At 38.6% G+C, this 144179-nt stretch overlaps 1 protein-coding gene and 1 non-coding gene across 2 annotated transcripts; both read right to left on the bottom strand.

Moving 5' to 3' along the window:
- Positions 1 to 12189: 12189 nt before the first annotated feature.
- LOC115032467 (small nucleolar RNA SNORA17) lies at positions 12190 to 12318 on the bottom strand. The gene has a single exon (XR_003838141.1). It is a non-coding gene; the product is annotated as a small nucleolar RNA SNORA17 (small nucleolar RNA).
- Positions 12319 to 33168: 20850 nt separating this feature from the next.
- On the bottom strand, positions 33169 to 140310 carry Cps1 (carbamoyl-phosphate synthase 1). The gene is made up of 38 exons (XM_085838147.1): positions 140030 to 140310; positions 124285 to 124394; positions 121194 to 121338; positions 120259 to 120348; positions 118343 to 118399; positions 115256 to 115348; positions 111699 to 111788; positions 107906 to 108034; positions 107225 to 107331; positions 106268 to 106406; positions 105199 to 105276; positions 103223 to 103321; positions 101377 to 101472; positions 98430 to 98619; positions 97465 to 97622; positions 95850 to 95978; positions 93247 to 93391; positions 91486 to 91696; positions 89845 to 90043; positions 87388 to 87564; positions 84293 to 84411; positions 69370 to 69511; positions 68058 to 68123; positions 67602 to 67665; positions 66175 to 66356; positions 59395 to 59589; positions 58898 to 58965; positions 57268 to 57343; positions 54394 to 54471; positions 51591 to 51698; positions 49998 to 50087; positions 48494 to 48664; positions 46131 to 46205; positions 43472 to 43570; positions 36862 to 36921; positions 35677 to 35789; positions 34512 to 34641; positions 33169 to 33706 (listed from the first exon to the last, which is right to left on the bottom strand). Exons 1-38 carry the CDS (start codon positions 140153 to 140155, stop codon positions 33608 to 33610), a joined length of 4503 nt encoding a protein of 1500 aa, XP_085694273.1. The 5' UTR covers positions 140156 to 140310; the 3' UTR covers positions 33169 to 33607.
- Positions 140311 to 144179: the final 3869 nt, after the last annotated feature.

Here is a 144179-nt window from a genome sequence, read left to right as displayed (position 1 = left end):
AGGTTTAATAGAAAAGTCAAAAATAGACGCAATCTACTGTCTATTAGAATGATAGATAAATAAAGGGTAGTATATTCATCATCCAGAAATAATAAACAGTTCCGCATGACAATATGATGAGATTTACAAGCATGTTTTCGGAAATGACAGATTCCAGTGAATATATGAAGCAGAATACTTATTAAATAAAGTTAAAAAACATCACAGCTAATCTCTGCCAGAGGTAGGATGACCAGTCCCCTATGAGGAGGTAGAGCTTGTTATTTTGCTTCTTGATCTGGGGAGGAATTTTATAGCGTGCTCATATTTGTGAAGATTCATTGAGCTATATACTTAAGTTCTGTGTGCTTTCCAGTAAAAAGCTTTTTTTTTTTTTTTTTTTTTTTTGGTTTTTCGAGACAGGGTTTCTCTGTATAGCCCTGGCTGTCCTGGAACTCACTTTGTAGACCAGGCTGGCCTCGAACTCAGAAATCCACCTGCCTCTGCCTCCCCAGTGCTGGGATTAAAGGCGTGCGCCACCACGCCCGGCCCAGTAAAAAGCTTAAAAACAAAGCTTTTTCAAAAGCAAACTTTTGGAACAAGACCACCAGATAACATTTTTAAAAATTAACTGGAAAATGCCAGGCATGCTGATGCATTCATAAATGCAGAAGCTGGGAGACCTGTGGATTCTGAGCCATTTGGGGCTCCATAGTGAGCCTGTCTCAAAAGAAAAAAGAATTAACTTGGAGATTATAAAAGTTGAAGGAGGAAGAAGCAACCTTTGATTAAATCCTGTTTGATTTGCTCTGTAATGAATGTAACAGCTCAAACTGTTCATTGTTTAACATGCGGATTCTTTATCTGCTTTTCCTCTACCTTGCTTTTTGACTCTGAAGAGGCTCAGAAAAGGCTCAGAAATGAGTCATCAGACAAGCTTGTAACTGGGTTGCACTAACAATATGGGCACCAGGAAGAGACTAGGAAAAAAAAAATCGTGAGGAAGATGGCGGGTATGGTGCCCTTTACCCAGACTCCTCTGTGTGGGGGCTGTGATGTGGGAAGTGGTTGAGCTCTTCTATGACAAGTCTTTAGTTCAACTCTCCAGTAGCTGCTGATGTCCTGGTTTGCGCAGCAGTGGTCCCTCTCTTCTGGAGTTAGGGCTGTGGCTTAAAGCCTCCTCACTACTGTTACTGCTTGTGTGCTTCACTGCTCCTTACTGAGTCCCTGAACTCTGTCCTGGTGTGTGCTGACACCACTTTCAGTTCTCCTCAAAACACTTGGAGATTATATATTTATATAATAAGAATATTATAAAGTAGTATATATTTTTCAATGTACCATCTGTCTCCCATCAGAGACTTGACTGACAACTATGCTCAACTGAATGGAAATACTGGTCTTAAGAATACAAAAACAGAACATCAGAGCAGGTGAGGAAATCTGGAAGGGTACAGGATAAATGTGGGAAACACATCACACATCATGGGGAAATTCTAGAATTCTAGAACCAAATCTACTTCCCCATCTCTAAGATATAATTCCAAGAAACATCTCCAAGGAACCTCCATCCCTGCTCCAAATATTATCAATCTAGAAAACACTGTAGCTGAGTGATTTGCCTCATCTTGCCAGATAGAGACTAGGACCTGAATCCAAACCAGGGGCGTGGTGCATTATAGAATCATCATTTCTTAGAAACATTGCTGGATGCTTGCCAAACAAGTGCAAGAGCCCAACCTGGAGCATCTTAGATTACCTCCTGGGGCATATGTAGTTAATACTTTTCACCTTGCTGATAAGATGGTTAAGTACCTCAAGTCCTTTATTTGTTAAAAACCTTAGAGTGGATCAGTTTCAAATTCTTAATCTCAAAGACTCTTTTCATCAAGAAGACCCAAGGAAACCATGCGATTTCTACTGGATTCCTTGACAGGTGAGAAAAGCCATTCTCCTTCGCTCCCTACACTAAGCCCACAGACACAACAAGTTGTCTGGGTATACCGATGTTGAGCTTTATTGTCTGGTTATTATATTCTGTTCCTGTGTCTTGTAACCCGAGAGCATGGCTGGTATACTGATCATGTGTTTTATTGCCATCAACTAAGAGTGCCCTTAGTTGATAACTGACCCTGTCACCTAATTACTGTCAGAAAGTATGGCTTCATAACACCCACTATAAAGTCTTAATAACAATTCTGGTGAAAGACTCCAAAACTCCCAAAGGGAGGCACTTACTCAAGCCTCGGGTCAGCCGCGCACCCAAGAAGACACTGAGACCGAACTTAAGATATATAGAGAGTAAGATTTAATACTACAGCAATGACAAGAAAGAACATAAAAAGCACATATACCAGATATCTGGGGTCGAAACTCGCAGAGGAGATTCGGCAATTAGCCCAAACTTTTCACAAGCTTTTATAGGAAATAGCCAGGTAAAAAGTACAAGTTTTACGTCACCAAGGTGTTCTGCCAAGGGGCTTTACATAACCAAGGGGTCGTGTCCTATATTTTGGCAATGTACTCGATCTATTGGAACATTCTGGGACAGTACCAGGAGGCCCCTATCTCAAAAATGTTCTTGGCATAGTCTTCAGTTGGGAGGGGTAGGACTAGGTTTTTTCTAGGAGACCCCTTATCTAAAAAATGTTCCTGGAGCAGTTTCTAATTGGGAGGGGGTACCTTGGGGTAAAAAGTTCAGGAGTGCTCCGGGAACTATCTCTGGATGGGAGGGGTAAGAGAACTCTGAGCTGAAGAGTTCATGGAGAGTTCAGGTGTCCAGTAATTAACTCTTTCATTCCCCCCTTCTTTTAGGGACAAGCTCTAATCTTAGAGCTGGGTACCGGCTTCCTGAAGGACCCGATATTGTTGCTTTAATACCATAACTTGTACTGTATTTATTCTTTTTCTGACAAAAGCCACTAACTTATTAAGAATGCAGGGGCCGAGAGTGAGCAAAAGCATAAGTATAATTAAGGGTCCTGCTATGGAGGAGAGGAGAGTGGTAAGCCAAGGGGACTTATTAAACCAGCTTTCGAACCATCCTTGTTGGCTTTCTCTCTCTCTTTTACGCATATCTAGGCGTTCTCTAAGTCTGGCCATAGAGTCTTTGATTACTCCTGAATGATCAACATAAAAACAACATTCTTCTTTTAAGGCAGCACAAAGTCCTCCTTCTTTAAGGAATAATAAGTCTAATCCCCTCCTATTTTGCAGCACTACTTCAGACAGGGAAGTTAAAGATTCTTCTAATTTAGTTATAGACTGTTCTATAGTTCTAATATCAATGTCCATAGCTGTACGTAATTCTTCATAGTATTGGGGGGTCTGAATTAAGGCAGCGGTCCCTGTACCTACTCCCGCTGCTACTCCCAATCCCAAAAGTACTGCCAGGGTTAAGGTAATGGGCTCTCTTCTCCAACGGACCCAATGATCAAACTTATCTAAAAAGGAGCTATCATCATGATACAGGAGTCTAGGAATAAGCTGAACTAAAATGCAGAAGTCTTTGGAACTATTAAAAACAGATAGAGATACACAAGGAGTGAGACCGGTATTGCAAGCCCATACTGTGTCTATGGGAGGCACCAGATACTGACCACTTTTGCTAGGCTGGATGTTCTGGGTCTGATTACAAAGGTGCCGTTTATCCTGAGGTGCCTGGCCTAAACAGAGCCCACTTCCTGAAACTGCTTCCAGAGTCAGCTTTCTGTTTTCCCCCCAAAGGCATTGAGAATGATCTGAAGTAGTGTTATAAGTCCTGATCTGAGCAATTCCTTCATAATAAGGGGGCCTAGAGTCATAGCATAACCAACATGATTGAGTCATATTAGGATTAGTCCTATTCAACGCCAAAAAAGCTCCTTGAACTAGACTGACCAGACGGCTTTTTGTATCTAGGGGCGGTGGGGAAACTAAGGTCGATAGGGAAGGTCTCACTGTTAGCCTGATTGTAAAAATGAACCCAGGGTCTCTCGGTGGACTGGATACACGCCAACCCCACTTATTTCCTTTAAGCCAACTTAAACGATTTTGTTTTCCTTTTTCAGTGAATTTTATAAGTAGGGGGTTGCAGTATTTACCTTTGCATGGTCCTGGGGGGCTGTTTTCAGTAGCACACCCATAAGCTCCTATGGCGGCCTCATCTGGATGGAGGTCGCCATAGTTTGGATATTTATGGGGATCTCTTTCTCCTTGATATGGCTTATCATAACCACTACCTCGTTTTACCGTGATTAGATCCCAGTCAGAGGAAGGCTTCCAGTAGGCATCCCCTGTCGTTTCACATGTCCATTTGCCACAGAAGTAATCTGATGCCCCCCCACATTCTTGTTGAAGCTCTTTGTTTTGACCCTGACCAGGGCAAACATAAAACTGTGCAGCTCTAAGATTAGCCCGGTAGAACTGCCCTGAACACCCATACATGTTCCCTATTCCACCTGAAACACACCGCTGTTCAGGGGGTGGGTTACTAAGATCAGTATGGTCAGGGAGGTCCCAATTGGGAGATCCTGCTACTAACTTACAAATGTCAGGTGTGAGATCAGGCCACCAAGTCCAAGGGGGATGTGCTGCAGTGATTGCCCATACAATGTTTCCCTCCCCATTAAGCACTTCCCATGACTGTTGAATCGGGGCAAGAGGGTTGTCGTTCCCTAGGCTTAGGGTGGCCCCCACGACACAAGCGAAGTTTAAGAGGATTGTCAGTAGTTGCCACCGTCCAGTTGTCTTCATGGTTGCCTCTACCCTGGCTAGGAGCCTTCTTGACGTGGGAGGCGTGGAGTTGTTAACAGTATCAGATATGGTCCTTTCCACCGAGGCTCAAGAGTGCCGGTGCGATGTCATCTGACAAGGACCGAACTGCTGTAGTCTCAGGTGCATGAGCTTCTTTGATCTGGTCCCAGATCTGTGTTCTGACAACCTCCAAGGCCTTTAAATGGGTAAACAGAGCAGAGGGTGAGAAAGAGTCAACACAGGGATCCAATATCCTGCTAGACTCAGTCAAAGAAGTAAAACGTCCAGGTGTGTTTCGGACTCTGAGAAGCACAAAGGGAAGGAGGGTCACCCAGTCTTTACCGCCAGTCTCAATAACTAATTTAGTTAGGGTCTGGGCATGACGCAGGTGCACGTAGATCAGATCTCTGGCTGGAACTGGTGAGATGTCCTTGGGATATCCAGCTCGTTCACTGTAACCAGTTGTGACCAGACTTTTTTCTGTACCACCTGCAAGCCCTTTTAACTTAGCATACAGAGCATTATTAACAACATAGGTTAGACTATGATGGGCATAGGAGTTTCATAAAGGATCTTAAACAGAGTAAAACTGAATCAAGAAATAGGGCATAGGGAAGGAACACCAAGTCCATGCCAGTCTCCACGATTAATTTTGTCAAGGTCTGTCTTAGAGTTTTAAACTAATTTTTATCTATCCTGAGCTCTGAGGTCTATACACACAATGTAATTTTTATTTGACCTCTAAATGCTTGGCCACACCCTGACTTACCTGGGCAACCATTGCTTTTTGGCACTCTGAACCTTGGAAAAAATTTTCTTTAATAGTCTTCTTGATGACTATGTGAGCAGTATCATTTATCCATATTGAGAGCGTCTTTTTCTGCAGATGTCAACAGCTTTCTTTGTCTGCATATTGTTCCATACAGTGGCAAAAGCATACCCGCTGTCAGTGTCATTTATAAAGCTTGTATCAAAACCACAAGTTCAGCTTTTTGGGCTGAAGTCTCTTTAGGGAGGCTGCTGGCCTATATCACCTGCTTTTTGTCCACTGCTGCACTGCTGTCCCCGCCTTCCGCTTACCTTTAACCATGAGGCTACTGCCATCCGTGTAGGGTAAAAGGCTTAGTCAGATCTGGCAAAGCCAGAGCGGGGGCTGCAAGCAAGGCTGCCTTTATGCTGTCAAAGGCTTTTTGGTGTTCCTCAGTCCAGGTGAATGGGACTTTTTCTTTAGTCCAGAGTCTGTAAAAGCCCACCGTTCCCAGAAACTCACGTACTTGGCGCGGGGTGGTGGGGGTTGGGATCAGCATCACAGTCTTTTCCTTGGCTTCGGTGAGCCACCGCTTTCCATCGTCGGCACCTCGGTACGACATAGCTGAGCTTTCTTAGCCGATACCCGATATCCCAACTCACCCAGTTCATTCAGGAGCTTCTAGGTCTTTGTCTTTGATGTCTCTGCCTTCAGCCAACCGCAGGGCTTGGGTTAGCGCCAGGAGTTCAGCCTTCTGAGCCAAAGTTCCTTCGATGAGTAGGTGAAGACTCAGCAGGTTAGCAGGGGAAGCAAAAGTCACTTGTTCTGTCAAAAAAAGCTCTAATAATGTGTCCATCAGCCAGGGAAACAATTGAATCATGTGTCTCTGACCAGAAGCCACTATGTGCAGACAAGCAGGCCATCCCTCAGTCACCAGGTCTAATTTTTCAAGTATGCCACCGGTCTTTTTCAGGGTCCCAATTTCTGAGTAAGAACCTCTTTAGCAATACTTTTGTTCTCAGTCACATTTAGGAGTCCCAAAGTTGGGGACAACATTAGGGCAGTCTCAATAGCATCTAAGGCCATCCAAGGTTGTTCTTTATTTCTTATACGAAGGGCTGTTTATCTTTTTAATGCAGCAAAACCTGGGATCCACAGTTTGCAAGGACCTGTAGTGTCCAGGAACCTTTTAAACTTGCTTTGCATTGGTTAGTGGAGGAATATGAAAACACAGTCTCTTTTAAGGACTCAGCTTCTGTGTTAGCACCCCTTCTGCTATTTTTTTACTTTTAGCCACGAGCAGGTGAAGGGTTTGGTCATGAGGGGGGGCTCTTCTTCTTTTTGTTAGGACAGTAAACACTTTGATCTTTAGCCAAAGGCTTGCTTTTGTTGCCAGGTACTAAGTTTTCTAGTCTCCCTGACTTTTGTGACCAGCATTTCATTTCTCTTATCTTTTTTTGAAAATTTTCTGGCTCCCTATTTCTTACAGATCATCTCTAAGTGCTAGTATTATTAGCAAGTGTCACTTTGCTAGGTTCTAGTCTTTGTCATTTATCTCTCTTTGCTCCTGTTTCTTAACTGCAATGGATCTAATTATTACATCTATATTCTGTCACTTAACTTTTTCATAGTTTACCTCTTTTTACTGTTAACCTATTTCTTTTGAGTCTGCTGAAGCTTTGCTCTCAATTCTTCTTTGCAGACCTCTATCTTTCTCTTAACTTTTGTAACTTTTCATAACCTAGGTCAGATTGATGGGACATTTTTCTAGTCCCACAGACATGAGACCCTCAACAGAGCCTGGCAGTCAGGTGCTCCTTACCTTGTATGTCTCCCTCACCGGAGCTTAAAACAGATTCACTGCCAGCAACTCAGGGCAGTGCCTGAGAAGAGAAAACACATGGGGCAGAGAAGGGAGTGCAGTTTTCACATCAGACCACTGATATTTCAAAATGAACACAATTTTTTCTCTATTAACAAGAGACAGGATACAGGGGGCAGGAGAATGAGCCCTTCTCCCACCCAAGAGGCAGGCAAAGGCTGAAAACAAATCCTTTGATGTGAAGAGCTCAGCGCCCGAGTCTCCCCGCTGCGCACCGGAATGCGGCGTAAACTTCTGGGAGTGGCAAACAAATGCTGGCAGGGAGGGGGAAGGCGGCAGAGTCAGCTATTTAACCATTTAACTACTAAGACCCCCGATGCTCTCTGCACTGTCTTCCCGCATGGCTTGAGCCCTTGGAGGCGGCGGCGGCGGGGGAGTGAGCACAAAGGAGTGTGGGCACGCACCCGTGCGCAGACTCTGGGGGGAGCCAAATGAGGGACTGACGGCTGTAGTCGGCCCCTCCCCAGCTGTGGCAGGCTTTAGGGCAACTCGCTCACGGGGCACAGACAGCCGCTGCTGCTGCTGTGCCTGCAGAACTCAGAACCTCAGCGCCGCTGTTGCTATTAAAGCCCTAACTGCGCCGCCAAGGCCAGAAATCTTTAGCCCAGCTCTGCATTTCAGAGCTCTTTTGAGCAGCCTGGGACTCACCAGCACTGAGTTTTTTTTTCCTTTTTTAAAACTATTGCTGACAAATTTTGTCCTGACGTCAGTCCAAGTCTACAGTCGACAAAGGGTTAACACACACACACACACACACACACAGTCTTGTCACGTGACACAAACACAACCAGCCAAACGCCACTTTTTGACGGGGTCGGATTTCACATTGACTCTTTTTTCTGATAGGGGTGGGATTCCACATTCACTCCCGCTCTGGCAGAACACTCTCTCTCTCACTCTGCCAGGCAACAGCCAGGTCTTTTTAACTGTTCTGTACCCTGGGCACTCCTTCCAGGGTCTCCCTTGGAACATCTTTTTTTTTTGGGGTGCAGATTGTGAGGCCATAGACAGCCGTCCTCTCACAGCCACTGCCAGAATAAACCCACAATCTCAGAATACACAAATGCAGCAGTTCCACACCTACACACCCAGCAGATTGTCCCATTTTCTAGAATAATAGCAGACACGACAAAAGCAGACACGAGACTGAGACAAAAAGAAAAAACCAAAGCACGAGGTGGGACTCGAACCCACGATCTCGCAACCAGAAGCACGAGGTGGGACTCGAACCCACGATCTCGCAACCAGAAGCACGAGGTGGGACTCGAACCCACGATCTCGCACCCTGAAGCACGAGGTGGGACTCGAACCCACGATCTCGCACCCTGAAGCACGAGGTGGGACTCGAACCCACGATCTCGCACCCTAAAGCACGAGGTGGGACTCGAACCCACGATCTCGCACAGAGGGGTCCACTAAGCGTCCTTAGTCCTCCCCTTGTCCTCCTGGGACGTCTCCCAGGGCGCACAGACGGTGGACACCTGGACACGTCTGTCTGTCCACACCCTACGCTCCTACCCGGAGCGCGGTCTCACTGTGCACATTGCACACTGAGCGTCTGCCAAACCGAAACAGCGATCGCACCAGATACAGAATGGCCTTCAGAAACTAACAGAACACAGACACCAGACCAAAGCAGAACAGTAAATCTTACTTCTGAGTGGGTCCAGGACTTCTGGGTAGTCGCGCTGATTTCCGGCCAATGCACCAAATGAAAGACTCCAAAACTCCCAAAGGGAGGCACTTACTCAAGCCTCGGGTCAGCCGCGCACCCAAGAAGACACTGAGACCGAACTTAAGATATATAGAGAGTAAGATTTAATACTACAGCAATGACAAGAAAGAACATAAAAAGCACATATACCAGATATCTGGGGTCGAAACTCGCAGAGGAGATTCGGCAATTAGCCCAAACTTTTCACAAGCTTTTATAGGAAATAGCCAGGTAAAAAGTACAAGTTTTATGTCACCAAGGTGTTCTGCCAAGGGGCTTTACATAACCAAGGGGTCGTGTCCTATATTTTGGCAATGTACTCGATCTATTGGAACATTCTGGGACAGTACCAGGAGGCCCCTATCTCAAAAATGTTCTTGGCATAGTCTTCAGTTGGGAGGGGTAGGACTAGGTTTTTTCTAGGAGACCCCTTATCTAAAAAATGTTCCTGGAGCAGTTTCTAATTGGGAGGGGGTACCTTGGGGTAAAAAGTTCAGGAGTGCTCCGGGAACTATCTCTGGATGGGAGGGGTAAGAGAACTCTGAGCTGAAGAGTTCATGGAGAGTTCAGGTGTCCAGTAATTAACTCTTTCACTGGCAGTCCTCCAAAGCTTAATTGGTTTATAGTTAACAACTGTACATCATAGGCCAATTCATTTACTTACCAAGGGTAAAGATTCATAACTGGCTTACTTTGGAGATGTACCAATTGCCTTGCAATTTTCTTTTTTAACTTACTGGTTATTTGTAAATTTCACATCATGTACCCCGATACCACTCATCCCTCCATACCTGCCCTCCACCCTTGCAACATCCCCCCACAAGTGAGAAAGAAAACTATCACTATGGAAGCTGTAGTGTGTCATAGTGTGTCCCACAGTATACCCTTTTGTCAACACTTTTTTACTTGCAAATGTTCATTGTAATGACCCATTGGTCTGCTATGAGGACTCTTTTGCTATTCTATCAATACTGGAACATCACTGGGACTCCTCTCAAATAATCTGATGTTGCCCTGTGTCATGAAGATCCTGTAGTTTGGGGTTTGTAAGACCAGCTTCTTCATGCACTCCAACAGTTCATCAATGGGATAAATGTTGGGGTGGGTCAATTCAAAGCCCTGTATCTGGGCCTGAAAGGTATCTAATCTGGTCAGCCCACCAGCTATCCCTGTGCTCATGCCCTCAGGGCTGGCTCACCCACAACCAGGGCCAGCTCTATCCTACTGCCCAGGCAAGATGCAGGATCTGTTTCCCAAGTGCTGCATCTGGTGAGGGACAGGATCAGTTCTCCCACGGACATAGGTGTTGAGGAATGAATGAGGGGAGGAGGATATCTCTCCTTGTACAGCACAGCAGACAAGATGCAGAACTGTCTCTCCTTTGCTTATGCCCTTAGGCAAGCTCACCTGTAACCCCCACATCCAGGGCCAGCTCTACTGTACTGCCCAGGCAAGTGCTGCAGCTGGTGAGGGGCAGGGCCAGCTCTCTGATCTCATGATCCCAGGTCTAGGTCTCCCACCTACTGCACGTTGGAAAGGGGAGGATATCTCTCTCCCTCACCCATTCCACTGCACAAAAGAAGAGTGGCAAAGCCATCTCTCCCATACGCATATGCTTAGGCTGGCTCACCTGCAACTCCCTCAATGTGCAGGGTCTGCTTTCCCAAATACTGTAGCTGAATAGGGGTGAGTTTGACTCTCCTGTGTTCATGCCCACTGGTCCAGCTCTTCTACAATGCCCAGGTGAGAAGAAGGACCAGTTCTGTGCAGCCCTTAGACAGCAACATGTTCCTTGGAAGCAGCTCAGACCAGGGACATCTGCCTGGACTTTGATGGTAAAAACCTCTGCTGCTGCAGAGCCATGGACACAGACATGAACCCTGGTGGTAGCACAGGCCAGGATCCTACCATGGTAGCCAGTGACATCATCTGGTACTCACATCAGGTTGTTCTTCATTACCCTCAAGTCTCCAGTCCTATCTCTTTTCATTATGCCCACATCCTTCTGTTTCTCTTCCATTTCTCTACCACTTACTTGCTCCTCTTAGTGGTGCCCAGGGTCTCTTTAGTATCTTGTGTCATCTCAGGAGTGGTCTCAAGAGTGGTCTCGGGAGTATTATGCCCAATTCTTGTATTATGGAACTGGGCAGAATTTATCTGGGGCATGGTCTGCCACTACCACCCCCCCAGGCCTGTTTAGCACTGGACTGGTGATCATTTCAGGCTTGCTTTATTTTTTAGGGAGTGTTGTAACTTTATTTATTTAAACTTATTTTTAATGATTATTCTTAAACATTTTAACTCCCTTTTAGCTCACCACCCACCAGAGGTCATAGAAAAGAAAATATGAGGGAAGTAGACCTGTTTAGAAATGGTTCTTTGGGGCAAATCCCATCTGTTTTGTCTGGAAATCAAGGACTTCAGTTCACAGGTTAACAGCGGCAGCTCTATCCACTCTAAAACACTTCACTGATACACCAGAAGCCCAATTCAGTAGAGTCGGAATAGAAAATACAAATCAACAGTGGTAGCACTACCTACCAGAGACAGCCAGGCCTCAATATTGGCACAAGTCAGCAGGAGAGACCAGGAGAAGTTCTCAGCTGTGCCTCTCTCAGCAAATCAAAGATCAGCAAGATGTGAGACCAGCAAGCATTGCACAGATAGCTCTAAAAGCAAGCCTAGCTCAGCCTCTGTCACTGTCTGTAGAGTTCTATTTATGTCCCTCTGAACATCGTTTGTCCTCCATGGGTCTTGCCTCAGCATGTGGGTCTGTCTCAGCTAACATCCCTCTGCCAATCAGTCTGAATCCTCTGAAGCAGAAACTGTGCAGCATACCATGAGAAGATATTTGTGTGTCTTCTCTCTATGGTGTCCTGACAAATGCAGCTCAACTTTAAAATGTAAGACAGACTAATACAAGTGTGATGTTAGCAAAGAATCCTTCATCACATGTCCTTTCATGTGTTTGTTTTAGCAGAACATCTCTTCTCTTGTGTCTGCTCCTTCATGAGTCTGCCTTAGCCTTTCACCTGTGTCCACTTCAGGGAAACACTCCTTCATGTGTTGACCCCAGCAAAACACCATCTAACACAATGGACTTTCCAAAGAACCCTTAAGTTTCCACCCCAGAGTGTTAGGCTCCTAATCATTCAGATGTTCATGGATTGGAGCACTGATTGAAGAGATATAGCCTCTCTTCTCTGCCACCTACTGATGCACATGTGATGCAGCCACACCTGCAATTCCTCTAGGGGCAGGTGCTAATATTTTCATGGTTACATAAATATTTAGAAACTCCTGACTTAACTTTTCTCTATGATAAAATAATGAAGATCGTATAATATAAATTTCCTGCCAAATTCTACTTTTTGGCATATCATCTTGGAAGCTATAGTGCCCTTTTATAAATTTGATGTAAAATACATGACTCTAAACATACTTTAATGTCAAATGACCATTGGATGATCTAGCTAGTGTTTTTTATGTGTATGAATGTTTGCCTGTGTGTATGACAGAGAGAGACAGAGAGAGACAGAGAGAGAGAGAGAGAGAGAGAGAGAGAGAGAGAGAGAGAGAGAGAGAGAGAAAGTGTTACCATGTGCTTACCTGATGTCCAGAGAAGCCAGAAGAGAGTATTAAAGCCCTAGGAATTGGATCTACAGATGGCTATAAGCCACATGTTTGAGCTGAGTTTCAAATCTAGTCCTTAGAAGAATGGCAGTGCTCTTAACCACTGAGCCATCACTACAGCCCTTCTACCCAGATATAGATAATGATTAGAGGCAAAGAACAGCCTTGACTTTAACAAATTTGATCATTTATGGAATTTTTTTCAAGGGAGAATATTTTAAGTTATATAATACCCAATATTTTATCATTGTTTGGCTGGATAGGCAAAGGACCTAGGATAGAACCAGAAACCCTGTCTCGAAAAACCAAAAAAAAAAAAAAAAAAAAAAAAATCAAGAACCAAATATGACTCATAAAAAGTCAATGAAATGATTCGTAGTAATATTCTGCTATACATTTCGATTGGTATCTAGCCCGAGTCATTATCATAGGTACTTTCTCCAGCAACTGAAGGGAGCAGATGCAGAGACCTAATGTTTAAGTGGAACTTAAGGACCTTCACAGAAAAAGGGGAAGGAAGGATTGTAGGAGCCAGGGGTTCAAGGACACTACAAGAACTAAGAATCAGCTAAGCAGGGCTCATAGGGGCTCACAAGACTGATTCAACAATCATGGATCCTACATTTTTCTAGGTAGGTTCTCTGTTTAAATATTATGGTTGTGTAGCTTGGTGTTCTTTTTTTTTTTTTTGGTTTTTTCGAGACAGGGTTTCTCTGTGTAGCCCTGGCTGTCCTGGCACTCACTTTGTAGACCAGGCTGGCCTCGAACTCAGAAATCCGCCTGCCTCTGCCTCCCGAGTGCTGGGACTAAAGGCGTGCGCCACCACGCCCGGCAAGCTTGGTGTTCTTAAGGGGCTCCTAACAGTGGGAGCAGTAGGTATCTCTGACTCTTTTGCCTGATTTTAAGATCTTTCTCTACCAGGTTGCATTGACCTTATTGTATCTTGTTATGCCATATTAAGTTGATATCCCTAGGAGAACTGCTCTTTTATGAAGGGAAAGGGGGAAGGGAGATCTGGGGAAGAAGGGATGAGGTAGAAGGAGTAGGGGAAGTGTAGGGAATGGAAACTGTGGTTGGGATGCAATGTATGAAAGAATAACTTGAGAGAGAATAATTCAGACACCCTTATTCTAAATCATATAATTTATTTCTCATTTCCTTAAAATCCAAAAGTCTGACTGTAAGTTTCTCTGCCTGATTTTTTTTAATGTGTAAGGAAGATGTGCATGGAATACAGGCATCCTTAGACACCAGAGGCATCAGGTCCACATAGAGCTGTAGTCATAGGTAGGTGTAAGCTGCGAATCAAGCAGGGATCCTATCAATAATAGTACAAGCTTTTAACAGCTGATCATCTCCTCAGCACAACTCTATCCACTTCTAACATCCCAATTCTTCATTTCTTCTCCTGTGCTCCAGACATAGCAACAGACTCAGTGTTACTTTTCCACTGATTTCTTCCCTGAGACCTAGTAAAATTGTCATTCTCCGTGCCTAGAAATCCTTCCTCTTCATCTTATCAGGGAACTCTGTCTCAGGTCACATATCATCCATCTACTCAGCTACTCCCCACAATATAATGTGTTTGTATTATCTCCATCACACTCCATTCTTTGAGATGAGCTTATTGATTTATTACGTGATTTCTAAACATTATGTCATCTCTGACATATTATCTCTCTTGTTCATCAGTTTATCTCCAAGGCACATGGCAAGTTCTTAATAAACATTTTAAATACCTCTTACTTGAATGCATAAGTAAATGCAGGTAAATTATCAGAATTGCAAGATAAGCAATCATGTGTTTATACAATATTAAGCATTATTTAAATGCTTTCACAGTTTATTGTGCTATGTCCTACCATATTTATAAGATGTATTCATCTCTAAAAGATTTATTGGAAATGCTTATCTTTGGTATTTATACACAAACATGACTAGGACTCGTGTGATTCATCTGGAATTATACATCTCTTATACCAAATTGTATTTCTGTTTGTGGCTACCAAGAATTTTAGGTTCAAGTTTAAGACCTAGATTCAAATGACAGAAATATATGGTGGACATTTGGAGTGTTGTATTTACCCCTGAGTCACATACATGACATTTATTTACATATCTGATAGTTTTATTTTAATATTTTTTATGTTCTCTACAAATACTATAGCAAAACCTATCTAAAATAAGTTAGTAAAATCAACAACCAAATAAATTATGTATGTTCATTTAGCAGTGGGCAGCATAGCTCAGAAGCCCATTTTTGTAATTGTTTCAAGGGTTTGTCCCCTTCAAAACATCGTGAGTTTTAAATTCTTTTGGTTAGAAATCAAGTTTTAATGAAACATGCTTACAGTATATCATAATTAGTTCATAACATCAATCCAATAAGATTTTAAGCCTTCTATCTATTTATATACATTTTTCATAATACAAGACTAGAATTTGGCTTGTCCAACAATAGATCTGCCTAAATAATCTGCCTAACAGCCCTTTGCTAAGTTCACAGGATGAGCACGTGACCTTGCATGGCTTAAGACTCAATGCAAGAGTAAAGCAGTTGCTAAGGGCTGGAGACAGAAACAAAATTGATCCAATCCTCTCCCTAGTCTGGAGATATACTTGCCCACAGTCAGAAGCTGCAGAATGCTTTATATAATGGGTGCCCCCTCCTTACAAGAACAAAGAAAGCATCAATGATACTCGACTACATAAATATCAAGAGACAGCCTGTGCCATGCTTCTAGGATGTACAATTCTTCTGGGCACAGATTCATCAACTGCGTGATGCTTTTGTATTGATTCTAAAGTGTTTTTTGGATGAACTTTGAAAGCCATTTGCTGAGTGTGGTATTTTGTAGGCTTTGGGTTGTCAATAGGCGTGTTTTGCTGCAATTAATAACTATATGCTCATGCACCTGTGGAGAAGATGAAGCATCTTTCTAATTTCATGTTCGGCAATAAACATGAGCGACTGTCTGCATGATCCCTCTTTTGATTCCAGCTGCCAACAGCTTGGAAAGCTTTGAGGCCAGCTAACTCTGCATTCCCTCATTAGCTGGTGTCCCCATTTATTTTTCTGCCTAAATGGGTAGAGAAGTCATTTTGTTTAGCTCATTCGGATCTGTTGAGAAAGATACCAGCAAATCAACACCTGTCACTTTTCAGTAAATCCTAAGAGGAAATGGGCTTTATAGCAGCTTTGCCTTGGCAGCACACAGAATGCTCAAGGTTTGAAGCAAATGCCTAGATTCTAGGAAGCAGCCGTCCCCAACTTGAAGCCAGTGAGGGGGTGCCTATGTGCCTATTATGGATATAATTAATCCAAATCACTCACAAGACAATAAAATTTAATTATGGGTTCTTAGTTTCTAAGAACTCGCCAATTATTGTTAATAGGCTTTGCCTTGATCATAGCTAGTGAGTTAAATCTGTTGAAGCTATTTTTCCAACAGTTAATTTCTTAAAAATCACTCTATCTTTAGTTAAATGGGTTTAATCCAGCATTGCTTTGTGGTAGCAGACAAAATGCTCTACTGACCTCAGTTTAGCCCCTGTGTTTTGGAAAATACTTTAAGGTCTCAATATCTGGATGGTTTTTATGTAATTGGCATTTCCTGCATTCATAGAACATCTATCCCTGCTATCTGTCATGAGTACTTCCCCACTCATCTTGGGGCAGTTGGATATCTCCTTCTTCGTTGATTTTAGGTATCTCTGTGTCTGAGAATACAAGCAGCGCAAAGTCTTTTAAAGTTCATATTGATTTTATAAGATCCTATATTGATTCAGTTGTGGTTCAATCCCTTTAATATGTATAATCAAGAGGGCTATGGAACTAATGATCATTGTATTCACAAATGGCTAAACTGTCCCTAGAAATCAGCATTTTTTTTTAAAAAATGAATTTGAAAAGGAATGTTTATCAAGTTTTTGTTGCATGAAGGTGCATTTCTGTAAGAGTCTCCACGAACTACACTTCTATAAATAAACTGTTTTTCTTCATTGGCTGACTTTTGGGGAGTTTCAAGGATTTTATATACCTTGATGAACATTATGTAGCAAGTCACTCTTGACAATAGACTTCAACCATCAAGGATCCTGGATTTTACCCATTAGCTCTCTCACTTAAGTAAACGTAAAATAATAAATGCTTATAATGGAAGCTCCAGTTTCTTTAAAATATTCCATGCTGTTACTATGGCAGAACAACATGACTAGTGGAAATTATTAGATGTGCACATAATGTGTAGTTGCCTCTTAGGAAGAGGATGTCAAAATGTTTGTTAGAGCCACGGTTGTAGTCATTGATCCAGGAGTACAGTCAGAATTCCCTGCCTGTGTCTGAGGATTTGTCCAGATGCGGGTTTCCTAAATAATTCTGTTTTGCTTTTGAGTCAGTCAAAATTACTGTCATTCTAGCCTTTGACCCCAGTTGACTTGAAAGTATTATGCAACCTTTGATAGCAAAATACTACTTTGTGCCATAGAGAAGCTGGGTATGTCCTGAAAAAAAAATGTGAGGATGCTGCTTGATTGCTGATGGCAAGATTTGTACTATGAATGGTAATGATAGCTAGGGTGATAACTGAAGGAGAACTTCTGCAAGGAAGCATTGAAAATTGTCTGTGGGTTATCTAACAAGGGTCAGGCACTATAATTAATTAAAGATGTGTGTAAACACTTGGTTGAGCCTCACCTTGAAAGGAAAAACTTCACTCCTTTATCCTTAAATCTGAATTGCCCTTAGAACTTGAAGTGTTTAACTGGTGAAATACAAAGAAGAGATGTCCTGAGAGTTCTAGGACAAATCCTAAGAAGATGCTGCTTCCACTGGGGTCTCTTGAAATGCTCACTCTGGAAGAAGTTAGTTGCCATGTCTTGCCCCAGAGCCTGACTTAGAAACTTCAACTGAAGGCACTCTGGCCAAAACTCTTGTTGGGCTTTGAAATTGTACCTGTGAATGAAGCTATCTTGGATCTTTGGAGGAGGGGATTGTTTTGTTTTCGGTTTTATAATAGTATGAGTATGCTTGGCCCAAGGAGTGGCACTATTAGAAGGGATGACCTTGTTGGAGTAGTTGTGGCCTTGTTGGAGAAAGTATGTCATTGTGGGCATAGGCTTTAAGACTCTAATCCTAGCTTCCTGGAAGCCAGTAATCTGTTTGCCTTCAGAACAAGATATAGAACTCTCAGCTATTTCTACATCATGCCTTGATGAGAATGGACTGAACGTCTGAACCTGCAAGCTAGCCCCAGTCAAATGTTGTCATTATAAGAGAATGTCTTGGTCATGGTGTAGGTTCATATTGATAAAACTTAATTAAGTTTGGTTTTTTTGTTGGATTTCTTTTGGTTGATGTTGTTTGTTTTGTTTCTTTTTGAGAGGTCCACATTATAGTTCTGCTAGCTTTAAACCTACTTTGTAACTAAAGATGACCTTTGAATTTCTAATCCTTCTCCATCTACCTCCTTAGTACTAGAATTACAGAAGTGTACTGCCAAGTCCTGTTTACAGCATGTTTGTTATCAGATTCAGGACTTTCTGTCTGCTAAGGCAGCATCCTACCACATGAGCTACATTGTCAGCCCAACCTTTGAATTTTCAAGAACAGTCAATTGACTATTTTTGTATCACAAAATGACCTCTACCAGTATGACAGAGAAGAATGAAGTAGGGAACCCTGGTCCAAAACTCTAAGCTTTATAGTAATACAGTTCAATAACATGATGTTCCAAGCCACTAACATCAGTATTCTGTAGTGATAGAAACAATAGCAAAGTATATCGTGTGGCATGCATAGGTAGAAGGAAATCAGACCTTACATTTTGATTCTGAACTCACATAATCTCAAATTCCCAGGCCATAAAGAAGTGAGTTCTTCACACTCATAGCCAAATAATCACTTACCTAGAATCCACTGAAATCATGTGGCTGTCTAATTATCCGCCATACTTGGACCCTCAGGATATGAAGATAGATAGATAGATAGATAGATAGATAGATAGATAGATAGATAGATAGATAGATAGAGCAAGGATTTGTGTAACTGGATATGGTCTAGCATTTTCCATCCTGTGTCCAGCGAAAGACACTAAGATACCACAGTTTCTTTGTATCATTCCTATTTTCAACATCTTCACAAGTTAGCAATGTCTATGAACTTGACACCGAGTTGAGTAGTCATCCATCCCTTCCTTTGTGTCTTTGTCCACAACCTCCTTCTCCATGGCTTTGACCTATACCAATTACTCTGGCTTGACTCTTTCTTTTGCTGCTTCAGCTCCCACTTACCCACCCACCCATGAATTTGTCACTTCTCTACATTCCTCCTCTAAGTTCTGTATGGTTTTGAACAACCACTTTACTTCCCTAAGTCTTTCCTTTATATCTGTATATATTAGAAGTGCTGTAGAAATTCAAATAAGATTACTAACCAAAATGTTAGCACTGTACAGGAAAAAAGTATTCAAACTATATTCACTGTTACTATCTCTTATCCTTCAAACTACAACAGTCAACTCATAGCAAAAGTGCTTGACTAACAACTACAGTGACCCACAACACCTTCCCAAAAGAGAAAACTCTGCATTTCTCTTTGGAGCCACCTCTACCTTATGAAAATTTTCCAAAGAAAATAACTGTAGTACACAGAAAATTCACAGCATGCTACCCTGTGAAGAACATATCTAGATCCATCAGCACAGCAGCTTTCTTACAAAGCTAACAGTTAAAAAATCCATACTTGAGGAACTGTCAGAGGGTAGACCAGGAGGGGGATAATGACTGTACTGTAAAAAAGAGATTAAAGATAATTTTTTAAAAGAAGAAATTCACACTTAAAGCAAGTAAACTAAACTGTCTACCAGTTGAACTCTGTTCAATAAAACTATATATTTCTAATGAATGCACCATACTATTTAACCTGATCCTGTAGACTATCAAATCTCCAACTAGTTTAATATATTACTGAGATGTTTCCTTAAGCACTTGGTAATGAATCATAATTTACATTTTTTTGTCCTAAAATACTTTTCCATTAATATATCTCTAAATATTTTAACATTGCATTACTTTTACTTTTACTTTTATCAGTGATAACTATAAGGAATCCCCCTTTTGGGAAATAATTTATTCCTGATATACAATAGACATTCAATTGATATACATTGATTGATAACCCACCCTTTTCTGCTCTATGCGATGCCAGTTAGTCATTTAGATCAACAGTTTTCAAACTGTGGGTCTCAATCCCTTTGGGGGGTGGAACAATCCTTTCACTGGATCACATATCAGAAATCCTGAAAATCAGAAATTTACATTATGACTAATAATAGTAGCAAAATTACAGTTATGAAGTAGCAACAAATTAATTTTGAGGTTGGCGGTCACCACAACATGAGTAACAATATCAAGGGGTCACATACAGCATTGGGAAGATTGAGAACCACTGGCCTAGATGCTCTACAAAGTAATAACAACAATCATAATGGCTACCATGTATCACAGCCTTCTCTGTACTCAGTGTGATTCCAAGTTCATCACTAATATTTTCTCAGTCTACCATCACAATAAACATATGAGTAGGGGCCATGGTCCCCATGCTATAAGAGCAGGTAAGATAAGAAATATAAGCAGCCTGCTGAAGATCAAGTATCTGCTAAGCATCAGTACCTAGATTCACAACCAAGAAAATAATATCTACTTCTAGCTGTAAAGTAATTACACACCTAAAACATAACATCACTATCAGTTAATTCTAATTCACAAGGGCTCAAAAATAAATAAATGTGGTCTCTCAAGCACTCTCTCACTTACCCAAATGCTATAGGCCATTTCTTTCTCCCAAACATCATAGTAAAATTTGTTGCTCACTTCTATTGTATTTTCAGAAATCTCTAAATACCCCAACCCCATCTAATCTCTCTCTCTTCTGTTCTGATTTATTTTCTTTTCAATAATGAAAGTAAGTTTTCCAAAAGTTCAAATATAACTATATTGACTTCTGTCTTAGGGTTTCTATAGCTTCAATGAAACACCATGACCAAAAACCAAGTTGGGGAGGAAAGAATTTATTTGACTTACACTTCAGTAATGTTGATCTCTTCCTAATCACCGCTAATTTCTTAACTTCAGCTAACCAGCATCAATTGTCCCAATAACATAAAAGTTTTTCACTTTAGTAATTCTGCTATCTTGTTCATCACAGCTGATTCTTAAGGCCCAGATAACCAGAATCAAAGAATCCTAAATCAAAATAGCTCTGATGAAGTTTTATTTTTCTTTCTGAAATTTCACAAGCCAGGTCTCCATCTTCTACACTGCTCTCAACATTATCTTTCAATGTCCTACAGAACTTCCCACAGAGTTCCTAACATTCAGTGGTTTTTCTAGCCCAAAGTTCCAAAATCCTCCCACAGTTCTCCCCAAACCATGGTCAGAGATGTCACTGCAAGACCCTATTCACTGGTACCAAGTTGTCTTAGTCAGGGTTTCTATAGCTGCAACAAAACACCATTACAAAAAAGCAAGTTGGAGAGGAAAGGGTTTGTTCTGGTTATACTTGCACATTTATCACCAAAGGAAATCAGGTCAAGAACACAATCAGTGGAGGAACCTGGAGGCAGGAGCTGATGCAAAACCATGGAGAGGTGCTGCTTACTGGATTATTTCTCGTGGCTTGTTATGTCTACTTCCTTATTGAACCCAGGACCACAAACTCAGGCATGGCACTACCCATAATGGGATGAATCCTCCCGTTAATCACTAATGAGAAAATGCCTTACGGCTGGATCTCATGGAGGCATTTTCTCAACTGAGGGTCCTTCCTCTCTGATAACTAACTTGTGTCAAGTTGACACACAAAACCAGCCAGTATACCCTCTAACTTAAATACTACAACAGCTTCTTATTGCCCTTAGCAAATGTTAAATCCTCAGCATAGCTTACAGGGCTCTTGTGAGTTAGACCAATTTTCTCCATCCACTCTCTGAGCTCAATGCTCTAGTTAGTCTCAGTTCTCTTTAGTTCTTCAAACATAGCATGTTTTTCTCTTCTCCAAGTCTTCATGCTCTTTGTTCTCTGATAAGTCCTTTCTTGCCCTCAGAGATTTGGACCTGAATAGGGCAGTGATAGAATGAAAATGGGGCAGACAGACAGACAGAATGATACACAGACAAACTGAGTTTGAATGATTTAGGCCTCTGTTCTAAAGAAACTAGGCCATTCTTGAAGCTTGGTTGGTTTACTATAAATTGTTGAACAGAAAGGCAAGATGTCTGAATACAGCTGAACAAGGGGGCAGGATTATTTCATAAAGGTAAATGAGGTAGGTTTTCTAGTATATAGCTGGATCAAGGAGACAGCTTTAACTAATCTTGGTAGGAGCAATCTGTGTGGGAGATCAATCTTCAGGATGTAAAAATATGGAGGAGAAAGCTATGGTTTACACACACACAAAGATCAGAATAGAAGGTTTTGACATTTTCCCATGAGTCTGAGGCTATTGAGTCCTTGACATGGCCATCACCATGTCAAAGGCCTCATTTACCTCAGAACCTCTCTCCCTGCCTCTCTCTGAGTGTGTTTGTATGTGTGTGTGTGTGTTTGTATGTGTGTGTGTGTGTATTAATATGTGAGCTCTTAGCGTTCTTTTGCTCTGACACCATGAACTCCATCTGAAAGCATAAGTTCAAATTCAGTGTTTTCCTTTGCAAGTCACTTTTGTCATGGTGTTTAATCACAGCAATAGAATTGCTAATTGTTCACTTGCCCATTGCTGTGAACATTGATTCTTCTCCCCTGATACTTCCCAACCTACAACAAACTCTAGCTTTTCCAAGAAACTCTAAGGCCATGCACAATTATGGAAGAACTGAACTCAGCTGGCTAAGATGATGAGCTGGATACTCAGGAAGGGCCGGAGGAAAAAGCAACAGCCAATAAGTCCAGTCATGATGATTTTGGAGGAAAAAAAAAGGCTCAGCTGGATTCCTAAAGATGGTGTTAGTTTAGGTCAGAAGATAGCCCTGTATTCTTCCCTCAAATGTTATAGAAATACATGTCATGGGAAACCTAAGAAAATTCAGAGGATTAGAAAGTAGCTATGGTATTTGTCAGGCACTGGCAGAGCTTCTCAGGAGACAGCTTTATCAGGCTCCTGTCAGCAAGCTCTTGTTGGCATCACAATAGTGTCTGGGTTTGGTGGTTGTTTATGGGATGGATTCCCAAGTGGGGCAGTATCTGGATGGTCATTCCTTCAGTCTCTGCTCCACATGTTGTCTCTGTAACTCCTTCCATGGGTATTTTGTTCCCCTTTCTAGGAAGGATCGAAGTATCCACATTTTGGTCTTCCTTCTTCTTGAGTTTCATGTGTTTTGCAAATTGTATCTTGGGTATTCTGAGCTTCTGGGCTAATATCCACCTATCAGTGAGTGCATATCATGTGTGTCCTTTTGTGATTGGGTTATGTCACTCAAGATGGCATCCTCCAGATCCATCCATTTGTCTAAGAATTTCATAAATTCATTGTTTTTAATAGCTGAGTAGTACTCCATTGTGTAAATGTACCACATTTTCTGTATCCATTCCTCTGTTGAGGGAGATCTGGGTTCTTTCCAGCTTCTGGCTACTATAAATAAGGCTGCTATAAACATAGTGGAGCCTGTGTCCTCATTACAAGTTGGAGCATCTTCTGGGTATATGCCAGGAGTGGTATTGCTGGATCCTCCAGTAGTACCATGTCCAATTTTCTGAGGAACTGCCAGACTGATTTCCAGAGTCGTTGTACCCACTTGCAATCCCACCAGTAATAGAGAACTGTTCCTCTTTCTCCACATCCTTGCCATCATCTGTTGTCACCTGAGTTTTTGATCCTGAGTTTTTGATCGTAGCCATTCTGACTGGTATGAGGTGGAATCTCGGGGTTGTTTTGATTTGCATTTCCCTGTTGATTAAAGGATGTTGAACATTTTTTCAGGTGCTTCTCAGCCATTCATTATTCTTCAGGTGGGAATTCTTTGTTTAGCTCTGTACCCCATTTTTAACAGAGTTATTTAACTTTTGAGTTCTTTGTATATATTGGATATTAGCCCCCTATCAGATTTAGGATTGGTAAAGATCTTTTCCCAATCTGTTGGTTACCTTTTTGTCTTATTGACAGTGTCCTTTGCCTTACAGATGCTTTGCAATTTTATGAGGTCCCATTTGTCGATTCTTGATCTTAGAGCACAAGGCACTGGTGTTCTGTTCAGGAATTTTCTCCCCTGTGCCCATATCTTTAAATCTTTTCCCCACTTTCTCCTCTATAAGTTTCCGTGTCTCTGGTTTTATCTGGAGAAGTGGATGCTCGCAGCCATTCATCAAACGGAGCACCAGATCCCCAGTGAAGGAGCTAGAGAAAGTACCCAAAGTTCTGAAGGGGTTTGCAGCCCCATAGGAGGGACAACAATATGAACTAATCAGTACCCCCCAGAGCTCCCAGGGACTAAACCACCAATCAAAGAAAACACATGGTGGGACTCATGGTTCTAGCTGCATATGTAGCAGAGGTTGGCCTAGTAGGTCATCAATGGGAGGAGAGGCCCTTGGTCCTGTGAAGGTTCTATGCCCAGTATAGGGGAATGCCAGGACCAGGAAGCAGGAGTGGGTGAGTTGGGGAGCATGGGGAAGCAGGGAGGGGGGATGGAATTTTCAAAGGGGAAGCTAAAAAAGGAGATAACATTTGAAATGTAAATAAAGAAAATATCTAATAAAAAAGAAAGAAAGTGGGTATGGGCAAATGACAATGGAAAAAGATGAAGTGAAAGTATGGACGTGTTTTCATGGATTTGTCGGCACACTGATTAACACTGGTGGCATTGAGACAGACAATAGCACTCATTAATTTAGAAAAACAGTAACTAGGATCTAAGATAACATGTTGAGCTATATATTTTTTTACAATAATTGGTTGAAGATTTGAAACAGCCATATTGGCATTTCTATAACAAGAGCCTGCCAAGTCCAGTTTGGCCATGATAAGGATGGCATGGCATGGCTCCCACCTCTGGAACAGAGCCAGCAGGGTGTGGTCCTTAAGGAGGGTTGAGGTTACTGTGGACATAATGCTTGTTTGTATAATAATGTACTTATTTTCATGTTCCTCCTTCAGGGAATGCAGAACCTGTTAATGTTAATAACTTCATGATAATTAGAAACACTACCAGTCCAGGAGTCAAGGGTGTATCTATGACTCAGCAAAATGGTAAACCCTGAGACTGTCTGGATAGTTCTTAAGGCTATGAAAAAGACTTATAAAATCAAAATATATAATTTCTCAACTATGCAAAATATAAGGATGCAAAATGGGTTGTAGAATGAGCTTTACACATCTAAAAGAACAGAGGGAGCTGCACTATAAGCCAGCTGGTCAGAAAGATACTAAGGAAGGAGATAAAGAGATTTATGGGGTGGAAATCACAGGGCAAGATCCCACCCAGCTAAGTTTTTGTTTTTGCTTACAAAGGCAGGAAGATTCCTGAGTTCAAGGTCCTGGGACAAAGGGAGTTTCGGTCCAGTCCCAAGTGTAGTAGAAATGGTCCCACCCAGCTAGCTTATTGACTGCTCTACAAAGGTAAGTAGATCTCTGGATTCATTTGGAAGGAAGGAAGGAAGGAAGGAAGGAAGGAAGGAAGGAAGGAAGGAAGGAAGGAAGAAAGGAAGGAAAGGAAGGAAAGGAAGGAAAGGAAGGAAAGGAAGGAAAGGAAGGAAAGGAAGGAAAGGAAGGAAAGGAAGGAAAGGAAGGAAAGGAAGGAAGGAAGGGAGGGAGGGAGGGAGAGAGAGAGAAAGAGAGAGAGAGAGAGAGAGAGAGAGAGAGAGAGAGAGAGAGAGAGAGAGAGAGAGAGAGAGGAATGTTCCTGTTGTATCTTTCTAAGAATAAAGAGCCTGGGGTCATAGGATGCTGATTCATGGAATAATCAAAAGGTAACCTGGCATAATGACTGAACTGATATGTAAATAAAAGACTGGACTTTTTGACTGCAAAAGATGAGCTATTTAGAGAGGATTTTTTAGAGTATCAAGAGAAAGCTGTCTAGAGTAGAACATGGAGCAATCTGGAAAGCTGTCTCAAAAAGAACACAGACTATCTGCTTGTAACCCACAATTTGACTTCGAGTCATTTTTTTGGCCACTCCCAGACACTGCTTCCTCAGAACCCCTCTCCAAACTGAGACTGGCCCTTGGCAAGAGCACATGAATGGTTCTTATTTCTTGAATGCATGAAAAATAAGGTTGAGACCCCAGGCACAAAAGAGTCCATGACTCATGTTGCTAACCCAAAAGAAATGACAAGATCTAGCAGCTAAAAGACAGAAGAGAAATTTAATTTTGATAATCAAACACATCTCAACACAAGTTTTCTTATCATGAAAATTTTGTGGGTCAATCATTTTGAGTAACAGCTGTAAATTCTGAAAATGCTGCAGTCAATAAAATAATATGCCCATACATCTCATAGTCTTCAACAACTACCAGTGTTTCATGATTGTTTTCTTGGCTATAGGTTGAAGGAAAAGGTTTTTAAAATAATCTAGAATCACTGTGAGATTCACCTTACTGGATCAAAGGAAATTAACACTGATTTAAAATTAAACCTGTAACATTAACACTAGTGCCAAGACTAGTAATCAAAGGATTTAAGTTCTCACATATACCTGAGAATATCCCATTGACATCAGCTTCCCAGTGCTTAATATGGCAAAACACAATATGTTAAGTCAGGGACCATTCCAGAGAAGGCAGTCTGTTTTCATTAAGTCCCCAGGGCCCTAGCAAATCCAGATTTCAACAGATCTAGGCATTAGGATTAGTGAGGGACTTCTAAAACTAACAGTTCTTTGCAGAGGGCCCAGGGCAGGTAATAAAAGACCGAGCACAAGATGATTTCTTGATCTGGAAGGCTTCCCTGATGCTGGGACTCAAGTTAGTGCTGTTTATTTCATTCTGATCCAGTAAATAAAATTTGAGCTCACTTTATATGAAACACTTAAACCACATGGCTTTTCTTTTGCTTCTCTGTTAACTCCTACATGCTCACATTTTACCCAGAGAAATATATTTGCCCTGAAAGCTTCTTCAGTATTTTAATTTGGGAATAGAAAAGAAAGTGTACCAAACAAGAGAATAATACGACAATATGGCACTTTATATCTATAGTTAGAGAGTAGTTTTTGAAAGGACCCATATGCAAATCCTCTGGAAGAGAAGTTTAGTAAATATTACAGTTCAAATTATTTCACATATGTTTATTTTTCAATATTCTATTAAATAATTTGCAAAGAGATATGGAAAATGTTTAACTAGGATGACAATCTTGCCATCTTTCAGCTTTCAATATATTATATAGAAAGTGGGTGAAATTTTGCAAGTGGGATTTCTGGGAGCAGGCAGGCTAGAGGTTAGTGATTAAAAACACGTGTTTCTCTTCCTTAGGACTTACTGTCAGCTCCCAGCACCTACATGAACTGATTCACAACCAACTGTAATTCCAACTCCAGTGGCTCCAAAACCTTCTTGTGGCCTTTGTGGACAGCTGTATTCATATGGTACACACACACACACACACACACACACACACGAGTCTTTAAGAAAATGAAAATAGATTTCTGTATGTCTTTAATGTCAAAATGGAAAATATTTACTGGGCACTAGACCTAGGATATATTCTTTAATAATGAAACCAAATAAAATTTTCAAGTTAGTCCTCCCCTTCATAGCTTTATCTATACTTGGATTCTCTCTCCCCATTCCTGCAACTTGCTGATATCCTATGGGGAAGTGACTTTGGAAGACATAAGCATCTTTGACTGTTCTTCCAGAAGGATGCATACATTTATTTGATGAACAAAAGCTCCTCCTGGTGGTTTATGGGTCTGTTCTAAGCAAAACCATAAAAGGAAATAATTTGGTAAGCTGGCAGTTTCTAGAAAAATGGGCTTTTACTATTGCTGGAAAAGCCTGATTTGTTTGTTTTATTTTGGAGAGGGATTGATCATTTTCCATGTAGATATAAATTCTTTACAAAAAACAAAAGCTGTGAAGACCTAAATATGGTCTTTAAGCAATAGAAAGAAAGCACAAATGGTACTAATTTTGACTCACTGAGGGTTTTGATTTTCCTATCGGCTGTCTTGATCTCAACAGCTGCAGGTACTTAAGTTCTTTCTGCAGCCTTTGCACCCTCCATTATGCAGGAGAGAAGACTGAGAGACAATTATTACCAATTTTTTCATGGAACCCAAGGAGCCACTTAGAAGGGCACAGACATTCTCCCTCCTGCTACATTAACTTCACACTCACCAATTGCCACAATGTCTGACAGAACAGCAAAGTGACATTTATTAAGGAAAATAGAAATTTTATATATTAGAACAAAGGGGAAAGAAATGGTAATAGAAGAGAGAAATAAAGTAGAGCTGGTCTTTTTCAAGTTAAGGGTGTCTCAAACAATCCGTAATGAAAGGTCTTTGTGGATTTGATTGGGTGTGCAAGAACATGTAAGGCACGTGTGCCTGCAGGGGGCCGCACCAGCAGCCAAATGGTAACGCTGGTGTGTAATTACAGAGCACTTAACTGCATTCAGACATGGTTTTGTTTCTCTGATAATTTCCACTTTCATTGTTCGAGAGGCCGTGGACACTGTAGAAGCTGAGGTTCGAGTACCTGCAGCTGTTGAGATAAATGATTGCTGGAGCTGCTTTTAAAAGTTTCCATCAGGAATTCTGCCTAACAGGAAAATTTCACAAAAGTACTTTTAAAATATTCCTCTTCCCTTTCCAAAGCTTTAAAATTCCAAATCTATAAATGGACTATTCTTTATTCCTCTTCTCCTCACAAGACAGCTATACTCCCTCCCCACACAGAGAGTCCATCCTTTTCAAAAGCTATTATATTCTTAATATGGAAATAGCACTTCAGTTTACTGTTCGGCAATATGACTGTTGTCACTGTGTTGACTGCACTTGTGATGTACAGCAAACCGAGAAATCTAAAACTGTGTTAACTTGCTTATATGAAAGACTCTGTACAAGAAGAAAATCCTTGCTAAATCTGAACACAAGAGTCTCTATTTCCTTGCATTTCTCCCTTCCAACTAAATATTGTAAATGCAATATTTAATTGCATTTAAGTTTTATTTTAAAATGAGACATCTGGAAACAGAAAGACAAAACAAAATAATAATGGAATGTCATTTTCAGCACCATGGAGAAGGCATGTATGATTCACCCCCTAAAACAGAATTTATCCACAATTTGGTTGTTATTATTTTTCTCATTTTACTGTATTTTACAAATGACTTCAAATTAATTAATTAACATTCTTACTGTTCAAGACAGTACCTGAAGCCACTCCCACCCACATATCATTGCAGGCAAATATTTAATTTTCTGTGACTATATATATGTATATATGTGTGTGTGTGTGTGTGTGTGTGTGTGTGTGTGTGTGTGTACTATATGTATATATAAAATTTGTTATCATGATATGATTGTTTAGGTGTCTTAAGCATGTCACTTGCCTTTGGAATGTCTAGTTTCTATAGGGATTACTCACAGGGATATTGTGAGGATTGGTAAGTTAATTCATGGCTATTTAGATCTACCTTGAAAAAAATAGAAGGAACTCTATAAACTTCATATTAGACTTGTGGCTGTGAAACTAGTAACAAGTAGTTTATTAATAAGAAAGCATTAGGATATGTGGGTCAATTATAGTAAGCATTCAACACAAAATATTCTGGAATATTAAATATTTTCAGGCAAACAAAAATAAATATGAAATAAAAGAAAAATAAAGTGCAATGATCTCATCCACAGTCACTGGGACGAGAGTTAGTGAGCCTGGGACACTCTCCTGTTGTAGACCTGTACAAAACATCATCAATTAACTCTAGTGTGAAAGAAAATATACAAGTTAGTCATGGTATCATCTTCTCAGAGCCATCACAAAACTGTATTTTATGTTCTTAGTCTGGCTTTGAACATCACTGTACTCACTGGTACTGTCTTCATCAGATGTTTGTCAGCCTTGAATTCAGTTACTGTCCTCTGTGTTATACAAGACATTCTTAAAGTGTATCATAGTTTTAAAGTTTATTATATGTATCTATCAAGTGGTAGAGCACTTATTTAGCATTAAGGTCTATGCTCTACCAAACACTGCAGGGTCTCATTATAGATACTTAGGTACTTAGAGCAAGACATGGAAGGATAATGGTTATAACTAAATATTATTTTATCATAGCTATGCTTGTAACCTATATAAAGTTGTTTCAAAAACTAAGCAAGGGTATCCTGGCTCCAACTCCTTTTGATCACAGAAAGCATAGATTTTTGTATGTCTAGGTTAATAAGTAAATATAAGAATTCAACTAGCTTTTGTAAACTAATTTTGTTATGGTTAACTATGTTTAAGATGTTCCTCTCCATCCCTAATTTCTCTAGGGATGTTATCATGAAGGGCTGTTGAATTTTGAGAAAGGCTTTTTATGCATCTAATGATATGCTCATACGAGTTTTCTTTCAGTTTGCTTATCAGGTAGTTGCATTTATTGACTTTCATATATTGAATCATCACTGCATTCTGAGATGAATCTTCCTTGGTCATGGTGGAAGATCTTTCTGATATATTCTTGGATATAGTTTGCAAATACTTTATATTTTTGCATCTATGTTCATAAGGAAAATGATCTATAATTCTCTTTTTTGAGTCTTTACATAGTTTGGGTATAAGGATAATTGTAGCCTCATAAAAAAAAGTTGGGCAATGTTCCTTGTGTGTCCATTTTGGGGACTATTTTGAGTAATGTTGGCATTAACACTCCTTTGAAAAATCTGGTAGAATTATATGCTAAAAAACATGTGGCCCATGGCTTTGCTTGGCTGGAAGATTTTCAACGACTACTTCTATTTCACTAGGGATTATAAGTATGTTTACATTGCTTATTCACATCTGATAAAGGACTAATATCCAAAATATATAAAGAATCCAAGAAACTAGATATCCAAAAAAATCCAATTTTTAGAATGAGTACAGATCTAAACAGAAAATTCACAGTAGAGGAAATTCAAATAGCTGAGAAATATTTAAAGAAATGTTCAACATCCTTAGCCATTAGGGAAATGTGAATCAAAACTACTTTGAGATTTCATCTTGTACAAGTCAGAATGCTAAAATCAATAACATAAGCAATATTAATGCTAGAGAGGATTGGAGTAAGGGGGAAACTGATGTATTCCTGGCGGGGGTACAAACTTTTACAGCCACTATAGAAATCAATATAGTCATTCCTCATTAAGGCAAAAAGTCCAACTACCTGAAGATACAGCTATACCACTCTGGGTGATATACCCAAAGGATATTTCACTGTACAATAACAATACATATCCCCATATTCATGGCTGCTCTGTTCACAATAGCTAGGAATTTAAAACAACCTACATTCCTCTTAGCAGAAGAATGGATAAAGAAAGTGTAGTACATTTACACAATGGAGCATTACTCAATTGTTTAAAAAAATAAAATTTTCAGGGAAATGTATCAAACTAGAAAAAAATTCATTCTGAGTGGGATAACAATGATCCATTAAGATAAATATGGTATGCATCCTCTTATATGTGACTATTATCAATTAAGTAAATGATAACCATGGTACAATCTATAGACCCAGGGTGGTTAACTATAGAGAAAGGGACTAGGCAGGAACACATGGATCTCCCTAGAAGAAGGAAATGGATTATATTTTGGGTTGGACTGGGGGAGGAGGTACAGAGTAGAAGGATAAGGTGGGGAGAGATTAGAATAAAGGGGAATTTGAGTGGTGATGTGGAAACATACTAAAATATATGAAGGTGATCCTAATAAAGTCTCCAAATAATGACCAAGCCCAAACTAGTCATCTCTTGTCACAAAATGAAGCTTCCACTTCTAGGACTGGTTTACAGACAATTGAGTTGTTGTCCAAATAGATACCTTGGAAATCCCCAAACAAACCAGGTTGTTGTCAAGATAATAAATTACGCTCTATAAACTGAGAGCAAGCCTCCATTGATGAACAACACCCACATAACTCATTGAACAAAGAGAAGTTGACCTTATACCTACATAAAACATTCATCCCTATGTTGTAGTGTCTTTGATAAGGGAAAGTACTCTGCAGGATATGCACCCCCCCCCAAAGAAACAAAGACATCAACCCAGCCACAAAACCTTTGATGTAAAATGCTTCTGTTACTGGGGAATATGCTAGGGCAATGGTAGTATAATGCTTGTGGGAGTAACCAACCAATGTCTGATTTAACTTAAGGCCCACTCCATTAAATGGTACCAACATTAGATACAGCTTGGAGATCAAGAACCAGAAACTGCATAGCCGAGAGGCCTCTGATAAACACAAATATTATTGGTCTAAAAAAAAAAATAACAAGAAGATGACTTCCAATGATATTCTGCTCTACTTATAGGCCAGTGCCTTTCTCATCCATCATCAGAGCGTTTCCTCCTGCAGCAGATGGGTACTAATACAGAGACCCACAGCCAAACATTGTGCAGAGAGAGAAGCCTTGGCATACACACCTCTAAATGAGATGCCTTCATCAAATCTCCTCCCTTCAGAGCTCGGGGATCTCCACAAGAGAGGAGGTAGAAAAAATGTAAGAACCAAAGAAGATGGAGGACACCAGGAGACAAAGACCCTATAAATTAACTGAGCAAAACTCGTATAAACTCACAGAGACTAGAGTAGCAAGCACAGGGCAGACATGGGTCTGCACCAGGTCCTCTACATATATTATGGCTTTTAGTTTAGTATTTTCATTGGACTACTGGGTGTGTGAACAAGTGTGTCTCTGATTCTTGTGCCTTCTCTAGGGACTCTTCCTTCTGTTGATTCACCTTGCCCAACTTCAAAGTGATGGATTTTGTATGAACTTACATTTTATTTTGTTAAATCAAAAGAATTCAACTGCATTTTCACTTAATAGTATTTTATTTAAAAGTTCACAATTAAAGTATTGTAATAACCAAAACACTTAAAAGCAACAAATGCTATCTTGAAAGAAAGAAAAAAATGTTGCATGTAAAGGAATGGAGGCCCTATGTGTAATATGTGTGGTATACAGAATACAAGGTGAGAGTCAGGCTACTGCCAGAATCCATCATACAAAAGGAACAGGGACTTCTAAAGTGTTTCAAAATTTGAGTAGAAGGTGAATGAGTCTATACATTTCACTTGGCTTATATTAAAATCCAACATGAATATCAAGAAAATAACCACTTCTGTGTTCTCTGCCATTTGCTGACATCTTCTAAAACCTCAAGCAAGGATCTATCAAAGAAATCCAATGTCACTTTGTGAATCATGGGAAGAAAAAATGCTATTTCTAGGTTGACTATATAAGTGAGAATCATTGCCAAAAAAAGAAGAATACACAAACATCATGATGCCATTCGTAAAATAAATCCATATTTTATTTTAACAAAATTTCATGGTAATCTGTCCTGTTTGTGGGCTTTGGGTGTGACTGAAGTTACTTTAAAACAAGAGTATGTTTAGAGTATAGAATTCAGGAGATAGGGCAGCAGCTTTTCCTACTTCAATCGTTATAAACCAGCACCATGAAATGTTAAGTCAGTCTACAAAAGATAATGTGTGAATGGTTGAATTCCTTGTGAAGAACAAATGACTTGGGAAGAACCTATAGTTTTGAAACAGTGACTGACAACAATTTAGTGGTTAAAGATACAGACTACTAAGAACAAAGAAAACCAAAATAAAGTTTGGCAACACCATCCATTCCTGGAGATAGGCTGGGACCAGTCCCTTTGGTGCAGCATGGCTCGAGCTGACTGAAGGATGAATTCACCAGACAAGCATACTGCTTTAGGCTGCCTTTCCAGCACTGTACTGCCTGTAGTGGAACAGACTCTTGGAGTCCACAGTGCGAGATTTCTGCACAGCTTCAGCAAAAAGTTTGGTCACCTGAAAGAAAATGTCAAGAATGTTAGCAACCTACAAGAGATGAAAGTGAATGCAGGATGAATCAGGAGTGAAAAGTCACAAGATCTGCTCCCAATTTTCAAAGGGGTATGGAATGAAAGATGTGATGTGGCTTCTTTTCAGAGTTCAGACTTCAGCATGAGTAAACTTACCCTACCCCCAATGAGGATTAAAACCTACTTAAGCCAAAAATATGATACACAGATCATTAGTGAATCTCAGATATGTGGTTCTTTCTGTGATGACTCTGGCAGCTCATAGTCAAATAAAATTGAGTGAGCTTCATATAATCTTTTGTGTGTGGTGTGATGTGGAAAAGCATGTGTATTACAGCTGCACCTTTGATCAATAAACTATTGCTTTCCTGCAGTGGCTTTTGCTTGGAGACAGGGAGACAGCACTTCCAATCTTCATACCATATTAGACTATATCTTTGTATTCACAGGATAATTGAATAGGTGATTAAAAAAAAAAGAACCACGCCTAATCCTGGCTTTTGATTATCTCTAACTTTTTCAGTGAGGTCATGATCTATCATATTAACTCCATTGTTTTAGAATCTATTAAATCCATCTCTGCTCTATTCTGAGAGAAAGAGAGAGGGGGGATAGGGAGAGAGAGACAGAGAAAGAAACAGAGACACAGACATACAGAGAGAGAGAGAGAGAGAGAGAGAGAGAGAGAGAGAGAGAGAGAGAGAGAGAGATTGGTGTAGGGAGTGGTTAACACACTTGAAGAGAGACCCAGAACTAAAACCTGCACATGGCTTATAAATGAAGAAACACACCTGGAAATTAGTGAGGAGAGCAATTCCACTGTCCACAGCTGTCCTCCGAATCACGTAATTATCATGGACAAATTTGGTGTTGTTATTAGGGAGGTTAATCACTAGGTCAATGCTTCCATCTCTTATCAACCTAAAAGAAAAAAATAAATAGAATCCTACAGTTGACAACACCTATTTTCTTACTTAACTTCAAAATTGCTAACACAACACTCTCTCTGATTATTATTTGCATATATCCCTGATTCCTACTACCTGGCCAGAAAAAGCATGAGAGTACATTGTTGTGAATTAACCTGTGTCACATTCTGTTGTTGAACTGATGAGACATTCAAATGTCAAAATCATGAAGTCAAACTGGACTCATTTTACAAAACTCTAAGTAAGGGGCTCATAGCATCAGTGGAAGAGTTCTAAGGTCTGCATATGTTGCTATTTTTTCATTTATTGCAAAATGGTTTCTTGACTTTTAGTAAATACCATAGAGCATAGAATTTGGTATGTTATAGTTACTGGGTAAACCATAACATCCGAGAGTAACATAGAAGGAGCTATTGTGCCCTTGTCCCATGTAGCTTTGTAAAAACAGATTCACTGCTGTTGCCAAAACCTCAAACAGTGTGCCTTACAAAATCATGTGACAATGTGGCTAAGGAACAACCATTTCATTAGTGACATCATCAAAATGCTTACTTTAGTTTTCTCCATGTAGCAAGTGCTCAATAAATTGACTAATCCTTAGATGTACAACTTCAGTGAAATGTAGATGATCAATAACACACACATATATGTATGTATATATATATATATATGTGTGTGTGTGTATACATATATACAGTCTATGTATACATATAGTAAGCACTGCATGAAATACTTTGTAGTTTTACTTGTATATGTCAACAATTTTACCAGAAGGATCTGAGAAATGCTTTCTAGCACATGTGCACAGGTGCACACATGTAGTAATAACACTTTTTATAAGAATGAAGCTATCGCCCATAAATGTGTTCTTTTGTCAATTTGTTAATTTTGAAAAGATGTGAAAGCAAGTGAGAGGAGACCATCATGCTGTGCTAGCTCCCACCATTAATCTTTTGCTTTTCCTTTAGCTTTTGGTTTTGTCTTTTGTTTTCCCAAGAACTCAGAAAACAGAATATTCAGGTCTTACTTTCTGATGGAAGAGAGGCTGGGATTCTGTCCTTCCTGAGATGGCCAAGCCACAGGGGTGGCAGGGACGTTGTTGGCATTGAGCCAGTCTGATGTAGCTTCTGTGGCAAAAAGCTGCATTTAAAATAGAAAACACGGTTACTATAAAGAAGGAGCCTTTGTTAATGAAGGGACAGAGACACACTTACAATAGGAAGAAGATAAAGAAACATGTGAAGAAGTATGACGCTAACAGTAGCCACTTGAACTCAAAATTTGAGGGGGGGGGTACAGATTCTTTAAATATTTGTAAATATTTTCAGTGAGGAAACATTTAAGAGTCTCATTTGAAACTGCATTTGTAAAGGAATTAGTCATTGCTGCTAAATTATTTTTATGAGGTCATGAAATCCATGATCATAGGCCGGATCTGAGCAGTTGGAATAACCTTGTTTTACTGAATCAGGCTGTGGGCAAAGCATTTTGCTACAAAGACACTTTGCCTGTAACTGTAACAGCTGGAAACCATGACCTCACACAGAATCAAGAAAAGGAAACCATCCAGAAATACACTAGCATAAGTGTCCTAATTATGTTTCATCTAAAGTTACTGAGATTTTGAGCTGACAACCACTATTGAGTTTGTAGTCATTTTTGTTAAACCTAGCCTTTCTAGTTATTTTACTCTATGTAAAGTTTATATTCTAACTTTTATTGTTTGATAGTTTTGTGGGCTTATATAACCAATTGTAGTTGTTTTCACCCCTATTCCTATCTCGGATCTTCCTCTCTCTCTCTCTCTTTCTCTCTCTCTCTCGCCCTTCTCTCAATGAGTTCTCTTCTATTTTCATGTCTTCTTCTGTGTGTGACTCACTGAACTTAATTAGACTTTCTCACTGTGAGTGGAATGTTATTTACGATAGATGGGACAACTTACCAGGAGCTACAACACTGAAGGAAATGACACTCTCCTTATCCACCAATCATTAACCACTAATAAACCTCTGGGGACATTTTGAAATTACCAAGTTAATCAACCTTTCTGAACTGAGAAATCAGGTTTCCTGTTTGTGCAGAATTTTATTGTATGGACAATTTTCAATGCTGAACTAAAGCTATGTGGGTTTTTTGGTTTTGGGTTTTTTTTTTTTTTTTTTTTTTTTTTTTTTTTTTTTTTTTTTTTTTTTTATGAGCTAAGAGAGTATACCTTGAAACCTTCATTGTGCAACTGCTCAGCAACACCAAGGAATCTTGGACGGAATGATTGCTGGAAAAGAAATTCAAAAAATTCACTTTCTAGATAAACATGGTCTTTGTTAGTCATATCCAACATGGTTTCTTCCCGCCGTTATGAATGTAAGCCTTATGTGTTGCTTTTTCCTTGGTATGAGTTATTTGTTCTCCAATGTAGGTGAAATTCCATTTGTGTTCTCTTGTTGTCTGCCTCCTACCTATGTTTAAGCCCCTTCATGCACAATGAGTCCTCATCATCTTTGTCTAGAACCACGCAGTCTCTTTGTGCACATTCTGTTGTTATTGTTGCTGTTTGTTTGGTTGTTTTGTTCTGTTTTGTTTTGCCTGGTTATGGAGATACTGTGCTGAGATCTGAACATTGAGTCAATCCTGCTGGCACCTGGCTGTTTTGATCTTCCAAACAGCCTGCTCTTGTTGCTGAGTTCTTCTTTTCCACTGCTTTTAATAACTCATTAATCATCCTGGAAGTTCATGTGCTAGAAGCCCCTTAAATATTAAGTTCCTTTCAAACCCTGTTTGCCACTCACTAGAAGTCTGTGCTCAGAAAAGTTAATAGCCTTGGCCTCACTTCTTCTAAAAGAATGATGAGAAAGTTCCTATCTCTTGAGGCTCTACAGCTCACTAATTTGTGTTTTCTGATTTAGCTTTTTTTTTTTTTTTTTAGGGAGTCTCCTAATCCCTTTAGTACAGTGGTAACAATACTTGTGGTATTGGGTCATTGTCATTGACCAGTAGGAAAATTTATTAGCAATCATTATAGAGTGTTAAGACTCACGATCAGCCCTTTCTGGGCTAATAGCAGTTCTCATGAAATATTGATTAACATTAAGATAGTTGCCTTTTCCCAGCTTTTCAGAGACTAGATGCCTGTGTCTTTATCCTACTATTTAATCCTGGGTTCTTCTTCCATTTATTATAGCCCAAACCAACTTTCCCACCATATGCATCATTTCCACATGGGCTTTCCTAATGGTCCAGCTCATTTTTCAGAGTTTCTATCAGTATGTAGTTTTATCCTTCCTAGGACCCCAACTTTACCCTATTCCCCTGGACTCCTGCCCATTGCCATCAGGTGTTGCCCACTTCTAAAGATTCCCAGTGTTTAAGAGTTTGTGTTTTGAGGCAATGTTCAGGAGAGCATACAACAAAGATAAGTCACCTACCCACAGATTAAATTCTATCCTTGACATTATTATCTTGAGTTCCTTAGTATCTGAGCAACTTAAAATTTTGCATGCTTACAGCATATCTGTTCTTTCAATGAGATCATTTCGCTGATTTTACTTTTAAAGGTTTTGTTTAACTGATGGTATAATGTGGTTGTTCCTGTAAATGTCTTCTGATCGATTTGGAAATCACACTAGTGATGTTTGAGAAAAAATATGGACATGATCTTATTTCTAGTGCAAAAACTAAGAATTATAATTAAAAACTCATTGGAATCCTTGTACAATTTTGATGATGTTCTACCCTTAAAATCTCCTAATATTTACAAGCAAAGGTTCTCTGAGAACAGATCTAAATCCTAGAGAATGACTCCAAAGACTATGTTCAAACATAAAATCGTTTTGTAGATTCTGGCCCTCTCAATCCCAGAACTGCAGTTTTATGAGAAGAAACTATTGGCAAATAGAAAAGATAAATGCAATGGAGTGACCTGAGCTAAGGCAGGCACAGGACTTAATCATGACAGCCTTCTAGAGCATGAATTGTAACTGTGCCCCAAATAGTAGCTTTATATTTCCGCTCAGGAATACCTGCATTTAGATACCATCAGTTCATGGCTCTACATAAAAATAAAATAAAATTATGAAACATCATAGAGAAAACAGAGAACAGAGAATAATTCCTACTGACTGACAATAGGACAATTGAAGGCAGTATGTAGCAATGTCTTGGCACATATATTGGACAGATCAGGACATTAATATGCTCCTGTGGTCTTGCTTGGGAGACAAAAGGATAAATGAGATGATCCATCACATTAGCTTCCTAGTTTAAGGTTTCTTGATAAGAAACATGCATGAAACATGCTGCATGAAACATGCCAAATTGATCTCTTCCTTTTGTCCAATCTCCTTCACAGGTAACATTGAATTTGGACTTTCTAATAAATGCACAACAGACTCAGGTTTGTACTAAATGAGAGATCTCAGTTAATGCCTGGGTCATCAGTGCATTCATCACTCATTTAACTAATGACTTGCAATCTCTTAAACATCCGCTTAGCAAAAGGCCACTGAGGACACACGAGGGTGATAATAACATGATAACCCATTTTTCTTCAGGTCTCTAAAATGAACTGCTACAAGTAAGGTGGTTCCCGGATGTCCCAAAGTAACATCATCAGTGTTGTCTGAACTTATTAAAAGTAGAAAACTTTAGGCTCCACCCATTTGGATTGCGTCACGCGAGTATGCCGGTCATATATATATAGTTTTCAGACTCTCCTGGTCATCCTGAGCTACACTTCAGTTGAGAAGTGGAATCTAATGAGGCTATGGGCGTTATCCTTGACTCATTTTGCAATTTGAGGTCCAGATGCTTTAACCTTGACCAAAGTCACAATGAAAAACACTGAGGGAGGAATACCATAATGCAATTTTTTTTTGTCTGCCACTTTAAAATAAAATAAGTCAGCAAGTCCTCTAAGACCTGCAGATACCAGGCAGGACCTCATTATGGAGCTGTTTCGGTGCCGTCCCCCAAGTGAGAAAGATAAATATCCAACATGACAGTATTGGCAGTTCCCAGGCAGGGAACCACTCTGCCTTCTGGTGTGGGGTGTTGGCTTTCATAGTCACATTATAAACTTCTATCAAACATGTATTGAACACTTGTGACACATAAAACAGCCTCTCTACAAAAAGAAATTACCGCTGTCAGTTTGCATCTGAGTAGCCTCAGATTTAAAAGCTGATTGAAAAATACCTGCGTAAGAATCCACTCCTTGGTAGAGGTGAAAAGTACAAAGTAGCTTATGTTCTTGGAAATATTAATAAGGAAAAGTCCTTTTGAATGTGGAATACATATCTATTTCCTTCACTGATCGATTTTTTCACACTAAACCAACTTCCGGCCGCCGAAGGGAAAGCCAAGTTAATGCCAAGTGATATCTATGGATGCTACAGGGTGCTTGGATTGACAACTGTGTGGTTGTTCCTAATGATGCCTCTTTGAAGATAAAAGGTTATTCATGTCACTTGGAGTCATCTTTTCGAATAAACGCTTGCTTTGTGTTTTGAAGCAGTGCTGAAGCCCAGATGTCAAGCCTTCAGGCCGGTGCTTGCCACTTCACCAGCATCACTGAATAGGCCAATCAGAGGGGGAAACACAGAGAGCACTCTCCATCCCCTCTAGAGTAAATCACTCATTGTTAAAGGATGTTCTAGAAACCCTCAAAACAAGGCAGATTGCCTCCTCATAGCAACTAAAAATACATTGTGACAGGATGAAAGGTGACTGGAATAACTGCAGAGAAATCAAGGCTGATTCTGTTGCCTCCTAAACCCATATTATGCTTCTTATATTACAAAAGTTATGGGATGTGGAAGGTTTCTCAGTAAAGACTGAGTACACGTGGCAATCAACCTGACAAAAATGCTTTGTTAAAATCTGCATCCTGACTCTTGCTTTCTCCTAAATCCTAGGTATACAAGATTGATGGTACAAATATTTCAAACTTCCTGGGTGACTTGACCCTGGGATCAGATATAAGAAAGGTCAAAAGAGAGTTCATGAGTAAAAAATTACGATGGAAAAGAGAAATACAGATTTAACAAAATGCCGCATACAGGCAAGTATACACACTATACACACACACATGACCACACACACACACACACACACACATCTGTACTTATTTCAAAATATACTAGTAATAGATACTTAGTTTTAGAATGTTTTCATCCTATGACACTAAGTGAAGAAATTCTTCAGCTCAGAGTCACCTTGCTCTCTAATTCAAGGCTCTCTCTGTTCCCCCAGTTTTCTCTTGGAACCTGTTGTACCAACTGAATGAATCTAAGTGTCTTCATTAAATATTTCTGCCCAGAGCACATATTTCACTCAGGGGGTGTGACAAGGGAAAAGACCTCCACTATAAATGGCATGGATGCTCAGCATCCTCTCCACTGCTCTGAAAAGGAAAAAGAAAGGAATTTCTAGCAATGATATGACTCTCTGTGCTCTGTGAAGCCTATGGCAGCATCATGCAATGTGGGTGACCGCCCTAAGGAGCTGAGATGCAGATGTGAACTCCTCCCTCATCGCTTAATTAAATAACTCCCCCAAACAGGTGCTTCCAGACATACTTTCTAGCCCTGGTCTTCATTTTTATAATGATTTTCTGTTAACTCCTTTTCTATTCTGATCATAGATTTGGAAGACTTGTGGTGAAGACTTCTGGCCCAGTGATAACAAGTTAAGATGCTTTTTCAAAGTGTATCCTGAAATACAGAACACAGGTAACTGGATCCAGGAAGCTGTGAAGTCTAGGTAAGAATATGAGTGTGGTGTAGATTCCTTTCTAGCTGAGATCATCTCTCTAAGATTTAAAACTGTTGGTTCTCTGCCTAGTCTATTCTGTCAGGTTTTCAGTGTAAATCATCAGATTAAGCACTTTTAAAAATTACTATGAATTAAATACAGAGACTATATAAACATTAAATGTTGGGCATGATAGGTGTTCCTTGCCTCTCATAAAATAAGTCAGAAAATTATCTTCTTTCTATTTCTCAAGGCTTACAGTTCTACTGATCAATTTCCCTCATTGTAGATATTTCAGTAAATATAATTTTATTAAATCATTTTTAAACTACATTTAACCTTGTACCAAAAATATATTTAAAACCATAATGATTGTCACTCATACACAAACAGAATATTCTTTGTAATAACTCTTATAGCCGATGAAAGATTGTTTGAAAAATAATTCATTCAAAGGCAGAATTTTAATTAATAAAATCCCATTGCTTAGAAAATATTCTTCTCCCCTCCATAAAGTCCCCCTTTGTCCTACAAAGCAAAATTCTGTTCACTGATGCCAAAATCCCACAAATATTTCATAGGAACAAATTAATTTTGCGGCACATTTCCCTGCAGCACAGGAACCAAACAAGCCACAATTTTATACATCACTGCCTCTTTAAACTGCTATCTGAAAATGTTAGCAGTGTTTTCATTAGTTGTGGAGATGAGGGCTAAGGGCACGGTCTCCTCTGAATGTCCCCAAGTCTCACATTAAACTTTAAGCCATCCCTGGAAGTTGGGCCAACATTCTCCTAGTTGGAACTTAATAATACTTAGTACCCATTTATAAAGTGATGAGCCACTCTTATGATGTGATTTGTCTCTAAACTGCCATTAAGCCTCACGTAACAAGTCATCTTGTTAGCCTCTGTTCTAAGTCCTCATCATTGTCCTTCTTCCAACTCCATAAAGCAAAATCTCAACTTACTCTCCAGTAACTTCTCTAAAGTGACTACCTGTCCAGTCTCCAGAGTCTAATTTGCTAATATTAAGATGCCCTAATGAGGTGGCATTTATAATAATCACCCACCAGCTTGAGGATACCTGATTCTGTTCTAATTATGTTTTTATTGATTTTTGAGAAGCCATGCAGGGTCTGAGCTTATTAAAGTCACAGCAGGGGAGGTATATATGACCAGTCATTGTTTTTAAAGGATGTAAGAATGACTAATCTCAAGTCATAATGAGTGACCACTTGAAAAGCGTATACAATTATTTTTAGCAAATAAAAAAGACATGTATATACTATTGCAATAATTACTTCAAAAAATTCCAGACATTTTATATTCAAAATTTTACCCTGAGATATATTTATACCTGGCTTGCAAAAATAAACCAATGTTTTTTTTATTGTGTTAAAATATTCATACATAGTCATCTTATGTTGCTTTGGCCTATATACATAAAAAAGAGGCACAGACCTGTGCAAGTTCAAACCAGACAAAATTCCAGTATGAAGAAGATTTCCCTTACCTACCTAAAGAATTATTGGTAACTGTTAGTTGGGGTAGGGAACACTAATTTTCTTGAAGAATGTAGTCCCTATTGGACTGCCCACCCTCATTGAAGACCCTACATCCAAGAGTATATGGACAGCACAAACTATAATTAGGAAGTTTAAAAAGATAAAGAACACAAAGATGGGGAGGTAGGAAAGGAGGAGTGGACCTGGATGGAGAGGGGGCAAAGGATGAGTTTGATCAAATAATACTGTAGAACATTCTAAATAAATGAATAAAAATGAGAAAAAAATACAGAGAGAAGGCCTTCTCAAGGAACAAGGGGCCATTGCTTTTCTAGCATAGCTCCTTCCACAGCACATACTCCTTTGCTGGAGACTTTTTTCTTTCAGTTCCTTAGTTTACATTTGCATTTGCTGTTGCAGCAGGAGAATGCCAAAATAAGAACCAGTGTCCATTCTATAAGTTACCATTTTTCCAAGGAATGTAACCTATCCCCCTCACTTCTGTGCCAGATTAGCATCCCGGCCACTGTTGGTGGCCCAAGAATGAGCACAGACACACACCACTCACCTGGATTCCAATCAAAATGCCCTTCTGAGGTATCTTAAACCCTGTAGACAGCATGGCCTTCAGGAAGGCGGTGTGAATACCCTCACCGAAGCACGCCACCTGTTTAGGATTAAATTTAAAAAATAAAATAAGAGAAGGAAAGAGAAGAACAATCTAACACACTTGCAAAGGAAAGAGAAAGGGAAAAGACAAAGGAAAGCAATTGAAAAGCAATGTTCTGATAAACTCTCTGGATTTTATTAGTATTTCCCGAAGACCAAGTAATCTGCATCCAAGGACCGAATGGCTGGCCAGGACAGATGTATCTTATGTCTTTAATTAAGCATAATGAATGAATAAGCATCTCCTTCTCAATTCAACAACACTCAGTGGAACAACATACCGGATTGTACTGCAAGTTATCTGGATACAGATCACAGCTTCTGGTGTGTAATGTGGAGAAATCTCAAACATTAATGTGAGTTAGTGTTTAAATAACTGAATATGTCATGTGTACCAGGCAGCAGTATATGAATTTAGGATAAAAAAAAATGATAAGAAGGCCAAACTACTGACCCAGTGGTGTAAAGTCACCTCAGACCTTAGGAGAAAGCTGCCTAAGAAATGCAGTAAGTACATGAAAATCCCAAAAGAGTTTTTTGTTTTTTTAATCACTTTTTATAAATGGAACCAAAATATCCTGCAACGCATCCTGGAGACCCAAGCCACATGTAAAGAAGGAAAAGATGCCAAGCTAACACAAATAGGCGGGGTCTGTCGAGATTTCCTGGGGGTAGCTTCTGTACACTGTAATTACAAGTCAAATGGCCACCATAACTAGAGGACAAGTGGTGTATTTTAACATGATGGGAGTCAATTCTGCACATATCATCTGGCACACATTCAGAGTCCCCATTATAGTAAATAATGCTGACGGCTGAATTCATTCTTTAAGCAAATGACTCTCTCTTGCGGGGCAAGGAAAGTTCTCAAGAGTGTAACCTTCAGCTGACCACAAGTACATGCCTGCTTTTTCTCTCCACAGTGAACATTTTAATCAGTCATATGCTGGCCAATCAACTCGAGCAATGTCAGTGGAAGTTAATGAGTCTCACTTCCACTGAAAGGAACCCTGCCGTCTGATCAGAAGTGCAAGTACCCAAAACAGGTGTCCCAGCAAAGTCAAATAGCCCTGTGAAGATTGGGACTACATCCTCACTTTATCCCTGTAAAATAAAATGCCCCTTAATTAGATAAGATGCTGGGCGCTTATGCCACTATACAACAAGCCACTTAAACACTATAAAAGTGTCTTTGAAGCATAGCTGAGATTTCTAAACTGGATTTATTACTCTGTATTCGGTTATGAAACAGAATTTAAAACATCATACTTGATGACACTTGGAAATATGACTTTAATATTAGAAAAATTCTTTTTATGGTTTAGAAAGGAGACAACACATAGGAACAGCTTCTAAGTGTTCACATTATCCTCAATGAATGAAACAGAGAGGACATAAACCCTGAAAACAATCATGCCACACCAGAGAAGGAGAAAAGAAAAAAAACCTCTCCCTGCTCTGCCTCTGCATCCACTGAGAACAGAATCGTGGGATCAGAGTGAACCTGAAACAGCATCATTTCTCTGGGAATAATGTAAGACCCATAGTTCACAGCTAGGCCTGTTTTCCAGCTGAATTAAAAGACATGGCAAAAGGATCAAGAGCCACTTTCTAAGAATGTAACTATATCACCACAGTCTCTCATCCCTCACTGCCTGTCTTGTGGCCCCACGTGGCTTCTCAACAAAGCTCCGTGCTTGTAACCAAGCAACAATAGAAAACATCACGCATTCCTTGCAATTAAATATTCTCCTATTTACATTCTTTCCTTGATACGAAGAGAGACCATGAGGTTTCACAGCCTGGTGTTGCCACTCCAGTGAGGACAGATGAGAATCTGAAGGTGGGAGCCAGTATGCCTGTCAAGGGCTAGGTGATTCATAAAATGTCCTGACACTGACATGTAGCGAACTTTCTAGAATCTGACAGCTCTCTATGGCAAAACACATTTCACATTCTTAAAGAAACCTTCACCTGATGCAATCCCAACACAAGAGAAGAGGGACACCCAGTGGCCAGTCCCATTATAGTTTTTAGACCAGCCTCAAGAGGTTGAAGCGGGGATTCATCTTAAAGGTGGGCTGGAATATTTCATATGTTCACGATTTCCACAATTCACATCTATGACCTTTTAATGATGTCATTGTACACATTTCTAGTAAAGATGTGCTGCTCTGCTTCAATCATAGCAAGCCAGACATTCTGTTCCTACAGAAAAATGTGAGAACTTTGAAAAGAATGACACGGGATATACTCAGACGTCTAGAGAAATCCATGACTGTTGTTTACAGTGGGTAATGTGGAAATGAATTAAGTACACATGTATTCTCAATTCCCAGGTTCGCATGTAAAAATGTCAACTTGTTACAAAAGGTAGAAGACTTCCCTTTAATTCAAACTTCCTATTCCTTTGAGTTCTCCAGGGAAGGTGAAAGCTTGTGAAGTTTATGTTTCTCTTGCCACTGATAACTTTCCTTACATGACCATATTCAGATCACAGACACACAGATTTCCAAGTCAACTTAACAAAAGTACTGATGGATCATTAGCTAGTTTACCTCTCCAGTAGAAGCCATCTCACATCTCAGAATAGGATCAGCATCTCTCAATCGGGGCCAGGAAAACATTGGAGCCTGTCAGACGCAATAGGGAAGAAAAACAACGTGAGATAAAGGGATGAAAGGAATCACCTCCCACGGGATTCATTAGGGCCAGGGTGCGTGAGCAGAAAAATAAACTCTCTTTGGCCAAAAAAATCTGACTTGAAAAATAGCTTTAAAATTCTGTTCCAAGAAGATGTTTGTATTCCTTGCCCAAAAGTTGGGTGAAGTAATCGCAAACAGCCTCTGTAAACAGATGCCCTGTGACCAGTCTAGACCAGTACTGCTAATCTGGCCTGCATATATTCATATTGGAACTATTTCAAACAACATCTACTGGGCATGAGTCTCCCAAACACAGAGTTCAAACACATTTTCCTTGATAGGCTCTTGGAACATTCCTCTCCTTAGTTCATTCATTTGAACTTGCAGCAAGCCACCTTGCCAGACACGGCTGTCTGTGAGCGGACTTCTGAGACATTACAGTGCTGTTGATACCCCTTAAAAGCTTTGAAAAACATTCACTTGGAAACATTTTTTTCCGTCCTTTTTCATACCAGCAAGAACACTGAAGTACTTCCTTTTCAATTATTTTATCAGTGTGGCTCCTAAGGACTTGAGTTCTTATTTCTTAACATTTGCCTGTTTATCTGGTCTAGACGATCCTTCTGTTGATAGCCACACTTTCTAAGTTGTGGGAAAATGAGCTTGGGGTAATTTTACTGGATGATCTTAATAAAGTTATTATATGTTCCTATCTTCCAGCTTTCTTGTTCTGCTACTTTCCCATCAGCCACACTAGGTCTTCTAAAATTGACAACAAATAAAGACCTTGAAAAAATAATGTTTATACACACTGAAAACTATGAACAAAAGATGTGAAAATCAGTGCATTTTGAAATGTGACCCTTAGTTGGAATTATGACATATTCCTATATATGTCTATTAATTTATAAAAATAAGCATATTTTCTGTTTATTAATAAAATAATTTAAGTCTATGGTGAAAAGATATTTTTGTCGACTAATACCTTCTGATCTTAAACTTAAAATTCATGTGTAGTACGTGTCTTAACAATGAAAAAATAAGATCCTATCTCAACACACCACATAATCCAAAGAATTCTAACTCATTAACTTTATAATTTTGAATCTTAGAAACAACTTAGACAAATACAACTAAATTCAGAAGTTGGAGTCTCGGCAGAAGCAGAATCATGGCTGGAGCTACTAGTATATATAAGAACAGAATCTTTTTAAAGCAATGGCTCTCAACCTTCTTAATGCTGTGGCCCTTTAATATAGTTCCTCATGTTGTGGTGACCCCCAACCATAAAGTTATCTTTATTGCTACTTCATTTTTTTTAAAGATTTATTTATTTATTGTTTATATGTAAGTACACTGTAGCTGTCTTCAGACACACCAGTAGAGGATGTCAGATGTCATTATGGATGGTTGTAAGCCACCATGTGGTTTCTGGGATTTGAACTCAGGACCTTCGGAAGAACAGTCAGTGCTCTTACCTGCTGAGCCATCTCTCCAGCTCTATTGCTACTTCATGACTATAAGTTTGCTATGGCTATGAATCACAATGTAAATACCTGATTTTCTGGATATCTGATATGAGAACCCTGTGAAAGGTTATTTGACACCCATCCCAAGAGGTCACAACCCACAGGTTGAGAACCAATGCTTTAAAGACATCCAAAATATATCAATGTCACATACATTAACTATATTTCAAAATATTAATCAATTTCACTGTGTGTGATTTATCTAAGAGAGTCAAATGTATTTGTCTATTTCATAAATGCTCATATCTGTCCATCAAAGCATTCATAATTATGACTACAATGTATCTAGAGGAATATAGTGGCTTTATGACTAAAGTATTATTAAAATATAATTTTAATTCTGTCACCTTCAGAGCACCACTGCAAACTGTCACTTCAATTTTCCAAAAGGGAAAATCTGTTTCACTGAAGAAAATACAAACTAGGAAAAGGCAGCCCAGGGGGTGAAGAATTTAACCAACACCTCAGGGTAACCACTTTTATGAGACTCATGAATACCGGGAGACTGTTCACCGTTCAGCCTTGTCCTAAACAAGACTGCCTAAAATTTCGATTTGCTAACTAAACCAGCACCAACATGTGTCAGGTGCAGAATTATGGGGTACAATCCACTTGGCTAGCTGATGTTGAGGTTATGCGAGCTTGATGGTTGTCAATGTTTCTCTGAGTGCAAAAAAATCCACAGGCAGGTTCTGCTTATAAAGTTTCATTTCTGCTTATAAAATGACACACATTATAAGATGTTACCTTAATGGCAACGTAGTCAGAGGGAATGATGGGCTGCTCCAGCGTGGGAAGTCGCTTCTCATCAATGCTCTCCCCGATCATCACCTTTGTAGCCACGTCAATGAAGTCCACCCCAAGAGTCTTGGAGACAAAGGGAAAGGATCTTGATGCTCTCAGATTGCACTCAATCACCTAAGGACATAAGTTCAAAAGGAAGAAGATGATTAGTGACAGTAACAACCATCTAAATATTCACTTTGTCCCTTGGTTTCCTTCTATGTCCAGGTCACTCCTCTAACCCCATCCCCTTTATCTCCACTGCTTACATTTTTTGATTAATTGCCTTCTTTGGGGTCATTATCTTTGAACTGTGGCTCTTTTCCATCACATTTCCTGGTTCAATCCCTACATATTTCTGATGCATTTCATTTAATGCAGAGTTTGGATAATGTGACACTCCTAACTGAAACATTACTAGAATCCTGCTGACTTCATATTCAAGCCTAGCTAGTCAAAGACTTGCATCTTTTTGCCTCAACATGTATCTCTCTTCTCTTAAACCACTTTACTGGCCCAAGTCTGACTTTCCAAGATTTGATTCCAGTCCACATTTAGAAAAACACTTTCTCTAAGCATAAAGATTGATGAATTAGGATCTCCCAAAAGTGCTAGTTATTCACTGTTGTAGATGATCTTATAACCATGTAGAATACCCTATCTACCTTCAACTTACCAAAATTTGGGTTAGTCTATAAACTTTCATTCACAATATTAAATCTTTCTTGAAACCTTTTATTATTTCTCCATATAAGATATAATATTCAAATATATGCCCTATATATATATATATATACATGTATATATATGTATATATATATATGTGTGTGTGTGTGCGTGTGTGTGTATAATATTATCTTCCTTTTCAACTCTAAAGACATTTACACTCTCCTCCAGCAGCTAGTAAAGCTATTAGTACACTTTTCCTCCCAGTCCTCCCTAAGTTACACAGTATCTGAAGGTGGATATTATGCCCCATTTATCACTACAATCACCCCTTGACTCCATGAAAAATAGTGAACAGGTATTTGTTACTAATCATTTGAATAAAATAAAACAATTAGAAACCATCTAATTGGTCTAAATTATATTTTGTCTTTCAAGATGGCTTATAAAACAACTTTTTTCTCTGGGTCAGAAGCAAGTCAAACTTCAATGAAGGAATTTATGAATACATGTGCTGTTCACTGTAAGAGATACATGCATCCGTATGTATTTCACTGTAGGTGAGATATGGTGCTCTTTCAGAACATCAAATACTTTACAAAGCTGTGAGTGTGAGTGACATCTCAGTTCCACTAAGAGCTCTTAACTTCAAATAGGAGAGACATTATGCACGATGTAACATTCCTCTCAGAGAGGAGCCACTGACAGGGTCATGAAGATCAGCAAGGTGAAGCACAGCCCAACATGACCAACATAACCTAACAAGATGGCAAAGTCCTCCAAGAACATTAGTATTTCTTACCAAGACATCATTTCCTTTGACAAGAAACTGGACATTGAATGGCCCAGAGATGGCAAAAGCCTTTGCAATCTTTCGTGTGGCATCCTTCACCTGTGAGAAAGGACAATGACACCGTGATTGAGAGCATAGTAGAGACTTAAAGAGATGCATAATTCTGTCTAGATGCCTTTGTGTCCTTTTGTAGTGATCCACATTCCAATTAATAATAATAGTTAATAGCAATAGTGGGTAATGGGTCAAGACACAAATATTTTACAAGGGCATTTGTCCTCCTCTTGCAATTACATACTCTGTTCTTCCAGAGAAAGCTAAATTAAATCTTTCCTTTCTACTTCCTCCAACAACGGAAACTGCAGTTCAAACTATACATCAATCGAATGACCTACCTGCAGAGAAGGGCAGGCTCTCTAAATACATGGTCCTGCAAAGCAGCCAGGGAGATTTCTGTTGCTTTTCTGTTACCCTGAACTCTACGAGGATAGATATTATGTTCAGAAAGAAATAGTGTTTGCCTGCAGGGAGTCCTTACATGTATATATGTCACAGGTTGAAGACCCTCTACCTAGCAAGAAAGTGAAGTTTCTCATGCCAAGATTGGCAATGATGACAGGAAGCAAGAAGTTTCCACTCATTACAGATACAGGAGTGGGTCATCAACGTAACTGTATATGGAAGGAAGCCCAGCTTATGCTATGTCTACTCAGAAAGACTTGGGAAAATCTGAGGTTTGTGCTTATTCACCCTAACATGAAAGATTGAATCATATTTTAAATCTAAAGACTTCCTTAAACTCCTATGCTATTGTTATTACAAAGCATTCTATTACCTCCATATTCAAGAGCAAAGGCCTTCAAAATATACCCAAAGCAAATGTACAGGCCAGCACAAATTCTTATAGCGGGGCTTTAAAAAAGAAGCTCTCTATAAAGGGCAATTCAACTTGACCTCCCTTAAGTTCTCTGACTTAGGATGACAGGGTCTACATGTGTATAACTTGCCATGCATACTGGGTGCTGAAGCAGTCATATCTTTAAAGGAACTGCTTTCAAAGAGAGGTCAAGAGTTATATCAGAAAGTGAGGGCTCCAAGTGGGGCTCAGAGTGAAGAGAGAGTGCTCAGGTTCCAATGTTTCCTGAGTGGCTGCTCACCACTCTTCAAAAGCACCACTTTTTATTGCTCTTAATAAGTCAGTCTCAGCTATCAGAATCACCTGTGGTATTGTCTCTAGACGTGATCCCCAGACCAGTGGTGATTATAACTCTAGGAGACCCTGGTGCAAAGGAAAATTCAGAGAAGTTTCCAGATTTTTAGCATCAGAGATTTAGGGTGGAGTCAGGTGTTTAAGCAAGTCACCTGGGTGATCTGGATGTCCACTAAAGGTTAAACTAGCACACAATCAAACAGGCTCTAAGCACAGTGAAAAAGATCATCACTACAACACTCAGCTGGTTAAGGGCAAGAAAGTCCCTCATTAAATTTAGCCTGGAGCACGCCTTGCAAAAACACTTTTTTAAAACTAAAGGCTTCTTCTGTTGCTTTCGGTTTTTTTTTTCCTTTACTACTTCCTTTCTGCCCTCGTTTCTAAATGATGACCTTTTCAATGGCTCCTTGGCTGATGGTCTGTGTAGGTAGCATCAGGGTGGCATCTCCTGAGTGGACACCTGCATCTTCAACATGTTCAGAGATGGCATGGGAGATGACCTGCCAAAAGAAGAGTTTTTAAAAAGTTTTGTGAGACACCTACTTTTGAGCACTACTCCATCCCCCTCCCTGTGATGTTCGGCCAGTTCTGGCATCATTACTGAGCTACTGTGCTAAACTCCTGTTAAGAGCAGAAAAAAAGCTGCACCACTGTCCAGGTCTCAATGTATAGTGACAAATAACCTCTATGGGGAGCAGAGAGGGACAAAAAGACTGGTATTTTCCTCTTTCCCCAATTGGCAAGGGTGTAACCAGTAGAAAAAATAAGTCAACTCATACTGATTAATAAGGTCAGGACAGGAAATTACAGTGAGAACAGCTTTATCTTTTAGGCCCCAGGGAAGAAGACTAGAGAGGTGACTATCTAGTGATATGAATGGCATGGCACACCACACACCACACAAACCCTGTTGTAGAGAGAAAGATTGAAGATATGGTGCAGAGATCTTTAAAGTGAAGTTTGAGAGGCAAGAAAATACTCTTGTTCTCCTTGAAAGAAGCAAAAGCCTTCTTCATAAGGAATAACCACGTGTGTGTTGAGTTCATGAGGTTGAAAGAAACTCAACCTCTTGCCTGTCAGATGCTGAAGCGTAAAATCTCAGTAACTTGAATCCATATGTTAATAAGATATGTTGCTCAGAAACTTATGAGGCTTAGTTATGGGGAGGAGATTTCATGGCTGCATGAGACTAATGGAAAACACATAAAGGTATTTAGTCATTGAATTTGTAAGTTGCATAATAGTGTAGAGTTTCTATTTTTCTGATGTCAGTTTTGAGCTCTGGGACCCAGACAGGGCAGCATGGCATGGGTTTCTATCGAAAAGTGAATAACAGTGGTGCTTATCTTCACAGAAGATTTGTAAAATACAGAATGCTTATGAAGTCAATTCATGTTTGTGCATGCTTGTGTGTGTAAGTTTATATGTGACAGCACATGTTTATGTGTATGAGTGTAGGTGTGGGAATGCATGGATGCACATGTGTGTGTGTGTGTGTGTGTGCCTGTATGTGTGTGTATATGTGTGTGATGTTCTTTTCCAACCAGAAAAAAAAAAGATTCCAATATATAACCTAACAGTTGTGAGTGTGTAGGAAAAACAAGAGCAGTCATCCCACTGAACTCAGTGGCATTAAGATAAATAAATATGAGTGGTATGCCCATTTCTGGGAATGAACTTAAAAATTGTGAGAGTAACATGAAACAATTCCAAAAGACAGATTCTGGAACAATATCCAAGGGTATGGTCGGTAAAAACAAAGAAAAGTCCACATTACAAAAACCCAGACCAAAACCAATCCAACAAGCCAGTACAGGCTCTAGAAGAAGCACAGTATGCAAACAAGCACACTTTTCCAGGATAGCCCCCACTCTCCACTTCCATAGATGAATAATTGCATTCCTCCTACTCTCTATCCCTGCCTCAAATATTAAAGGTGGGACTTATTTTATTATCTAAAACAGGAGATGGGGAATGAGAGTTGTAGGAAGAAAAAGATTATCTCAAGATAGATAGCATGTGAGAGACTCTTTCCCAACCTGAAAGAAGACTCTAATCTATAATCTAACAGGTATGAGGGTATAGCTCCAGGATAGAACACTTGCTTAGCATCTGCCAGGTCCTAAGATCCATCCCAAACATGAATAAAAATGAGGGAAAAAAAAAACATATGTAATCTTAAAGTGATTTGTGCACTTTGTCAGCAACTTAAAAGAATCAGATGAGCACCCTCTGAATATGTTTCAGAAAAAAAAATACCTGTCCCTGAAGACAGGAGACTGGAAATATTATCTCTGAATGCTTCAAATCAGAATTATGAGATTCTGTGGTTAAGAGAAACTGTCATGATTTTAAAAGAAAATAGGAAAACTCTACTCTGCAGTGCTAATCTGTTTGGGGAAAATAGATTTGACATATTTAGTAGTGTTTTGAAACATTTTCAAAACAAAAGATGAAGGCCAATTTTTAACTCTATCCTTGAGGCAAATAAAATGGCATGCCTTCTGCTTCATTAAGACAACCAGCAAATTTGAGTGAAACACACTTCCGTTTCCATTCTCCTTGAAGTCAGAGGCTTTCAGTGTTGTAGCCATTTCAGATGTGATATAGAAAGCTAATTTGACTATATTATTCAGCCTACACCATTCTGTTCTGTTGCCTTTATTAATCCAATGAAAAGGAGAGGAGATAGTGGGAAACAAGAGAAGAAAAATCAGAGGCTCAATTAGAAATTTTAAAAAGCAAAGTGTTTGGGTGTTTTTATAACACTCACTGAAACATAAAAGGAAAGCCACAGACAAAAGAAAATGAGAACGAAAGATCTATTCAAGAAGGAGGAGTGGGGTTTGGTAATTGATACTGAACATCATCAAAGAGAAAGGCTGACAGTCTGAAAGGCAAGGAATGCGATACCCATGAGAAGTCAACTCAATCTTCAGAGACTTTGAGAGTTGGCCTTCAGGGTTTTGTGTTGTTTTTTGTTTGTTTTGTTGGTTGTTATTAGGGAAGAGGGTGTTGGGAGTGGGGGATGTTTGTGATAGTGTCTGGAGTTCTGATTGCACAGCTTCCCCACTATGGTCAGACATGATTTTTAGAAGCTGTGGATCCTAACCTGTGACCACTTCAGGGTTGCCACAGATAAAAGCTGGTGGAAAGACAAAGGCAGGAGAGGTGAGAGAAAGCGCTAGCACATACCCGTCCTTCTTTGCCAACAGCGTCCATCTCTACTTCCCGGGCCCCCTCCACAAACTTGGTCAGCACCACCGGGTGTTCCTGCCGAAAAAAAAAAAAAAAAAAAAAAAAACAGAAGCAGAAACCTGAGCAGAAATTCCGTGTGTAATATCAGATAGCTGTGCAGCCGGGGTAAATAACAAGGCAGTGCTTGCAGAAAATTTAAGGCTGAACGTACAACAGGAGCTCATTAACCAGTCTATTTTTGTAAGAATAAAGTCATGTTCTGCTTACAGTAAGAGCAAGTGTTTTTCTGCAACTCTGGGGGGTCCAGAAAACAGAAAATAAGTTCTGAAATGCCAAATATTGGTTTCTGATCCAGTTTAAGGAAAGAGAAGGCTAAGGATGAGACAAATACAATTTCCTGGCCTTCCGTCAGAATCATTGATACACCTCTATGTATTTTGTACCTAGAGGTGATTATTGCATCTGATTCTCTCTACTCTTACTTGTTTGTGCAAGTGCCACAGCTTCTTCCTCAAAAATCTGAAGGAAATGTGTAAATCTGAACAAGCTTAAAGGAGAATAATGACATTCAGTTGTGAGTTTTTTGTTGTTGTTGTTGTTGTTTTGTTTGAATACAAAATCCTTTGTCTGAAGTTGCTAAGCCTTATCCTGTTTTTAGAGTATGAAGCTGGCAACTGGAAGTCAAATCTATTTCTCTTTTAACCTTATTAACCTTACACGTGCATCTTTTGGCAGTGTTGTAGACTGCTTATAGATCTTGAATTGCTTCCTGTACTCAGTTGTCCTAGGGCAATGTTGAGGTGCCCAGGCCTACCCAGACTGACATTGCTTCCTCTGCACTAAATGAAGAGGAAGCCTGGTGATCTTGCCATTCCCTGTTCCTCTTTCCCTATGCTATGGGGATTCTGCAATCTAAGCCACTTGTTACATTTACCTGACTTCGTAACTATCTTCCTTGTGTGTCCTTCATCTTTTCTCTTCAACGTAGTCTTTTATACAACAGCTCTCCTTCAAAGCCTAGGCCAGATACTACCTTCTGGAAGATATCTCTAAGCCCTTCAGGCTACTAGGCTAAAATTCATCATCTTAGACATGTGTTAGCTTTAACAGATATCCTTGAACACTGTAAATAGAATTTAAATTTAAAGATGTGTTTTCATGCTTTTTTCCCAAGGCTCCTCATCTTTCTGTATTTTTTCACTGAGCCCTAGATAACTGGTATCCACTGGGTGTCCAACTTAGCTGCTCCTGTCTTCTGTCCTTACTCATTAGTCATTGCCTCCATTTCCAAAGCTTTACTTTAAAGGTGAAGCTATTAATTTCCAAGCCAGTATCCATGTCTCTATGTCTACTCATTCTCTTCCTTTAAAATTTACTTTATTTTAATCATGTGTGTATGTATGTGGGTCTCTTTGTACATATGTACAGATAATGGTTATGCCTATGGAGACCAGAGGTGATGGACCCTTCTGCAGCTTTCCAACGTGGGTGCTGGAAACCAAACTCAATAGCTTTTAGATAATACACACGAATGAGCAGACAAAGGAACAATTAGCAGCACTAATTTTACTGTGAATATGTTCAATTGAGTATCATGGGTTCTACTGTAGCATGATGAAGAGACTTGAGCTATCAAGTTCTATTAGGACATCTCCCTTAAAAACTGTAGTGGTGTGTCAGCTGACATGCTAACAGAAAAGAAAAAGTAAGCCTTTTACTAAGTGACAGTCCTCTGAGGCTGAAATAAAGACAACCTTATCCCACCCCTCAAACGTAGGGTATAGTTACTGGCCTCTCGAAAGAAGAACACAACAGGATCTTGGGCAGAAATCATAATATATGTTACTTCACTGATTCGTTAAGGAGATGTACTTCAGTAACTGACTTTCCTACCAATGTGAATTCTAACCCCACTAATTTCCTTTCTTTAGCCTTATCAGTCTCTTCTGGCTCACTCTCCTTCTCCACCTTCTTTATGACCAAGCATCCTTGAAGAACAGCTGTCATGGAGGAAAGGGTCCAGGGTTCATGTGTTCAGAACAATCCATGCTTGTTTTCCCACTCTGAAATGCCCCAGACTCCATTCTTCAGCTCCCTTCAAACTCCACTTACCTAACATCAAACTCTCCTCTGAATTGTTCTTTTTTTAAAAAAAAATCCCAAGTAGCCTTTGAAAGCTTTTTAAAGGAAAACATTACTTTCATCCTCCACAGTGCGAGGTCTGCAAATCAATAACCCTGCTGGGTAAATCTTAAATGGATCACACCAAGGTAACACCAAAGGAGGAAGTGAAAGCTTGGGGCAGTTAAGAAGGGTGTCTTAAGCCACTTCAAAATCATAAACATTTTTATTAACTCGCAAATGCGGTGTACCAGAATGGAAACAGAAATCAATAGGTGAACAAGGTGACTTACTAATAAAGTTGTGTGGTTGATTAAGGCCAATCCCCAGGTGTGAGGATTAAAAGCAAAGAAAGCTTTCACCTGATAGTTATAAACATGGCTGGCTCTTCCTGGAGGCTGGGAGCCCCTGGAATAACTTGACCAGCATGGAGCTCACGAAAAGGACAAGATACTTATTAAGCATCCAGCATGGGTGCTCATCCTTTTAAACTCCCCGAGTCTCCAAACGAATTAATGTGATGATGAAAGATGCCCAGGTCTTCTGCTTATTCCACCAACACTAAGAATCCAGCCATCACTTAAAGACATTTTTCTTTTTCCTTTTTAGGTTTTCATTCTCATGTGTAAGAAACTAGTACACAGACAAAAGGGAACCTTTACCCCAACAACTTCATGAGAAAACAAAACCTGCATAGAAAACAAGTTACGGGATACAAAACAAGATTGTTGCAAAGAAATGGGACACTACCTGAGAGACTCGAGTGGCCTCCTCAAGGAACCTTTTCATCTCATCCTCAGAGAATACCACGTTCATGGCAGACCCACTGGAAAGGGTGAAGGGAAAAGTAGGTGAGTATCCTTTACTAATTCAGAAATAAGGTATACTACGTTTGATTGAACAGTACCAGGCGATCTCTAATTCCAGTACAGAAGAAAGGTAGCTTTTTGTCTAAGCTGCATTTTAATTCCATGTAATCACAAGGTCAGTAAATCAAAGCAAAAAGTCTAAGAACTTAAGGATGGGAGCCCCAAAATCCCTGATGCTCCCAGCAATTGCTATAGCCCCATGATTATGCTGTCTGATTCAAGCATCGGTATGTTCTGGGTTCTAGGTAGATCTTGATGGTTAACAGGGTTCAGCCCAGACCATAATTCCTCTCACCCTGTTTCTTCAGTATTCATTGTCAACAGCTAATCTTAACCCACTGGCACTATGCAAAGCAGGTCACTATTTCTCTGTAGCAATAGAACCGATGCTTCAGTAACATGTGCCAATAGGATACAACATATGTGACTAAGATGTATTCAACTGTATCCTTCCTTCTAAATACCTAAGTGAAAGTGTTCTTAAATAGATTTACTCTGAATCTTGGCACTTTGACAATGCAATGGGAAAGTTGGAAATGAGGAGCACTCAAGTAAGAAAAAAAATTACTTCCCTCTTCCTTTAAAAAGTAACATTTTCTTTATCTTTTCAAATTACTATAAAGTTCTGCACAAAGCCATTGCTTTATCGGCTTGTGAGACAGTGGCTAAAGCGGTGACCCTGAGGATTCAGGGCCTAGGAAAGTGGAAGATAGATATAACTTACAATATTCAAAGACTTTTTCTTCCAGCCCTCTTTAAACACATGCCTGTTGTTTAAATTGATTTACATTAATTCTTCAAAGTAGTATTATTAGACTGGTTTACACAAAATGTCATTTCAATGAAAGGACGCATTTCCTCTTCTTTTGAAATTTTTCATTATTTTAAAGAATCCCATCTCAAATCCTATTCACACTTCCAAATTGTGCACAGCAAATTGTGTTTCTCCTATTATCCCCTGCTCAGTGAAGTGGTTCCTTACATGTGGTAACATCTGAAGGGACTATAATTCACAACTTCTCCTTTGATGATAGAACTAAGTTTCAACGTTAACTATAAAGCCTCCCCAATGCCCATGTTCTTCACCATCATGCTTCATCAATTATGAAAATCTGATCTCAAAAACCCCAAAATTCAAAACAAAGACAATATCAAAAGATAATGATGAGAGTCGAAAAGAAGCTGCTGTTTCTGACTATCAAAAAAAAAAAATAGATGATGCCAAGAGATGTCCCAGATTGTGTTTTAGTATCTATGTAAAACTATCCCTCTTTAGTTTGGCCAGGAAATGCCTTGAGCTATGATACTTCTAGATGACGATGTTGCCACTCCTGGAAGAAAATTTAAGCTGGAAGAGCGAACATTTATACTCAAGATTTCTGTGTTGCTTCAGAGATCGTGTCTGGATCAACAAATTCCTTCCCACTAAAGCCTTGTATTCTTAGCATGCAGCATGTGTTTCTGTCTCTCCTAGTTTCTGAAACATTGTTTTGGAAAACAATATATATTACCTCAAAACATAGGAAGGTCTCAGTAAGCAGGGGTAGCCCACAGAGTTTGCAAATTCCAGTGCTTCATTCTAATTAATAGGGGGGAAAAAGAACAACACAAAGGGTATGAATAGTTTAAAATACGCAATAAAAATGCAGACTGGTATCATTAGATCAAGGGATAACCTAACTCTTGTTATTCCTCCTCTCAAAAGACTCCATTAAAATGTAAATTGGACACTGAGATACATAAAATTCCTAGTTTCTCATTCTACATATCAAATCTAGTTCAAAAATAGTTTGAACTTCTTTTCATTGTCTGAATCTTAATGAGAATACTGCTGTCTATTTATAATCAGCATTTAAGTGCAATCATCAAACACAGCTACTTTCCAGTAAATGTACTAAGCATGGTGTGCATTCCACCTGCCCTCTAGTTAGCTTCTCTAGTAGTTAACATTCAAGTTAGGACTCTTCAAAAGAGGACATTAAAATGAAACACTTGTTCCTCTCCTTACCAAAGTGTTCACAGCTTTCCATGGAGCCTGGGCCACCTTTAGCTCATCTAAGACAGCTGAGAAGATGGAGCGATCCTCAGCCCTGTCGATCTGCAGAGGGCTTGTACCCATGATCTTGACACCATTCTTGTACAGCGGGACCGCCAAGTTGTTTGGAATCTGGCCCCCAACTGATATGATGCAGCCATTACATGCCTGGAAGAAACAAGCCACATCAGCCACACGAGTAACCTGAACAGGGATGGATGGCTGTGCTAATAATGCTGACAGCACATACTCACTGAAATATGTGTCATGATGGTGAGAATTTCATACTGATATTAGATTTTAACACAAAGAATAAGAACTTCTTTTGACTTTGCTGCATAAAATCCACATAAATACGCCACAGAACAACATATGAGTATCACTTGAGACATTTACATGGAATTTTAAAAATTAAAATGGATGAAGTGTACCGTGTGCTTGTCATTATAGTCTACCATATCCCGTGGCTTCCTGGGACACTCTTGTTATTTCTGAAATAAATGCCTATTTTCCAAGTTGTTTCTTTTACCTGAGTTCTCCGAAAGTATCCAGTGCCTAGAGAATAAAGTTCACATCCCTACCATCCCTGCCATGTAAGCCTTTGCTATCTTATCCACCACTGTTCCTATCATCCCAATGAGACTATTCATCCTCTACAACCTCTGGATGTCAACACTAACAAATTCTTTATGACATCCAAACATCTTGAGCTATTGTTCTTCTCCTTCTACACCCTCATTTACTTAGCCTCTGACCAACCCTAAGTTCAAGTCCATCTACCCCTACCTTGATATCCTAAATACCAGGTGTTTTCCTCAGCTGACACCTTTGCATCTGTTCCCTGTACTGAACAAAGCACTTACTTCCTATTTCCTTCCCACTTCTTTATATATGCATATATATATATGTATATATTCCTTATAAGCAGATATATGTATGTTCTTGTATTTATATATGTATATCTGTGTATACACACACACACACACACACACACACACACACATATATACTTAAGGCTTCTCAATACTATTGCTGGACCAGTGAGGAAGAGCTGAGGTGTGATAACAGGGAACTAGACATGCAGATAGCAATCCTTTTCCCTATCATTTCATACTATCCATTGACCACTCACCCTGAGATTACATCATTTGTCTATGGCATGCACCACCCTGACTCACACAGCCGATACATGGATTAAATAAGATTGTGAAGCCTCAATACCTTATATACACTGTGTTTATAAATAAGATATTAAAATCAAAAATATGATAACCAATTGGTATTTGTCCTAATGACCTACTAATGAAAATTGATAGTTATTGAAGTTATTGATCCATGCCAAATTATTTTTTCATGATTTAAAAATGCTTTTGGATTACTCTTATAAGGAATGAAGCTAACATCTCTTTGAGACAATAATTACAGTGTTGCCTAAACAAACATACTGGAAGTGAATTCTTAAAGGCACTGTAAATGGTATTGAATTTAATAACCAACCATTCTGTGTATTTATAAAATTTCATATATTTCCCACTTTTTAAAAGTGCACTCAACATTCATCTGTGCAAAGCCTTTAGAAAACAGTTATTCTCTTTACTATCGTAATCCTTGTCTCTGACTATTTTGAGTTTATTGTAAGTATCACTAAGATTTTGAGGCTTAAAAAACAAATTTCCCATTAAGCATATGCATAAAGGTCCCATGTAACACATGTCAAGGAAATTAAAAAGAGGATCCATGTTGACTAAATTAAAGCTTGAAGTTGAACAAAATGGCTTGAATGAATATACCAATATTATTTTAATTTTCCATCAAACTTTCTTTTTTCTGAGAAATTAACAACTTTCAATGATAGAATAATATAGCAGCTACTATTCTTTACTTAGCCCTTAACTGTGTATTCTGAAATGTCTCTTTGATCCTTACAAAATCCACATTGGGCAGTTATTACTAACTCCATTGTGTAGCTAAGGAAATTGGCTCACGGAAGGCCACGAGTCTCTGGTGCAGCTAACTCAGGGCTGACATGTGAATTCAACTCTGTAGAGTGTGAAGCAGCTACACTTGTGTAATATACAAAATATCTGAATGCTGGACCAACTCAACTAGCTGTTTTCAGACATGGTTGACGTTAGAGGATAAGAAAAGTATTTGTAAGACTTTTGGGAGATGGTAGACAAAACGGATCTTCTCTTTCCAAACCAAATACTCGTCATTCATCACTGGGAAGTTGACTCATGTCCACAGGAAAGCTCCAAGTGAAAATGTATAGCTTACAAAGAGCTAGTCCATTAACCAACAGGAACTTGGCATGAGAGCATGTTCGCTGGGTAACAATGATATAGAACCATTTCACAGAAGATTCTAATCTTGATTAGACCAATGTTTCTTTTTTTGTTTTGTTTTGGTTTTTTTTGTTTGTTTGTTTTGTTTTTTTTTAAATATTTTTATTACATATTTTCCTCAATTACATTTCCAATGCTATCCCAAAAGTCCCCCATAGCGCCCCCCACTTCCCTACCCACCCATTCCCATTCTTTTGGCCCTGGCATTCCCCTATATTGGGGCATATAAAGTTTGCAAGTCCAATGGGCCTCTCTTTCCATTGATGGCCGACTAGGCCATCTTTCGATACATATGCAGCTAGAGACATGAGCTCCGGGGTTCTGGTTAGTACATCATGTTGTTCCAACAATAGGGTTGCAGATCCCTTTAGCTCCTTGGGTACTTTCTCTAGCTTCTCCATTGGGAGCCCTGTGATACATCCAATAGCTGACTGTGAACATCCACTCCTGTGTTTGCTAGGCCCCGGCATCATCTCACAAGAGACAGCTATATTTGGGTCCTTTCAGCAAAATCTTGCTAGTGTATGCAATGGTGTCAGCGTTTAGAAGCTGATTATGGGATGGATCCCTGGATACGGCAGTCTCTAAATGGTCCATCCTTTCATCACAGCTATGTTTCTAAACCCCTTTGGAGGGATGAGCAACCCTTTCACAGGGATTACACATCAGATATTTACATTAGCTGGACAGGTGGCTCAGAGGTTAAGAGCACTGCCTGCTCTTCCAGAGGTCCTGAGTTCAATTACCAGCAACCACATGGTGGCTCACAAACATCTGTAATGGGAGCCAATGCCCTCTTCTGGTGTGTCTGAAGAGAGCAACAGTGTACTTATACACAGCTATTTACTTTAAAATTCATACCAGTAGCAAAATTACAATTATGAGGTGGCAACAAAAAATAATTTTAGGTTGAGGGTCACCACAACATAAGGAACTGTATTAAAGGGTCTCACAATGAGGAAAGTTGAGAACAACCACTGAAATGGGATATTCCTGGCTCTCAATACAGGGACTGGAGATGCATACATAGAAAGAGAATCCTGGCATTCCCCACTGGCCAGTCATCATCATTATGGTTACTTACCAGTAATATTCTGAAATACAATACACTAAAGTTAAGATTTCACTACAGGAATTTCTAAATTATTTAGCCTGAAAACAATTTAACAGGCTCTCCGGGTTCCTCTGTACTCAAGGCTGAGCTGAGAACAAGAAGCCTGTGGGGCAAACACATTACACTGAGCTACATCCCCAGTTCCTCAACTTCACTTTCAGCTTCATTTCCTACTTTGAAACCTGATATCCCCAACTTAAGGTAACATGAGGATATGTCTAAACATAATCCAAGCTACAATCACACCAGAAACTTATCTTAAAACCCTAACGAAGTAAAAGAACATGCTTCAATGTTATTTGGGAACATTTTGATTTCTCCTAACCCTTAATCATATTGGTCAGCACTGATTAAATGCTGCAACTTAGGCATAATTCCACATAATGTAACTTATCTTACTAATAGAAGTAGCTTTCGCCTCATTAAAAATGGCCTTGATTCTGTAATTTCATGTATTATCTCCAGTTTACAAACTTACATTGTATATGCCAGTGAGAAACAGTATGCCTTATATTTTGGTACTTTTCATTTTAGGTAACACATTACACTTTATGTAGAACCTTGGCATCATATTTAATTACAATTAAACCAAATGCTAAAATAGAATTCTATTTAAAGCCTTTCATTCCCTAATGAGCACTGTTCATTACTAGTTAATGTTTGTACGTCATTCATTTAACTGTTTATGTTACAAAAGTACCATTGTCTAACTAAACCTATAGTGTTAAAACTCTCCTCCAGAAAAACCTTGACACATAATCAGAAGAAATAGCTGATGCTCTTGGTCACTCTTTAGAATGAGGGTTCCTTTTCTAGAATAGTTTCTAGAAAAAAAATTTAAAAGGGAAGAAAAGAAAGGAAGAAAAGTAAAAACGAGTGGGAAGCAGGTGTCAACACTTCCTTGAGAGCCAATGCCAAAAACCTCCTCATGGACACCCACTTTACTTACTGGGCAGCTCACTTCTTAATGTTTTATATTATAAGTTCAATGATTGTCTGTAACTAGACTAAGAGACCTATCATACTTGCTGTTACCCCATGCAATTATGCATTCCGGAAAAAGAGATTTCCTTATTAAATGACTTAAATGTTGTATTTCTGAAAATTGTTAGACATGTCTTCAATTTTCTAAAAATAAAATTTAAAACTATGCAACATGCTAGGGCATTCAACATCTCAAGATAGGATAATGGCAATCTCCTTCATTGAAGTTACACCCATTATCAGATGTGATAGAGCAGCTTTGTGGAGCCTGCTGTAAGGAAAGACTACAATGACATGGGAGGAAACATATATGTACATCATTGTATATGTTACCTGATACACCATATAGGGTAACCTAAAGGACATAGATGGAATGTTGCTTATATGTTCTCCAACATAACATTGTATTCTGATGTGGTAGTTTATTTTAGATGCCAATGAGTTTCAGTGAAGGGTCAATATATTCATTTCTAAAATATAATATAATCTGAATATAATCCTTCAATTATATTCAGAGTTTCATTTAAAGTTATGTATGAGAACATCTAAAAGCAGTAAAGAAGTTTCTGAATATTCCTGAAATATTCACACAAGGAAACAGTGTAGAAATTACATGATGCTATTGCCTATGACGCTTCTTAATATTTTTCCAAAAACTGTTTAATTTTTCATGATACATCATGGATCCCAGTTTTATTATTAATGCCTTGAAGGTAGAATGTTTGAGCTGGCTAGATTTTATATCAACATGATACAGGCTAAAATCATTTTGAAAGAGGAACCCTTAATTGAAAAAAAAATCCCCACCTGATGGGCACATAGGCAATCCTGTTATGTATTTTCTTGATTGATAATTTTGGTGGTATGTCCATCCTACAGTGACGCCACCCCCAGGTGGGTGGTCCTAGGTTCCATAAGAAAGCAGGCTGAGGAAGCCATAAGAAGCAACCTGTAAGTGGCACTCCTCGATGGCCACTGAATCAGTTCCTGCAGCCAGGTTCCTGCCTTAAGTGTCTTCTTTGACTTTCCTCGGTGATAACTGTTACCTTGAATTGTAAGATGGAATGAAACCCTCTCCTCCCAATGCTGCTTTTAGTTATGCTGTTTGCTCAGTGCAATAGAACCCTAAGACATATCCTTCCTGCTAAACGTGGCATTTAGAAAATTCTAAAGAAATATTTGTAGAATGTACTTCTTTTGATGGTCAACTATCTATCTGAGAGTATAAAGGAGTCACCTAGAAAGCTCTTAACAGTGATATCATGGATTATATAAATGGTACAATGAGTGTCATTATATTGTGTTGAGATTAATAGGTCAGATTTAAGCAGACACCTGTAAGTATACATAGGTTCTAAATTTATCTATTGCTCTTTGTAAACATGAAGTCATCACATTGCTTCAGCTCTATACATTATCATCCAAAATTCCACCTCATCTTCACAGTGCCTGCATAGGCTGTGCCTACATTGTTATATTATTCATTGACAAAAGGATAGATCACAGAGACTTCCAGAAACACGCACAAGAGAGTTTCTCAGTCAAAACTAGAATTCAACCCTATGGCTATGATTCAGTGTATTTCTCTCACATAGAGGACTGTTTCTTTGTGGTGAGAAATTAACAGAGTTATATCAACTACTGGGCATCATCATGATATTTTACAATAATTATTTATATAATATAAAATAACATGTTCTACAGACTTAGAGTAACCATAAATCACTAATCCATAGAGAATATATATTCAATAATATGGTCATGAGGATAGGTCAATTTCAACTGTAAGAGAAAGCCTCACAGAAACCTGAATCATTTGGAATAGACTCATTAATCTGACCCTGAAGACTAGTGATAATGGTTTTATCTGATTCAGTAAGGATTGAACTGGCCATTGGCAAACAACTGACCTACCTCCTCTGAGAACTGTTCACCACTAAACCACAATATTTATTGTATGAAAATATGACCTCTTAAATCATTTCAAAAGATATTTATGGAGTCTCCTGTATGCTAGTTAATATGTGACTGGTATGTGTCAGTGAGCTTTCAACATAGTTGGAATGCATACGAATAAAATGGGGGAATATTGCATGAAATGACCATTCTATGCCAAGATATGAGAAGTAAAAAGCTAGAGCAATTATTTTTGGAGTTTCCCTACAAAATTAGACAGTGGGAAAAACTGGAGATATGTCCCAAAAAGAGTTACACTATAAATCTGAACATGTGAATATAATTATATGCAAGATATATACTGAATATATCTCTCCTTCCTGATTTGTGTTTTTTTTTTTTCTCCCTTTTTACCTCCTGGTGGTAGATGTCTAGGATTCTCTCCAAAGACAGCTCTTCAAAGTAGAGTTTGTCACACTCATCAAAATCAGTGCTCACAGTCTCTGGGTTACAATTCACCACCACTGTCTTCTTGCCAAGTTGGCGCAGTGTACGGATACTGGAGACAGCACACCAATCAAATTCCACACTGCTGCCTACAGAGACAAGGAATATTAGGAAAAGGAATAAGAGAAGAAATATTTCTCCAGCCAGCGCAGATGAAGGAAGTCAATGCTTTCAATTGAGTTCTTAGTATAAAACTTTAAACCTATTTACAAGTTCTGCTAATAGGAAGAGAAGTAGGGACTGGCTGGACAATAATGAAATGTTGGCTTGAATTATACTTAAGCTAGGTAATAAGTATCTTCATGTTTGAAGAATTCGGACCTCGATGTCAATGGACTGTAAAAAGATAAACTTCATTTAATGAAGGAAATTCAGAGAGCACTCTGACTTCACTATGCTAAACAGCTAAGCCAGCAATTAGAACACTTAAGGTCTTTCTTTAACTCTTTGACTTAATTACTCTTAGAGGCCTAACCCAGCAGTCCCTGAGGTCACTTGCAGCTCTGACATATTTTCACTGACTGGAGAGTCCTGTCCTTTTTAAGAGTGTGTGACCTTCTAAGAATTAATCTAAGCATAAGAAAGGCCTCAATGACCCAAAATATCACTCTGCTGGGATGCCATAGAGGCAAAAGTACTCATATGAATGCTTTGCATTAGGACATTATCTTCTAAAAAGTCTTATCAAAATATGTTTATCCACTTGCAGCTCTGTGCTCCTCAGTGTCAAGTAATGTATGCACTTGATCATCAGTTTGGCTCTTCTCTGAACCACAGTGTAACATGGCAGTAATAAATGAATCACATAAAATCAAAGGTTGAAGGAAACGTTCCAAACAGAAGAGCTTGGATGGTCATAAAAAGGTTTTAGGTTTTATAGCCATAAACCAAATACAGATAGGTGGTACAAACAGGTGAAGTTCACACCAGTGTGCTGGAAACCCAGTCCTTAGCCACAGTCTTTGGAGGGGAGGCCTTTGAGAAGCAGCAGCCTCAGAGTTACATCCATGCTCTAGGGCCAGCCTGGGGAGAGAGTTTGATTTGACTTCTTTATGCCCTTCTTTATGAACAAGAGTGAAAATTATAATGCAATATAGTGATACAAAAGGAGGTGGAATTTGTAGTTGAGATTTGTGCTTGAGTCCCACTTTTTTTTACGACTAAATCACTTATTTCATACGTTTAAATATTATTTCTCTGTAACTCAGTTTCCTAAACTGTAAAACATTTATTATGACAATATTTGTCTGGTAAACTCTTAGAATAATGGAATCAATATTTATAAAGGGCGCTAGAAAACTCTAAAGTCTTATATACACATGTTATCACATTACCAATGTGGTATGGACCACAGCCCAGAACCATTATTCCATGTTCATCAAATTTGATATCGTGCTCCTGAGGGGGAAAAGAAAAAATATAATGTTGTTATTCCATCTAATTAGACTACTTGCCCAGTTTCTGTGTCTTTCTCACATGCACCTCTATTAGTCTTAGGAAATCCCTAAATATAAAGTGTTCTCACAGAAGCTCTATTTATTTTTTTAAATTGCTATAACTCAAGATTTGCAACTTAGTCCTGAGTATACAGAATACTCTCACACTTGCTTGGTTCCATTGTTAAGGCAATGCCTAATGGAATGAGTTCAGACATTCCTTGTGGCATCTTTCTCACATGGCATCTATTACCAAGGTCGGCCAATAATCAGAGGTGAAAACTATGCACTCTCTAAGGTAGGCCAGCCCTAAACCCAGAGCAATCTACATGTGATGACCTCTGTAGTTCTTACCTGGCCGTTGTAGGTAACATACAGGTAGTTTGTTACTGATGGGTATTCTGCAGCCAATGTATCAATCTGCAAAAGAAAATTTGTTAAGTGATAAAGTTTTTACTCTTTACAGTTTTTAAAGACCGGAAGTTTCATGCTATTTCTTTAACATCTAGTACTGTCAAATATAAAGCCAGGAAAAGTTATGTATAACCAAGGCACTTACTGATTCTGAAAACCAAAGAGACAAAAGAAATAACAATATAAACTAGTGGTCACTTGAGCAATAAATAACTAGAGATTGCCCAGTGCTTCCTTGGAACCCTGCAGTAGTACCACCCACATAAAATGTTCATATGTCACAAGGACCATTTATTCAACCAGGCACCTAAAGCGTCTATGTACAAAGTCTAAGTCAGACCAAAATGCTCTACATGAAAGGATGTTTACAGTTTGCAAATTAATGTATAGGATTTACGTTAGTGATAGTACTAATGGGTAACACAAGAAAGCACAAACAGGCAGTGGGGAATCCTGATCGCATCGGACATAATTGGAAAAGGTAAATCAATTCTACTCTCAAGGGTCACTGGCTCAGCTTAGAGAGCAAGCATTTTGGGCTGACAGGGCAAGCTGGTGTGAAGCTGGTAAGAAAAAAGAAAGGTAATAATCGCTGAGCAGAAAATATTTACAATCCAGCTTGTGACCTAAGGGCTTACATGTGCGTCTTAAACCCACAGAAAAAAAGTCAATGATTCTAAAGGACAAAAAGCAGCTGGTGGTACTTTAAGCCAAAACACTCCTTCCATTAATAGAAAAAAAAAGAAAGAGAGAGAGCCAACCAAATGGCATACCTATGAATGTTCATGTGTGATTGTCACTAATGCTAGATGAGATCATTACATCCAGCCCTGCCACGATGAATATGAATGAACCATAATGATGGGGCACTTAAAATAAAGTACTGACCTTTTAAAAAGTTAGTACCCAAAGAGATAATGATTTTTTTTCCAGAGACTCAGCCCCTGTGCTGACCCATATATTATTACCCCAAGATTTCTGTCACTACATATATGTTAGACATAGGTCAAAGGCAGAGATAATTTTGGTTACTGTATTTAAAGCATAGAAATTATATTTTCTTTACATCCCACTGCCCCATCTTCATCCTTGTCCCTTCAGGAACGTGTCACCCTGTACTGAGTGAGCCTAACAAAGTCATGGTCATCAGTCAGATAAGCGGCGGCGTCTTCTAAGCACACTTAGTTAATGGTAAGTTTGAGATGATAGCTACATGTCAAAACAAGAATCCTTGATAGAGATATTGCATTACCTGTTTAACCCAAGGGTGGATGTTTTTCTTTAATCTCAGCTCTCTTGTCTGGGCTTCAGTCAGTCCCAAACATTTTGAAATCTGTTTGTCTGAGAACCCAATCTCCTTGGCCTTTCTCAGAGTTTCTTCTGTAACAGACTCACTGGGATTTAATGGAAAAGAAAGATTTAAGTTCAAACCAAACACAAGCACTGAATGAAACAGTGAAGTGTTCCATTTGAATGCATCAGATATGCTCTTATATTCCATCTGCATGCATACTCATGGCTCTTCTCTTCAAAAATTCACAAATATATATTTTTTTCAAGCCATTGGGAGGCCTCTGGCATTAGCAATGCTGACATCTCTGTAAACTTCTGTCTCTCACTGTCTCTGTCTCTCTGTCTCTAACTGTCTCTCTCTGTCTCTCTTTCTCTCTGTCTTTCTCTGTCTCTCTTTCTGTCTCTCTGTCTCTCTCCCTCATCTCTTTAAAATCTTATGTTTATGGTTCTAATGAGTTTTCTTCCTCAGTAATAACCAGGGACTACTTTTTATACAGTTTTAAGTGACTGTATAAAGCCAGAGTTGCCACATTGGTTCCTCCACCCATTCCACCCTGTTTTTCATCCATTGCAACTGGTGCAGCTTTTGTCCAGCCTCAGCCTTTAACACCTGTTCCAGTCAGACCACACTCTCTCCCTCTGTGTATGTAGCCACTGTCATGAGATCCATTGGCCTGGCTGCATGGTGATTCCTAAATCTGCGGCTACCTTTTCAATGTTGGACTTTTACTCTAGCTCTTCATCTGTGTGAAACAGGAATCTATTGGAACTGGTTTTCCAACATTACACAAGACTGCACACTCTCTCCACCAACAGTTCAGTTATCAGATTATTCCCAAAGCCTAGCACATTATCTGGTCCACAGACAAACATTTATTAAATAAATGAAATTATTAGTCTAATATTCAGTGTAACAGAAAAGACACAAAAGTGATTAAAGCCACCCTTTAACCTAAAATTCAAAACCAATAGAAAAATAATTGGTAAAGTACCAAAGTGCACAAAAATAAAATGCTACTGTAAACCATCTATTGCCCGATACCTGAGGGCTCCTTCTAGCAATAGCTGACACAATAAAATTAAATTACAATGGTTTAGTATTTAATCCAGTAAAACTGAAATGCATAGCTGTAATATCAGAAAATCTAACTCACAGTAAATAAAACATTTTCATAAAACTCGAATAGTATGTAGTTAAGGAGGAGGACAAGTCATTTGATTCAGTACAAAAGCTACTGGTAAATTATCCTTGGTTTGGGAAATAACCCCAGCTCAAATTCAGGCAAGCGGCCATAATTAAACCAACATGGATTGGGGGGGGGGGTGCGAGGGGGAGAAGAAAGAAAGGGGAAAAGAAAAAAGAGAGAGGGGGAGGGAGCAAGGGAGGGAGGGAGGAAGGAAGGAATGGAGGAATGAAAGAAACAAACAAGGAAAGAATAAAAGCTGGCATGGAACCGGAGAGATGACTCAGAGGCTAAGAGCATTAAGAACTCTTGTTGCCCTTACAGAGGACATGGGTTCAGATCCAACACACACATGGAGACTCACAACAATGTGTAATCCCTGTTAAAGGACATCTAATGGCATCTTCTGACCTCTGCAGGCACCAAGGAGGTAGATGCATGATGTACATATATACATGCGGCTAAAATACTCATACACATAGAATCAAAGTAAATAATTTTTAGAAATGAACATGAGAATTTTTGTGAAAAAGAAGTAGGTCAACAGGAGCAGGAGAGGATAAGAGGGTCATGCGGATGACAGAAGTCATTAAAATATACTATTACATATTTGAATTTGTCAAATAATAAAAATTTTAAGTATTTTCTGAAAGTAAATTATTTCAAATGGCAAAGGAACAGTATAAACAAAATTTAAATACATCATTTAAAACTTTGTGCAATATAAAAATGCTATTATTAAACAACTATAATAGAGACAACAAATGAAGTGTGTTAAAATAGGCACACTGAACATTTGGTACATATTTCGTATGTCCCTTCTTACTGTTTATTTTAACATGAAGCATATGTTCTATGTTCCCCAGGACACATGTGAGCTTCTGAGGCTATATTACCCACATCTCTCTTCTGTATATCATCTTCAGTGCCCAGACACTGCCCTACAGAAGGTAAGTATTTATCAATATGCATTTCATCCTCTTCAATGGGTGAATGGATTAAGTCCAAAAGACATTAATTTGTCTTATATAAGTTTGCTTCATTATATCTTGAAGACCACCTCCTGAACATACTAGAGACTAGCTACAAGAAGAACTCAACTATTACTGTATTAGAAATAAAATTTTGTGTTTATGTGTGCTATTTCCCTAGGCTTTAGTATCCCTTTTGCTGTAGATTATTTCTGCTTTGACTTTCCCAAGTTAATTTGTTTTCCTGTTGGACCCAAAGCCTCTTCCGTCATTCCTTCCAGTGCCTTGAACTTGTTGTTTAATTGCTATTTAGAGTTTTAACATATGCAGGTTTTGACATATACTTCATCATAGCAATGCACTTTACTAAAAAAGAATTATTGAATTACTGATATTTCAATTGTTATGCACTGAGATATGTCAAGCCCTAGCTACACGCTCAAGAGCTGTGCTGTCCATGATGCAAGTCACTAGCCCATCGGTTATTTAAATATAAAGCCTTTTTCATAAACTTAAATTCTATATCAGTAGTTCCTCACCTTTCAATTTGCTTGGTGGCCATACCAAGCTATCAGTCGCTCTATCCAGCAATGCAATATATAGAATATTCTTTCTGGAAATTTCTACTGGAAAGTGATGCCCAAGGAAATATGAAAGAATATTTGACACAAAGGAATGATGTGGATCTGAAATAACTCATGTAGGGCTAAGCTGCATGAAGTACTGTGAGGCCAAGGAAAAGAGATGAAGTGCAGGTGGTTGCATGTGAGAAATACCACAGCAGCAGAGGGCTGAGAAAATAAACATAAAGTCAGTTCAGCTCTGTGACAGTGAAGGGTAGTGATCGACAGTCTACGAGTAAGGGCAACCGTATGCAAAGTAACCTAGCACAGCCATGTTCCAGGCAGATATGGAGATGCACTGAGAGTCTGCAGCTAGAATGTGCTCAGGAAGCTGACCAGGGACTACAGAGCAGGTAGGTCACTGTTGTGTCATCCCTGCTTCCATGCTTGGTGACTCTGTGCATGTTTCAGGAGTGAGCAACAGGAGATAAAATCCAAAATGTTTACATTCAAAGAAGCCTCAGTGCATTAGATAGGGACAAACAGCGTTAGCGGGTATGTGCTATACCGCAGCTGTTCTGAAAGGCACCCCTGCATTGTCATACCAGGTGAGAATTTTACAACAAATGCATCAAGCTAGATGCACACTGCAAATTTTAGGATAACAATCTGATTCTTAGAATAATTTTATAGTAAACAAATGAACTATTTTAACATTGACTATTCAGTAACTAGATCAACAACAGACATATTTTGGCATGTCTTGAGAATTAGAGCTCACTGCACTGGGCTAACTATTAAATCAGTGTTCATACTGTAAATGAAAGCAAATACTAGACAGCTGGGATTGTGTGAAGTCCACGAAGGATTTTTACAAGATTCTTCTCTGCTATAAATTTCTGCTTTTAGATGTGAAACATTATAAAGCAATTTTCAGTCATCTTCAGTGAGAAATGGGGGCTAATTCTGACCCACTGTGACAATTACAAAAACAAAGTTAGGTTAGATCCCTTCCAGCTGCCTGATTGGAAGTAGACCAACCCCCAAAGCAGAGAGCAAGCTATCTCTGTCTCGCACTTCTGTGCAAAACAAAGTTGGCTGACATGTCATCATACACGGAAGAAAACTGACTGTATCCCACCCTGTTATGATACAAACCTTCATTTTGTACCCCATTACAATAAACAGAAGAAATAGTTTAAAGGCATGATTTATTAGCATAGGGCCTGTGAATCAGATAAGGTTAAACTTCCTCAGAGATCAGGATAAATAAATCGTATCTAAATAGGTGGTTCTCAACATGTGGGCTGCAACCTTTTTGGGTCAAGGGAATTCTTTCACAGGGGTCACTTAAGACCATCAGAGCCGGGCGTGGTGGCGCACGCCTTTAATCCCAGCACTCGGGAGGCAGAGGCAGGCGGATTTCTGAGTTCGAGGCCAGCCTGGTCTACAAAGTGAGCTCCAGGACAGCCAGGGCTATACAGAGAAACCCTGTCTCGAAAAACCAAAAAAAAAAATAAATAAATAAATAAATAAATAAATAAATAAATAAATAAATAAATAAAAAGACCATCAGAAAACACAGATAGTTTCTGTTGTGATTATAACAGTAACAAAACTGCAGTTATGAAGTAGCAACAAAGATAATTTTATAGTTGGAGATCACGACATGAGGAGCTGTATTAAAGGGTCACAGCACTAGGAAGGTTGAGAAGCACCGACCTAAACAACCAAGAACCCCCTTTAACAGCCTCGGACGCACCTCCTCCCTCCCTGCCCACACCTACATTCCTCCAAACAGGACCAGCTTCCATCATCATCACAAGAACTTGGTTTTTATTTTTGCGTTTTCCCTTCCTCTCTTTCTTTCTTTTCAAACTAGTTAGAGTTGTATTTTAGGGAAAGGGAAAATAACAATTTTATTTTTCCAAAGGAAAAATTTTTTAAAAATCTTCATTTGGAATGTACACAAAGCACAATAATTGCTAAAAGAAAGATAAATGCTGAATTTGTACTCAAAACTATGACTTGAATCCTCAGTGGGGAATGCTCCATTTACGTTATATTATAAATCAAGGGAGCGTTATACCCAGCTAGGAGAGTGATCAGTTGAAGGGAACACAGCACACTAAAGCACAGGGTTTTTAAACATGTGCAATAAATGATTCTTCTATTATTGGATATTCGTGTGTGCGCTGGGATCCGGTTTATTTTCACACTTTTAAACGTATGTACATTAAATCTATATTACAGAGGTTCATCTGCTAAAATATGCTATAGATACAACTTTTATTTGGCCAACCTGCTTTTCTTTTCAGAGTTCAAAGGTAAAGTCTTCAAAGACTGGACTTTCATCACGTCATAGCAAAATCTACGCAACAATGTCCAGGACACAGCACTCTCAGAATCCCCAGCTTCTCTCTACTTAACAGCACAGAATAAACGAGTGAAGTTTTAGGAGATAAAACATCTTAAATCAAGACAATAGGAGTTTTACAGACTCCGCTGTAATCTTTTACTGGTTAGACATCATGACTCAGCTTCTCCAGTGGGAAACCTCTTGTGTGTTCTCTGGGTTATAAACAATACAAGTTTTCCTCTCTTTTTCTAGGACTCCCTGTGTGGATCTTGTTGTTGTTGTTGTTGTTGTTTAAAATTCTACCCTGTAATCTCAGAGACTTCCTCCACTCACACTTGGTCTTCAATAATAAATGATGAAAGGAAATGGAATAAGTTCTCCTTAATGAGGAAATTTTCACCTGGCTCAAGGAGCTGGGGACATCTATTAAGGGACTGGAGGAGTGCCTGCAGCATTGTAATTACCAGGGGAGCTTTGCACTCATGGGGTCCTCGCTGCCACTTGACTGCTTTCCTCTGATCCACCAACTCACAAGCCATACTAAACAAATTTCCCTCCATATTGCACGAGCTCTAATGTGAAAATAAGCACTTTTCTCGGCCTGCAATCATGAGATGGACCTGCAATTTTATTACTGTCCTTTCTCTTAGGAAAAACAGAAGGCAGAAGCTGGAAGCTCTAGTCCTGGTGCTCAGTAAATGACCCCAGGTCTAGCAATAGCAGACGACTGAGTGGCTTGTTCTCATCCTGCAAACCCTCGCTTACTTCTCCCCCGGGTTTGCACCACAGTGGTAATAAATTTTTGGCATCTCCAAATATTAATACTGTGCTGCAATCATATTATCGCCACTGGTGGGAAGATTATTTCTCATCTCTTTTCCTTTGGGGAAAGAGGCCATGCCTATATCCTAAAGAGGACTACAGACGATACTCTGCAAAATAGTGAGTGATGTTCAGAAAAGCAAAAGACAAAAGAGGGGACAAGCTGCAAGTTATTGGCCTCTCTTCATTTCTGATAGTGTTGTGACATGTTCCTCTGTAGCAATGGGGTCTTTGAAGGGATGCCACACCATCATCTTTGCACATGATACACAGGGCAGACATGAGCCATGCTATGAGAAAGCCCAGCATCTTGAAAGTGATCTAATGGGACATGAGTCAAGCAGGCATTCATGTGCCATCATATCTGAAATACTGATTCTCAACAGATAGCATCATGTGAAACTGTACTTTAGCTTGAAAGATAGAAACTATACTCTCAGCTCCAAAACTTCATGAGAAATCAATACTGTAGATGTTTTAAATAGTCTAGTTCTAATTTCTTTGTTCTGTATTATTACCTGTCTTCATTTTTATAATTTCCTATTTATTTTTGTGAAGCTGGGGATTGAATCCAATGTCTTGGGTATGAAAATAAGTATATTGTCACTAGTCTACATATGTAGACTAGCATATGTCATAGTTTACATCCTTAGCCTTATATTCATTTTTAAATAAAGTTTAGAATCCTTGGTTATGCATAAATACTATGATATTAGTTTCAGCCTGTTAAGGCCACTTATATTCTGTCAAATTTAATAATGTAACTTTCCTATGAATATTTATACCAAAATACCAATTATTTCCAGGTGTGGTGGTACATGTCTTTAGTCCTAGGGAGGTAGAAGCAGGCAGATCTCTGTGAGCTTGAGGCCAACCTGGTCTACACAATGACATGCGGAATTGTCAGAGCTACATTATAGAGAGACCCTATCTCAGGATGCTCACATGCCTCTGCCCCCTTTGTCTCTTCCCATCCTAGATTGCATTCTTGTATACAGCCCTTGAGGCAGTGATGAACATCATAGTTTTTAACTCTTTGGAAATGGGCAATGAAATTCTGAAGAGAATGCTCCCAGGCATTTTGGGTACCAACCTGAAGTTTGCTCATTCCTACACTCTATCTCTGACTTTATGTACTGTAATGGCATCGCAGGCATTACTTACCATGTAAGGATACCCTAGGGGGCAACATTCTCTGTAATTTTGCCAGTATGATTTTCTTTCTCCTCTATTGTTTTTTCCACACCTCAATGTGCTAGAGGAGGCTCAAGCACTATTTTAAATATATACATATCAGTAAGTATGTTAGAAGCTACTATTAATAAAGCAAGTGGTTTAAAAGGAAATCCTCTGAGATTTCTGTGCCTTTAAAACTTCTGTTTACATCTTCTAAAGAAGCCTTTGGGGCTTCTTCCCTGTCAGGCTGCCTGGATGTTCCCCCAGAAGAGCTCTAGAAAAGGGCATGTTCATTACAATATTTCTGCTCTAAGTGAGGTCAACTATTCATGCAGGAAAATGTGCATCTCACAACATGACAGCTGAAGGGACCTGATCTCCAACTGTCTGTTTAAAAGCTGTGCCTCTAAATAGCTTTGAAAAGGAGTTGTTGACTAGAAATGAAGACAGGGGTACTGAGTTGGAATTCTTCACTTTGCCTGACTCACAGGCAAAAAGGATGGCAAGCACCTGGGTGTGACTCAGTTGCACGATCTACAAAAAGTAGGACCATGCTATTTCCCAGCTGTATCATACATAGTACCAATGTGCTTTAAGGTCTCAAGAAAAATACAGATGTTTTCATCGAAAACAGTCTCTGGGTTTTGCCTCAACCTACTTTACCAAGTAAACCAGCTCTGTCAGCACAATTGAAAATATTCATGAAAGTTTCTCATCAAAACTTCAAAAATGGGGCCAGGTGTGGTAGCACATGCCTTCAATCCCAGCACTTGGAAGTTAGAAAGAGGCAAATCCTGAGTTCGAGACAGCCAGGGCCACACAAAGAAACCCTTGTCTCAAACAAAACAAAACAAAGAATGGCCAAAAATGTACATTTTTGAGGATGTAGTTTTTTTCCCAGAAAAGAAATATATAAATGTTGACTATTCTCAAAAAATAATAAAACCTTCATCCTGAAACTATTCTAGTCCTTGGTGCTTACATGTGTATGATCTCTATTTAATGACATAAAACAATTAGACAAATCTTACTTTATTAGTAAATGTCTCATCTAGAGCCTTCCTAGATAATTAGAAAAAAATTGGAACCTAACTATGCTAATTTATGATGTCTTTCACCATAGTCAGCTTATTTCTTGGACTATCCATCTTGCACTTAGTAATTTGGTTAGATTTGTTTGTTTGGTTGGTTTGGTTTGGTTTGGTTGGATTTTTAAGCAACCGGGAATCATGTGTTTTATTTCCTTCTCCCTTCTTTCTTACAACTGAGAAATTTTGATTTTCATTAAGACCAGTAATGTTTCTGTATATCATATAAATTTTACTAATTGCTCACTTTATGCTGATTCCCATGAAAATATAAAATAAATAGATAACTCTAAATCATTTGTATACATTCTAAGATGTATGCTCTTCTTTAGGATGAGGAGCGCTATTTTATACTCTTTCTTACAAATCAAAAAAAGTTCTTACTATAAAACAACTAGTGCAAAAGGATATTAAGCAAGTGGGAAGGCTCAGCAGGTAAAGGGGCTTGCCACATAATCCTGAAGACCTGAGTTCAATCCCAGCATCCACAATGGAAAGAGGAAGCTCTACTACTCTAACTACACACACCATAGCACACGTAAACATCATACACATGCATGCACACATATACACAAATAGCAAATTTTAACTTAAAAAGTATATTAAGATATTTGCATATTTACTATTATCCCTAGTGGAATTTCTCATTTAATTTTGAAGGTAATGCCATGCATATGATAATTATAGAATGATGATGCTTTGTAGCTTCAACTGTTACAACTGTGGCCAAATAATTAGACAACATTCAATTTAATCTTACTTTCAAGACTCTCACTTTCATTAAAGTTACCATAAAAATACTAGCAATCATAATTTCTCACTTCCTAAGTAGAATTTATCTACTCTCCCAGTACATGTTTCTCATAATGTACCTATCTATGACTTCCCTCCTATCTCTCTGTAATTAACTTCACTGGACTCGTTCAATTGTCTTCCATAATTATCTCACCAACCCCTCTCTACATTATGCCAGACCGTTGAAAGTGTCTTCCCATTGATTTATTCATAGGATTTTTTTTCTTCAAGCTGCTGCTGTAGCAATTTTAAAGCAAAGCATACTTGCCTTGGACTCAGACTTGACTCCAGCATGAACCACTTGTGAAACCTTGGGAAATTAACTTAAGAATTTAGGGCCTTCATTTATAGAGTAAAATATGGATATAGATCTTCTCAGACCACTCATGTTGAGATAGGAGATAGATATACAAGAGTATTAGTTCTCTAAATCTTAGTCTTCATTCAATTTCCCTGAATTAACATTTTCATATTTACCATGTCCATCAATGTAGCTTATTCTTGTGTAGCTATTTATATAGATTATAAGCCCACTGAAGACAGGTTAATAACTAAAAATTATTCTTCAACAAATGATACTGGACCTAGTTAAAGATCTTGTACACAATGGATACCAAATAAATATTCATTAGTAATTGCTAATGAATGAACATGGTTATTAATAAAGTAAAATTACATCAGGCAAATGTTTTGTGTAAATTTTTGTATCATGTATAATAAATAGATTATTAAAATTAATAGAGTCATATTACACCCATGAGATTACTTAAAACAACCTATCTCATCATATAAAAAATAAAATCTAGTTAAAATATAATGCACCTTTCTATTAGTTCTGAGGCATAAAATTTCCCATAGCAATACTTCTGTTTTAAAGAAAAAATATTCTTGTTTAAGTATTCTTCAATTTTAATACTGTTAAAGAACTTCATAGCCAGGCAAGATGGCACACACCTCTAATCCCAGAACCTAGGAGGTAGAGACAGAAGCATCAGGAATTCGAGGCCACATTCAGCTACCTAGTGAGTTCAAGGCAAGCTGAGTCTTCATGAAATACGAACTCAGAAAATCAAAAGAACAAAAGAAAAATAGAAAAAGGAAATGCACTGTATAGATGGCTAGGGATATGAAGACTAAAGACACAGAATAGCAATATGTCATGACTGGAGAAGTGGATTTTCTGCCATGTTTAACACTTCAAACGTCACATATTCAGCACCTTGTATATCAGCCTAGTAAAATAAGAAGGAGGCATGTGTTATAATTAGGATTAAACTAAGAAATACAGTAAGTTGGTACTGCTGTAAAGTAATATAAGACCACTTCCTGGGAATAAAATCAGAGGACTGCATGAAAGTGCCCTACCCCCACATCCTGTTTCTACATCCAAAGGAATAAATATGTCATTCCAAAATAAACAAGTCCTAACAGGCAAGTATGTTATAGTCATATAAGTTTCCCTGAGTTGCTTCTATATTTGATGTTTTAAACCAGAAATTATAAATTAACGCTAGAAACCAAAGCACAGACAGTCTCATTCTTATGTGTAAGCTCTAACAACTCTTGGGTGACACTTTCTCTTGGAAACTTCAATCAAATGTAAGCACAAAGTGTTCTTGTCTGATTTTGCTATGCCTTGTGAGCAAGTTAAATAAAAAGTCAATAGAAACTAGCATGTGTAGGTGAGGGCATTCAAAGGGACGGTTCCAGCTAAGGTGACACCTGCATTATTACATCAGCCAGAAGTTTGTGGCTGCAGGGAAATGGCCAACTTTACTGAGCTCAATTTACCACTTGAATGCCCAAGCAGAACTCACTAGGCTTGCCTGAGATTGTTTCCCTAAGCAATAGGCATGCCTGTGATTTTTCAGCACCCACCAATAGGTATAGTTTATCGCACAAACATAGTGAAGTTCAGATGGAAACCGGACTCTTGAAAACTGTACTTTCCCCTTCTTCAGGTCATTCATTATAGCAGTAAGGGGAGATGAAAAAGGAAGCAAATATTCATATTATCAGAATCGGTGAAGCATAAAAAAATCAGAGAAGCCAATAGAATATTGGATAAAAATAATTTCTATATTTTCATAAACAAATAGCAATTTTACATCAATCATTCATAGAGAAATAAATCCAAACCTTAGCTTCTAAAGTCTAAACTACAACTCCCTAGGTATATACACTACTTCTGAGCATCTAAAATGGTGGGAAACAAATTCCTTTAAACAGTTATCTCCAACATGACTAAGGAAGTGGCATCCATCGTGTGCTGCGAAAACCAGAGGGTAAAAGAGGCTGTTCCAGGAAAATCCCAGTCGCCATAAATGGTGAGAGACCTTCCTTCTGCTAACGTCACACAGACAGGCTGTTTCTTCTTTAAAATACTCACTTGAAGGAAAACTGGAAAGCTCACACAGCTTTGTTGTGGCCAGGTTTTTATGTAAATTTCTCTAAATTATGCAGGTGTAATGGCATCCCTGAAGGGCTATATTAGAAATATTGAATGAGTCCAGAAGAAGAATGGTGTTTGAAAACACACAATTTCTGAGCAGCCGACAGAGGATACTGAGAGGCTCATAATATTTCTGACCTGTTCATATTTCTTTAAATATTATGGTTGTCTTTCAGTTGAAAGATGTTTAATTCAATTTGATGCTATAAATAAAATGTTTGGGACATAAGGTTCTAAAGTATTTCCTGATAACAAGTGAGCCTATTCATATTTCATTACAGTGATAGTATCCCAGCTAAAGGATCTTAGAGCCTGTTGTTGTCTGACCATTGCCAACACAATGAAAATGATCACCATAGGCTCTAGTTATATGGAATTAAAAGCTACTGTGCCTTTAGTGGCAAATGTAACTCTGGTGGAGGTGTTTATTACATATAGACTTAGTTCTTCTAGATGGTACATAATACACCTCTAAACTATAAACATACACATGTCTGTGTATGTGTGCACATTTAATTCCTCTAGAACTTCAGTCTTAACTTCTCAAACTCCCTGAAGATAATCTATCAATGTGTGATGACCTGTTATTGCACAGATAATAGGTAATTTGGTACATACTGGACCTCTAAATTCCAATTCCAATGTGTGTACATGTACACACCAACACACACACACACACACACACACACACACACACACACACACACCTCCTGTATGACAACTCATCACATTCAGGAAACAGAAACTTCTCAGAGCCTAACAGATAATTCACATCAATGGTGCTGTCTTGTGTTGGTTAATGTCAGTGTTCCATTTATGAATTTGATGACCTGCCTAGCATGTTCTTCTTCAGCAGTAAGTAATTAAAGACAACATGAAAGTCAGTGAACACAAGTGGAAAGGGGGAAAATTTGACCGAAGCTGCCTAAATAATAGCTATCCCCAATTATAGTAAAAGTGGATATTGTCCTCAAAGCAACATGTATGTCACCACTTCTGTGCTTACGCGATGGTGAAACAGTGATCAGTACTGAGTTCTGAAAGGGAGACCCTCAGTGCTAAGACACTAATCTGATCATCACAGCAGAGCCCACCTCAAACGATCACACCAACGATGGCTGGGATCCCTTGCTGTTAATTTCCCCCAGAAATCTATGTGAAAGTTGCAGACGATTTAAGCACATGGGCACCAGAGATACGCAGTAGCAGGAGAAACTTGGAGTCCTCTCAACATACATCAAATAAATAATTACCTCCTGGGCCCACATCCAAAGTCAGATTTTCCAACACGGGAACAGTTTAGGATTTAGAGCAATGTAAATCATAAACAAATGTGAATGTAAAAAAGAACAACCGCTCTTTTCAACCCTTATCCAAGCCAGCAACAAAGTCTACTCCTTAATGTCAACTGACGATAAGGGGTTTCTATTATTTGGGGAATTATGCATAATTTGAGAACTAAATCTTTCTGGACATATAGAAGTTTCTGAGGAAATAAAAGATCTCATGGCCCAGGATAAAGGTAAGAATGATCAAACCTGGGCCAGGAAACTTGAGTCTCAAGTACTTAAAATCAGTCAACTTTGGCAATCCTTTTGACCTCAGACCCTTATATACCATAGAAGGGTCAAGACAGCTAGCTCCAGTGGTCAATCATGTTCCTTATTTATATGACATTTATAACAAGCATCACGTCACAGTGTGCTTAAATCAGTGAACCTCAGAAAGAACGTGAACAGTGCATACAGTATCTTTCAGATAATAACACGAAATTTAGGGTTAGTGCCATTTGAGTCTCACCACAGGTGTTTGGATTTCATGCTATAATAAGCCTCAAAACTATTTACACAGGCTAGATAATGCTTTTGAACCTTTAAACGTATTACAAGCTCTGGGGTAGCTCTATACAGATCTTTATGAACAAATGAATGAATATTTAATTATGAATATGCTAATATCAAAAAATGGAAGCTAAAAATGTCCAACTATCATCAAACACATGCAACAGAATCGGTAGACATACTTTAAGTTGCCTACAGCAATGGGTTGTTCCTACCCTCCAAAGACCTTTCCCTTTTTCTATCAAAATCCATTTTTTTCTGCTTAGTTGTAATCTTAACATGACTTCTAGCTGTAACAAGAACTATTCAATTAAAACATTAAGTTGCTCCCCAAACCCCGTGCTCGCAAATTAGAATTTATATCAAGTGGACACTTCGATCACAATAGCATCTGCTATTCTTCCTTGTGGGGCTGTTTGGTGCACTGCGAGTTTCTAGCGCCCCCGTGTGGTTTCACTGGAGTGCTTTCAGAAGCCTTTGAAATCTGTTGCCTAAAACTGAGCCGTGGAAGACTATACATAATTCAACGTGGAAGTTTTGCTGGTGTCATAAACCAAGAAAAGAAAGCCTAAGTCAGCAAAACCCTTAGACAAATGTATAGGTTCCATCTTTGTCTTATTTGCTGACTACTGTTCATTTTACACAAGCTCTTAAAAGAATAGCTACAGGCAATGGTGGCCAGTCCCGTCCTTGTTTGGCAAAATCCCTGTGTACAAAATCAAGAATTTAACAAGGGTAAAACCCAGGAGCGACCCTCTTCCAGATTTCCCATTGTCCTCAACATTTTATGTAATTAAATCGTCTTCATTTCCCCAAGCCATTTGAAAATGATGTATACTTCCAAGTCTTTCTTTCTCTAAATATATTCCTAGGCTTAGAAAGGAGATCTCTTTCCAACACAGGTATGTTTCAGTATATTAGAGAGAGAAGCTAAAGAAGACCTTACATCTTAATTTGGTAATAGATGCGCCGCTTCTCAAAGATGTATGTGTTAAATCTGTCTAAGCCAGAAACAACCCAATAGGCAGTCTTCAAATAAAAAAATTAAAAGGATACATTTTAAATATCTGACATTATCAGAACATTCTAAACATAAAATGAAATTTATAAATAATTGGCCATGAAAAAATTAAAATGTAAATTAGTCAGAGGTAAAGAGGTTATTAACAGACACATCAGTATGGCTCATTTATATCCTAAACTAAAAAGTCCCCATTTTGATAATATCAGTAGAATACAAGGAGAATAAATTCTCTATCAACACACAGTGATTTGTAGGTTAATATTAAAAGCAGAACTAAGATTCAAAACTGAAAATCAGATTTTTATTTTTTGAATTTCTTATTAACAATATGTATACCAGTAAATATTTATAAATGTACTCTAGTTAACTCTTAGCTCTAGAGACTTAAACAATCACAATATTTGACATCACCAACAAAAGTATAAAACTATTTAAAATATTAATAAATGCCTTTCAAAACATAGTATGTGAGAAACTGACAGTTATCTCTTTTCCTTATGCTGGCATCAGTTAGCTCAACTGAGGCAGACCCTTGGCCAACTGCATGGAAGGGCAACTCAAGCACTGCACTGAAAATACAGAGAGTGGTTCAAAGCAATCCTCTTACCTGTTAAGCCCTTTCAGTGTCTTATCCATGTTTAAAATGTCACGCATCTTATACAGAAACCACTTGTCGATGGACGTGAGCTTCACAATCTCATCAAGGGGCATGTTGTTCTCCAAGGCCTGCCAGAAGAAGAACAAACACTTTCCCTGGCAACCATTTTCTAAATGGCTTGTTTAATTGAAAACATAGGAGCCATTCCTTCACTCATTAGAGAGACTGGGGCCAGGCTACCTCCTGAGATATGAAACTGAACCACGGATGTGCCTTGAAATCAACCTAGGATGCTGTTAACTGCACCCACAAATGCCATTCAGAGAAAGCACAAGAGGAATGTGTGTGCTCACAACAGTCTTAACAGGTCCTGTCCCCTCCTCCTTATTTGGCTAGGTTACTATTTCCTAAACTATGTATTATTGGTATAAAGAAGGATCTAATGACACTATAAACCTACTCTATTGGCAGCTCCCGTCATTTTCTTAAGTGTACTTTAACAATCTAAAAAAGCAAAGCAGTAACTACTCACTGAGCTGAATGTACTAGCAAACTACATAACTCCCCAAACCAAACCTCCCAACCCCAAAACGTGCACATTGTTATTATTTGTATTTATACAAATGTGAGCAATAATAGACATATAATATCTATTTCAAAACTATATTAGAAAAATGTTTTATCTCTTTAAACTCAGAAGAGAAGTGCAAATGACCAGTAACTCTGATGTCATATTCAACTCACGGAGTTTGCTTAAAACTTTCCTTATTTCTGCTATAAGAGAGCCCATGATTGTAAGCTTTGAGCCATAGCGTGGTTCACAGTTCACTTGACTAGAATAACACTTTGTGAAAACACTCAAAGCCATGTTTGCTTTTTAACTTTGTATGACTCTTATGTAGCTCTTCACAAAATCACAGTCTTGTCTACAAAATCTACATTGGTCTTAGTCCCTAAGAGACTAAAAGCTGCCAGGCAGTAACAATAGAAGGTACATAGAAAATAAGTTATTCATGCTTTTTACAGATGAAATAAAGATTACATCTGATGATGTACAATGAACAAGGGCCCAGAATCTGGTAGCCATTTCCCTGAGAGGAAGAAGAGCCTACAGTCAGGCCTGCTTCCATCATAAAGCAAGCCTGCCACTCCTGAGACATCATCGTCTCACACTGTAACTACTCTGTCTTGCTCCCACTGGAATGAAGTCCATTCTGACCCCAAACACACTTAAGGCTGGTGAAATGTTCTCCAAATAAAAACTAATGCCTGCATTCTCCCCAAATCAAAAGAGGTGGTGACCCAGTCATCCTGAAATAAGAATTCTGCAAAAGCCAGACCTCAGAGTACCTTGCCCTCTCCTGAGAATCATGAAAGCAGGTGGGGAGTCCCACTCTCCCTCTATTCTTTTTCCCTTTCAGTCCTGCACTGTCCTTATTTCTTTGTCAAAATCACCAAGTCCCTGGTTGCTGTGGAAATGAACAGTAATGATGACCTCTAACAAACAGGAATCAGTTCCCTGTCCCAGCACTCGGGCAGATAATAATTTATATCCTCAAGCCTGCACTTCTTGCTTGTATACAGCGTGCTCTGAGCAGGATGAACCTCCGAATGTTTGCCCTGCATCCTCATCCTTTGTAAGTCTGTTAGAAAAGAATGAGAGATTTGCCTGAGTTTTACAGCCTGGCTGGGAACTAGGAAATGCTATCCTTTTTCATCTGCTTCAAGTGGCAGAAACGAGATTGCTAGACTCAAGGAAAAAATCCATTTACTGCCCTTCCCCTGAGGGAGAAAATTATATCTATATATGTATCTATATATTTACACATGCACAACCACACATATGAATGTCCTTGGTTGCTTCTTAAATAAAAGACTAAAAGAAGAACTGTAAACACAGTGAATTGGCCTTATAGAAAAACCTGACTTTGTTGCTGCACCCCACCACTCCTGAAAAACATCAGTCTTAAACTCAAGAGTAGAAAATATTCATCAAAGATAATAGTCTCTCCCAGAATTTCAGTAGGACTTAACTATTCTAGACATAAAACCCATAAGTATGAGAAGAGTATATATCAAATGCTCTGAAGGAAATATCCCTGTTTCTCTGTCAGCTCTCTGCAGGCCTGTCACTAAACACTAGTAAAAGTTGCAGTGAGTTCAAATCAGGAAGTGCATGTTTCTGTTTCTACCAAGGCGTTATATAAGTCAGATTTCTTCTTTAAAGATACAGTTCATATTTTCATTAGTATATCTCACATGCGAACACACACAGAAAAAAAAACAAGGGAGCTTTGTGAACCCAGGGTGGTTTGACACTGTTGGAGGATTAATGCCGTGCTTCCTTAAATGTCAAAAAGTCATTTAGAGATTTCTGACCAGACAGATTCCAGATGCCCAAGTCACCTTTCATAAAATCAGATGGGCTGAAACTTCAAAACTCTAAGCACAGTAAATATGAAGGGAAATTAAAATGGCCCTTCATTTGCATTTGAAGGAACTAGGGGATGGACTAAGAAAGGCAGGGCTTTTTGTTCCACAGGTAACCCTTCCAATAAGATAATTGCATGGGAAAGCCTACTGTCACAGTCTAGGTAGCCTGATGTTTAAACACAGAAAAAACAAAAGGGATTATGTCAGGGTCTTTGATAGGATGTACTATAGGACACCAGCGTAGCTCCTCTCTAAATACAATTCCATCCATTTTCCAGGAGCATTTGCTAAAAGGTTACAAGAAAGGACAAATCAGAACTATAAACTCTTAAAGTCCTGGTGCTGTGTATACAAAAAGGAGGGCCCATTTGGGCTGTGTCAGTATCCTTTAAAAATGCATTGTGCCCTTGGGTCCAAGCTTCAAGTTAAATTTAAAAAAAAAACAAACTTTCTATTACCCAATTATAAGAACGTCTGATGAAATTCAGAGAGATGTTGCATGTGAGACAGAGATAAGGAAGAGTTATGCTTGTATGTGTGTGAGAGAGACAGAAAGTGCAAGCATGTATGTGTGCAGGTTCACATGAAGAGGTCAGAAGGCACCTCACAAACACTGGGCTGTTTGCAAAGCTGACTAAATTCCAAGGCCATTTCTGGTCAGCCCACATTACCTTAGCAATGGCGTAGATGCGGGTGCTGGAGGGCTCAGACAGCTCTTTCTTCAGATCCAGGTTTGCTGGCCATTCCTTATTCATTGGGAGCCGGGGAGTGAACCCATCCACAGATGGATGGCACATCCTCAGAGCCTTCTGGAAACTTTCCTCAAAGGTGCGACCAATGGCCATGACCTGGGATGCACACATAAGAGCTTCTCTTGAAAGAACAACCTCACATAGTTGTAGTTTCTCACAAAATTAGCTGTGTAATATGTTCCAAAACATGACAACTGCAAAAAGATTCTGAGAGTATTCACAGATTTTGAGCTTCTGTTTCCTAGTCACCCTTCCCCTTTCTCCATGCTTTTGAATGCAATGAGTCTTAAACATTTTATTAGGTTTTTACCATCTAGTGGATGTGGCTGTATTTCCTGAGAGTAAGGAAGTCATTGCCTGCTCCTGTTCTGAAGCATAATAGTATTAAAATGAGGAACAAATGGCTAGAACATAGGGACCCTCCCTTTCAAACGCCAATGTCCTGTAGAATACAAAGCAAATAAGGAGAAAACAGACTCTTTTCCATGGCTGCTTGGCTTTTCCATAGCTAAGCATTGATATTACCAGAGCCCTAAGAATCATAACAAATACACATAGGTTGTGATTTTGAATCTAGATGGAGGTTAAATTCCACCATGACAAATTTTATATGTCTCTCTTTTTTTTTTTACAATATTTACAGCTAATTGTATCTAATTAAAAAAATGGGACAATTTAGTCTGAACCAGTCGGTACTCAAAACTAAATTTGATCTGGCCTTGCAGCCTACCCAGTTATTTTAGTGGATGAACGTTGCCTTTGAATCTCTCCACGGAACAGTAAATTGCTGTGCAGTTTTTGGCTCCAATTTAAAATATCAATGGTTACAATACTGCCTTCAGTAAACTTTCATGATTCCTCAGATAGATTCAAGTTCACATTAATGACAAATTATAAAAATGGCTATGTCAACTGTGTGAATGATACATATTCAAATACCACTAATTTCAAGCAGATTAACCTTTTTACACTGTCCCAAATGTAATTAGAAGTAAACGGAGTTTCCCCGGAAGCAGGGATAAACAAAATATCAGGACCTTTCAGTTCCTCGAAAGGGAGATTAACATTCCACTGTGCTTTCTCAGTTTGGAATAGTTGTACTTGAAGGTTGGTGAGAGCTCATGTAGTCTGCCTGTCTCCCATACAGATGTGATAATGTGAAGTATAAGAAAATGAAGCCACAATTCACAGGAATGGAATAAAATCAAGTTTTTAACGTCAAAGCAGGTGTCTGGTTTGGTACAGTACACTATTTAGGGGTGTGGCATTTGTATGTGTGTGGTATATTCATGTAAGTGTGTGGCATGCACTATCTGATCTATGTCCTGTGTGGCACACACTTCTTGATCCACGTGCTGTGGAGACCAGAGCTTGATTGGCAGATTACTTCCTAAACTGCTGCTCCATATTAGTTTTTGAAACAAGATCTATTACTGAACCTGGAGCTTGCCATTTAGCTAAATTAGGTGGCCAGGGGACAGCCAGTCTACAGTCTCCACTCTCCCACCTTCTTCCCAACCCTATCTCCACCTCGTGCTGAGATTACAGACCAACACCATCACTCCTGCATTACGTGTGTCCTGGTGACCAAAATCAGATCCTTATACTTACTCAACAAGCATTTTAATCACTATCTTCCCAGCACCTATATTATCTTTTATACTGTTTTATTTTCTATATTTGAATAAAAAAAACAAATTTCATCTCAGGTATATGCATATGGTATATATATTGTTATATAACAGTATAAATATATATACTATATGTGTGTATGTATATGAAATGAAATTTGTTTTTAGTCAAATATTGATAAATATCACATACATATATATAGAGATAGATGATCAATAGGTAGATAGATGTATATCATATATGTATGTGATATATATGTATATATATATATAGAGAGAGAGAATTTGTTTTTTGTTGTTTTGTTTTGTTTTGTTTGAGCTCGTGTCTCTAGCTGCATATGTATCAGAAGATGGCCTAGTTGGCCATCAGTGGAAAGAGAGGCCCATTGGTCTTGCAAACTTTATATGCCCCAGTACAGGGGAATGCCAGGGTCAAGAAGTGGGAGTTGGGGGGGAAGGTATGGGGGACTTTTGGGATAGCATTGGAAATGTAAATGAAGAAAATACCTAATTAAAAGAAAGAGATAGAACTTTGAATCAATAAAAATATCATGTAATAAATAACATGGACTAACCCTCAAAAGAAGCACTGTTAAAACACTAACTAAGAAAGGAAACTTCTAGCAGCCAGGAAGACAGGCATCCTAGTATCCAGGCTGCTTTTTGACTTTCAATCTTCTCAAGGGGTTGACAAGAGCACTAAGACCAAATACAGTGTGAATGGAATACTAACTCCCAGACTTACCTCGCCCACACTTTTCATTGAGCTACCAATTCGGCTGGATGTTCCATGGAAACGGTCAAGATCCCAGCGAGGAATCTTGGTCACCATGTAATCCAGGCTAGGTTCAAAGCAGGCTGAGGTCTTCCCAGATACAACATTCTTGATCTCTGGAAGTGGGATTCCTAGAGCAATCTTTGCTGCAATGAATGCCAGTGGGTAGCTGTAATGCAGGAGGCAGAGTTAGCCTACCTTCATTGGTTTGTTTGTTTTAAAATCCAAGCAATAAGTACTGAAAACAACTCTAGACTTGAAGGAATCTTTCTTTGCAATTCTGGCATCAGTCTACTTTAAAGTATAAGACACACCAGATACCTCCCCCACGTAAATATTTCCTGGCCACTTACAAATTAATGTGATTCAAGATAGAGCATGCAGCAGAGGAGAATCCACTTTTAAGCCCTATCTTGTATTACTACAATTTCCAGCCTTCATCCTTTCAACACAAAATCAATAGGTTTCTTGGTAAATAAGATTTTATTTCCACTGCCTGTGTCTAACGTCCACTTAAATTAAAATCTGCAAAATAATCTCTAAGAAAACCCATTCAAATTTGTATCTAAAGAAACAGCTGGAGCTCTGTGTATTATACATGGGCAGGAAATATGGGCTTTGCAAGTCTGAGTCCTTGTTCTGTCTCCACATATTTGAAAATTGGAATCTTGTAAAAAAACTAACACTCCAGAAATTTGACCATTCTCTGGAATGTCAGTTCAGATAATTTTATTGGGTAAAATAATTCATAGAACTAAAGAATTGGATATGAGTTATTTGGTGAAAGTGATTGTCTTAACAGACCAAGAAACTGAAGGAGGTAAGTGCTGTGCCCAAATTCACTAAATCTGTGGATGAACCAAGCAAGAATTCAGGTCTTCTGACTTCTGTATAGAGCGTTACAACCTTGCACTATTCTGAGCTCCATAAAAATACTAAAGAAGTCAATATTTTCCTCATTTAAATGCCATACAACTTAAACACCAGATGCTAAAAATATCAATAGAAACAAGAGGTTTTATTTACTTTCCTTCCAATTATGCTTGCTAGCAGCTGTTAAATGGACATTGAATTTACTTATTTGGTTCTAACATTTACCCATGGAAAGATCCTATACTGTTAATTCCTGTGGATGTTTTAAAAATCACTAATGTTAGTTATAAGCTGATAGACAATTATGCATGTTTTATCACGTCTACTTTCAAAATCAAAATAATCTGTACAGAAATGTTGAGTTAAATAAAGTATTTCTTCTCAGCTGCTTGTGTATGCAGTTGAAAACCAAAATTAAAGTTTAATGCTCACTCTAACAACATCTGCTAAGTGCAATTAAGAAGCATATTTTTCACAGCCTGTTTGGCCACCCAGATTTTGATTGGCTTCTGATTAGTCAGCAAACAGAGTTACCTAACAATACCATTTGTCTCAACCTGGCAGCAAGCTCGTTAATAACCGTGTCTTTGGGGTTTGTTAAATGTTCTGGAGCTAACGCTCAGGAAATGGGAGTAAATTTTGTAAATGCAGAATGGTCTTCTGTATTGACTAACAGTCAACTCCCCATTTCTACATACAAAGAAATTAAAAACATGTGCGCAACCATTCTGATCTTACCCAGTGGCCTTGGAGGCCAGGGCAGAACTCCGGGACAGCCTGGCATTCACTTCAATGATACAGTATTCCATGGAAGTGGGGTGAAGAGCAAACTGAATGTTGCATTCGCCCACAATGCCCAAGTGACGAACAACATTGACTGAAGTGCGTCTCAACATCTGGAACTCTGCATTGGAGAGTGTCTGGGCTGGGGCCACGACAACCGAGTCACCTGTCGACACAAGCGCTCATTATTCCATGTTATATTTCAACAGCCAGCTTGACTGACTTAATCTCCTAAAAATGATGCAAGGCATAAAGTAGGCCAAAGACACAAGGAAAGGATTAAAATTAACATTCACATTCATATGAGTGAACTATCAGATATTCTTCATAACTCTTATTTTGTCCATGTGATTTTGACAGTTTACTTGTAGAATCACCCCCCCCCAACTTCGCCACATTTGTCTAGCTGTTAAAGCTTAATTATCAACTATTAGGTTCACATCAGGCCCTTCAGCTTCTTGTCCTTCATCTCAATCTGTCTCTCAAGTTTTTCCTCCCAAGGAATATTCTCTCCTTGTGTGATAGACTAGTTCAACCCTCTCCTTTCTCCCTTTCTGTTCTCATTCTATTCCAGCGTGAGGCCTTTGAAGTTTCAATCCCAGACTCCTTATTACCCTATCTTATTACCCATAATCAGCTCCCTTTTCCTCAACAAACCTATCTCCAACATGGTCAGACAGACAATTCTCTCAATCTTTTCATCACTAAACATGTTGGAAGTTTGTCAAGTTCCTCACCCCTCCCTACCATACAGTCCCGTTCCGTGCATGTTCCATCACTAAGTTGAAGTGTCTAATTTCTCTTGTGAATAGCTAAATACCCAAACTAAATCTTCATTCTTGACCTTGCATAGGAACTAATACTGCTACAAAGAAAGATCTTTTGTAAAATATGTTCTTGCATTGACCTATTTGATACTTTTTCCACTAATTTTCCTCATAACCCTCTTTATCTCCTTTGCTTCTACACTAATTATCTTTATCCCTCCCTAGAAATTGAATTGTTTTCCATCATTCAAAATTCAACCCTCTTCTTACTGCTCTCTATGCTTATTCCTTTAAAAGATATGTGTGGTCCTGGAGAGATGGCTCAGTGACTAAGAGCACCGACTGCCTTTCCAGAGGTCCTGAGTTGGATTCCTAGTAACCACACAGTGTTAAAAGGTATGTGTGTCTCTAGTTTCAAAGATTTCTTCTACACTACATGATTTCCAATGACCCTGTGTCAACATTTTCATTTCTGTGTTCCCAGGTATCCCATTCTAGTTTCTCAACTCCTTTCTCCAAATTTCTCCCATCTTCAATTTGACATTTCTGGAATGAAAGTCATCATCTTTATCCTGTGGAACCAACTAGTTTAACTTGCTAAAAGCCTACTTTCAATACTATTTTCTCAATCACTAACACTTCAGTGTGCTGTAAGGCTTTACAAGCCCCATCTTTACTTCTCAATACTGTCAAGGCTCAAATTCATGGTTTATCTGAGCTTCCCCCATTGAAATCAGGATTACAGTATCTATCATGCTGCAGAGGATTTCTGTGGGCTCCAAACTAAAGGTGAGGATATTTTGAGTGCTATAAAATACTATGTATAAACATTAAGTGTTATAATCAGTCCTCCAATGAAGACTGGTAAAGTACCTTATCTAGGCTGTTAACGGCAATCTGAATCTGGAGCCAAAGGCATGACTACAATTCTGGAAGATTCTTTGCCTACCTGTGTGAACACCCATGGCGTCAACATTTTCCATGTTACAGACTGTGACACAGTTATCATCTGCATCTCGGACAACTTCATATTCTATTTCTTTCCAACCTGTCACTGACCGCTCCACCAGGATCTGGTTGGTCATAGCGAATGCCTGGAAATCGATGGCAGAGATACCAAAGATTTAATGAAAGGCTCTGGTTTAAACGGGGACATTAAGAAAAGTGCTCTGACCTACATGCTGGTCAGCACTAAAGTCTTAAACCTCATCTCCATTCTCCCCCACCTTGCAGAAGGCATGGGGGGTCTGAAAATCAGTGGGACCAGGAATAGCATCCTGCTGTGAATGTGCTTGATTTGGGGTATTGAGGCTTGCCATTCAAAATGCTGATATGACATTAAATCAAACTAATTTAGGAAAAAGAGAAAATAATTGAGCAATCAGGCAGAGGGAAATGAAATTATTTCAGTAGCTAGGCTTCTGTGAAACCAGAAAATGTGATAAGTACAAATAAATGTGGAAAAATAAGTCGAAAGACTCAGGCTTTCTCTAAAATAGCTGAGGGTGCTTTGTACAGTGACACACACAATACAAGTTTGCTGGTGCTGATGAGGAAGAGAAAGAAGATGATGATGCTTTTAAACAGTTAGCCAAGACTGCATATGCAACTTGGGAATTAGAAAAATCATATGCAGCTATTATTATGGTTAATCACTGCCTAAGTGCTTAAATACTCTGAGTCGTATATCATACATGGCTGATTAGACAGATATGAATTAGTATAATTACCATTTCATATTTACTGCGTACCCGCAGTATGGCAGAATGCTGAACTCAATATATGAAAGAGGCGATCTTTGACCTTAGGACATGTGGTGATTGACAACTGAAGACCAAAATATCCCTTTGTCTCATAATAGATTTGATTTTGGATGACAGTAAGATAAAAAGAATTTTCATTTTATCTCAAATTATCAGTAGTCTGGATGATGCAGTGACAACTCAATTTAAATTTTCTATAATGGATCTCAACGCTGAGTACTTTGCAACCACAGTCATCACTGTAGGCTTCAACACTACAAGTGTGACTCCTTTGTCCCCACATCTGCCCATCATGAGGTTCTCAAAGCTACTAGGACATTCCAGAGCTACTGTTAACAAACAAGGAATGATTTAATTTGTCATTTGAGTTGTTTGCAGAAAGAAGAAGATTCAGGAACAAACAGAATAAATTCTGTATTTTAGTAAACTAGGATAGAGATTTAGATACAGGAAAAACTGGCGTTCTTTCTGCTAGCCTTAATTCTTTCAAGTCTCCAATTTTACTCCAAAGTTAACTTAAGTACCTAAATGACTTAGCACAGCATCAAGTGGCTCTAATTATAACATCAAATGAATAAAGGGATAGATTAGGAGGTAATGATATGACTAATTAATCTCAAGGAGAAAAAAAGATTTTCAACAAGGAAAATATGCAACAACCATTATTTTAGCAGAGTAGAAATAATTGAAAAATATTTCATCCAAGCTGTCTTCATATTGTAAATGTTCTATGAAAAAAAGCTGGTAATTCAGGATGCTTTATTTTGTGGAGAAAATATATTTAATATAGAGAAGAATATGCTTACTGTCTGTAAGTACATTGCTAATTTTAAGAATTTGTAGCATGGAGCATGCTATAGTAAATATATTTTAGAACTATATAAACATATTTTGCTTTAAGTAAATAAATCCAAAGTCCTGAATGTGAAAAGGCACCTTTCATATTAAATATGTTGCCTTTTGTGTTTATAATATGGGCAACTTCAGAAAAACTACATCTAAGTTGTTGGCTTATAAACCTGTCACTTACAAGTGCCTAGGTCTATTTAATTGTATTTATCTGCTTTCAACTTTTCAATATCAACTATTTTAAATCTTATTCTATTTTAATTCAAAAATAAAAAGTGAAAAGCTATAAATTGTGTGAGACTAAGATACCCCTGCAAATGGCTGCACAACAATGATGTTAAATTCATCTCGCCTGCTGTACAGATGTCCTAGCCATTCCTGTGTCCTCATTGAGAGTCATCACTGCGTCTCAGTGTGGCCATCTATGGTTCTTTAGAAGCAGAATATGGACAAACATCTCTGGAGCAAGGTTTTATGTGTTTATCTATGTTTTATGTAGAACATCTTTTTTAGGGAAGATAGTTTCATTAAATCTCTCAGAATGTATTTAATGATGAATTAATGTGCTTTTGATAAAAAACAAACTATAAGAATTCCACTCTCCCTTGCATTTTTGTTTGTATGTTGGCAAAATCCACTCATTATTAAACTTGGAGGCTTATACTATTTTCTCAAAAGAAATGTGAAAAACTAGGCATTTTTAGTCTGCTCTTCTCTTAGCAAGTAAAACATCATTTAGTAATGCGATTTGCTGGAGTAGATTGTGAAATGCAGGTGGCTGAGCTGCGCCTCCATGAAGTCAGTAGCTAAATGAAAATGGACAAATAGGTAGAGTGACCACTAGTTTAACCTACAGTCATATGGGTTGAAGATTTGTGCTTTTTCCCTCTCAATATCAAGACCATTTGAGGAGAGAACATTGCTCAGAAAAAATACTTACTTTTGTGCCAAGGTCTATTAAGGTCTCCTTATTGGGACAGATGCCAGAGCCTAAGCCACCCAGAGCATATGCAGACCGAATCATCACAGGGTAGCCAATGGTGTCTGCTGCCTTCAAGGCATCCTCCATCTGTGAACAAATCGAGGATATTGAAGCTAAAAACCCAATCCTTCTATCTCTCCCCCCCCCTCTCTCTCTCACACACACACAGTCACACCATGAGATCCCAGAAACTCGGGTTAATTGGCTGATTTGCACAGAGGGGAGTTGTTTTATGTTCCCCTTATCTCTGTCTAAAAAAGAGTATCACTCTACAAAGTTAAGTAAAACATGGCTGTAATTTTTTCACTTTCATCAAGTGAATTTTAAGTTGACACTACACCATGGCCAAAAGCAGAAATAATCATCACTTATTTGAGAATGAAAGAGATACAGAACAATGGTATTTTTAGCTTTAGTCTGAAAGTCTATCATTTAAAGGAAAAAAAAAAAGCTGTTTTCTATTCCTGAAGCTAACGTGGCAATAAAACAATGTGCCATTAGGAATGCTACATAAAAGAAGATATTTCATTTTTCAAATCTATTCTCAGAACAGTCTCTCCAGCCTGGAGTTTTTTTAACTTACCAAATATGACATATGGTGGCTATATTTTTCTGTCGTGGAATATTATTACACCACCAATGGGAATGTAATTACACCTTCCCCATATGCCGGTTTCTTATCATGGGGAAGCAAGGACATAATTATATCTGGCAATGAAAGTATGAATGTACGGCAAGAGCTTCCCAAAGCATTCGGGAGAGCTCCAACGGGATTCTTCTTGATTGACAGATTTGTAGTCTGCATGTATTTGGTAGCATTCTTTTCTGAGTCAGATACACCCAGTTTTAGTCATGACAGAAATACTTGACTGATACCTAAAGCTTTGCCTATTTCTACAATGGGAAGGTTGTATTTAAAGCTTCTACTTTCCACTATTTTACATTTTGGGGATATATATATATATATATATATATATATATATGAAATCAAAATAAAATCAGGGCAAAAAGAGGTGTACACCTAGGTATTTTTTTTTTGGTGTTTGGTAATATCCTAAAAATAGGCACAATGTATAATAGAACGTGAGTGTAGAGAAATGAAACCCACATGTATATAAAAAGTGTGTCCATCCAGGATGAATCTTACTGACTTAGTTCATTTCATTATTATTTATTTTATTCCAAAAATCCAATTTTCAGGGCATTAAGACTTATACTCAACATGTGTGACTTATTGCAGAAAAGAAGAGAAGGCAAAAATATGCTGGCTATCAGAAGTCAGTATCGTTATTTTCAGTTCAAGAGGTCATGGGTGCTTCAGCCTTACACAAAGAGGTTCACCTGGGGGGTTATATTTTTTTCTCTGCAGAGTAAAATACCAACATCTATTCCTCCAGTTTTAGCCCTGAATGCTGCTATTAATTCACACTGTTTCTATGAGACTAAAATATCTGCGAGAAAAGTGTATGTAAATGTGAGGATTTGGGATATAATTATCAGACATGACACACCATTCTCCATGCAGTCCAAGACTAGTAATGTGTGCCCATCTCCCAAGAACAAAGTGCCTTACTGATTCCACTGCAAAACTGGGAGCAATCTTCTCGTTGATCTCATTCAGCTTGTCTGAGAAAAGCTGCCTGTCTTCTGTGGCCATAATGGACTCAACTGATGTTCCCAAGACCTTCACACCATATTCCTTGAGCACACCCCTCTTGAATAGTTCCACTCCTACAGAATAATTAAACATAATTGGATTTCTTAATCCCAAACTCTATCTCTTCTTAACAAACACTGAAGACATCAATTACAAAGTAAATAAGTAGATAGATAGATGAATAGAGAAACAAACAAGCATCCTAGGTCTGGAGAAAGACAGCTCATCAGTTGAGAGCACTGACTGATCATGCAGAGGGACAGGATCCAGTTCCCTCAGCACCCACACAGTCTATATCAATGGCCCAAAACTGTAGTTCTAAGGTTATCTGATGGCACCTTTTGACCTCCTGGAGAACAAGGTCCAAGTGTGGCACATATACATGAATGAAGGCAAAATACCCATTACATGTGATATATATATATATATATATATATATATGCACAATTTCAAAAGAAATTGCATCCAAGGAGAGACCAGAGTCAATAGTAGAGCTGTAAAGTCAAGTCTATATTGTCATGTGACAGGAAATGCCACAGCACCAACTATGGAGAATGAACATTAATTCTCATTTTTCATTCATAATAGTTCTCAGAGTTTCAATGATTGCAATTTCCTGAAGTGAAGAAAGTACCCCACTAAATCCATTTAGCCACGTTAAAGTCTTAAAGTGAATGTTTTCCCTTTTTTTCTACTAATTTTTTCCATAAGCTATACAATTTACTGTATGGTGTTGTAGGCTTCCATTTGCTGTTTCCTTATACATTAGAATAAAGGCTTTATGGACACAGAGAACACAACTATTAGATGTCTACTAACACTGTGTGTTTCACGTTGATGCATGAGTAGAGCAATCTACACCTGAACAGAAAAGAACTCACCACAGTTCAGAGCTGTCTGGCCACCCATGCCCAGAATCAGCCCATCAGGCCGTTCAGCCTTGATAACTTCTGTGACAAACTGGGGGGTAATAGGGAGAAAGTAGACTGCATCTGCCTGCTTCAATCCCACCTCGTTGGTCTGCACAGATGCGATGTTTGGGTTCATCAGGACTGTTTTGACATTTTCTTCCTGGAAGAAGAATCGAGTGTCTGAATTTATGTTCTAAGGAAGATGATCTTTACTACATTCAAATGAAGACTACAACAAATCTTTTATTCTCTGGACTGGCTGCAGGGACAGGTTAATAAAAATTAAAGAAAAATAAGCATCTTGCCAAAGGAAGGAAGAAAACACTATAAAACAATGCTAATAACAAAGAAGGGTGAGGTTCCTCAAAATTGTCACCATGAATCCTACACCAGAGACTGTCTAGAGATCTTCTGCTAGACTTGATTGATCTTAAGAGAATGAAACGATCAAAAACAAAAAATGCAAGTGAGCAAGCATACTATGGAATTGGAAGCAACATAGATATTTTTCTCTATATGTCTAGTCTGAGAACAACATGAAGTGTTCATTTACAATGCAACATAATGTGTCTTATTCCTGCTAGAATCACTAAGATCCACCTGCTTGCTGATGGCCATTTTCTCTGGAATTTTAAGCCTGCTACAATGACTTAACAAAGGCCATTATACCAAGTGTCTAAAACTCATCCTTGAAAGCCAAATTTTGCTTTCAAAGAAGCTCTGAATTAAATATAAATACAGCTTGTGCTATTTTAAATCGCATATAGTATAATATTGATTAATTTATTTTGTTTACTAATCCAATGAGAGAGATGCCGATCTTTCAATTGAAGAAAATGAGGTTCAGTGAGGTTAAGCAGGCTACTAGGGGTTACATGCTGACAGTGTACTCTAACCTAAATGTTCCCATTCAAATGCACTTTTCTCGGACTCCAGTAAGAGTCATCAGTCAAGATTTTAAGAAATTATTCAGAATAAGAGTGTTATTATAAACTAAGTGCTGCAAAGATACAGACAGAAACAAGTATATTTTTAATATAGATCACAACTGAAATAAATCGATCTAAACTGAAAACATATCACTAAGAAAGATTTGAAGGAAAGCTCACTTCCGAGGCACCAACAAACTTCAGAATATTGAACATGTTATATGTAGCAAATAGAACATGCTAGTCACTTTTTAATTCATTTAAAAATCCACACCAACCATAGTTCATTTTACATGAACTTTGCCCTGATTCTTTCCATAAATATGGCATACATCATTGTTTTTGATACATTTTTGTTTCAGTTTGTATATTAATCTCCTAATTAATCATATGCCATTGCATAATTTGAATCCTTCAGTTTCAGGAGAAAATAAAACACGCATTATATGAAAGCCTAAACCTTTACAAAATTAGCAAAGACTGTAACTATATACTACTTAAAAATATTCTAAATCCTGAATATAGTTACATGATGTCCTAGTCAAGATAAGCTGTTGAAAATCACTAATTAAAAAGATCCTGAATCAAAATATAATTGAATGTGAATTAATATTTTTAAATGTGTAGGAAATAAAGTGCCTCCATGAATAAATGAGAAGAGATGAGAAGGGAAGGGTTAAGGGGAGGGACAAGGAAAGGGGAAGAAAGAGGAGAAGAGGAGGGAGAGGAGGAAGAGAGAGGGAGGGGAGGGGAGGGAGAAGGGTAAGAGAGGAGAGAGGAAGAGAAAAGGAAAGGGGAGGGGGAAGGGAGGGAGAGGGAAAGGGGTGGAGGAAAGGGGTGGGGAAAAAGAAGAAGAGAGGGGAGGGGAGGGGAGGGGAGGGGAGAGGAGGGGAGGGGAGGGGAGGGAAGAAACTAGGCATCAGGGCAGTATTTTAGCTCTTTTCAACATTTATCAAGGGAAATCTTGGGCCATAGGCAAACTTTATTCAGCTGTTTTCCAATGTCTGCTGTCCTTCTCTCCATCTGACCTCTCTGTGCTGCTGAGTGCTAGCCAGGTCTCTAGTGAATGCCTGAGGCAGGGTTGCAGAGTCAGTGTTTACACCACCTCTGTATGACCTGGTTATCACAAAGATGCTTGTTGGAGACAGATTAATGAGAGAGCAAGATGTCTCTGCAGAAGACTGACTTAATCACAGGAGATAGTTTCTCTGGGTTGGCTTTGTTGGGAACAGTGGGGAACTTGGTGGATTGAAGAACCAAGTTTATCATTCCCAACAAATAAGTCTTCCCACTTGAAAATACAGCCGTATCATCCAGTTTACAAGTCAGCAATAAGTGGATAGGATTCCCTGGGTGACAGGTAATAATTTTGTAAGCTTGAACAAAGGTGTTACTATCCTTGCTTACCCAGGTAGGGCATCCCATATCCACCATAGAAATGACCAAAGTGTCTAAAATAGGATGTGAGCCTAAGGCCCAAACTGCCTCCTTTGCATCAAACATGAGCTTACTTAACAACAGACTCCTAAAGCCGGGCATGGTGGTGCACACCTTTGATCCCAGCACTCAGGAGGCAGAGGCAGGTGGATTTCTGAGTTTGAGGCCAGCCTGGTCTACAAAGTGAGTTCCAGGACAGCCAGGGCTATACAGAGAAACCCTGTCTCGAAAAACCAAAAAAAAAAAAAAAAAACCAAACAAACAAACAAAAAACGAAAAAAAAAAACTGAAACAGTAAAAATTAATTCATGTTTTCAATGTAGAGAGACAACAATGTACATAATCCAACCACTTTGGCAAATGTGCACATTGGAAATAGTTAAAAGTTTTAGTTTGGTTTTGACCCAACTTTTACTACAGAGTTCTACCAATAGCTAAGGAAAATTATTATAGTGACTTTGAAAAGAAGTATCATAAATCTAAATTACAAGATACTAATTAGACTCATTAAGGAGAGCATATTAATCCTAGGAAAGCTCATGCTCTCTCACCTTCATGGCTTTTACAGCTTGAGATCCCGAGTAATCAAATTCACCTGCCTGACCAATGGACAGACCTCCTGATCCTAGGATAAGGACCTTGGAAACCTGTAAATAATAAGAAAGAAACATTACTATCATTTCTCAGTAATGGAAATAAGGTATTCGCAAAAAGGAGAAGAGCCAAACTATGTTGTCTGGGTTTATATAATGATTCCCAGGGGAAAAGACTAACAATTAAAATACTCTCATTCCAGTCTCCTTTCCAAAAATAAATTTAAAAGAAGCTGATATTTGACTTAAGAATATGTAAATACCAAATGCATCTACTCGACAAAAAAATTTGTATATAAATATATTTGCATATAATGTGTATGTTTTGTAAATGCAAAACATTCTTCTAAAATTTATAATATTAAAAAGAGATAAAAGCTTTATCATAGTAACATTTAAGTTTAAATATATGATTTAGGTCTTATACATATTAATCTTTGCCCATTTGCCTTTAGAGGTAAAATAATAAAATTTCATTTACCATATTGAATAGAGATTCATCCATTAAAAAGTAAATAGTTGCCGGGCGTGGTGGCGCACGCCTTTAATCCCAGCACTTGGGAGGCAGAGGCAGGCAGATTTCTGAGTTCGAGGCCAGCCTGGTCTACAAAGTGAGTTCCAGGACAGCCAGGACTATACAGAGAAACCCTGTCTCAAAAAACCAAAAAAAAAAAAAAAAAAAAAAAGTAAATAGTTGATAGAATTTTAAAAAATATTCTATCAATTGTATCTAGTGCAGTGATTCTTAAGTATATGTAAGGTTTACAAAGTGAGATTTGGAATGGGTAATGGAGAAATACCAAATTGTAAAATAAAGGAAATGCTGTTCTTTGGTATGTTGCTATTATTACCCTAGAAGAAGGGAATTTCAGAAGGCAGTATTTTAAGTGAAAATTCCTTATTCTCTGCAACTTGACCAGGTGTGAGTCTCTGTGTGTGTTAATTACCATCTGTTGCAAGATGAAGTTTTGCTGATGAGGGTTGAGAAAAGCGCTAATCTCTGGCTACAAAAATAAGTCACTGGGAAAAGGTTTAGCACTATGTCTATTTAGCAGAATAATCATGGTAGGATATCCTCGAGGTGCTGTGTGATTTGTTTAGACAAAGGTTCTGTGCAGAAAATAGAAGACTGGGAATATTCACCCTAATTGGGATATATATATATATATATATATATATATATATATCATCTCAAAGCTCGAGGATTGTTAGTTTTGCAAGAGGGGCAGAAAGAGTGTAGAAGCCAGAGCAGTGAGTGTCTACAATGAAACAGGGTAGTTGTACGTATGAACTCAGGAAAGTGGTGGCAGCAGACACAAGGCCTATACAAGCTCAGGAGAGACAAAATTCCAGAATTGAAGGAAAAATTAGACATGGAGTCCCACCTTTAGTTGAGAAGCTATTGGGGATTAATTGCTGGGAGGAAAGTCAACCTTCTTGACTGGGGCCATGTGAGTGAATGGCGACACATACAAGAACATACGGGCACCACAAATTGTATTTGGTGCACTTACAAACAATGAGGACACAAACCTAACTGGTAGGAAAGAACGGTGGATCTGGGAGAAATCTGGGAGGTGTGTCTCTATGATTAAAATACATATGAAATGCTCAAAGAATTAATAGAAATATTTAAAATTTTAATGTAAATTTCAATGACTTACCAAGAACAGATAACAGAAAAATATAATGTTGCTGTTCATTTTTCATAGGCATTAATATAATTTACATCACTTTCTTGGAAAGGGCATCAAGTGAGAGAATATGTGACTCACAAACCAAAACCAAGTCCACATCTACTGACCTCGACACGAGATGCCACCAACGCTGGCTTGGGCAGAACTGAGGTAATGGTGGTGCCTTTGCCCTTCTTTATCAGGGAGAAGAAGGAATCAAATAGGTACTAGAAAAGAAAAACAAAACCAGCTAGTTACATACTTCTGGACTTGAGAGGTTTCTAACAACATGGCTGACGCTCAGTTAAGTGGGAGCTTCAGGAGACCTTTGTGTGGTTTGTTTGTTTGTTTGTTTGTTTGTTTTACTGTAAATTCTCTCATGGATATTGGAGGTTTTGTTACTTGGTGATTGTAGTTTGGATTTTGAGTTTGCTCCAGTAACTGAATGTCTACTCTTACAAATTAAGCCAGATAAAAATTTCAGGGAAGACCAGAAAGGACTCAGTAGATGAGGGTTCATTTAGACTGTTACACACACACACACACACACACACACACACACACACACACACACTAAACCTCTGGAGGCCTTCTGGGTTCTATTCACAAGTCCTATAAGATGAGATGTTCCCTTCGGTCAACAAGCATGTCTCACACTGCCTTCTGAGCGTACCAAGTGTTTGGTTCGTTAATTGCATACCATTCATGTGAATCCAATTCTAGCCGAACAAAACTTGAATGGAGAAGTTGGATGCACCTTACAGTTGGAAATACTGCTATTTCTAATTTCTCTTGGCTCTAAAATATAACCCTGAGAGATTATTCTTAAACTTTACCAGTGAGCTTACTTCTGTTGCTTCACTAGACATCTCAAATGTCAACAAAAGTATTCACTTTGCAATTATTTGGCAACCAAAAAAAATAAAAAAATAAATAAAATGGCCAGTCACAGTGCTCAGATTCTATGTAATAATTGCATCTTTTCTAATCTGAGGTGCTAACATGGTCTTGCAGCTAAATTTTAAATTAAAACCAAAATATTTAGCATGAATTACATGAAGATCGTAACCATTTTACTGCTTAGCTTTTCTTAGGTTCATCATGAGTAGTTAAAACCATACTGGATTGACTATTGTGAACTGATATTTCCAAACAATAGGAAGGACCAAAAAAAAAAAAAGAAAAAAAACCTGCAAATATCTAAGACTACTTAGATGGCCAGCACTGCTCCTGAGGAGGCACCTGGATGCAGGAGAGGAGTCACTCCAGACATGCCAGGTTTGTCAGGGTAGAAGTCATTGTGAAATTTGGTGGGATGGGTGTGCTTGAATACTGAACCAAGAGCTGATATAGAAAGAAAGAAAGAAAGAAAGAAAGAAAGAAAGAAAGGAAGGAAGGAAGGAAGGAAGGAAGGAAGGAAGGAAGGAAGGAAGGAAGGAAGAAAGAAAGAAAGAAAGAAAGAAAGAAAGAAAGAAAGAAAGAAAGAAAGAAAGAAAGAAAGAAAGAAAGAAAGAAAGAAAGAAAGAAAGAGAGAAAGAAAGAAAGGAAGAAAGAAGAGAAGAAAGATATCTAGGTTAGAAACACACTGCTCTAAGCATTCCTTTGGGTTCTTATTTTAAAAGTCACATAAATCATGTGACCAAGCAGGCTGCCTTTTCCCCTCCCTGCTGCCCCTTTTCCTGCCCCTGCTGCTGTTTATTCTCCCTCTGTGGATACACATCCAGTTGCCATAGGGATTTTTTTAAACTCACAGATGGGGGATTAAAATTTCATTCCAGTTATGAGATGGAAAGAGCAAGAGGGAATTCATTTGCATAGCACAACAATTGTAAATTTCAGAACTAAATATATTAGAATGATAATGCATAAAAATAGCACCATAGCATTGCTTTGAGCTTCTTAAGGGCTTTCCCCATTTAAATTTAAGAAAAGATTAAAATTTACTCTATGATATTCGTGGGGGAATTTAATACAAAATGCATGGTACCAAAACACACTCCCTGAGAATATTATGTGCCAATTATTTTGGTTTCTTGAGTCTTCACACACAAGCATCTCTGATTTTTTTTTCAAGTATATAACAGACATCATCTGGCTGGCATACCTCAGTGTCTGTTGGCCCCGGGCTGACCTCTGGGTGGAACTGCACAGCGAAGAAAGGTTTGCTCTCATGCATAATCCCCTAAAGAAATAAGAAACAGTGAGAAATTCCTTCTATGACAACAAATGTCAAGTATGGCAATGTATTATTCAGGAGATAATAAAGTTCAAATAGGAAACCAAGTTAAGTGCTTAATAAAGTTCTGGAAAAGTCCCAGTACTATTAAGTAACATGGTTGGAAATATTAAAGATTCACCTGTCTATTTAAGTAAGAATACAAAACAGCCCAACAATGAAACAGCTGGATGAGGGTTCCATAATATAATAATTTTTAAAAAAAGCAATGAATGTGGTCTATAACCTTTGAATCTCTTCTGGGATCTCTTCAAAATAAAACAAAATTCTCATATCCAACATGTAAATGACTTTCCCAAAGTTCTTCTTAGAGGGTACTCTAGTGCTAAGTGAGACTCAAGGACACACCAAGGGCTTCCTTCAAACTGATCTGTATCAACTGACCCCTAATTATGATGGATGTATAAGGTGGATTCTGGAGGGGGGTGCAAGTGCTGGCTCTTAACAAGTCAACTAATTAGAAAGTAAGAGAGCAATTACTTTTTTTAAAGTGACAGGCTGTTTGGGGAGATCACTCTATGGCTTAGAGCATTTGAACTACAAGCAAAAGGACCTGAGTCTAAGTCCCTATCTTCTGTGTAAGAAGCTAAGCAAATCAATGCATGTTCTTATAACCTCAGCATTAAGGAATGGAGCTAGACACTTCCTGAGAGCTTATTTACTGGCAGGACAGCCAAGCCAAAGCTTTCCAGTTCAATGAGTGACCCTGTCATAAGACAGTAATGTGAAGAACAATCCAGGAAGAAACTGGGTGTCCTGCTTGGGGCTCCCCATGTGCACACTTGGGTGCACATACCTGCACAGTAGACATGCACATGCATGTGCACTTGCACACACACGTGCATACCACATAGACATGAGAAAGCAGTACAAAAGAGACCATGAAAAGCCCTTAATTTCTCACTTCCAACTGAACAGGATTGTTGAGAGCATTTACCTCATTTGTTTGATCATTGACATTCACAAACAGTGGTTTCCAGCCAGCAGGGAGTGTGTTGTCCAGAGCATAGCCATGATTCTGAGCAGTTATGAAAGCCTGTCTGTTTGTGATATTCAAAACAGGTTGGTTCTGTCCTCTGGAGAGAGATGCAGAGAAAGAGCAGGGGGAAGGAAAAGTGAAGAGAATGTTAATGTTACTCATAAAGCCAAATTCAGAACTTTCAACTGCGTTTGTGGAAATCACTTTGTGAAAAGAGTCACAGATTGTTAATCCCAATAATTTCAGCCTCCAAAAAGAAAAATAATCAACTCAGGAAGCTTTGTTGAGTCTTAAATATCAGGTCTATTAAACATCTACAATCAGTTTTAGAAAGGCACTCATAACAAAAGGAATTGCATGCTGGCTTAACAGAAAGACAAATAAGCAATGTATTTTAAAGGAGCCACAGTAATTTTAAAACCTGAGGAGAACTGTCAGAGTTAACCAATAGATGACTTCTCAGATCAGAATCCTTCTGAGCTGCACTGTGTGTGGAGGGAGGGAGGGACAGCATCTGGTGTTGAATTGGGGTGGGGGCAAAGAAGTGAATCAGAGGGTATGTTGTTCCCTCAGATCTTGTGACATCCTAGCTCCTTAAATTTTATCAATGTTCTTAAACTAAGCTTAAAATTGGACCAATTTCCCTTGGAATACCATCAGATTGAGTACTATAACTTCAATTCATGTTGTAAGAAGGAAAATAACCTTAAACTATAGCAAAGTTATCGTTAGAGAAGGCTGCCTCTCAGAAATGTAATAAAAGTGGTATCAGGTGGTCAGACAACTGTGAACTACATAATAGGATGGCTGTCCTTTACTCTGCAGAAACGTTATGTAAATTCTCTAAGCCTTTTGTGTTTGGTTACCGGTGGTATTTCAAAGGTAGTCTGACTGCAAACAGTCATAATGCCTTACCTGTTGGCCATGGACATCTTGTAGGATTTGGCACCAGCAGCCAATCCTGTTATTATGTTTCCTGTACTGATTCCAAACAATGGCTCTTTGCGGTCACTCTCCAAAATCTATATCAGGGAAGATCATCAATGCAGTAAGACAGATACTGAAGAACTGTCTCTGAAAGATCAAAAGCTAAAGCACCCCCCACCCCTCATCAGTAAAGAATTTGCAAGTTAGAGTGTAAAAAAAAAAAAAAAAAAAAAAAACACAGTTGGTGCATCTATAGCATTAGAACTCAGTAAAATGTTCTTGCCATTCAAATTAAACTAAATATAGTTTAACATTTTAAAAACCTGAAGGTCTGATAGGTTCTGCATTGAGATGAGGTCTAGGTTGTCATGTTGCAATTGTGAGGGCTACATTATAGGTGAAGCTTAGACTCCAGCCAGGTACTACTTTTAGTGGAGGAAGCCATGACAAGGTTACTCTGCCCTAAAGGAAAGCTACACTTCTTCTAATTAGAGTCCTCACTTGTTTCTCTCTAAAATACCTATGCTAAAATTGCCTCCAAAGTCCTAATATAAGTTCTAAAAATACCTGAATAAATGAAACATAGCTTCTTTAGAATACGGGGTAAATGCCCTTCACACCCTCCCGCCCCTACCCCAGCAGTTACACACAACCCCAGGCTCACTGCACCTTTTTCACATTCTGAATTAGTGGCTGTGCAAGAGCTGGATTCCCAGGTCCCCCAGCAATCAAAAGTCCATCGTACTCCATCTGGGTGAAGTCGTGATTCCAGGGGACCAAATGCACTTCAGCTCCTCGCTGCAAAGGAAATGCAAGAAAGATGAACTAAGCGTCTGTTCTGCTAATGTGTGATTTCGCTCCATCTTCTTTTGATGAACCAGCCCCTAAAAGAAATAAAAGAGTGTTTAAACAAGTAACACTGAATAAAATGTTATGTGAGTGGCCCATTGTGCTTTATATGACATAGGAGGACCAAATGATCAATAAGAAGCAGAGGGGGAAAGGCATTGAAGGTTTCATCATGATAAAACAAGTGGCATATTCCCACTAATGGCTTCAATGGCTAGCCTCCCCAGCACAGGACAGCAAGGCTGTTTACCACCTCAGCAGCTATAGCACAGAGTGGCAAAGAAGAGCCATCTCTGCAAATGTATGACCACATCTAACCCTTTCATTTTCTCCTGTTTTGTCTGACAAAATTTAAGTTTTTTCTTCCTATGTTTTTTTTTCAACCTTTCATATCCTGAGAGAAGAAAGTCAAAATGATTTTCATAAAAGTAAGCAGGAGAGAGAGGTAGCGATCTTGAAGAATAAAATCCCTGTCCTTCTGGCAAGCTTACAAAGTGCCAAAAGTTGCTAGGCAAGGTGCTGGGGAAGAAAGTCATTCATGGCCTGATGCAGCACTGGACATGGTATGCTCCCATGCTGACTGGCTGGGAAGATGTGTCCACTATTGTAATAGTGGCATTAAGGTTATGGGGATAACCAACTTCTTGCTGATTGGATAGGGGGCCGTTTGCACAAGGGAGATTTCATGACTGGCACTATAAACCTGGTCAAAATCTCATGCCTGAGGAGGTCATAGGCCCTAGCAGGGAATTAACTGCTGTTGTTTTCTTAAACAATCGTGATTTCAAATGTGTATGTTTATTCCCATAGCTCTGTGCAGCGCTCAAAACTTTGGTCAGAGAAGTTTCTTTTAGCAGTGAGTAGTATATGAATAGGTAGCAGTGAGTGCAGAGACTCAGTTCTCAAAATGCCACGTATGAATAATATTCAGTGCTCAGCTCTGGATGGATCAGGCATGTCAACCTCCCACCATCTGAGGTTCATGACATTGATGTAAGGGGGCAGGAAAGCATGTAAGAGCTGGCGAATGGAAGGAGACCTGGGAAATGCTGGCTTCTGGACATGGCACAGCTGTTGGACACATCAACTCACAGTAACTGTGGAAGGACAAGCAAGCCAATATTCCAGTACAGATGAAGGGGGACCTCTGAGGCTCCATGTCCATCAGAGAAGCTGTGGGCAAATTGATGAAGAAGAGGAGCTCTCCTTTGGTCTAGCCGCAGGTAGCCATGCTCCAAGGCACAGAAAGACACTCATGGGCACATAGGCACTAACTGGACTGAACTGAATTAATAGCAAAAACAGAATCAAATACAACGAGGACATAACACAGAAGGGAAAGAGGGAGACAAGATTGGAAGCAGGGTTGTGGAGAGAAGATCCTATCAGAATACATCGTGTAAATGCATAGAGCTTTCCAAGAGTGAAACTATTATGAAAGAAAGAAAGAAAGAAAGAAAGAGAGAGAGAGAGAGAGAGAGAGAGAGAGAGAGAGAGAGAGAGAGAGGGAGGGAGGGAGGGAGGGAGGGAGGGAGGAAGGAAGGAAGGAAGGAAGGAAGGAAGGAAGGAAGGAAGGAAGGAAGGAAGGAAGGAAGGAAGGAAGATCATAAAAATAAATGAAGAGTAGATAGAAAATAAAGAAAGTTCCAGTGGAAAAAAATGTTTAATTACTTGGTATGTTTGAAAGTTCCCCTTTGAACTCCTTGAATGGGTTCAAATCTTCATTCCCTGAGATGAGGTTTTGAAGGTTTACTTGGAATATTTTTCCATTAAACATAAATGAGATTGACAAATGACACCATAAGACACTCAGGTACAGTATACAACAGTGACCTCAGTGGACAACCAGAGTGTGAGATCAGTGACCTGGAGCCAGCATTGAAAATTGGCCCAGGCCTGGGCAAAGGGAACTTAGTAGTGACTCTATGATCAATGGCTGTGGAGTGTTCTGAGGAAAGTTCTTTGTGTTTCCTGGCAGCAAACAGGCTCTACCCAACTAGAGCAGTCCCTTAGTTAAAGAGTCCTGTAATTCGTGCAACTAAAAACTAAGCAATTTGAGTTAAAATAGCAAAAATAGGAGTAGACTAGGAAAGGGCCCTTTGTGTATCTGCTACTAAAAGATCCATGAAAAATTTTGCTAATAAAACTGATCATTTAAAATCATTACCCAGAGCTCGTGTCTCTAGCTGCATCTTTAGCAGAAGATGGCCTAGTCGGCCATCATTGGGAAGAAAGGCCCCTTGGTCTTGCAAACTTTCTATGCCCCAGTACAGGAGAAACACCAGGGCCAAGAAGTGGGAGTGAGTGGCTTGTGGAACGGGGGGGGGGGGGGAGGGTATAGGGGACTTTTGGGATAGCATTTGAAATGTAAATGAAGTAAATACCTAATAAAAAATTGGAGGAAAAAAATCATTATTTAAATGTTGCTGATAGTCTCTGACGATGAGAAGATGAGCTGAAGAATTCCCCTGTATCCACACTAGTTTGATATTAAGCAAATATGGGTAAGAATGTGAAAGTATGTTTGTGGTGGATATGTGTGTGCATGACAGAGAGGGACAAAGAGAGAAAGAGAGACAGACACAGAGAGAAAGAGATTGAAAGTGGGAGGGTTATAAAGAGAAACTCTAGCAAAATAATACTTAATAAAATGCTGCTGGAATGTTGTGAAATTCTCCTTAAGGATTTTAAAGTTCAATTTTACTTTGTTTTCTAAGAGATTGCATAAAGCCCTATAGAAGTCTTAAACAATATCAAGACGTAATCCTTGCAAACATAGTTCATCATAAAAGTAGTCCAACAGAGGAACTGTCAGACAAATCCTGACTTTTTTCTATTTCCAAACTTCAATGAAAGTGAATGTAGACTTTCTCAGAATAAGTGATAAGAACAGTCAATCCAGGCTCAAAAGAATAGTACAGGCTCTCTATCGTGTGTGGCTCCTAACTCCTCCCTCGTGTGTGTCTGTGTGTGTGTGTGTGTGTGTGTGTGTGTGTGTGTGTGTGTGTGGTTATGTCCTTAGGTAATGTAGATATAGATTATGTGTGTACATTTATGTATATATACATATATGCATATGTATATGTTTTGCACTGGAATATGTATGAGTAGAGGTTGGAAAAAACGAGAGAGGCCAATGAGGAGGAAATGGGAGGTTCTATGGGGGAATGTGGCGGGGCTAGCGTATATGTGATCTAAAAGTGAAAGGAAGAAACTAGAGGGGAAACAACCAAGTAGAGACGAACAGGGAGCAGGGGGTGGGCAGCAAAAACTGAGCATGCGCCAAATGGCCTTAAGAAAACCCTGTTCTTTGCTAACTAAAAGGATAAAATTAATTAATTAATTAATTAATTAATATAATAACAAATAAATGATTAAAAAGTTCCCATTTCCCATGGGTTTTTGGTTCTTGGGGATTTTTTTTAAAAAAAAAAGACATAGTTGTCTGTGCCCTTTATTTGAACAGGGATATATGTGTCGTCTTGTGGATCAAAGGCAGCAAGAAGTGAAGAGATCCCCAACATTCCCAAATAAGCCTTCTCTCTCCTAAACAAAGGGAATCAAACAATACAACAGCACTACAAACTTCAGCTCTGGGGAACGGATCTCTTACCTTAACTAGCAAGCGGATGACATTGTTTTTTATCCCACAGTCCACAGCTACCACTTTCGTGGGGTTTCCTTTGCCAAACACCTTGACATCCTGCATTTAAAGAAAGAAGACACTGAGAGGAGATTCCAGTGATAAGCACCAGGCCTGGACAGTAAATTCACGGAGGGTGTTTGGTACTTAGATGGGTAACAGATTGATTGTTAACTGCTAGGGAGTGACTGACAGTTAAAAATCAATTTGCGTAAAAAAAGCACAGCAAATAGCACAGACTGTATCTTTTTTTATGAGGAAAAAAAAAACACTTTGCTGTTTTATATAAACTGTTCATTACAGTGATAAGAAAGATCTTTAAGAAGTTGGCTGCTTCCATAGTTAACTACTATCTTCATGTTTTGCCTCATTAGCAATGAAAGTTTCAAATAGTGTTGCCTGATTCAGTGGGAGGCAGACAAGGTAATAGATACATCATGCCTTAAATGCCACTTGATCGTCGAATTGCAGTGCAGATCAGATTGGGTAGCCCTGAGTCACTGGAGAGAGACTGAATGGGTAAAATCAGTAAAAGTCATAAGAACTCACCAGCTAGTATAGACCAACTGGTCCTTTTAGATTAACATAAAGTCGATTGCATTTAAATGATAGATTTCATAAGAGAAGAACCCAGAGCATGTCATAATCATTATCTATGTCTTAAGTACTGCTTGGAGGCAGATCGATTTTCATAAGCATCTACCCAAGAAGCAATTCTCCAGTCATAAAAGAAAAAAGGAACAAAAGAGAGAGGAAGAAGCCTAGAGCACTTGGTGGACACACTGGTCCTGGCTTCAAGAGTGAGCTAGAATACTCTGAATTTACAATGACTCCATGGCTTGCCAACAGTATTAGATGAAAGATGCAGCCTGAATACTTGAAAGAACACTTGCTTTAACTGGAATGTCTACCTCTCCACAAAGCCTTATGCATTCATCATCCTTAGAGTGTGCTTGAGGAAAAGGTATAAAAAGGATGCTGGCTGTTTACTTTCTCCCTTCTGTGACTCTGCTGGAGAGAGAACACTGAATCTAGGGAATTATTTCTGAACTGATCCATTCATGCCATAGGTAACGGCTGGGAGGAGAGGTCTTGTGAAGATCATATGCCCCAGTACAGGGGAATGCCAGGGCCAGGAAGCAGGAATGGGTGGATTGGGGAGCAGGGTCAGGAGAGGGTAGAGGGGGCTTTGGGGATAGCATTTGAAATGCAAATGAAGAAAATATCTAATTTAATAAAAGAAAAAAAAAGTACTTATTTAGTCTTAACCTTGGGCTCCTTTATGTTTTCCTATAAAATAAAACAATGTTATCACCTATTTGTAACTACTTCATATTGCGATGAGATGACAATGAATTAAATGAGCAACATTTCCAAGGCATATAACCAAACAAAACTCATAAAATCTATATAACTTCCTGGTACAAATACACATTTTATCACAGCTGTGATGACATTATTCAATTACAGAGGCATTAACAGGACCAGCTGTTACCACTATGATTTTTTTTCCCTTGGTTTGACATGGATTACAATATAAAGCTGGTGAGATGGCTTAGTAAGTAATGTGCTTGCTGGAAACCCCTAAAGAACTGGGTTCAGTATCCAGACCCCTATAGAAAGGTAAAAGGAGACACCAAAATCTACTATCTTCTGTCCTCCACACACAATCAATACAAACACACAAACACAGGAATGTATGCACAGAGTAATAAGAAGAATTAATTTAATTGCTCATTTCTATTATTCTCCACCTAAACAGACTTTACATTCATCCAGCCATCATCATTGGAAATAGTATCAGACACTCTGAGAACCAAAACCCACAAATGCTGAAAGCCCCTTTTCTAAGACCATGTGATATTTTCACAGAACTTGCACAGTCTAAGTGATTTCTAGCTTACTCACAGTAACTAATAAGACATAAATTGCATGTAAATAGTCATTACGTCGCAATGTATTGTTAAGGAAATGGCAAGGAGAAAAAGAGGTACACGTTTAGTATACTCAAATGGAAATGCAAAGTAGCTGGCAGCTACATTTCAGGAAATGATAAAGGAGATGCAATTTGTTTTTTTGCATGTGACTGAGGAAGGTGGTGAACAGGCACATGTGTGTTCACATAAATATGTGCAAAGGAAGGCTAGATGTCACCATAACTTTTTCGGTAGTTTTGATTCTTATTTAGTTAGATGCACAGATCCGGAGCCTACACATATAGGAAGGGTTAATTACATGTTCTTCCCATGTCAAATGGCAGAAGCTATACAAAACATCACAAGTAGCCAGATGTGTGGATTTGCCTTAGGATTCTGAAAATGAATGGATCATGTAGTGTTTTCAACTGACCTCTTATGGGAACTCTTTATGGAGAATTTCTCTAAGCCAGTGTTCCTGACATTTGGGAAGGTGGGATAGTGATTTTACTATCAGGTGACTAGGTCCTCTGTTCACCTACAATCTGCTGCAAACACGCTGAATGGATTCCCCATTCTTCCCAGTACTGCTCTTCAGACAATGATACGCGGATAGATGAAACACTCTAGATCTCATACGTATCCACTTGACATCTGCCAAATTTATTATTCATATAAGTGAATCCTCTGCTTCTACATATCGACTTATGTATCACTCATTGAACAGACCCAGCTGCCCCAGGTCTCTACTTCTGAACACATGGAGTTATTTCTGCCATAAACAGCTCCATTTCTGTTTATTTATCTATCTATAGGAGCTAGCTTTTTGTCTGTTGGCAACCTGAACACCTCCACTGAGCCTTCAATCAATCATTTTGCTACTGCACCATGCATGCTATTGCCTTGACTCATGAGTATTCCAAGGATAGACATTAGCACAGGATTATGTACATACTGGATGATTTGTCTGCTTCTCTCACCAGACTCCTATGGTCTCTGAGGTCAGAGAGGATAGCACATAAGATTCATTCATACCTTGGTTTAAAAGACGTTCCATCAAGACAAAGAGGCATGGATCTAAAACATGTTCTCTACCTTTGATACATAAAAGCTAAGCACACTTCACTTTGGAGTTACTTAGATGTGGACATTAATTATTTAGCTTAAATATAATACAGTAAGTCTTTTATATAGAGGGTTTTTTTTCCTGCACAAATAACCCTAGACCTTTATTATTTTTGTCTAATCCCATCTCCTATCTCCCATTGGAGGTTTTAGTCCTGCTCAATGCCATGTCTACCTCTAACAGATCTGTGTTTCTATTTGATGTGGTCTAAACCTTAAACAAGCAAAAGAGAGGAGGAGAGCAAAAATTACAGGGGAAAGCCTCTAAACTGAGACCTGAGCCCTCCAAAAATGTCTACAAGAGAAGGCTACTGACTTTTTATGCAAAGACTTGATGGTATAGGTATTTCCTGCCATGGGACCACTTTGCCCCTTTAGCTCTGGTGCTGAACATGACCTCCACCAAGATGAAGATTTTAATATTATAAAACTGGTAGGCTTTGAGTGAATGAAGCAAAACTATAAAGTATGAAAGAAATTTCTCACCTTGGTTGAAACCTCAGCAATCAAATTCTGCTTATTGGGATCCACAAAATCCACAGACTGGCCTTCAAATTCAATCTTCCCAAGCATGGTACCCTATGGAATGAAAATATTTATAAAATGGGAAGTAAGAATGCTGTGCTGACAGGATAAACCCACAGGGACTATGTACGGCTGTTCTGTCATTTGGACATCTTTATAACAACTCATAACCATCATCAGGTCTTCATCTTTTCACATGGAAATGCAAAGTAGCTGGCAGGTACATCTCAGGAAACGATTGAGGAAATATAATTTGTTCTTTTTCATGTGACTGGAGGAAAGTGGTAGACGGGCACATGTGTGTTCACGTAAGTATGTGCATGTATTCATATACAAATGAAAGTTAGATGTCACCTTCAGGGGTCTTCCCTTGGCCTGGAGCTTGCTGGTTATACTAGGCTAGCTGGTTATTCAGCCACAGGGTCTGACTGTCTTCCTTGCTCTGGCATTAGGATTGCAATTATCACCATGTCAGGATGTTTTACATGGGTGCTGGGAGTCAAACTCAGTTCCTCGAAGATACAAGGAAAGCACTTTTACCAACTGAGCTCTCTCCCTAGTCCCACAGGGAGATATTTTGGAGCAAAGGCCATTGTATTTTGTAAGGAAAGTTAGATGGCATCAGAATTCAGGTCACCAGGTTCCAAACTAGTGTACATTAATCAGACACTGGGCCTAAAACTATTACACAGAAGAGATAGGCAAAAAGAATCTGTTGAAAAGAAAATATGAAATCTAGAAACTGCAAAGAAATAAAAAGAACTTATAGAGTTTGATAGTAGATTTGAGCCTCAGAAGGGGTAAATAAAATAAAGTTTAATATATCAGAAATTTGTAGAAGTCGGCATAAAAGTATTTCCCTATGGTAGACATGTTAATATGCAGGTGTCCCAAACTGCCTGATCTGTGAGGGATGTTCAAGGCTCTGCACCGTTTTCACAATAAGCCTTGCTAGACGGACTGTGGCAACATTGTCTTCTTTTATTAGCTGTAGTGTTTGTCAGGAAGTCTACTTTGAACTGCCTTGAAAACTGGCAGCTCTACCTAGGTATAGTGGGGTTTCCCCCACAGTATTATTGTACTGAAGGAAACAAAAGGTTTATTTCCCTTTTAAACGGATTCCTGAGAGAAATCACTATGTGAATGAGGATGGAAAATGCAAGTCCACCGTGGAGGCGTGGTGGATTTCAGTGCTGTTGTTAAAACCAGGGCGCCGAATCAAAGCCTGAGCGAAGCAAACCACCTTTCCCTTCACACTGAAGTACGTGGTGACCTTTCACCTTCACACTGGAGTGCGTGGTGACCTTTCACCTTCACACTGAAGTTCGTGGTGACCTTTCACCTTCACACTGGAGTACGTGGTGATCTCTACCTACATTGTAAATCCAAGTTACATCATCCTATAGCTATGCATCCCAAATTTTGAAACTTGTTTTTCTCCTTTCTCTTAAGGCATGCTGTGTGAGATGCAATTTGCGTTTTCAATCTATGAGGAACAGAAGCAAAAGCTAAAATACACATTTTTATTATGAGCCAATATCAGCCATAAACAGACATAACTGGTCATGCTGCTGTGTGCCCTATGATATTCAGTCCCTATGAAAAAGCAGAGTTCATCTGAGGCCAGCAGGTGACAGAGAAGGCACAGTGCAGACTTGGAAAGAGTTTTCACAAGTCTTCCCGCCTGGCTACATTCTATCCAGCCTGCTACTTATGCAGCCTGAATTGCATTCTCCACTTGTACTCCCTTCAGGTCACAGATGCTACACCATTGCTTATCATTCCTATACTCTGTTCTGCTAAGGTAACACAGGAATCTACTTCGCATACATAACCTTAGTAAAGTCTCTTCCCAGGCCGATCATAGACAGGGTAAGGTAAGCAGACACACAGAAGCATGAGCTGTCACTGCCCTCTAGCCACAGATGCAGCCACCCTCTCCTGGTGAACCCCATCCCTCCTCTATGCAGACAGCCTGTGCCAATACACCTGCCTTTAATAGCCTTGGGGTGCTTGTTCCAGGAAGTACTCAAATCCATGGCTCTCAGGTTCCTCACATAAAATGGTATCCTATGTTCATCGCACCTACATCTGTCTATGACTTTAAATCATACAGTGGTTAATATAATGCAAGTATGATGGGAGGAGCTACCACCCTGTATTTGAGGGAGAAACAAAATGGTCTTAGATTTTTTTAATGCACCTTTTTAATAGTTTGTGGAAAACATACAGGGGCAGAGGACTAACTATATTCTAACAAGGAATTCACAACTGGTTTCCTGGAAGGATCTGTGTCAGCATATACTACAGAATTACATGGTTTCCTTTTTAATGTATTAAAATTTGGTGAGAAAACTCAGTTGCCTTTGGGGAAATTTTTGAACACTAGTGAGGAATTGTTTCTTTCTGGTCTGGGCTATGAAGATGCATGTAGCAAATATTAGCACAAAGAAGGGAACAGGTGGTGATGACAATCTCAGATGGGAGGTCAGATGTTGTAGTCATCAGACAGAACAGCAAGGATAATTTTGCTTTGAGTCATTTATTAATACAGTCTTAGAAAAGACTCTCTAAATAAGGTAACCCAAACTCATAATATAAAACTGACCACTAATTCTTCCAGGGTACCCAAGTAAACAACAGCACCAATGTTGTGAAATTTCTGATCTGCATTCTTTAGCATGGAGGATTCTGGTTAGGTCTAATTGTTAGATGTGTTGTAAATACTTCCTCTACTTGTTCCACTAGCTCAGTCTCCCTCTGTCACGTGAACAGAGAGATAACTAACGCCTTGCCTTGTTGTCATAATCAACACATAGTAGGCACTCAATAAATTCCTGCCAGATAAGTTGGTCTCAGGTCCACCCATCTGCAAACATCATAATTAAGTAAGCAGTCCTGGAAATTACATCAGAAAAGTAAAGGAATGTGACATAGAATTGAACAGAGAGAGCTAGCCAGATTTTCTCCCTTGTGTATCAGAGAGTCCTTCACGCTCTGGAGGGAAATGAGAGGAGACATAGATTCAGCCAAAGATGATGATCATACCTTATCCCGAATTATTTTAGTCAGCATTCTTGTATCCACTCCATAAATTGCAGGGACCTGTAAAAAAAAAAAAAAAAAAAAGTCGCAGTGACAGTGAAAGGAGAGGAGATTAGAGCCAGCATATTGTTTTCAACTTGTACGCTTAGCCTCATCTATCTTCTTGAGCAGTAAATAACTCCCCCACTCCTTCTTTGCCCTGACCCAGGGTGACTGTGTTGTCAGTTCCAGGGAAATTGCTGCCCTACTTAAGCACAAAACTCCTACAGTGAAGAGCATTCTCAGAATAAAGAACAAGAAACTCTGTGTATTAATCCCTTGCAACAGCTTTGCTGCTTAACCTCAGATATTAAGGGAGTCACATTCTATACAAATATTCATTTTGAAATAATGAGATGTGTGCATATTTTAGAAATATGTCTGTAATTTTATGTACAGCATATATTTTTCCATCTACATTATAAAAAGTCAATCAGTGAACCTGATAAGAAATAATATGTAAATCTTTTTGAGCCAAATATTCATGGCACACAGTAGGCACTCCACATATTTTTTCTGAAGGCTTGTGTTGTATTGTGGCTTTCCTAATATTTGTCCATCTTATTCATCATTGAGGCAATACACACACTGGTTTTCTTTTCTTTCCTTTTTTCTGGGTTGAATAAAGACAGGCTCACTATACATATTGAAAGTGCACTCTGACAAGCCATAAGGCAAGTTGAAACCAAAATTACTAATTCTAACATAAGAAAACAGGTTTACTAAATAACAGAGAGAGACAGAGAGAGAGAGACACAGAGACAGAGACAGAGAATGTCAGTGTGAGAAAGACAAAAGAGGGAGACAGAAAAAGAGAGAAAAAAGACAGAGAAAGGAGAAAAAGGAGAGAGATGGGAAAAAGAGGAGACCAACAGAAACAAACAAAGGGAAAAAGATGGACAGAGAGACAGAGAGTGGGACACTAAGTGTTAAATAACCATTACAGAAACTAGCTATCAGACAAATAAAGATAACTTGTTTTAATGGTTGAGAAGAAATCAGTGTAACGTGGGCCACAACAAAGAGCCTTCCTATCTTCTTTGTGTTTCAGGAAGACTAGGACCTAGGAATCCAGAACCAAGATCTTTGATTTCATTTTTACTTTATCACAAAGGGATAACATTGAACCCAATAGGTAGACACTCGTTGGAAAGGCAGAACTTTCTTGGTACTGGACAGTATAATTATAGTGTTCTACATTACAGAATCAGCCACAGTTGAACAAAAACAGCTTTGGTAACAGTGAAGATGAAACTAAATATAGTAGGTCTGTTAATACTAAGAATTCCTAACACTTAAGGTGAATACTCTGATAAGGAATTGACATTTAAACTATAGAAATAATGCAAGGTTTAACCTGTTTTCCACATTAATTCAAATGAAATTATAGCCAAGTAGTTTGTCATAATGTTTAAGACACAACATACTTGAGAATCTCTTTATACTTGTAAGAATTAAAGATGGCAAAAACAAAAACAAAAAAACAAAAAACAAAATCACTATTGGATGCAATGACTATGTGCCCTACACATAGAGCTCACAGCAGACCTTTCCTAGGACCTAGACATGGAGCTAAATTGTAGATGAAATGATGGGGTGACTGATATCGCTCAGGAGAAGGCAAATTTCTTAAACATTCCCTATTGCCTTTTCTAAATAAGATACGCTACCACTCATGTGTGGGCACCATCTAGTGGATAAACTGAAAATATCTCGGTCTATGTATTCAGAGAATGAATTCTGGAAAAATTGAATAGGGTGCAGATTTGTTGTTTGTGTTGCTGGTGTTGCTTTAACAATCCCCTGTCTACAGTAGCAATATCCAGAAATGCATAAGCTCCCAGGTTTCCATAGACCCATAGACCTATCTGACTTCTCACCTTCTCCTCCTGCAGCCATTGACCCAGACTCTTGGTAGCCAGCCAGTGGTTATAGTCATTACTGTAATTCAGAACCAGCAGACCTGCCACCTAGGAAGACAGACAGTGATGCGCCAAACATTGTGCACTTCTTGAGACTTATCTTGAAGGTTAATTTTTCATATTTAAACGAAAATTCAAATTTTGAAACCATGATATAAGAAAGGTTGTCAACACTTGTATTTAAGTGTATCATTATTTCCTTAATGCTACTTTTGGAAAGTGAGTTTACCTTGCAGGCAAATCCCCAAATGAAGGAACTGTCACTTCTCAACCATTTAATTTATCAATGATGTTGCTCACGATTACTTATTTGATGTAGATAATAGATAAAATAATTTTCTTAATATACATACAGAAAAGACTGAGAAAATTGTGATAAATAGTTTAGTTGTGAGGACTAAGCATGAGACCCAAGGTCCTCCAAAACAGAATACAAAGAGAGGGAAGTAGCCTTGTATGTTTTAAACTGTTCATATGCTCCATATTTCAAGATACTATCCGAAAATCCTTGACTAGATAATCTAAATGTGTTAACTTACTATTCGTCATATAAATTATCTTTTACTAATACTTAAAGGGCAATAAATAACACACATTTGATTATCAAACTTATCTCAAAAGATGATTCTTCATCTTTTATTGCCTCATTATTTGAACTTGTAACAATATTTCATGTATTAAAATAAGTTTCCCCAAAGGCATTAAAATCTAAACTGTCCTAATAAGTAAAACTTGTTAAGTTAAAGATTGTCCTATGGTACTTAGGAATAAGGTTGAAGACGTGGACTTGATACATAGTTGTGTGAGTGAGACTTTGCTTTTCTTGTAGCCTTAAAAATCAGTCAATTACACGTTTTCAAAGAGAGACTCTTAGCACATTATGGGGGCACTACCTTGATCCCATCAGACTCCATGTACTTATTCAGTCCCAGTTCGTCTCGGGCAGTGGTGTCGGGAGCCCCACCATTCCCAATGATAGGGTTGGCCATGGTGAGGATCTGGCCCTTGTAGGCAGGATCAGTAAGTGCTTCCGGGTACCTGGGTAGACAGGCCAGAGTGTTATCATCATCATCAAAGCACTTATATAAGTGCAAATCTATTGTCTATGCACATATTCTGAGCCAATGAACTCTTCAATAAAAACACAATGGGATTAAACTCCTAAAAACTGTCTCTGGACTTCAGCAATCCTAAAGAAATCTCGTGAGAATGCCAAATTGTATCTATAATATAACTAATATGAACAGAAAAGCTGGTGCTAATACAAAAGGTATTTTTTTATTTTTTTAAAGAGAACTTAAATTTCCCAAATAATGTTTTAATTTTTGTACACCACTACTGATTTAACAACTGCAAATATCTTAAAATCTTCTCTAGCCTACCAGATATTGAGTAAAATACTTATACTCACTGTGGAGGGCTGGAAGTTTCACAAACATACCAGCCATCAAAAAGGTGAAAATAATTTTTCACTATACATTATGACATTGAAGAGTCACCAAGTAATAACGACATGTGTACATATCCATATTAGAACTCAGTAAATATTTAAACTAAGGAGTTAATGCACATAAAAGGATAACTCACGGATACTGATTTTTAAATTATTTAGTTTGAGCATACAAGATGAAACATACAACCCTGATAGCTATTATAAAGTGGGAAAAAAATGTTGCTCCCTCATAATGCCTGCAGCATTACTGACTTAAAAAATACATTTCCAAATAACTATTTGTAAGTCCTGAAAGTGGAACTGGAAAGGAATGCAGAATTTTAAAGTTGGAGAGGTGTGTGTGTGTGTGTGTGTGTGTGTGTGTGTAACATTATGTGGGGAGGAGAACATTTTCCCATAAATACTAGGAACTAGCAACACTTAACTCCATGCACTTGAAGACATTCTAACTGATTTCTTCTTTCCTGACCTCTTACATTTTGTCTCCTGCAGAACGAGTTCAACCAAATCTTTCTTGTGGATTACGACTGAAAGTGAATTTAGGTGCTGAACAGGATGGAATAGACAGCCTTGAAACCAATCCAATACAGTTCAGATAGCAGTCAACATAAATTCCCCAACTCCATTCAAACTAAGTCCTACCTGAACTAACTTTGTCAACAGAACACTTTGTCTTCCAGCTCCACCATCCCTAGGGGGATGCAGGGCTCACAGCCTCTACCAGCTTATTTCTCAGATGCCTCTCACCTGTCAACAACTGATAATTTTTTAACCAAGACTTCTACACAATATAAATGTGTTTCTTGAAGATGAAAAAAATACTTAATTATCAACCACCTTATTGAAGGAGCCAGGCAATGGATGAAACCTACATATCTCAATAAAACATAAAGTCTGTGGACTAACCCAATACAAATGCCTTTCCACATCAAAAGAGGCTTGAAATTAATTTTATCTTCCTTGGTCTCTGTCTTTAAAGAACCTGACCTCTCCCTTAACCCTGAGCTTATGGCACTCTCTAGTGAGTTCATAAATGTAGCATGTGCCGCCACACTGCAGTGTTGGAGGTAAATTAATCCATCAGGTCCTGTTTGACTTTTGTGATGTGACAAGATTTATCACCTGTAATCTATCACCAAGAAGAAAACTCGAGTGCCCTCCATCATTCTGATCTATATTAAACAGTTGTTTGTTGGCAGGTATATTAACACAGCTAGTAATTAGTGCTGTCGAGAAGCTTAAATAATTGCCTGCCGAAGCAAAACTTCGCAAACAGGTTTTATACACTGTAATTTAATGTCCTCACCACTGGGGCTGATTTTTAAACGACCTAATATTCTTCATTCTACACAGAGAGGTGAGGATTTAGAGAAGATACACATTAATAACGTGACAGGCTTGATTTATCAATATACTCAGTATCAGTTAACCTGACGTCCCTTTCTCCTTTCAAGGCTAATGTGAATTTCCCTGAAGTGTTCATCAAATATCTTGTAGAAGGTTAGTTGACTGGCTCTCTGAAGGAAACCTTTTAAGATAATCAAGTCATAGTTTTCCTAAAACGCATGTGGTTTAAGCCTCCAGCTGTCAATTATTTTGTAATATAGCCCCCTTACTTTTTAAATAGGAAACTTAAAACTCCAAAAGATTAATCAATATCTCAATATTCCATTCTCAGCTGTTATATTCTGAAACCAGAATGTTTCAGGCTGTTGTCTAGGTAAAAGCAACGAACTATATAACAATTCTCATATTCATTGCTGCCCACTAGTAAAACTTAAATACTAAACTGTATCAAAATTGAAAACTATTAAAAATACTAGATATTCAGCTAAAGGGACAGCTCAGAGGTTAGGAGCACTTACTGTACTGATAAGAAATCTTAAGTTCAGTTCCCAGCACACATGTTAATAGACTCAAAACTTCCGGTAGCTCCAACTCCAGAGGAGCCACTGTCTCTGGTTACCATGATCACGTACACACATATACACACGCACACGCACACACACACACACACACACACATGCACACAATTAAATGATAAGACAAATCTTTAAAAAATATTAGACATGTGTGCTATTTAGTTCCTTTATCTCATCAGTTATTTTTTTTATTCAAAGGCTAAATTATACAAACTGCTCAAATGTCTCTTGTTAGTTGTGCAGAAATGGGGCTTCATTTTATTGACAGAATGGCCCTGTATTGTGTCACTCCACCTTTCCCATGCTGCAAGTTTCCCCTCCATCAGATCAAAACTTCCCATAACTCATGTCTTCACAACATGCATTTCTAAGATTGGGGGGGTTTGTTTCAGGAGCCAACTTAGCTTCCATGTTGTATTTCTTTTGCAGGAACAGGAAACATACATCTATACCTGCTGGCCAGGTCGGTACCATAGGCCCTGCACAAAGCTCCACAGAAGTACAATATACAATGCAATGCTGTGATTTCAACCTGTTACTGAGTTGACATCACCCAAGTGTTCTTCTACGTAGAGGAAAAATAAAGTGTTTTGACAGAAGCATACTCACCCTCCTAAGCCAGTATTAAAAACCACTTCACCAGCAACAGAGGAGGGATGGCCAAAGGAGTAGCCTTTCATCTTGGTTCCATCTTCCAGAACAATGTGTGCTGTCTTTGCCTAAGGAAGAAGTTGCAAGAATCTTAAGAGCAAAATATGAAACACCAGACACACAGAGAAAAAAAAAACTGACAAAAAATAACCAAGCATAGATTAAATGTACAGCAGATTTACTGAAACCATCCCACCCAGGTGTGAGGTTGTTCTGTGTTACCTACAACTGTTCTCCAAGTGGAGGGCACTGTCAGTGGTAGGTGTTTTGTCTTGCTTTGCTTGGAAGAGGAACTGAAGCATGCCAACGCGTTGCCTATTCTAAGTCTACTTGTAGAGTTGTTGACAAGCCAGAAATACTTCAAGGTCACTGCAGAAAGCTACAGTTGGTATCTTCCCCTTCTTAATATTCCCTAGCTTTGCTCAAGTATACCTTGAAGGGAAGCTCGTGAGCTTACAAAGGCATCATGAATTATACTGTACAGCTCATGTTCACTCAGAGGTTTCGAGCTAGAAGGAATCCTCGAGATTACCTATTAAATTATGCTCCGCAGAGTTCTGGTGTTTGATGGAGTTGTCCCCAGGGCTGCCCTCTCCACACCGTGTTATGGACACTGGGAAGCTGGAGCTGTATCACTCTGTTAACACTAATCCAGCAGCAAGCACTGTGGAACACTCTAAAAGCAGTATTGTATTTTGCCTTTTATTAGAGTTAATTATATCCATGCCTGGTTCTCAGTTTTGGCTATGGGCATCCTGAATTCGATTACTCTGCTGTCTTAATCTTTGAACTAGCTTCTATAAAACTCTTGGCTAAAAGAAGGAACAATTAGAGAAACCTATCTAAGAGGCAAGCAAAGATCACCCATTCCTCATCAGTACTATAATTCTATTGTTGAAACAATTTACATCTCAATTTCCATAGAGGTCAAGGGAGAGGAAAAAAATGTGTTAAACCACAGCTCAGGGGACAAAATCTCTAGGAGACACTATAGCTCATTGTAATATGTGGTCATAAAATACTCCATAGCAACTGAGGAACTCAAAATGACAAATTGGTACTTGATTATACTGGATGTACTCTGTTAGGATTGATGACAGTATTAGGTTATGCAGTTAAGGTTCTGTATCTTTTTAATAAATACATACTGAGATACTAAATCATAATGTAGTATATCTAAAATTTGCCTCAATTATGTCAGAGAAATTGATGCAATTATATATGAAACCAGTTTGGCCATGCACTGAAGTTGTTGAAGAAAGGCTATTTATTCTTTCTGTGAAGTTAAGTGAGCTCATTAGAAGAAAAAATATACCAATTCTCTATTCCCTGCCCCTTAACTATTTTAAGGCTGGGGTCATAGTGTCTAATCTCTTTGTATCTTGCTGTCCCACTAACACACACACACACACACACACTAATTTAAAAGCAATTTAATAATTGATGCTAATGAGCTTTGTTTCTGTATTCCTCTAGCTCAGTATGACTCCCAACTTTTCAAGTGTTAAAATACAGAAGCCTGTTATTTTTCAATAATAATGTCTGCAGAAATACGATGCTTCCTTTACACCCAAAGTACTCAAATCTCTTGCCATTAGAATGATTGTTCTTACATGGAATGTGGTATCTTGATTGCCATTCATCAAACACAATGTTCCTAAATCTCAATTATGTATCAGTGGGTGTATAAAGTATACTTATATACAGGACTATTTTACTGTTTCCTCTTTAAATCATATTCTTTTAAATGGGTAATTTATTTATTTTGTTTTAAATTAAAAATAAAACACATGGATTTCACATTTTTTTCCCGAGAAAGTCAAAAGAAGTTCTGTCCTGCTCATTGGAAAGATGCTGGTGTGTGGAAATGTGTATTGTAGAGAAGAGTGGGGCTCACAAGCTAGATGGTCTCTTTGATTACTTATACTTTGTTTTTCTAGACACTATGTTAAGAAAAGTTTCAAATTTTTACATCACAAAAAAAAAAGTGACTGGCATCATCTGTTATCAGTGGTGATGAGATTTCTGTCAGGGATTAGCTTGCTACACATCTAAATTTCACTCTGAAAAATCAGCTCTGCCTGTCATATCTCATCACACCTTATCGTTACTCCATAATTCGCTTTGATTTTTTTCAGTTACTTTTGTGTAATTACAATTCAAGACAGAGGTTAATGATTTTAGGAAATTTGAGTGCTAACGTTCAGTGTATTTCCGAAGATTGATAAAAGACATTCCACAGAAATGGGTCTCAACAGGGGTGTGTTTATGGGCAAAAGTCCCCAGATAACTCAGACGTGTTTCACTAGACGAAACCCTTTGGTCCACGTAATGAAAATTTACTGTCACAAAACATTTTCTACTGGAAATGTTATTTTCTGTTGGTGGGGAATTCATGTGAAACTGACATGCCTTCAGAAAATAGAAGAGAGTATGATCTTAAATAACATGCAACTTAAAATAATTGTACTTAGGCAAGCTTGGCTGTGAACTCCAAATTCAGCTATTTTCTATGTTCCAATTTATCGGACTTATACTGAGCTTATCTGCCTAAAATGTCACCTTTGTTTATGTTTTCTTCTTCCCTCCTCTGACCTACTCCCAACTAGAGCTTTCTGGTTATTGTCTGATCTCTGGGTTAGGTGACACTATTTTAAAGCAAGGAAAAAATTCACATCAGCAAATTCATCTCTTATTACCTTTTTCCACAATTCTAGTTCGTAGTTTTTCCTCTCTTCTCTTCATGAAAGTAGTTTCCTGCCCTGCTCTCCTTTTTCTAGGATACATTTGAAGAGACATTTACTGCTGTCTGAAATAGTCCCAGAGAATGCGTTCAATATGTCTTTGCTCCCTTAATTATATTTTTTTGTGCTTTTTGGCAGTTTTTATAGACCTTCCAATTCTCTTTCCCACCACTCATTACATTGTTACAAGGCTTCTGTTTATTGCCTGTAGTACACTTTATATTCCTCTTAACTATACTAGCCTCCAATGACTAAAATGATGAGTGCCAGTTGACTTATCTATGAATTGATGGGGGAACTCCAAGCACGGAGCTATTATTTAGCATCCTCTCTCCTAGATAACTGTCCCCCCGAACACCATTCCCTTACAGAGACTCCATAAGAATTCACCTTTCACCATCATAAGATATTTTTGGAGCCTCCATCCTGTCAAACAGATGCATAACCTAGGAATTAGATTTCTATTATTAAATTATAATTTAAATGCCCACTGCCAGGGCACGCTAGTCCCTTAAAAGCTGAAAATGTGGTGAAAGTCTTAGCTAAGAGAAGCGTCTATACTTGTAGAATGTCATGAAAGGTTAAGAAAAATCAAGGACCTTTTTAATGATATGGTCCCTTTGTGCTTAATAAAAATGTATACGCCAATAGGACAATTAAGACCTAGCCACAAACCTCACTGAGCCTCTCCCACATGCTAAGTACTTGTGCCTCTGGAGATGCATAGTGAGAATCCCTAGACTCTCCAATAGTAAAAGCTAGATACTTTCCTGAATTGTAAAACTGAGAAAACCTTGAGAAACGCAGAATGGGAGTGTGACTGAAATGCCTGGATATACAAATTTGCCTAAAATAGCATCCGTTTCTATTCCTGCTGAGACTTGATGTCCCAGGGCAGGGTGGTAACCAAGGGAGGTGTCTCTTTCTCTGTGGAGAACGGGAGAGGGTAATGGGGACAGGGACTTGTGTGACTGGAAGAAGGGAGGGCTATGATAGAGATATAAAGTGAATGAATAAATAAATTCATGAAAAATAGCATCCTTTTCTTTGGGGGAATTTTTTCATAAATGGAACTATGTTTTCCTCCCTATGTTTAAGATTAAAGCCAATTTCAATAAAGAAATGTTTAGCAAACTTTGTGTTTCAAGTCCCAAATTTGGAAAGCCCTTCAAGTCTTTGCTCGAATGTCACCTTTCTGTAGGTCTCCCCAATTCCTGTTTTTAAGACTATAGCTTGCCTCGCGGTCCTCCATGACCTTGGCCACTACTTTTGTCAACATTTTTCTCACCTTCCTAAAGCCCATGCATGCAGTGACTCCCTTGCTGTATTATCTTATCTTGTTAGGAAGCAAACTTCATTTGAGCAAAGCATGACATCTGTTTTATTCCTTAATGTATCCCCCAGCTCATCTATTTGATTACTGAAATTATATTTTTTCATGTGATACTTAGTCTTCACTTTTAGCGTTTCCCATTCTTAGTTTGCTTGTCTAATTTTTGACTGAACCGTTCTTTCAAAGATAAATATCTAATGCTATGTGTTCTCTAGAATTGGTTATTATTGCTAGTATCTCAAACTCAAAGGCACTAAACTTCTTAGAGTTGCACCCTCTGCCTCCATCATCTTTTCCTAACATCTCGAGAGACGCCACTTTCGCTTCACATCTGGTCCTATAGGCTCAATAATAAAGTTATTTAAATGGTACACCAATTAAAAGTAGCTCCATCTCAGCACCTAATACCCCAAGATTAATAACAACGATGACTAAAGAGAATGGGTCAGCCACCCATTTACTTCTTCATCTAACTCTACATTACATAAAATCACGCTGCTACTCATGAAATAAGACGTTCCATTTTCTATTGCGCCCCACCACACAAGCTACCTCCATGTCTCCCTGTCTCCTAGCCTAGGCAGTACAGTTAAGGCTTTCTTCTTGAAGGATACTAGTCTTCAAATTAATCAATTTAAATATAGCTTCCTTCTCTTAGGTCATTTTCTACATGCAATACCTCTGCTCTTACTCTTTATGAGTAAACACCTTGCTTGTATCCTATTTACTTTCTGGTTGTCTTTCTTAGTTTATAGGCTAGGCCTTCGATGATTGAACAAGTCAGAATTAATGCTGATTGCTTTGTGATCATGTTCCTGGCATTCTCTCAGCGTGTGTAGATGCTGCTGCTGCTGCTGCTGCTGATGATGACGATGATGATGTGGGGCGGGGCATGTTATAGTGGCTTAAGATATGCTTTCTACTTCCTAGGGACTTTTACAGCAAAAAACCTCAAGCCCATACCAACACCTTCAGAAAGAGCTGGCTGTGGTTCACATAAAGTTGCTGTCAGCAAAACTTCGGAATGCATAGCAACTGGAGTGTTGTGTTATAATAATAGAACACTAACACATGATGTTGTGAAGTGATTTGATGCCCACTGGATCCTGGTCATTTTTATCTATCTTCACCTCACTTGAATGAGGACACACTTTCTTTTTTTTTTTTTTAATTTTGAGGACACACTTTCTACCTAGGCCAATCCTATAGGATGAAAGGAAGAGAGGAATCCATTGAGACTAGCGATAACTCTTGGCTGTATGCAGCACCAGCTTCACACACCATCCAGGTGTGGGGTAGGTAAAGCTGTCGTAAAGTTCTAGAAGACCTCTCAATCTTATTTTCATATTTTCTCATGACTTAATTCCACTGGAAATAGTAGTAACTAGATATGCTATGTAGAAACCGAATCCTCCATTAGCATAAAGGAATAAAACTAGATTCGATATACATAACCCAAACTCTTTTATTTACTTTTTATATAAAATGCTTGCTAGCATCTAACTATTAAATATTTGTATGTAATGGGAGGGTTGGTAGTAGCCAGGACAAAAGAAAGGGTCGCAAGAGGTTGAACAAGATTCTGTAGAGAATGATTCTTTGTTTTTCTTCACTAATAAGGTCTCATACTTGAAGTGTTGTATTTACCCACCAAATTTCTAAATGGAAATAATTGGTTCATTTTTCTCACTCCATTTAAAATTGAAACTGTGTGGCTTTATCTTTATTGTTGTCAAGGTTTATGGAGAGTGCTGATACATCCTTGCCACTGATAAATATTTGCATAATTATTTTTTTAAATATTTACTGAAAGAAACATATACTTGAAATCTCCTCCAGTGTGATCCCATTTAGTGGGGTGCCTCTTAACACTGGTGAAAGAGAAGGATCACCATTTCCGAAGAATGTCTTTGAAAGGAAATTGATCTATCACGGTTACTAAACACCTACTTTTGACACTGCCTTAACAAGAAACTAGACTAGCACAAACCTGCTGAATGGAGTTGTCTATGTTAATCGAAGTCCATATGCAGTCGCATAAACAAATTGACTAGGGACAAAGCAGTGTCTTCTGTTCCGGCCAACGGACATAAATTCAAAAAGTCATGAAGCCCTATGGGAATGATGTCTGAGAGCATTTTGTGTCACTCAGGGCTCCACCCTGATGTCCCCTGAGACAGCCTCTGCATAGTGATGGTTAACACGAATGTGCAAGGGAGTAGTGTCTCTATAACTACTAGTGGATTTCCTCATCTTTTCCTTGAAGAAAAGCAATGAGGTTGGTGACATTAACATCTCCATTTTACACTTGAGTTGACAGAGCCTCCGGGGAACAGAGATCCTCACAGTAGTAATTGGAGGAACAGTCTTTTGTGGAGGTGGTAGTTGTTGATGTCAGGTTTTTTCGTCTCCCAGTCTGTCTTACTTATTATCCCTTTCCCCTTTCTGCTTTACAGTTTTTTAAGAATAGAATAAAAGTAATTATATCATAAAGTCTAATCTATTTATAAGAAACTTTAATTCAAAATCCCTGTGGATAAGTCTAAAGGAGACCAGAGTCAATTAAGAATTGCCTGTCTCTAAATCATGAAGTGCCAAGGTGGTGTGGCTAGTCCAATTTTTTTTTCATCCTAAAGCTCAGATAACCCAACAGGTGTTGGCAATTAGTCACACTGATTTCAGACCCCGAATTCTCAAGTTCTGAAAACAGCTAGGACCACAGATACCAAGGTAGGTCAGATGTTTTTCTACTCAGCCAAGTCCAGTATGGACTTGCCCTGCTGTGAGAAACCAGGCAAGAGGATTGCTTCATGCTGTCAGAAACGCATAACGTGCCAGGTGGTGGTGGTGGTGGTGCATGCCTTTAATCCCAGCACTTGGGAGGCAGAGGCAGATGGATTTCTGAGTTCCAGGCCAGCCTGGTCTACAAAGTGACCTCCAGGAAATCCAGGTCTATACAGAGAAACCCTGTCTCAGGGAAAAAGAAAAAAGAAAAGAAAAGAAACGCATAACCTTCTTGGAGAGTTTTACATCTGGAGACTTAGTTAGACAGGGGACCAAGGAGCAAGCTCAGTGAGGGAAACTGATAGATCATTGCTTCCAATTGGCTTGACTACAATTTTGTCAAACTTGTCTCCCGGTATATCTTTTACAAGGCTATTTCTGAAAACTTCTATTCACTGAAACAATTCCAAGTCAACAGCAGCTTCCCTGATATTACCTCAATGCCTTTCCAAATGAACCTAATTGAGAAGAGGAATTTTAACCAAATCACCCATCCAAGCTAATATTCCCAAGTTGGCCTATATTTAAGAGTGGGCACACAACTGGACACAATCAGCACACAGCTGGATGTGGTGATGCACACATGAAATTGTAGACTCTGAGAGACAGGTATAGAATGACATTGAGTTCAATTCCAAACTGGACTATATAAACAGAACACATCTAATAAAAGAAAAAGAAAAGAAAAGAAGTGTAGGCATCCATTTTATTTGTATCAGTAATCAGAAGAGCAGCATGCAATGACTTGAAGGAATGTTAATATGCACAGAGAGGGGAAATTTTCATGATTGACCTTAAACCAATGTTCAAATTATATCTCTAATTAATAATATTATCTATCCCTTTTCAAGATCACATTTGTATTCATCTACTCTAGTTATTATGTTTACAAAATATGCACAGAACCTGGAAAGGGGAGATCAAGAATTTTGGCCAATACAGATCTGAGGGAAAATTCATTTAAGCTAATTTAATCTCTCTTTCTAAACATTATAGATACTATGAATCTGGGAGCCAATGAGGTTGTGAATAAGGTCTCAGAAGGTGTATTCATGGATGTGGGGAGATGGCTCAGCAGGTAAAGCACAGACTGTGCAAGCATGAAGACCTGCAGTTCAACTCCTGAGAAGCCTATAAAACCCTAGGTATGACTGTGTACATCTGAAACTCCAGCACAGGAGTGTGCAGACAGATAAGTCCTAGAGGCTCACTGGTCAGGCAGGACGTTCCAGGTTGAATGAGAGATCTCAAACAATTCCGTGGAAAGCAGTAGAGAGAGACTCCAGTTGTTGATCTCTGGCCACATGAATGCACATAGGTAGACTTACACAGAAGGAAACCTGCATTCTGCTGTAACTTGATAGAAATCTAAAGGCTTTATAAAGAAGAAATACAAAATTCCCTGTGGCCTAGTAATATTAAATGCTAGTTTTAACAACAAACTTTTGTAGGAATGCCTGTGAGGTTATTGATGTTTTAACACACATTTAAAACTTTTTACACCGTTTTAATCCTCTGCTTTATGTAATACTCCTCACTATTAAACTGTATTGTTTCTTTTTTTCTGTATTATTTCAACATCCATACGATGCCCATTCCTACGTTGCCCTTAGGATGAACATTCTAAAATAAGTTCAATAATGTGTCTTCTAATACTGTGAAACTTGGAATACTTTCACCAATTAGAAGTAATTTTTATGAAAACACAATTTTGTGCAGATGATTTGTCTATATATTGGATCATACCTCCAATAAAATTTTTGGCCTTCTTTGTGGTTTGCCTGTATGGAGCTCAGCATTGGGGTTTCACTGTATCCTAAAGTATTTTAACTTTATTAATGACATTTTCTAAAGTATGATTATACAAATATTATCACCCCAACCCACTCTTCTTTTTAAGGCTTTTAACTTGGTAGGAAAATTTAAATTCACTTTGAAACTACATGTACAGGTTTATTTTCATTTTTGCACGAGGTGACTGGATAGCTTCAGAGGGCTACAAATGACCAGAACTCTTTGCTTTTTAAGGCTCTCAGTTTGAGATCACATTTAAAAGAGTCAATGATTCAAAAAATTTTCCAGAATAAGAACAATGTGACAAGTAATAATGGAACTCACACAGCTAAATTTCCCCTCAAGATGCTCTTCAAAAGTGTCCCTGGGGTTATACTAAGCTAAGAGAGTTCATTCCTGGAAAGTGTATTCAAAATTGAAACTGAATTTATAATTAGCCTATAAAACTTCAAATCAGCTTCATGTTTATTACTGCTGGGCATTTCTTTGCATTCATTATAATGTTGTTTATAATCATCCATTGATGCTTGTTCAAGGTTCTGCATCCCAGTGTCATTCTACTGACTTTGAGGATATTGGTCCTCTGCTTTGAATCAGGTATTTTGTGAGTTTGTTGGTGTTTTTAATCCCTTACTTCAAGACACAGGAAACAAGTGGAATGGGTCTTTTCTTGTATTTGAAAATAGACTTGAGCTTTTGTATATAGGAGCACACCAGACAAGGGAAACAGAAAAGCAGCACATGGCTACAGTCACACAATAATTTTATTGAAGGGGAAGGGACATAGCTAATCAGCATGGTCCTGAAACACTCTATCTGTAAACTTTCTGACACCCATACAGAGAAGGAATCCTTGCTGACTCTTTGATCTGAGTCTCTTCTGAAAATGCAACAAAATAAAAGAGAGGAAAACACAATGTGTGGGCCATTGAGCTAAGATTCAGGTAGATGGGGGCTCCAGCACGAACAAGGAAATCCCAGCAGGAAAATTGATTCAGCAGAGTCCAGTGACAGCTTGAACAGCTGTGGCCCCAGCACATAACAAAATGTCAGGTTATAACATATCTATCTGGTGCAGAGGCCTGCAGTCAAAGTGGAACTCGTGGAATTCTGTGGAAGAGGGGGAGGAAGGATTGTAGGAGCCAGATGTATCAAAAATACCACAAGAAAGCCGGGTGTGGTGGCACACACCTTTAATCCCAGCACTTGGGAGGCAGAGGCAGGCAGATTTCTGAGGCCAGCCTGGTCTACAGAGTGAGTTCCAGGACAGCCAGGGCTACACAGAGAAACCCTGTCTCGAAAAACCAAAATAAATAAATAAATAAATAAATAAATAAAACCACAAGAAAACCCACAAAAATCAACGAAATTGGCCTCATAGAGGCTCACAGTGACTGAAACAATAATCAGGGACCCTGCATGGGTCTGACCTAAGCCCCCTGTATATATGTTAAGTTTGTGCAGCCTGGTCTTCCTGTGGGGCTCTAACAATGGTAGCAGGAACTATCTCTGACACTTTTGCCTGCTTTGGGGATCCTTTTTCTTGTTACAGGTTTCCACATCCAGCCTTAAACTGAGAGGAGGAGCCTAGTCTTATTCCAATTTGGCATGCCATCTCTGGTGACAATTCCTGGGAGGCCTGACCTTTTCTGAAGGGAAACAGAAGGAGTAGAGAATTGGGGGTGGGGCTGGAAGAAAAGGAGACAGGGCGGGTGTGATCAAGAAATATCTATGAGAGAATAAATTTTAAAAGAAAAAATTTAAATCTGTCTAGGATGGTGAAAGGGGGGAGAAATTTGTGTAATTGTATTATAATTGACAAAACAAAAGAAATAATAAAAACGGAAAAATAGCTGATAATGGAGGCCTGCTTAAAGTTCTAACCACATTTCCTGATAAATATCTCAGTTATAAACAAGAATGTTCTTGTTAACTTTGGTATTTACACATCTGTGAAATGGGAGGAGTAATGAAGCTTTTGACTGGCCATGTTAGTATTTGCAATCAAAATGTTTTGTGCGTAAGGCTTTAAGCTAACTGAGCAATAAAATTCACAGAGATTTGGATATAAAGCATTATAGAGATAATAACCCCCTTAAGCCAGTAGGAGAAATGAAAATGATTTACTCGGGAATCTGACTATATTGCTATAGAGTCATTTATCTAAGTAGGCTATTTGCATATCAGAGGAAGTAGAGGCCCAGTGTGTTATTTCCATTTTCACCACAGCCTCGAGCTATATAATATATTTGATTTCTGGTTTACCTGATATTTCATAGCTATTAGTTCACCCCGGTACTCAACCTCTTAAAAACATATATCTAAACTAAACTATGAAAAATAGGAAGCCTAAGGACAGATTTTTTTCAGATATTTATTATGTAAATAATACAGTAAAGACTTAAAATGATAAAGTTTTGTTTTGTGTAAGTGAAATCTTAACTTTTCACTTTGGAAGCTATGCTTTCAAAATTTGGGTATGTAAATTTCTAATTCGAACACAATTTGATTATCTTTAAAATATTTGATGTACTTCTTTGTATTTACAGATGCTTAACATTTCAGGATGTCTGAACATTGTAACTGTAGCAATCAATTAAGCCTTACAAGCATCAAAGTCCTCTGGTTTTGTTAAACATAAGCTAGTGTAGAAGATTAAAATCACAAGGTTAATTTTGAACAGTCCCATGTTCTGGGCATAAATGAACAAAAGAGCCAGATTCATGAATAATTTTGTTCTAGTTATATTTCTCATAAATAAAGTATAGTATTTGTGAAGACCCCATTACAGGTCTTCATAAGTGTATTTTTTTAACAAGCTCTGACTATGCATATAGTATAGGACAAATGGTTCTGAATTTAAGAGTGTCCAAATGGTATTAGCTAACTTTTACTTATATTTATAAATTAGTATGGTCTGACATAGGTGAAATGACCAAATTTGTCACTAAACCTATGGATTAACTAATGACAATTTCACCACCCAACAACTTATTGAGAAATTTGAAAGCTTCTCAGATGGTGTTTAGAAAAGAATAAAGAAAGGCAATGACCTCAAAAGCACATTCAGCTTTTAACTTTGTCTGTACTCAGGAATGCAACGCCACAGCAACTTTGATCCTGTTTGGCTGGCAAGTAGCCCAGTCATTGTAAAGACATTGGGAAACACTAGTGACATCGTGGTCTGTTTGTCCTCCATCTGAACATTGGCAGAGAGCTCCGTCTTCATCTCATTCCAAAAGGAGTACTGACAGCCATACTGCAGCTCTCAATCCTAACAAGTCAGAAATGCCGGGATGCTCTAATGGAGATATAAGGGGGCAAAGGAATGGGCCCCATTTCCTCAGCAGCTCAACCTCATTTCGCCTCTTAACCACTAAAAACCATGCTCAATGATGGGCAAAGGAAGCCTCGAGGAGAAGCCAAGGAAACACGAGTCAAGACCAGGCTAGACCCTGAGAACTCGTCTTAACCAGAATTCATAGCTTCTGACCCACATCAGAACAATGATAAGGCAAGGAGGTCCATAGGGCTCAGCCTTAGGGGAAGCCAACCATGATCCGAACTAAGAGCCCCTGCTTCCAGAAAGTCTGCCTCCTGGAGTCTCACTCACTACTCTCACTCCTAGCTTTTCCAAAAGCGGTATGCAAAGATGCACAAATGGTCAAAGCACTGTCAGTAGTAAGCTAAAGGATCTATGCTTCAAGAAAATAAACAAAGTATGGATAACATACATAGGAATAAAAAAGAGAAGCCATCTCCCGACTACAGGAAAACTGTGCATCAAAAGCACATAAAGTTACCTCTTCTCTGAGACAATTAGACAATAACTACTTGGGACTTGAACTTAATTTTTCATTGAAATATTTGCACTACCACAGATGAAATCCATCCCCAACATGTATGTAGCAAAAATCTAATAAAACAGCAAACCTTGACTATGTACAATAAGCTTACCCTTACCCCAATCTTACCCCTAAGTATTGTACAGAAAGATTCGAATATACTAATAAATTTTATTTTTCATGAATGATTCTTAAGACTATAGGTAAAGGATCCTTCTTGGAGTTATCAATTCCTACTGAAGTGTTGATAGCTCCTCTAGATTGAGCTAAAGATTTTGCTTTATTGGAATCAGAATAGCCTTATAAAATAAAGCTTTCCAAAGGATTCTGTCACATCCAGATTGCCAGAGAGAAGACTCGGATGTTAGGTGTAGTTTGTAAAAAGCATAAGGGTTCTATCTATCCCTGTACGAAGTCTTTCTACTGAAGTGAATGGGACACAATTTTTGTAAGTATTTATCTTTCATTTTAAATTGCCTTCTAAACTTCAGTATTGTATAGTGATCATACATTCTCTCTCTCCACTACTTATGACAAAGTTTAAGTTCAGAGACTATGTGAGTTGCCAAGGTCAGAATAATATGAAATATATAATCGAGGCTAGAATCTATATTTTATTTTATTTCTCAGCCTCAGTGTCTTCCACAGTACTGTTCCAACTGGCTGAGTATAATAATGCACACTGGACATTTTCAATACTATTAGAAAAAAGATTATGGTCTCTAAAACTTTCATATGTTATGGTTGTTGATCATTTATACCCTTGGTACCAACTTCTTTTAAAACAAGGAACACCTTGAAGTTCTTTCTTCTTCCCCATGAGTGAAACGCAATTGTGTCCACTGGCAACACACACTCTGTAAATATTAGCCACAAGCAAATATGCAAGGAAGTGTCGTAGAAAAACACAGTGTGTCACTGCTGGTTCCACCTCCATCTCTCACCACGGGGAGAAAAAGGTGACCTCTTCTGGCATTGCAAGCACAACCTGGCTCACAGGGCAATGCTTTTGGATCTGAGTGTCTTTCACAATCCATTTACTACCTGTAACTAGCTGTTCTATTACTAACCTTTAAAAACTGCTCCCATGCCCTTCAATGACAATTATGTAAATATACTCTAATGACTTTTAACTATCTTTAAAATACTGTGCACACATCAAAAAGAATTAATTTGGATATGTATTTCTTAGAAAATTGAGTTTTAAAAGAGAAGGCCAAAAAAAAAAAAAAAAAGAACCCATACATAAAGGACTATTTCAAAATAAGTGACTAAGAACACAGGTTCCCCTTGGACTCTGTGGGACTTTAATTCACTACCGTGAAGCTTAAGAACTTCCATTTTTCATGCCTGGCATTCCTCCAAAGTTCTGGCCAGTAATGACTATATGTGAATAATGGCTTTTGCACCTTGAAATGATGGCTTATTCCTCCTGAAAATTTGTCATTCTTAGCTATGAACTATGGAAGACCCTTGAAACAGATCTACCACCATGAGCTAGAACTGCTTTCCCAGGGGTCGGTCCACATAATTAGCTCATGTTGTTATGTGGTAATTGCTGTGTAGAGTGCTTGCTGAGTCTAGGGACCTGACTTATAATTATTGTGGCCTCCACTATTCATTGCTCTGTTTTTGGTATTTAACAGAGACCTGCTCATCCTTAGCTACCCACTTCTGTGAGAATAAAGTGGTCCAGGTGACCCAGTTCAAAAATATGACAAAGCACTTAAACTGTAGATGGTACTGTTGTCATTACAGTTTCTTCTCTTCAAGATGGCATGTGATGTCTTCAAGGCATTGAAACACTTAACTAAAGCCAAACCATCATTCTCTGTATATCAAGGTACTATGTCCTTATTGATGCTTTAGAATATCCATTCTTCTTTCTGGCTTCCATCTTATTATCAAAATGAATCCAACATGGCTTTCTTAGGCTTTGTAATAAATTCTCAAGGTGGCAGGCTCAAGTTGGTATCATGTCATTGATGTAAGCGTAAGTGTCTCTCTCCCTTCCCCTCCCACTCCTCCTCCCCTCCCCCATCCTTCTCTTCCTCTCCCTACCCTCCATGCCACCATCCTTTCCTTCCACCCTCTTTTTCTATCCCACCAGTCTTCTTATGTCTCTCTCCTTTTCCTGGAAACTATAAGAACCTATAGAAATTGCCTGTTCCCACACATGCCAGAATCCAAAGCCCTGAAATCCTGACCAAAGCATTATAAGCAAAAGAATCTAAGGAGCACCAGGACAATTTTTAGTCAGCCTACTATGCACCCAAACTACAAGCAGAATTCCCAGTGCTACTCAACCTGTTTTTACACAACACTGAAAAGGAATGGGGTTTTTTTTTCTACTATTTTATAGCTCTTTGCACTAAAGAAACAGTGTATTGAAGCTACTATGATTTCTGAAGCTTTGTACTCAGTAAAGAAGAGTTTCATTGACCAGGTCCCCATGATGCAATTAGACTTCTCCAGTGAGAAATATCATAAAGAGACAGGAAAAGGTAGAGGTTCCTATAGGGATTTCATAACCAGGGGTGGGGGTAGGAAGGAAACTATTTACTTTTCCACTGTGAACTTGTCCCCTCTGCTACAGATAAACCTGGACAGACAGATTTTCAGCTGCTGTTTGCCTCAAAATCTGATTCTGCAAAAAGGAGAATCATGCATTTTTCCTCTGATAAGAAGGTTAAGAGAGCATGGAAATGCTGTCTTCCTCTATGTACAGGGACATCCAATATTAAAAATTCATAGATAGTTTTCTTCTAAACTTTTAAAACCTTACATGTCTAAGAAGAAACCTTTTCAGTTAAGCCATTATATAACAAAGGCTTAGTATACTGGGGGGGGGGTATTCCTTATGTACATAGAACCTGCTTCTTTCAACTCAGACCATTAGCAATAAAATCAAAGCATAAACTAAACTATGATAACTTTTTTAAGTGTATCTTTTTCCTAGTAGTACACTTATAGTTTATATGTCCATAGAAACTGGAGTCATTCTTCATATTGGATAAATATCACCTTCAGTTTACTCAGAGATTAAAAATAATCATTTGCTATATCAATGGATTCTATGGTAAAGCACTTTTTTAATAAACAACTTTGTTCGAAGCTGTATTTGCTCTGTCAGCCCCACATTGGTTTCGCTGCTAAACTGTGTCCTGTGTGTTATCATCAGACACAAGAAACAGGGGTGTTACCTTCACAGAAAGGAGCCTGATGCCAGGTCTGGAGAAGTCCCACTGTCGCTTCGTAGTCACATTGGCAAAACCAAAGCCACTCTTCAGTGTCTTCACCACTTTGCAAGCTGTCAAAATCCTCGTCATTTTGAAGATGTTTTGTGACTAAAATTAAATCACAAATATCTCATGAGATTTTGATGTCCAATTTGTTTGTAACCAGTGTGAAAGAAAGCTGTGTGGAGACAGTACAGTTGAGGCTGTAGGCTGACTGCACAGCGATCTTTGACTCCCCATTCATTCTGCCATTAAATAACCTGTCTATAGCTCCTCCTTTCCTTAGCCCCTCCTCCCAAACTGATGTCCAGAGATGTTCCAATAGACATGTCATACAAATTGCAACATAACAAGTGGCACCTTCTCCTGTGGAAATCATGATACTGCTGTAGCAAGCAAGCTAGCCATCAAAGGAGTTGCTTATGTAGCTGAATAACATGACCCAGGAATGGTAAACAGCCTTAGGTGTACTCCTTCTTCAAAGGGCAGTACCTTGCTAATAATGCAAAAAAGATCAAACACTTTGCTAAGTTGGAAATGGTGCCTCATTTGCTTCAGAAGCCATTTGGATTTCAAGAAAACCCAAATATGGAAAAGGTTTCTGTGGTTTCACTGGGTGATGAAAACCACATCCAGTAAAGAAAATATCAAAACGAACATTCCTCCACAAATATACAGAAAAACACCCGAGTTACTTGGGAAGAGAAACTACTAATGAAGTAATATAGTATATTTTTATTACAACACTCTTCTTCATTCTAGATTTTAAAGCTATTGGCAACACTAATCAGAGCACAAGGGAACAAAGGAACTTACTGTGTATCTCTAAATCTCTTAAGCCTGTAAAAATGAGAATAGAACAATGGGAAACAATTTAATATAAACATTAACCTCAATTATTTAGTGATTTAAGTGTCACCTAAGATAATCCAAGATTTTGGCATTTGTGTTTTGACCTAAATACAATTACTCAGTTCATGCTTTAGCCACAGGTAACAGTGGGCAGTCAAAGGGTCACATTGGCTAGCAGGGCATCTCACTTAAGCCAAGGCATATAAAGAGAAGAAAGCCCCACAGCATCATTGCCAGACAGCCTTGAAGGCCAGGTAATGTAAATTGTGGAGACTTACTCTTTAGGATTTCCATAGTGAAGGTGATGACACAAAGGTATGTTAATTTCACTGACATGGTATCAATGCTGGAAGGGAAAATATGAACCCACAAATAAAATATCAAAGCAGAGTTTAAATCCTCTGTCTTGATGCATTAGTATAGAAACATTCACTGGGGTCAAACTATTTGAAAAAATAGTTAAAATTCTTAAACTCAAAATAGAAAATCCATAAATTGGCACTCCACAAGCAATCTCAAGATTGGAAAGCCCAGAAATGGATAAATAATGAATAAAATGGTGAGTGTCTTTGGAATTAAGTGCCCAGATAGACTAGAACTTACAACCAAACTGTCAAACATCATGACATGAAGGAGGAAGCTTACACTTGGGCAAGTCAAAGGGGTGGGGCTTAGGACATGATGGGTAGGGATCACGAAAGTCAGGCAAGAAAAATTTAAAAGAATAGTACACTTTCATGAAAGACGTTCTTCATAATATTTTGAATTTTTTCCCACATTGCTATGATTCTTTCCTTACATAAGCTGCATACATTCAGCTAAGGAGGGTGTCCAGAACATATCACAGACACAGATGATGGGAATTGTCTTAGAAATTTTACTGCTTATAAGCCAGGACATTGTGGGTCTCTAAGTTTATATAATGCATTTGTCTGGAAAAGTAAAATTATTTTACACAGTAACTTTCTCTCTGTTACTCATGCACTTACCATAGCTGTCACTGTCTACAGCTTTATTATTTTCTTATATGTAATCCCACATAGAGAAATAAAATGAAAGCACTTATCACATTTGAAAGAGTTACAAACATTCCTTTTAATTTAATGCTCAAAAAGCATTTTATTCTTTCCCATAAATTGAAATGTAAATTCATTTTCTCTCTCTCTCTCTCTCTCTCTCTCTCTCTCTCTCTCTCTCTCTCTCTCTCTCTCTCTCTCTCTCTCTCTCCCTCCCTCCCTCCCTCCCTCCCTCCCTCCCTTCCTTCCTCCCTCCCTCCCTCCTTCCCTTCTTCCTCCCTTCCCCTCCCTTGCTGGGGATATGATTCAAATGGCTATACTGCTTGCTGCTAAAATCTCATTGCTGCAATCTTAGGAATCTTAGAATCTTAGGAAGCTCATGGATCCACTAGCTTGGCATACATGGTGAAAAGTAGTATGAAATCCTGTTTCATACTAGGTGGAAGATGAGGACCAACACATGAGATTATCTTCTGACCTCTATTTATATACTATGCATACACATACCTGTACTTATGCACAGAACACACTCACATAAGTAAGAGTATATGTGTACAATATACATATATGTATATATAATCAATATATACTAATTGTATATAACTAATACAACTACTTATCAATTTTTTAAAAAATAATAGCTCTCAGTCTTCCAAAGTATTTAAGTTTAGAAATTTGCAACTACAGTATCTATTATTGTAATAGTATTATATCGTGTATGATGGTGAATTTATTTTCATTTTTTTATTTAAAGAAATTTCAAACATAATTGTGCCACCCCAAATATAACCTGAAAGTCAACAGTTTTGTGTATTTTTTATATATCTATGTAAATTCATAGCTCTAAAAACTTCAGTGAAATTGTATAGTGTTTTGTGAAGTAAAAACATATCAAAAAAAGGTTTACTATTGTTACAAAATCCTTTATATATCTTGAAAAATCTGCAATGAATCCACCTTCATTTCTTCCTATTGCTGTTGCTTTACATATTAATGTTGCCATTTTGATCAATATTGTTAAGGTTCTTTCCAAAAGTATGTGTCCCTCTACATACTAATTACAACTTAATCAAAGGATAATCCCTTGCAGTGGACACAGCACTGCCCTCGCTGGTATCTTCCCTAACTTTCCTTCAATGCAATAAATAGTGTTTGGTTTCACTTAACCATGTAGGTTATGGCTAAGACTGAACACTTCTGTTCACACCATCTTTGTTCCCATTAATCCATTCATGGCAAACATTTTGAAACAAGGACACACAAAGCAACACTAAGGAGGCCTCCTACCAAATGGAAAAGTTGAGAACAGCTCATTGTGGAAAATAAAGGTCACAGGGTTAGAATAAATAATGGCATTAGCAATTCCTCTTCAAGTGTGCAGAAACCACCAAATCTCAATTCTTGAAGCATGACTTGCCAAGAAATGAATCAAAAACAATTTTAAGAAATTGAGCCTCTTTCAAAATCCCAACTATATAGCAAGCATGCAATAGAAGCTTTAAGGGAAATGAATGGATGAATGAATGAATGAATGAATGAATCAGTTTATGTATACTGAGTTCCTGGTTTGTGATGATTATTTAAGCAGTAGCAAACAAAATTATGTCAATAAACCCAGGAGGATGTAACAATACCAGGACTTCAGGGAGTTGAATCAAAAACTCCCTGAAGAAAGCCCCACTCTTGTGCTAAGTGGGATGTATTAAAATGAAATATGAAAGTATAAAGGGGTCAGGTTCAATTATGTGGTTTTACTAGTCGAAGAATATAACAGGAACATTGTCACAGTAAGGACGTGCACAAGGATGCCTGTACTTTGAAAGGAAGAGAGGATAATTACTCCCACATCAATTGTACTTACTTTCTTTGCTCAAAAGTGAAGGTGTGAGGATAGAAAGTTCCTTCAAGTTTAAATATAAAGATTTCCAACTTGTTTTAGTTGCTTCCTAACATGTCAGATGTTGATAAGTACAATGGGCAAATATTAAGTGGTTTGAGGAAAGGTTTTTTTTTATGATAACCAGTGTCTTTGGAAACTCAATCAAGTAAGGCAGGTCCATTAAGATCCCATTGACATTTTGAGGGCTAGAAAGTACGGAACCAATTATGATTAATGCATTTATCAATCTAACATTTGATAACTTAATCGTTGAAGTGATGTAAAAGAAGTTGAAAAATGAACAGAGAGAAGAGACCTTGTAAGATTGGTTTCACTCAATAAAACCCCAAGGTGCATGTGATTTATA

This window comes from Mus caroli, unplaced genomic scaffold (genome assembly GCF_978045245.1).
Source record: "Mus caroli unplaced genomic scaffold, Mus_caroli_1 scaffold_1, whole genome shotgun sequence".
In the NCBI taxonomy this organism is placed as follows: Eukaryota; Metazoa; Chordata; class Mammalia; order Rodentia; family Muridae; genus Mus; species Mus caroli.
This window is presented reverse-complemented; position numbering and strand designations above follow the sequence as displayed.

Bases quoted from the DNA above. Each gene is read 5' to 3' on its own strand.
- Cps1 (XM_085838147.1), bottom strand. From the start codon at position 140,155: ATGACGAGGATTTTGACAGCTTGCAAAGTGGTGAAGACACTGAAGAGT. The intron at 120,349-121,193 runs GTAGTGCCCCCA...CTGTCTTCCTAG, and splicing joins TGGAGTCTGATGGGATCAAG to GTGGCAGGTCTGCTGGTTCT. The intron at 91,697-93,246 runs GTAGGCAAAGAA...TTGTGTCGACAG, and splicing joins CGCCATGGGTGTTCACACAG to GTGACTCGGTTGTCGTGGCC.